General features: G+C 36.9%; 9 protein-coding genes and 1 pseudogene across 17 annotated transcripts; 6 read left to right on the top strand and 4 right to left on the bottom strand.

The window, feature by feature from the left end:
- Positions 1 to 5,406: 5,406 nt before the first annotated feature.
- LOC133881185 (protein POLYCHOME-like) lies at positions 5,407 to 14,304 on the bottom strand (annotated as a pseudogene).
- Positions 14,305 to 32,386: 18,082 nt separating this feature from the next.
- Positions 32,387 to 34,366, top strand: LOC133882114 (probable pectinesterase/pectinesterase inhibitor 41). The gene is made up of 3 exons (XM_062321216.1): positions 32,387 to 32,924; positions 33,012 to 33,482; positions 33,568 to 34,366. The coding sequence occupies exons 1-3, from the start codon at positions 32,417 to 32,419 to the stop codon at positions 34,260 to 34,262; spliced, it is 1,674 nt and encodes a 557-aa protein (XP_062177200.1). The 5' UTR covers positions 32,387 to 32,416; the 3' UTR covers positions 34,263 to 34,366.
- A 7,611-nt stretch (positions 34,367 to 41,977) lies between these two features.
- LOC133882843 (probable pectinesterase/pectinesterase inhibitor 20) lies at positions 41,978 to 43,506 on the top strand. The gene is made up of 3 exons (XM_062322063.1): positions 41,978 to 42,011; positions 42,098 to 42,568; positions 42,654 to 43,506. Exons 2-3 carry the CDS (start codon positions 42,121 to 42,123, stop codon positions 43,346 to 43,348), a joined length of 1,143 nt encoding a protein of 380 aa, XP_062178047.1. The 5' UTR covers positions 41,978 to 42,011; positions 42,098 to 42,120; the 3' UTR covers positions 43,349 to 43,506.
- Positions 43,507 to 61,608: 18,102 nt separating this feature from the next.
- Positions 61,609 to 73,202, top strand: LOC133881596 (dynamin-related protein 3A). The gene is made up of 20 exons (XM_062320546.1): positions 61,609 to 62,147; positions 63,980 to 64,262; positions 64,377 to 64,405; positions 64,516 to 64,617; positions 64,797 to 64,865; positions 64,951 to 65,010; positions 65,254 to 65,367; positions 66,025 to 66,073; positions 66,229 to 66,338; positions 67,234 to 67,326; positions 67,483 to 67,575; positions 67,666 to 67,803; positions 68,760 to 68,873; positions 68,967 to 69,062; positions 69,305 to 69,347; positions 69,603 to 69,751; positions 69,868 to 70,014; positions 71,827 to 71,879; positions 71,982 to 72,081; positions 72,588 to 73,202. The coding sequence occupies exons 1-20, from the start codon at positions 61,770 to 61,772 to the stop codon at positions 72,858 to 72,860; spliced, it is 2,493 nt and encodes an 830-aa protein (XP_062176530.1). The 5' UTR covers positions 61,609 to 61,769; the 3' UTR covers positions 72,861 to 73,202.
- A 2,754-nt stretch (positions 73,203 to 75,956) lies between these two features.
- Positions 75,957 to 78,938, top strand: LOC133881184 (probable glycosyltransferase At5g03795). The gene is made up of 5 exons (XM_062320134.1): positions 75,957 to 76,154; positions 76,237 to 76,521; positions 77,358 to 77,629; positions 78,078 to 78,310; positions 78,796 to 78,938. Exons 1-5 carry the CDS (start codon positions 75,957 to 75,959, stop codon positions 78,936 to 78,938), a joined length of 1,131 nt encoding a protein of 376 aa, XP_062176118.1.
- Positions 78,939 to 83,224: 4,286 nt separating this feature from the next.
- On the top strand, positions 83,225 to 89,712 carry LOC133881183 (probable glycosyltransferase At5g03795). The gene is made up of 6 exons (XM_062320132.1): positions 83,225 to 83,344; positions 86,492 to 86,674; positions 87,478 to 87,764; positions 88,470 to 88,702; positions 89,374 to 89,531; positions 89,617 to 89,712. Exons 1-6 carry the CDS (start codon positions 83,225 to 83,227, stop codon positions 89,710 to 89,712), a joined length of 1,077 nt encoding a protein of 358 aa, XP_062176116.1.
- Positions 89,713 to 90,067: 355 nt separating this feature from the next.
- On the bottom strand, positions 90,068 to 110,309 carry LOC133881465 (GATA transcription factor 19-like). Of its 6 annotated transcripts, XM_062320400.1 has the most exons (11): positions 109,796 to 110,306; positions 108,881 to 108,967; positions 108,661 to 108,794; positions 107,655 to 107,756; positions 107,336 to 107,450; positions 100,840 to 100,899; positions 94,707 to 94,775; positions 94,174 to 94,242; positions 91,080 to 91,154; positions 90,355 to 90,423; positions 90,068 to 90,245 (listed from the first exon to the last, which is right to left on the bottom strand). In XM_062320400.1, exons 1-11 carry the CDS (start codon positions 110,039 to 110,041, stop codon positions 90,198 to 90,200), a joined length of 1,074 nt encoding a protein of 357 aa, XP_062176384.1. In that variant the 5' UTR covers positions 110,042 to 110,306; the 3' UTR covers positions 90,068 to 90,197. The 6 variants fall into 6 exon arrangements, with proteins under 6 accessions (XP_062176384.1, XP_062176387.1, XP_062176386.1 ...); XM_062320403.1 differs by having other exon boundaries at positions 90,068 to 90,423; positions 108,899 to 108,967; positions 109,811 to 110,309; XM_062320402.1 differs by having other exon boundaries at positions 90,068 to 90,423; positions 108,899 to 108,967; positions 109,796 to 110,308.
- A 5,162-nt stretch (positions 110,310 to 115,471) lies between these two features.
- On the bottom strand, positions 115,472 to 122,487 carry LOC133882549 (GATA transcription factor 24-like). Of its 4 annotated transcripts, none has more exons than XM_062321750.1 (7): positions 121,852 to 122,487; positions 121,291 to 121,374; positions 121,054 to 121,187; positions 117,792 to 117,914; positions 117,435 to 117,540; positions 115,948 to 116,077; positions 115,472 to 115,808 (listed from the first exon to the last, which is right to left on the bottom strand). In XM_062321750.1, the coding sequence occupies exons 1-7, from the start codon at positions 122,158 to 122,160 to the stop codon at positions 115,804 to 115,806; spliced, it is 891 nt and encodes a 296-aa protein (XP_062177734.1). In that variant the 5' UTR covers positions 122,161 to 122,487; the 3' UTR covers positions 115,472 to 115,803. The 4 variants fall into 4 exon arrangements, with proteins under 4 accessions (XP_062177734.1, XP_062177733.1, XP_062177735.1 ...); XM_062321749.1 differs by having other exon boundaries at positions 115,472 to 115,769; XM_062321751.1 differs by having other exon boundaries at positions 115,472 to 115,769; positions 116,006 to 116,077; positions 121,852 to 122,486.
- Positions 122,488 to 123,379: 892 nt separating this feature from the next.
- LOC133882138 (costars family protein) lies at positions 123,380 to 125,865 on the top strand. Its single transcript, XM_062321245.1, has 2 exons — positions 123,380 to 123,537; positions 125,527 to 125,865. The coding sequence occupies exons 1-2, from the start codon at positions 123,457 to 123,459 to the stop codon at positions 125,731 to 125,733; spliced, it is 288 nt and encodes a 95-aa protein (XP_062177229.1). The 5' UTR covers positions 123,380 to 123,456; the 3' UTR covers positions 125,734 to 125,865.
- Positions 125,866 to 126,876: 1,011 nt separating this feature from the next.
- On the bottom strand, positions 126,877 to 133,944 carry LOC133881640 (KH domain-containing protein HEN4). Its single transcript, XM_062320617.1, has 7 exons — positions 133,059 to 133,944; positions 130,662 to 131,105; positions 130,281 to 130,556; positions 129,187 to 129,537; positions 129,010 to 129,092; positions 127,621 to 127,732; positions 126,877 to 127,238 (listed from the first exon to the last, which is right to left on the bottom strand). Exons 1-7 carry the CDS (start codon positions 133,731 to 133,733, stop codon positions 127,104 to 127,106), a joined length of 2,076 nt encoding a protein of 691 aa, XP_062176601.1. The 5' UTR covers positions 133,734 to 133,944; the 3' UTR covers positions 126,877 to 127,103.
- Positions 133,945 to 144,179: the final 10,235 nt, after the last annotated feature.

The following is a 144,179-nucleotide window of genomic DNA, read 5'->3' as shown; positions in this document are numbered from 1 at the left end:
GAAATCAAACCCATAAACTCAAATAGCATGAACAAGCAAGAAACTCGGTTTCTCTTCAATGGTAAGGTTTCATCCTCAACCCCAAACGAAAATATTAGCTACACATGATAAAATAACTACAACTTAAAACATTAAAAAAAGCATAAAAATCAAAGAGTTTCAAAAGGAAAGAAATAAGCTACAAGAAGAAGAGAAGCAAGAAGTTATGTACAAAGAAGCTCATGCCTCCTCTCCTCCTTTGATTTTCAGCCTTGGTCTCCTTTTATAGCCAAGTGGTTTGTGTGGAATGGGTGAGTGGGTGTATGAGTGGAGAGATGAGTGATGAGTGTTTTATGGAATGAGTGGTGAGTGTTTTATGGAATGAGTGGTGAGTGTTTTATGGAATGATGTTGAGTGGAAAAAAAGTGATTAAGTGGCTGAGAATGTGGAGAAAAACGTGTATTGGCTCTAGCTTTGGGGAGACAAGGGATGAAGCAAAAGAAAAATAATAAGAGAGATGATTCCGGATTTTCGGGATGATCCGTCGACTGAAATTCAAACAGCCATATCTTTTTCCACGCATCTCCAAATTGGCCGAAACTTGTTGCGTTGGAAAGCTGACATCTTGAACTTCAATTTAGACCTAAGAAACTCCCAAAAAAGATATCTTTTGGTCCTGTTATGATCAGTCTAAATGTAGCGGTCTGCTGCATCCGAATTTCCTTGTATTTTGCTTGAATTGTATCATTTCTCTCTTATTGTCCTACAAAATATAAAAACACTAAAACTAACCAAAGCATTAGAAAATAACAAAGCTAAAGGTTTAACTAATGTAAATTAAGGGGTCCAAATACACAATATTTGGTACTCATCATCGGTCACACATTCTGGCCGAAAAACAATGACAAGCTTGATCCGCACAAAGCAAAACTATCAAAAAGTACACCAACAAACCAACCCCACCGGTTCCACACCGAGGGGGACAACAATTCCACACAACCCTAAGGGTTGAAAGACTCTAACTTTCACTGGAAACCCAGGACCAAAAACATCATTAGCTCAAAAGGCTAAGGGGAAACAACTACGAGACACTAAATAAACCAACAAGACACAAACGAAAAACAACAACAAAGGCACTGGCCGGACCAATTCCCCCATTTCCCTTTCAATGCAGAGTCCAGGTCTGCCTCGAAAACACCAAAAGAAACCCGATTTGACCCCAACAAGCAGTGCCGAGCGGTTGATGATTCGACTCATTGAGTAGGGACGCCATAACCAAACGATCGAAGAAACACATGGCAAGGGCCACGCTATCAAACCGTCTAGAAGAATCCAGAACCATTTCCTTACACAATCGCCCCCAATAGCACATCCGAAGAAAATCGCCCTGTACCCGAAAATGTCTCCCCTTTGGCAGGAAGGCGGTTAACCCAAGAAAGTAACCACTACCGGAACCACCGTTCCAACACCGGCGAGTCCATCTAGATCAATAGAGGCATCTTCAGTCATAGCCGCCGGAGTGTTATACCGTCAAACAAACTCAGACCCAAAAATAGCACCGATTTCCACGAATCAAAACCGGGATTGCCAAAAAATTAAGCCCATGACTGATAAATGTGAGAGATCGGTCGCCGGTAACCCCAACAAATCAAAAGAAAACACAGGAAAAACATTATTTATACACAAAACCTAAACCAAACAAACTGGGAAGGAGGGAAGCGTAAAAGCTTCCCTCCTCCATTTGCACGCTCAAAAAAGGTCGCTACATCAAGAGGAAAAAAATCACCGAGAGAAAAAATAGAAGTTATAACGTCTCAAATTTTAACACATAATAATAAGGCAAAATAATAAATATGAATATTTATGAAAATAAATATTCATTGATTAATCAATACACGCTTATAGTTTCAATTTGATAAAAAGATTAACAGACCTTAAACTTTGGAATGACGAAAACAAGATCAAACAAACTCCGTTTTGATCAATTCAAAAGATAGAACGCTCTTCTCGAAATCCTTTATCTACATCCAAATTTTATGATCTTTGAACTTCGTTAAAGATGAGAAAACTCTCGCGGAATTTACAACCCCTAGGCTAGACAAAAATAATGTAAGATTTTATCAAAAGCCATCATTACATGCCAACAGAAATTCCAATAAAATTTGAGTAATACACAAACAGACTGTACCGAAGGAAACAAGAAGAATACACAACACAAAGTAGGAAAAACCCAAAAAAGAGACTGCCAATAGTAGAGGAAAAAGCGGAATCGACCGGAGACGGCAACGCGTGGATGACACGCGTCGTCACCTGTCCCACCCAGCTGTAGATCAACCACCGTAGACCTTAACCAGAACCGTGCACAGCCAAAAGAAGCGGGGCGTGGCCGTCATGCACGCCAAAGAGCAATGGGCTCTCTGCCGTGTGCAGGCCACGCGCCAGACATCGACAACCACAGTGGCCCGAGCTTCCGGCTACTGGAGCAAAGGAAGACGGGGAGCACGGTTGGGGGGCGCGTGTCTTGGAAAAAACAACGGAGTTGTGTAGATCTGGCTCCAAAAATGAAGAAGAAATCTGGGAAAAACCGGCCAAACAACCTCCGTTAAAGACACAATCACCGCCACACCTCCAGGCTGGAACTCCTAGATTTGAGTTTTCCTACTAGAAACAAAGAAAAGAGAAAGAAAACACAAATATAAAACCACCATAGCCTATCAAGGGTAGGGGAACAAAAGCTCCACAGCCCTAAAGGCAGAAAGAAAATCTAGCCTCCACTGAGAGAAGCTCAGAGAGGAAGCATAACACCTTAGTCCAAGAGGACTAAGGGCAAGACAAGAGCCGAGAGGAGGGAGGCTGACCTCCCTCCCCCGACAAGCAAGCACACTGTTATCTTCTCTACTCTCTCAACTTTTCTCCAGTGGTGAGAAAGAGTTGAGAAAGAGCAGTGTTTAGAGTGTTTCCTTACTGCAAACAACAAATCCCACTCAAGTCACATCATTTTACGTATCAATAAAATTCAATCTCCACTTAGAATTTTGGCCTCCCAGTCGGTAATGGAATCCTGTTACTAGTGATTTTTTTTGTTGTTGTTAATTTTTTCGTACGAACTAAACGTCAAAAAATATTTTCAAAAAAATCAATTTACATCGAATCAAATGGAGTTTAATGTAGTAAAACCAAATCCTATTTTATTTTGCATTTTCTCCGCTACATAAATAACTTTATTAGTTTATCACATAATACAAAGTGATTAAAACAGTGTATAACATTATGTTATAATCTAAAATATCAGTTTAAACATCAACAGGGCCGACCTAACATATTTTGAGGTATAAAACAAAAATTTTAAGTGAGGCATTTGATTTTTTTAAAAAAAGGAGAAAAATAAATATTTATTTTAATTTTAAATTTTTTTTATTGTTAATAACAACTTTATTTAGAGATATTTTTTCTATTCAATTAAATTTTTCTATTTGTTTTTTAAGTTTTTCATATCTAGATGCATATTTTCTAGTAGATGTCTATAAAAAAAAAATACAAATAAATGAAACAAGATTTATAATTTTTTTTATTTTTTTTTATTTTTTAAAATAGAGTATGATTAGAAAAAAAAAATTAAAATAAAACAATAAAACCTAATTGGTCAAAGGACCTATTTTCGAATCCCTTTAATTTTTATGATATGATTTTCTTTTTTTGCTTTGTTTCAAGAATGAAATTAATGTGACCCCAATCAATTTTTAATTCGTTTTCTTTCTTTGCATTGTTTCAAGAACGGAACAATCATCTTCTTAACATTTAATTCAATATTCAAGAATATATATATATCAGTATCTTCGAGAGTCCTTCAAAATTTATCCACCACCAGACATTTCCATTTCCATATATAGACATATCAATAAATAGCCCTTCAAATTTATTGATAATAAATAGAAGCCATAACCCTAATAGTTTATAAGAAAAGATTTCCTCTTGCAAAAATGTCAATTGGAAATACCTGTAAAAGAGGATGAAAGTAAGCAAAGGGGCTTACCGGTGCGCGTCCCTGGCCTAGAGGATGACTCTAATGTTTACGTCAGCAAAGTGTTTAAGGAACAATTTAGACATAAATATAACAAAGTTTTGGGAAGAGACTAAAAGTCCAATTTACCAAGTTGTGGATTGCATTTTATAGTGATATGCTCTCAATTAGGGGTGTACAAGCGGAACGGTTATTAACTGTTAACCGCAACCGGATAACTGGATAACTACCTAGGCCGATTGTGATTACCAGTTATTTAGAAATTTAGTTAATAACCAGCTAACCAGTAACCGGTTTATTATATATATATATAGTTAAATGTTCCATAGGTACCTGTGGTTTGGAACGAAAACAAATAGTCACTTTGGTTTCAAAAAGTGTCACAGATGGTACTTGCCTTTAATAAAAAAAAAATCCAGTTAATACTTCCGTCTGGATTCCATTTTCTTTTTTTTTTAACAGCAATCCACGTTACCCCGCTTAAAATGCTGACACCTATCTCAAATCCTACGTGGCGGTGTATCATAGGTGATATCCATGCTTTTACTACCATGTAGATGAAAAATTTATTAAAAAATTACAATTTTTATTAAAAAAAAAAAAAAAATTTAAGAGAAAAATATTGGGGTGGCCGACCACCCTCATTTTGGCCAAATTATGGTCAGTCAGGGGGTTGCTGAACCACCCCCAATGCCAAAATGGGGGTGATCGGCCAACCCATGGCCAAAATGGGAGTAGCCGAAACCGCCTCCAAGTGCCTTGGGGATTGTTCGACCACCATTGTTTGGCCTAGAGGTGGGTTCAGCCACCCCAAATCGGCGGGTCTGGGGTGGCAAGGGCTAACCCTCATATGAAAAATGAAAAAAAAAAAAAAAAAAAAAAAACTTTGACTTTTTGGGAGTGGTCGAACCATCGCTACAAGTTATCGGGGGTGGCCCGAGCCAAACCCTTAAAAATGGGGTGGCTAGCCACCCCCCATATTTTTCTCTTAATTTTTTTTTTTTAATCAGAACAATAAATTTTTTTTTCGTTTACGTGGCAGTAAAAGTATAGGCATCACCTATGATATACCACCACGTTAGATTTGAGACAGGTGTCAGCATTTGAAGCGGGGTGACATGGACTGCCATTAAAAGAATGAACAGAAGTATCAACTGAAATTTTTTTATTGAAGACAAATATCATCCGTGACACTTTTTAAACTAAGGCGGCTATTTGATTTCAGGCATAACCTCGTGTAACTGTGAAGCATATAACCCTTAAAAATAAATTAAAAATATATATATAATTTCCTGATATTACATACAATGATGAACATACGTACTGATCATGAGGTGCTACTCACCACTTGCTCCCCACAATTTTTAGGTGGTTTCTTTGTACTCAAAAAAATAAATAAACATGTATTAGACTAGACTCAGCTCATCAGTAACGTTGGCAGCTTTTGTATGTCCTTGAGATTCAACCCCAGCAACACATATGAAGGCAGAAGTTTGTAGTTTGCCAGTGCCAGACAACGTTGCCCCCTTCATGCTGTCTATGTAATCCTGCACAAGGTAGAACCATTTAGACTTCATACTGGTTTTTCTTTTATTTTTTATTTTTTCCTGTGGCAATCAGCTGCCCCATGAAATCCCAAATATCGATCTTATGCAAATAAGGCAAGGGCTCATGAAACAACAACTTAATATCAAGAGTTTAAAAAACCATTATTGATTTATATGTTAATATTAAAGCACCACAGATGTCATTTAAGACATTGTTGGAACTAGACAAGGATCCTCTCCATTTAGTGTAACAGTGAGGGCATAATTGTCTTTTTACATTTTCATGAAATATAAAAAGACAATTACATTTTCACTTTTACACTAAATAGAGAGAATCATCTTCATTTCAAATGGAAATGATCCAAATTCGTTGGAACCAGTGTATTTGGATCCTATATTTAAAGGGTAAAATTGTTTATAAAAATGTGAAAAGATAATTTTACTCTTTAAGATAAGACTAACTGAATACTCACCGACTCAATTGAATGGGAGAGGATCCTTGTCCAGAACTAGTAACAGCATATGTCCCTTCTTTTCACAGGAACCAAGGAGTTCCAGCAGAAAGAGAAATGAGTTCTTCTTTTCTTTTATGTTTTTTTTGGCAGATTATAGCCATCTTGTGTGCGCATAGGCTCAAAACTTGTCTCCCTGACATGGGTGAACAGAGAGAGAGAGCATGGTTATCTTGGTTATATACATGCCCTTCCTAATTGCATTAAATATTGAATGGTTGGTACACTGCTCCAGAAGACGTCCTCAATATACCTTAAATAGATTTTTTTATAGATTTCAAAAGAAAACAAAGAAATCAAGAAGGTATGAAAACTGGTTATCCGATTAATAATTATTTTAATAACTGAATAACCGGCGGTCGCTAATAATTATAACCGGTCTATTAGTTGTGGTTGTAGTTATTTAAAAGGGAATAACCGATAATATATATACCCTTACTCTCAACTGATCACCACCGTCTAGGGGGTGGTAGCCTGATGAGCCATTGGAACACTACAAAAAAATTCATTACTTTTTGGACGGTTTGAATCCGTCCAGAAATTGTAAAAGATCGTCTGAAAAAAAGTCCTGACGATTTTTTCTGAACGGTTTCAAACCGTCTACAAAAATATGTTGCCAATTCGGATTTTGGACCGTTTGTATCGAAGCATGATTAGGGAGGTTACATAGACGAAGCTGACGAAAACAAGTAGGTGAAAGAAAGCAAGATGCTGAGATTATAATAAGACCAAATGCTCTAATCGAACTTGTGGAGGGACACGTAACCGTCAACTCCAAAATTTTCAAATATAATGTGGAGTTTTAAAAAAAATGCAAGAGACCGGTGAAGATCCCTGGATTGGCTCATTTATGTCCAACGGTCAGCACCTATCCGAAGACTCGTTAATGAATTTCATTTGCCAACTTGACACGTTAGATAAAGAAGGGAAATGCTTGTTCGGGGGGCGGGGCGGGTCGATTCCGGTTTTTTTAATTAAAAAAAATATTTTTTATCAAAAAGAGGAGGCAGGGGACGGTAAAACGTTCCCAGCTAATCAGGCCTCGATAAAGAAATTAGAAAGTAACTGTTAAGTTTATGGGCTAGCAAGCCCACGTATCCGAAATGATAAACATATCTAACCTAAATATTGACCCACTGACCCGTGTTCATCCAACAATTGAATCACAAAATCTTCTTCTATACCACTTTCACATTGTTTAGCGTGCTTAGAGTGTAAATTCGGCCGGTAACCGAAAATCAAGAAATAATCGGTCCGTACTCCTCCTTATGTCCAAGAACCAGAAATTGGTACTCAAAACCCCAACACCCTTGACATCCAATATAAAGAAAGGTCATATTATTTTTGAAGTCATTATTTTGTGGAAGATATGTATGAATAGAACATAGATTAAATATCTGAATATCAAATATTAAATACATTTCAATAAATGACAATGGCGATAATCGTCTAATCGGTCGCTTATAAAGCCAAAAAAGCTAACAACTACAATACCAAAAGAAAAATAATAATAAATGAAAAAAAAAGGAACTACCGCTATTGACAGCATTCATAGGCGCCACCTCATATTAGAATGACGTTGCGAGTACAATTTTAATTATATATATATAAAATTTTGGACACTTTCTCTTTGTAAGTCGGCTTTTAAGAATGGGTTCTACTCAAAATTTGTGTGCTCAAGAGTAATTTATATGCGCATCGTTAAAATTATTGTTAAGTAATGTAAAACACTTAATATCGTAACAAATTGTGAACAATATTATGATCTAGTTAATTAGCTAGTGGCAGGCCCTTGAATGTGCTTCAACTTTTTTATGACCTTCTGCCCCCTTTTAATCATCAGATACTTCCCTACGTAATATTAAGATTCTTATTTTTCAAATGTATAGCTCTAGCAAGGGATCAAGGTCTCAAAGCACATGATGATGAATAACCTACAAAACTTATAGAAGCTCGATCTGTCCAAATTGGACTGACAAATTTTGCATTCAGTGGAGGATTTTGAACAAAACCAAAGATTCTCATTAACCTGAAATTGTTTAGCCGTTAGCCTCTCTCATAGGTTATTGAAAATTTTATGTTATTTACTTGATCCAAACATTTTATCTTTCCTGGTACATGTTGGAGTATATACAAAAGCAGTGCAAATGGTAGAATTGCATCTGCTCGATCTTGAAAAGAAAATGAAGAGTTATAAAATCTCATTTTTACTCGAGAAATGATATAAATATATCTCATACAAATCTCATTTTCAAATCTACCTGATGCTTCTTTAGAATACTGGAGAAGTAATGGTATATTAGCAAAGGGATTATCAAGTAATGTAACAGAAATTGAGATATTATGGTCATTATGTACATCAGACACAAATTAACGATAGCTACTAGTCCCACCACATGACCATCAAAGAAAGACGATAACAAGAAACAAAAATGCCTACTAAACCTAAACTAAGACCAGTCTCAAACAGAATCAACGAACAGATATCAAAGTACGAACTCGATCTTTTTTCTCTCTCCACTTTCTTAGCACTGGGTGTTCGATCTCTTCAGTTTCTGCAATTCCATCATCACCTCTTTCTCAACTATGTCAATTGAATTCAAGAGTTTCTTCTGTGGTGTGAGAAACTCTGTTTCTGTCGCATTTTGACTAGCAACTTCAAGTAAGATCTTTGGAACTTTACCAACAGCAGGTGTTTGAGGCTTGGCAGCTACAGTTGAGCTTGGAGAGATCAAAGAGAGCTCGTGCTCGAGTTGAGCACCTGACACTAGTACAGAAGGATCAAGAATCCTTTGGCCCTCAGGAACAGGACTCTCAATTTGTTTGCCTTCGACATCTCCCAACCGAGCTCTTCTCCTTTCAATTGCCTAGGAATAGAGTATATCCAGAATTAAGTTCATCAGTTAACTAGAAAACACCTTCAAACAAATACCAAATGCAAAAATGTAATTATAAAAAAGGAAATGAATCCAAATTAAGATCACGCTTAAATAAAAAAGGACCAATCTTGTTGCTTCGAAAAGTTGAGAATAGTGATAGATAGCAGAAAACTTTGTTAATTCTATTAACACGATTTTTTATTTATTTTTTTTTTTTTTTACGAGTAAGAAAGATATTATTAAAAATCGTAAAACGCAGTTAAGTGCACAGGGAGTATACACGAAAAGCGGCTAAGAAGGAGAAGAAAAAAGAACAAAAACATCATTAAAGCTAATCACTAAAGAAGCTAGGAATGCCGCCGTCCAAGAGTACAAGAAAAAAGTAATGAGCTCCTCAATCGTCATTTCTTTGTCCTCGAACTGTATATCATTTCATTCCTTCCACAAGCACCATAAAAGGTAAGAATGAACCATCTTCCACACAACAACACTCCGAGAGCGACCACCCGTCCACCAGCAAGCGAATAAATCTATTACCCGAAGAGGCATAACCCAAGACAGACTTAAGCGACTAAAGATAGTATCCCATAGAGCGTGTGCAACCACACAATGTATAAGAAGATGATCCACAGACTCCCCATTCATTTTGTACATACAACATCTATCAATCACAATGACACGCTGCTTTCTAAGGTTGTTTATGGTAAAGATCTTTCCTAGCGCTGCCGATCAAGTAAAAAAATCTACTTTCAAGGGAACCTTTGTATGCCAAATACTTTTCCAGGGGAAGTGCACTAGCTACCTCTTTGCAAGCAAGGATCTTATAGTAAGATCTAACATCAAATATCCATTTATTAACAGGAAACCACCAAAGCTGATCTTCCCTTTTATGACCCACACTAATAGAATACAACAAGGTGAAGAAGGAAGCTAAGACATCCACTTCCCAATTGTGTGCCGCTCGAATAAAGCTCACATCCCACTTAATGGAACCACTGTCCGAAACCAAGTTAGTAGCAACGGGGGCATTCTTATCACAAGCTGTGCCGTACAAAACCGAGAAAGCTTCCTTGAGGAGCATCTCTCCACACCACACATCATCTCAAAATTTGATCCTTGACCCATTTCCCAAAAATAAGACTGGTATGTCTGCAAAACAAACTCCACCCCTTCCTAATGTTCTTCCAAAGCCCCACACCGTGAGACCAAGGAACTCCACCCAGCCCAATCAGTACCGTACTTTGCATCCACAACAGATTTCCACCAAGCCTCTCTCTCATGCACATAACGCCACAACCACTTCCTTAAAAGAGCCTTGTTGAAGATCCTTAAATTTTGAATGCCCAAGCCACCTTCAGTAATAGGGGAGCAAACCTTGGACCAACTAACCAGGTGATATTTGAACTCATCACCTAAGCCTCCCCATAAGAAATCTTGATAAAGTTTCTCTATACGATTAGCCACACTGGCAGGAATAGGGAACATAGACAAGAAGTATGTGGGGAGATTGGAAAGAGTGCTCTTTATTAGGGTAACCCGACCACTCTTGGACAGATATATCCGCTTCCAGCTAGCCATCTGCCTCTCAATCTTACCAACAACACCATCCCAAATGGACTTGACCTTAAAAGAGACCCTCAACGAAAAACCAAGATACTTCAAAGGTAAAGAGGAAACCCCACAATCCAAGATGCCAGCCAAGCCATTCGCATTATCCACATAACCCACAAGAACCAAAAAAGATTTAGCCAGATTAATTTTTAAACTTGAGACAGCTTCAAAGCACAAAAATAACACAAGTAGATATCGAAGATGATCAGCATTCGCCCCACAAAAAACCAAAGTATCGTCTGCGAACAATAGATGAGAAATGTTAACTATCTTAGAGCTTCCAGAACCCACAGCGAAACCTAATAGAAGGCCTCTATGAACAGTAGCAATAAGCAACTTACTTAAAGCCTCCATCACAAAGACAAACAAAATGGGAGACAAATGATCACCCTGCCTTAGCCCACGGGAACTACTAAAAAAATCAGACGGGATGCCATTCACCAAGACAGAGAAATGCATTGAAGAAATGCAATGCACTATCCAAGAACACTACTTCTCCCCAAAACCACATCTTCTCAACATATACAATAAGAAATCCCAGTTGATATGATCGTATGCCTTCTCAATATCTAGCTTGCAAAGCAACCTTGGTTCACCGGATTTGATACGATTATCCAAACACTCATTAGCTATCAAAATTCTCCCCAATTAGAATAGAATTGTAATTGGAATTTGAATAGAAATGAAAGAAGGTAAAGATTTGATGAAAGAAATTAAAAGAACAATGAATAATAGTAAATCGATAATGGAAATTGTATTAAAATTGGATAGAATTGAACTATTCCAGATGTCAGGTCTCCACGAGCATTTCGAGGTGCTCAACCTCCATGAGCGTTTCGAGGTACTCCTCCTCCATTACAGTTTAACAACTGAATACAATCTCCAATACCTAATACAATTCTTTGTCTTCTTTATATAGACCTTTTACAACTACTAACCGACCCAAAAACCTATGGATCATACCAACTATAATATGGTAGGCCATTGCATTTCAAAGACCCATTAAGCTACTAAGGCGACAGGCCCATTAACCTAATATACTTATGACAATTGTAACAGTTGAACTAACTGTTACCGAATTTTAGGATTTGGTTTACGGAATTGTAGTTGGAATTTGAATAGAAATGGAAGAATGTAAAGATTTGATGAAAGAAATTGAAAGAACAATGAAGAAGAATAAATCGGTAATGGAAATTGTATTGAAATTAGATAGAATTTGACTATTCGAGATGTCTAATCTCCATAAGTAATTAGATATGCTCAACCTTCATTAGTGTTTCGCGGTACTCCCCCTCCATTACAGCTTAACAACTGAATACAATCTCCAATACCTAATACATTTCTTAGTCTTCTTTATATAGACCTTTTACTACTACTAACCGACCCATAAACCTATGGATCATGCCAACTATAATATGGTAGACCTATTACAACTCAAAGGCCCATTAAGCTACTAAGGCCAAAGGCTCATTAACCGAATATACTCATGACAATTGTAACAGTTGAATTAACTGTTATTGAATTTTAGGGTTAGGTTTATGGAGTTGTAAGTGGAATTTAAATAGAAATTGAAGAATGTAAAAATTTGATAAAAGAAATTGAAAGAATAGTGAAGAACAGTAAATCGATAATGAAAATTGTATTGAAATTAGATAGAATTGGACCATTCGAGATGTCCGGTCTCCACGAGCATTTCGAGGTGCTCAACCTCCATGAGTGTTTCGAGTACTCCCTATCCATTAAAATTTAACAATTGAATACAATCTCCAATGCCGAATACATTTCTTGTTCTTCTTTATATAGACCTTTTACAATTACTAACCGACACATAAACCTATGGATCATACCAATTATAATGTGGTAGACTCAATACAATTCAAAGGCCCATTAAGCTACAAAGGCCAAAGGCCCATTAACCTAATATACTTATGACAATTGTAATAGTTGAATTAACTGTTACTGAATTTTAGGGTTAGGTTTACGGAATTATAATTGGAATTTGAATAGAAATGGAAGAATGTAAATATTTTATGAAAGAAATTGAAAGAACAATGAAGAAGCATAAATCGGTAATGGAAATTGTATTGAAATTGGATAGAATTATACTATTCGAAATATCTAGTCTCCAAGAGCATTTCGAGGTGCTCAACCTCCATGAGGGTTTTGAGGTACTCCTCCTCCATTACAGTTTAACAACTGAATACAATCTCCAATACCTAATACAATTCTTTGTCTTCTTTATATAGACCTTTTACAACTACAAACCGACCCAAAAACCTATGGATCATACCAACTATAATATGGTAGGCCATTGCATTTCAAAGACCCATTAAGCTACTAAGGCGATAGGCCCATTAACCTAATATACTCATGACAATTGTAACAGTTGAACTAACTGTTACCGAATTTTAGGATTTAGTTTACGGAATTGTAATTGGAATTTGAATAGAAGTGGAACAATGTAAAAATTTGATGAAAAAACAATGAAGAACAGTAAATCGGTAATGGAAATTATATTGAAATTGGATAGAATTGGACTATTCATGATGTCCGGTCTCCACAAGCATTTCGAGGTGCTCAACCTCCATGAGTGTTTCGAGGTACTCTCCCTCCATTACAATTTAACAACTGAATACAATCTCCAATGCCTAATACATTTCTTGGTCTTTTTTATATAAACGTTTTTCAACTACTAACCGACCCATAAACCTATGGATCACACCAACTATAATACGATAGATCCATTACAACTCAAAGGCCTATTAAGCTACTAAGGCCAAAGGCCCATTAACCTAATATTCTCTTGACAAAATAGTAGAAATGAAAAGGTTGATGAAAATTTTGCATCATTACCAGCACAACCCAAGTGATATCTTGAAGAGGGACTCTCGAGTACCAAGAAAGCAACACTCTGCCCTGGGCCTATCACAACCCGATCCCCACGTGGTACTTGGACCCGTTTGTCCATGTGTCGCCAGCGTAGTAGCAATCGTCACCCGTCTGATCCTGATTTCGACTGCTACGACGCTGGCAACACGTGGAAAATGGGTTTGGGTTGATGTAGATAGAAAAATTCTATTTGGATTGGGGTGGTGGAATAATTGGTCGATTTTAAGCTTAGTTGTTCACCGATGGTGGCTTGGATATTCTGTGGTGGGATGGGTGTGTGATTGACGATTGAGAGATTTGATGCAACAAACCTTTTCCCATGTCTTTCTTTTTCTTTTTTTCTTTTTTCTTTTTCCCATAAATTTAATATCCATCTTAATATATTAAAAGGTGTTGAAACATTAATAAAGGGTTAAGTCTAAATTCAATAGAGGTTAAAATTAATTTTTAGGGTTAAATAGCTCAGATGTATTTGTGGTTAAGAAAAAGATTCATGCATGGGTCCCACCAATGTGTCTTAGTGTGCAAATGTTGTGCACCAAACACTTTTCGGATGGTTAAGCCCTAAATTAAATCATTGTCTCGGTTTCAAAAAGTGTCACTCGCCCACTTCTCTTCTTCACTCGAAGTTCTGAGTCTTCTCCATTGTTCTCCAATCTCCACTACTCTTCTCTTCTTCTTTCCTTCTTCTTTCTTCTTCTCTTCTTCTTTCCTTCTTCTTCTCTTCTTCTCTACTGAATCTCTGATCCACGCACACGCCCACTCACCCAGTGCCCACCCTAACGACTCCCATTACTCACTTTCAGTTTGTTCTTTTCTTCTTCTCTACTGATCCACTTTTTTGTTCTTCTTCTCTTTCGATCCATGCCCAGTGTTCCTTTTCCTCTTATTGATTTGCCACCTCACAAGAAACCCATTGGGTGTAAATGGGTTTACAAGATTAAATATCGTTCTGATAGTCAGATTGAGAGGTATATGGCGCGTCTCGTGGCCAAAGGATTTACACAGTGTGAATGATTAGATTACCATGAGACCTTTTCACCTGTGGCTAAATTGACAACTGTTAGACTTTTTCTTGCTTTAGCTGTTACTAAGGGATGGCATTTGCAACAGTTAGACGTTAATAATGCATTCCTACATGGTTCATTAAATGAAGATGTGTTTATGTCGGTTCCTCCTAGATTTGGTGCTAAGGGGGAGCAAAAAGTGTGCAAGTTGCTTAAGTCTCTTTATGGCTTAAAACAAGTATGTCGTCAATGGTTCTGTTTCCTATGGAATCTAATTTGAATTATCTAAGGACGAAGGTGCTTTACTTGTTGATGATGCTACTACACAATATAGAAGATTAATTGGGAGATTGATTTATTTGACAATCACTCGACCAGACATTGCATAATCTGTTCAGATTCTTAGTCAGTTTATGTCTTGTCCTCGGCAACCACATTTGGATGCAGCTCATCGTGTTCTTAGATATCTTAAGAATAGTCCTGGCCAAGGTCTATTCTTTCCTTCAAAATCTGATTTTAAAGTCAAGGCTTTTTGTGATAGTGACTGAGCTGGATGTCCTGATTCTCGTCGCTCAGTTACTGGTTTTTGTATATTCCTTGGTGATTCGTTAATCTCTTGGAAGTCCAAAAAGCAGCATACAGTTTCTCGTTCTTCTGTTGAGGTAGAATATCACTTAATGGCGTCTTCCACCTGTGAACTGATTTGGTTGTTTTCCTTGTTGAAAGACTTCCACATCTCTCATCCTCAACCTGCACTTCTCTTCTGTGATAGTAAAGCTGCATTGTTCATTGCTGCCAATCCTGTTTTCCACGAAAGGAAAAAGCACATTGACATTGATTGTCATATTATTCGCGATAAAATTCAGCAAGGGTTCCTTCGCACCATGTATATTACTTCCCAACATCAGCTTGCAGATGTGTTTACAAAACCTCTTGGCCGGGTTGCTTTTGAGTATCTGATTTCCAAGATAAATTTCATGAACATATATTCATCTTGAGGGGGAGTATTAGCCAGCTGGATTTACAACTGAACACATCTGTTAATTAGTTAGGTTAGTTTGTTAACTTAGTTAGCGAGTTGTTAGTTTGTTTTCAACATATTGTAAACGTGCTATAAATGCATAGTGTAAACAGAGCATTATATATATCTTGCATCATAGAGAAATGAATTACACGAATCATTTTTCTCATTCCAGTTTCTAAACTCTCTGAATTTTCTCTAAACTTTCTTTCTTTTCCGCATTCATATTCACTTCTTATTACACACGCCCACTCACCCAGTGCCCAAACTGATGACTCCCTGTACTCACTGTCGGTCTGTTCTTTTCTTCTTCTCTACTGATCCACTTATTTGTTCTTCTTCTTTTCTGATCCATGCTCAGTGTTCCTTTTCCTATTGTTTGTAGATTTAGATTTCGATTTACGCCCCCACTGAGATCTCAACAAGAACTTTACAAAATTGAGATCTCAACAAAATGAGAAATGATTTAAATATATATCTTACACTTGATATCATATGTAGCATGCTATGATTTAACTGTTATTTTTAATTATCATATGTTATGAATTACAAAAATGTTTTATTTGGGTTCTAGCTCAGATCAATCATGATGGTCCCCCCCTACCCTCAGATAAGATGTTAGGTTCCAGCTCACAGATCAACCAAGTGATTTGAAGTATGGTAAGCTGGTAAGCCTTCAAAGCAACCCCTTCTCTTTTTCTACGTTTTCCTTTTACATGTCCATTTTTCAATATTTATTTATATCTCATTCCCAAAACAATAACAGATGCTTCATCATTGTGGTCAAAAAGTTAGATATGGGCTCCACTCTTCCTCTTCCGAGAATCAGAAAGTACCGGATCATTTTGTTGCATTTCGAAACACACCAAGCTAAAAGCAAAGCTCTTTATTGGGACTCATCAACCATCCCTATGGACCTTACACCATATATATAACCAACACAAAAAAAGATATCACGTAATGAAAAATTCAGGTACATATTCATTAGGTGGATGGTCCCTAAAGTCTTTTAAGTACTTTTACCCAAGTCATTTCCCCTTGACTTATATATATTTTCACATAGAGGGACCAGCTCTTTCTCAATTTCTCACTTACATATTTCACATGCGCGCTAGCTAACTGACATAACTTTTCCTTTAACATGTTGACAATCTAAAAGTTGATATTTTTGCGTCAGTCTCATCATATCCCACTACGAATTGCAGATATTTTATTAGATGTTGATGGACAGTGGAGCCTCACTCCTCGACAATTGGGCACAGCAGGAAAAAGATTAGAACAAAAGCATGTCATATCATAAATTTGTTTCCATGAGGTAGTTAGGCCATATGGGGTTGGTTAGCACCCAACACTAACATTAATACAACAACACTTGGTGCATGGACCAAAAACTCAATTTATTACAGAAAGTAGGAAATGAAGACATTTTAAGGGCGGATCAAATTTAAACTAAAATACAAAAATGAGAAATAAATCAATTCCAGCTGGTTTTCAAATAATGTGTGTGAAAGAGAGTAGTCATACCTGAGAATTGTTAAGCCCCAGAGATCAAAGATAGACAACAGTGATGATAAACATTGGAGAGCGGATAATTTTTTTTAAGATAAAAGCCAACGGATTGAAATTTAAAACGAAAAGCTAATGGTCAATAAAAAAGAATTAGCTAGAAATCAATAAATAAAAAAATAAAAAAATGTAAACAATAAGTGCTACGTTTCAAACAGCGAGGTGAGAGAGTGTTGAGTTAGAATCTTCAATTCAAAGTCTTCATCAAAATGTTGAGTCAGAATCTTCCACTAGCTAGAAATGCCTATGATTACATGACCGACAGTTAAATCTAGACCATAATGTTGAGTGGATTACATTGAAGAAAAGTATATAATGCAGCACAACAAAACAAGAAATTGGTATACAAGATGAAGTAATTGTACCATTTAGAACTATTCAGTGGAAGAGGCACATTAAAGCCAGCATGGGTCATGGCCTCTGCAATTCGTTTTAAAAAAATTATTTAATAAGGAAATCTGTTAAGTAATTGATTTACATCGTGACTGAGATCTCAACAAAATTAAGATCTTAACAAAACGAGAAATGATATAAATATATATCCTATGCTTGATATCATATGTATAATGCTTTGATTTAACTGTTGTTTTTCATTATCATATGTTATGAACTACAAAATTATTTTCATTCCCTACTATTGTAGTATCATTTGTTTTGCTAACAATATTAGTTAATTGCAGTATCATTTTGTTTTTTTTTTCAAAGAAGTTAGTTAATTGCAGTACTAGATTAAAATAAAATGATACTACAATAGCTGGAAATGAAAATATTTTAAGGGTGGAACAAATCTAAAGTAAACTACAAAAATGAGAAACGGATCAATTCCAATAGGTTTTCAAAGAATGTGAGAGAGAGAGAGAGAGAGACAGAGTAGCCATACCTGAGAATTGTTGAGCCCCAGAGATCAAAGATAAACAACAATGACGACAAACATTTGAGAGTGGATCGTTTGTTTTAAGGGAAAAGCTAACTGGTTGAAATTTTAATAAAAAAGCCAACGGCATAAAAAAGAATTAGCTTGAAATCAATAAAAAAAAAAAAAAAAAAAAAAAAAAAAAAAAGGTAAAAAAGATGGGCTACGTGTCAAACAGCAAAGCGAAGCAAGTTGAGTTAGAATCTTCAATTCAAAGTCTTTATCAAAGTGTTGAGTTCGAATCTTTCACAAGCTAGAAATGCATATGAAGCCGTTCTTCAATGGGTGGTTTCTTGTGATGGCCGATTTGGAGGTTTTTCAGTTTGTTAGGTGTTTAGCTTGCTGGCTGGATTTATTGTTTTTTTTTTTTTTTTTTTTTTTTGTAGTATCACGTCCACCGATCAGAGGAAGAATAAGAAGCCGGTAAGGAAGAAGTAGCAACAAAAATATATGTGGCTAACTAATTTGACGAATTTGATTCTCACGAACAAATTTGTGAAGAAGTGACAATAAACGGATGAAGACAATGATGAATTTTATGGGTGTTTTGGTTTGGGTGAAGGAACTTTGATATTTGCAGATTTTGATTTTTCAAAAGAAAATCAATTATCTGGTTAATAACCGATTTAAAATAACCGAATAATCGGTAGTTGGTAAAAACTAGACCAGTTGCGATTGCGATTGTTAAAATATGAATAATCGGGGACCCCGGTTGCTGTGCACCCCTAATGCTAACACCTGTCCTAGCAGCCATGTGGCCACGTATCACAGGTGATACTTATGCTTTTAATGTCATGTAAGAAAAAAAAATAATCAATTTTTTAAAAATAAATAATAAAAAAAATGGGGTGGCTAGCCATGCCCATTTTCAAAATGGGGTGGCTGAAACCAACCCCAAGTGCCTTGGGGTTTCGACCACCCCCGTTTGGCCCAAAAGAACCCTATATATATATATATATTCCTTTGGCCTTTTGGGGGTGGCCAACTATCCCAATTTTTTGTTCTTCAAATTTTATTTTTTTTATAGAAAAATTGAGGTATTTTTTTTATTAACAATTGTATTTTTTAAGTTTTTACGATTTTGTATTTTTTTTTAGTATTTTCCTCAACTCACGTGGCATTGAAACCTTAAGTATCATTTATGAAAGTGTCACGTAGCTGTCTCATCAGAGCTAGAAAAAATACGTGAAAAAAGAGACGTGTCAGCATTCGAAAGTGGGTGACATGGAGGTCCGTTAAAAAAATGGACGAAAAATTGATGAAAGTATCGACTAGGTTTTTCCATAAACGACATGTACCACCTGTGACGCTTTTCGAAACCGAGCAGACGATTTATTTATGGTCTAACCACAAGTACCTCTGACCTATTTAACCCTAATTTTTAAGTCATAAAAAATCTATCTACTCAACTGTGTATAAATATTTGAAGATTTTTTTTTTTAGCTAATTTAACCATAAATACATAAATATTTGAACTATATTTTTACATATAAATTTGTAACTAGAAACTAGGAGTCATGGCCCTTAACGGCCCCCCCTCTAATTCCGGCATTGGCATCCACAACCCCTCTAATTAAGGACCCATCTGTTTAAATCTATTCAGTGACTTCTCATTGTGGCTTAATGTTAGATGGTTGGATCATACAAAACCTTCTTCTATGTTTGTGAATCGCCATGGTTGCAACGTGTCAGTGTAACTCCCAAAAATTAACTAAATTAATAGGTAACTCTGGATAAATAAGTAGCGGAAAATAAATTCTTAATACAAGATAGCTGTCTAAAACAAACCATTAGCCAATAATTTACTAAAGTAAGTAATTACTAAGTCTCCAAAAATTAGACTTCAAATACCCAACTGAGAGCAAACTTCTCAAAATAACCTCAGAACATCATACAGTAAAATATATCTCACAAAATAACATAATAAAAATTAACTAGTCTTAAGAATTAACTCATAGTTTGGTGAAATATTTTCATATTAAAATATTTCGGATTTTCACATTAAAATATTTCATCTATATATATATATATATATATATATATATATATATATATATATATATATATATATATATATATATATATATATATTATAAACAAAATGAATCATCACAGTGGTATGATAATCAGTCATAACTCATAACCCAACACATACGAAACACATCTCGTAATAAACAAAATGAATCATCACAGTGGTATGATAATCAGTCATAACTCATAAGCCAACACATACGAAACACATCTCGTAACATGTGTATAACATATTATAGATTAAACATATAGCAATGAAAACTCTAAGCATTATCCAAAAGAAATAATTATAACATCAAGAACTGTTATACAAACTAATTAAGTATTTAAAAATTATCAAGTATTGCTTACATAACACAAGAATGGCTATACAAAAGGTATTACGTTGGACACATTCTCATATACAAAAGAACTACATCAAAAGTGAACTATCTACAAGTCCGACACTAGCAACCAACGGGCATAGCCTCAGTCAAAGTATCCTAAATATAAAGCCACAAGGTTCTCATCGATGTTTGCGGTACCTGTAGCCAAAGCATCGACATCTATACGATCATAGTGGTTGCCATGTCCACATAGATGAAATAATGAGTACACGATCTCAGCAATACAAAACTCACTAAGTTTTCACGATGAGCCACCATTTTATCTCTCTCTAACAGTAACAGCTACTTCATGAATATTTAGCTTTTGATTAAAAAAAAAAAAAAAGCGGCATAGCTGATAAAGTAAACATTGACATTTTACAAACATGACATTATATATAGAGAGAGTGTCACTCATCCACTAAGTGAGTTAGCTAGTTGCCGAAGGCCTCCAAAGACAAGTATGTTTGAAAAAAAAAAAAAAAAAAAAAATACACACAATCATAATCTGGAACAATATTGAAAAAAATAAAAGAATCATGATCTCTTCTTCGAAGGCTCTTTAACTTAAATAGAAAAATAATTAGTTAGATGCCCAAGAACACAATAATTAATACCAACAAAAAAATAGTGCATTTTCTCTCTTATTTAGGAGACTCTAGAACTCCCACATAAAATAGAATAAAAAAAAAAAAAAAAAAAAGGAAAGGAAGAAGAAGAAGAAGAAAAAAGAAAGAAAGAAAATAAATAAATAAATAAAAAAGAAGCATATACAACTCTTATTCTCTCAATAATATTTCTTCAGAAAATTACAAAAATGTCTCTGAAATGCTTTACAATTTTCTCCGGCAACAATGAGGTAGGAGGCCAAGGCCGCCATTCGCTTGACCACCCGCCAACTCTCACCTCCGGCCTCTCCCTCTGGCAATCTCTCATACCCATGACTCAAGGTAAAAACAATCATAACTGAGACACTAACCACTGTGATGGGTAATCGGAGCTATTTTCTTTGTTATTATTATTATTATTTTGTTTCAGTCATTGTGGTTGTAATTTTGGCTTTACCCTCTCCTTTTTTTTTCTCTTTTTTTCCCCCTCTTATTTCATGTGACATTTTTGTAAAAAAAAAAAAAAAGCTAACTACCGTCCAAAAAATATAAAAACAAAAACTTAAGTTGATCAACTATGTTGTGGCTTCCAATGACGAATAAGCATGAAGAAATTCTTAACAATCAAAAAGAAAATACTTTTAATTTATGTTTTTGTTGAATAATAAAATTGTTTAGCAAAAAAAAAAATATATATTATGCTTTTTTGCCAACAAAAACTTAAATTAATAAGCTAATACTAGGCATATGAAATGATACTAGTAAATTGTTACGTTGTATAATTAGTCTATGGTTAGTAATTATTAAGGAAATTTGTCTTTGCTTGTGTAGATTGAGAGAATTAGATGATCTTCTTATAAAGGGAAGCTAAAATGTCTTTTTTCTTTTTTTTTTTAGGAGAATATATGGATATTGTTGATCAAAAAAAAAAAAAAAACAAATGATCTTGCTCGGTAAGAGTTACATCTTGTAAGACAACATTCTGAATAATGGAAAGACACTCCTCCATCCAACTCGTATCTAACAATTGAGAGATAGCTAATTTAGCCAAATGATCAACGACTTGATTAGCTTCTTTTTTGACACATTAATAAAGAAATGGATAATTGCAACATTGGTCTCTGGGGTTGGTCATAATTATTTTTCACTCCCTGTACTTAAAAAAGTTCATGGGAAATCCTCATGATAAACAATAATTACGAATCACTCCCTGGACCAATTTTCCATCCACTAGGTTAACAGATTCCGTTAGTCAGTCACGTTACACCTAATAGAAAGCCGACACGTGTCCATTACAATAAAAAAATATAAAATATAATAAAAATAAAAATATTTGTTTTAAAAAAATAACAAATAAATAAATAAAACAAAGGGGGGCCTTTGGGGGAGGCTGCGGCCACCCCGACAAGATGAATTGGAGAACATAATGTTCATTGCAAAGTGCAACTTGCCTATCACCCGAGAGGCCTGCAAACACTTTAAAAAGGTTGATTAAGATATATATACTCATTTGCATTGTTTATTCAAAGTTTTTTAACCTTGATAATGGTGTGATATTAAGGCAGAGAGAGAGAGAGAGTACCATTTTTTTTAGCATCGCCAAAGACATATCTGGCCGCCAAATCCGTCGAAAAAATGAAATGGCCGACCAAAGAGAGAGAGAAGGACGGCCTCCTCCTAGACGGAAGTTGCAGAGGCAAACCAGCCAGGAACTGTTCCACACACACACACACGTAGAGAGAGAGAGAGAGAGAGAGAGAGAGAGAGAGAGCGTCTGCGTTTGATCATTTCCCTTCCAACCTGTTTTTTAGATTTTTTTTTGTTTAAAAAAAAAAAGAAGAAGAAGAAAAAAAAAAAAAAACAACACTTACCCGTTAGCGGTGTTGTGTAACTCTAGTGCAAAGATCATTTCTCTTCTCTATTATTAAAAAGCACAACAGATGTCATTTAACGGTGCGTTTGGGGTTGCGATTTCGTAGACAATAAGTGAGATTTTAAACCAAATCGCAAAACATAAATCTTTTGGGAACTGCGTTTTTAAAAATTACAATTTGAAAACGCAGAAAATCTGCTTTTTCAAATCGCATGTAAGACTATGCTTTTTTGAAAACGTAGAATTTTAAAGGTTAATTTGCGATTTTAAACACTAAACTGCGATTTTGCCAAACGCTTAACTGGGTTTCTAAAAATCACTTTTTTCAAATTGCACATTTTAAAATTGTGATTTTAAATCACACTTTTTGAAATTACAAACCCAAACGGACCCTAAGACATTGTTAGAACCGGGAACCAAGGAGTTCCAGCAGAAGAGAGCTGAGTTCTTCTTTTCTTCTATGTTTTTTTGGCAGATTATAGAACATCTAGTGTGAGCATAGGCTCAAAGCTTATCCCGCTGACAAGGATTCTTGATCCTTCTGTACTAGTGTCAGGTGCTCAACTCGAGCACGATCTCTCTTTGATCTCTCCAAGCTCAACTGTAGTTGCCAGGCCTCAAACACCTGTTATTGGTAAAGTTCCAAAGATCTTGCTTGAAGTTGCTAATCAAAATGCTGCAGAAACAGAATTTCTCACACCACAAAAGAGACTCTTGAATTCAATTTCTGCAATTCTTTCATCACCTCTTTCTCAACTATGTCAATTGAATTCAAGAGTTTCTTCTGTGGTGTGAGAAACTTTGTTTCTGCAGCATTTTGATTAGCAACTTCAAGCAAGATCTCGAAACTTTACCAACAGCAAGTATTTGAGGCTTGGCAGCTACAATTGAGCTTGGAGAGATCAAAGAGAGATCATGCACTTGAGTTAAGCACCTGACACTATTACAGAAGGATCAAGAATCCTTTGGCCCTCCAGAACAGGACTCTCAATTTGTTGGCCTTCCACATCTCCCAACCGATCTCTTCTCCTTTCAATTGCCTAAGAATAGAGTATATCCAGAATTAAGTTGATCAGTTACCTAGAAAACACCTTCAAACAACTACCAAATGCAAAAATGTAATTATCAAGAGTAATGTTTCTTGCACAATTTTTGTACAACTTTTACACAACTTTAACAACTTTCTTTTAAAATCAGCCATTGAATATTTAGGACCCACATGTTGGAAAACAAATTCAATGGTTGATCATAACAAAAAGTAGTTAGAGTTGTGCAAAAGTTGTGTGAGAGTTGTGTAAGAAACATTACTCATTATCAAAAAGGAAATGAATCCCAATTAATTAAGATCACGGTTAAATACAAAAAGACCAATCTTGTTGCTTCGAAAACTTGAGAATAGTGATAGATAGCAGAAAACTTGGTTAATTCTAGGAATATATCTAAACAAATACAAGTGAACAATATTAACATCAATTGGCATGAACAACATTCAACTAATCATAAATTATGATTGAAGGACAAATTCAAGCACATATGCGAAGAATGACCTTGATGAAGAAATGATCCACCAATTTGATCCCAAATGTAAAACATTCATTATGTTAGGAATCACCTAAGGCAAGTGACAATAAAGGAAAGCAAATATGCATGGCAAGTATTCAACATGGAAGGCAGCAATCCTCAAGGAACCAGTTTCCATCAATGAAATGCCCAACGGCTACTTTCCCCACATAAAGCAATCAAAAGCAACAAGACTCGTATACCACAAAACAACGATTAACCCATGAATACCTAAAAAAGTCTCTGATTTAACTAAATAACTCAATCAAGATCGAACCCAAAAAAAAAAAAAAAAACAAACAAATAGCAGAGAATCAAAAGGCTGATGAAAAAGTTGCATCATTACCAGCACAACCCAAGTGATATCTGAAGAGTGACTCTCGAGTACCAAGAAGGTAATGCACTATATATGGCCGGCGGTGGGCAGCTGTCATGGCGCGCTTGGCTGGCTTGGACTTTGTCTGAGACTCTGTGAGAGTGAGAGTTTGGGTTTTTGGGGAGAAAAAGAGGGAAGATGAGTTTGAAAAATTAATAACAAAAACAGAGATTGGGTTTCGATTGAGATTCAAATAGCTTCGTGAAAGCCTGAAAAGATTTTTGAAACTTTTACAACGGAAGGGAATTTAAATTCAAACGAGGCCACGAGGACATGGGAACGTTAGGGAATTTAAATTCAACAAGATATAGTTGAATTTAAAATTCAGATAAATAAAAAAGAAAAGAAAGAGAGTATTTAAAGTGATTTTTTTTTTTTTTCTCCAGTTCTTCGTTTTAATCTCTGCTTCTTAAAGTTTAAGCAGTTCTTGGTTCATGGCATCCATGGTGGTTCTTTTAAATGCTGAATAAAATATTATCTGTCACTTTCACTTTCGACATCTCTTTTAACTTTTGCGTAAACAGCTATGCCCCAGACACGAAGGGCTTGTTTGGAAGCATAAATCAACTTCTTCTTCTTTTTTCCCTTTTCTTTATAAACAAAATTAATGGATGAACTACGAGTACATTGTGACAATAATATCTTTTGTGAATTATATATGCCATCACGTGGGCGGAGACCGTAGAATTTCTTATTAAAAGGGGTGAAAACATTAATAAAGGGTTAAGTCTAATTTTAATAGAGGTTAAATTTAATTTTTAGGGTTAAATAGTTAGAAGCATTTGTGGTTATGCATTAAATAATATCATCGTCTCGATATCAAAAAAGTGTCACAGGTGGTATATGTCGTTAATTAATAGAATAACCTAACTGGTACTTTTGTCTATTTTTTTCATGGACCTTGACGTCACCCATCTTAAAACGCTGACCCATGCTCCGATAGCCACGTATCATTTATGCTTTCAATACCACGTAAGATGAGAAAAATAATAATAAAAAAAAATACATTAATTTTTTAAAAAATTAAAAAAAGGAAAAGAAATAAATTAAAAATTTGGAAAACAACAATGTTGGCGTATAAGTGAGTTTTCCCCTCTTCTAATATTATCCAGCATTTTTTTTTTTAAAAAAAAAATTAAAATTAAAACTCACTTACATATCAGTATTATCGTGCAATTGTAGTGTAAAAGTTGTGCAGTTAACATATCTCCTTACATTAACATCTTTAGAGAAACATACATTAGAGGGAAATGCTAGAATTACAACAAGTGCACTACAAATGCACAACTCCAAGGTACATTAGTTTCAAGATTTGGATTTTCTTTAATGATTTAACACAAGAGTTGACGGATACTAATAATTAAACCTTAATAACAATTAAGTGAATATAAATAATGACAATAAGAACAATATATAAAGAATGAATAAGTTGATTAAGGGTGAATAATAAAATAATAAAAAACGAAAAGAAATTTATCTCTTCCTTTAACTCTCTCTTCCCCAACTTCATGGCTACGGCCTACGACGAGCCTATGACTTGTTCACCTTCTTTTTGCTTTGCTTTCTTTGTTGGTCTCCATATATACTATGGCTATTGCCCATTTGCCATCAGTGGCGCGGACTGCGGAGTTGGGATTTTGGTTCAAAGGGGTTATTTTATTTTATTTTTTGTTAATGAATGAAAAAAAAATTAAAGTTAAAAAAAATGATTAAAAAATATATTAAAGAATATCTATGAACGTGTGCACGTGGGTGTCTCATCAGAGCCGGACGAAATACGTGGAAATATGGATATGTGTCAGCATTCTAAAGTAGGTGACATGGAGGTCCATTAAAAAAATAACAGATGACTGATAAAAGTACTAACTGAGTTTTCCCATTAACGACATGTACCACCTATGACGCTATTTGAAACCAAGACGTTAATTTGATTTATAGCCTAACCGCAGATACCTCTAAGTTATTTAACCTTAATTTTTTATTCATAAAAATATTTCTACTCAACTGTACGTGTATAGATATTTTAAGATCTATTTTTTTTTTAGCTAATTTAACCATAAATACATAAATATTTTAACTATATATTTACATATGAGTAATGTTTATTGTATAATTCTTACACAACTCTTATACAACTCTAACAATTTTTTTTTAAGATCAATCATTGAATATTTATGGCTCACATGTAGAAAAAAAAAAATTTAATGATTAATCATTAAAATTAAAAAAATATAAAAAAATAGTTAGAATCGTGTAAAAATTATATAAAAAAATTACTTTTTACATATAAATTTGTAACTAGAAACGGGGAGACCGAGGTGATGGCCCTTACGGCCGGGGCCCCTGTGGTGCTGGCATCGGCATCCACAACCAGTAGCAAATAATCAACAACAACATGATCCCAATTGACATCCACAGCACCGTCGTTGCGATGCAAATGAATATGAATTTGTTGTGTCACGCATCAATTAAGGACCCATGATCTGATTAAATCTAGTCAGTGACTTCTCATTGTGGCTTAAAATTAGATCGTTGGATCATACAACACCTTCTTCCATGTTTGTGAATGGCCATGGTTGTAATGCATTTCAAGACACTACAAAAAAAAAAAAAAAAAAGAAGCAAATTCTGACCGTCTGAACCAAATCCAAACGGTTTTAAAACCGTATAGTATATAGTGTCGTTAAATAAATTTTTGGACGGTTTCGGCAAAACCGTCCGGAATTCCAGACGGTTTGACCCAAACCGTCTAGAAACCGTCCAGAATTTTCTGGACGGTTTTGCCCAAAACCGTCTAGGCCTTTTTTTCTTCTTCTTCTTCTTCTTCTTCTTCTTCTTCTTTTTCTTCTTCTTCTTCTTCTTCTTCTTCTATAACAGATTATTTTTTATATTAATTATTTTTTTGATATTAAAACTAATTAATATGGTATGAATTAGTTTTTTGATATTCGAAGTTTCGATCGGTTCATACGCTGACAGAGAAGGAAAGAGGCCGGAAGAGAGATCCGGACGACGATGGAGAAAGAGCGAGAGGAAGAAAGATCCGTCACCCACGCACACCGGCCGGCGACAGAGAAAGATAGAGGAAGAGAGAACCGGCTGGAATACGTGGTATTTCGGCCGGATCTCTCTCTGTATGCGGCCAGAGAGAGATACCGAGAGTGGGTTTCGGCCGGATATGGCCGGAAACCTAGACGACTTCGCCAGATCCGGCCAGAAACCCAGACGGCCTTGCCAGATTTGGCTGGAGACAGATCCGGCACTCCATCTCTGGCACTCTCTCCCGTTGTCCCGATCCCGCCGTTCCGTCGAGATCTCGTCGCCCGTGTGAATCAACGAACCCAAAAAGGAAAGACCCGGCCCTTTAGATTGAAGCGTCGAAGAATAGCATTTTGCTTCACCCTCAAGGTTGTTGTTCGGCCGGCTGGGGTTCATGAGGAGCTGGGGTTCACATTTGCAGCGTGGGGTTCAGAGGGGCTACGCCTTCTTGGGGAATATGCGTCATTTTGACATGCTTCTCAATCCGCGTCATTTTCTTTAGACGCCTTTTGAGTCGTTGATAGTGTTTCGATCTACGACTGAAAAGTTAGGTGCCTATATGTGTCTTTTGAATACTTATGAATTTTCAGACGGTTTTTTTCAAACCGTCCATAATTAATTAATTAATATATTTTTTTAATCAAGCGATTTTTGTTACCATTTTTTTTTTAATATCAATAATTCCAAACGGTTTGAAAAAAACCGTCCGGAAATGTAAATTTCCAGACGGTTTTGATAAAACCATCTATAAATTTTTGGATGGTTTACTCAAACTGTCCATATTTATTTATTTAGATACGGTTTTTAAAAAACCGTCTGTAAAATTTTAATTTTAGACGATTTCAGAAACCGTCTAGAAAAAAAACCGTCTATAATTGTCCTTTTTTTTTTTTTTTTGTAGTGAGACCTATTTATCACGTAAATAAGACCTAAGGATTTTCTTGTCGTTAACTCTGAATAAATAATTAGCAGAAAATAAATTCTTAATACAAAGATAGCTGTCTAAAACAAACCATAAGCCAATAATTTACTAAAGTAATTAATTACTAATTAAGTATCCAAAAATTGAACTTCAAATACCAAACTGATAGCAAACTTCTCAAACTAACCTCGGAACGTCATAGAGTAAAATAAATCTCACAAAATAACATAATAAAAATTAAACTAGTCTTAAGAATGAAATCATAGTTTGGTAAAAGATTTTCAATGGAATAAGCCTTCAAAGATAGGTTTGTTTGAAAAAAAGAAAAAGAAAAGGAAGTAATCATAAGCTGGAACGATTTTTTCTCAATGGAATAAGGCTCTCAAAGATAAGTTTGTTATAAAAAAAAAAAGGCCCAATCATAATCTAGAACAGTTTTGAAAAAATAAAAGAAGCATGATCTATTCTTTGGAGACTCTTTAACTTCAATAGAAAAATAAATAGTTAGAGGCCCAATTATAACACAACAATTAATACCAACAAAAAAACAATGTATTTTCTCTCCTATTATGAGACTTTAGAACTCCCACATAGAATAGAAAAAAATAAAATAAAAAAATACACTAATCGTATTCTCTCAATAATATTTCTTCAGAAAATTACCAAAATGTCTCTGAAATGCTCTACAATTTTCTCCAGCAACCATGAGGTAGGAGGCCAAGGCCGCCACTAGGAGCTCATCTGCTTGATCACCCGCCAGCTCTCACCTCCAGCCTTTGTGCCTCTCCCTCTAGCAATCTCTGATACCCATAACCCAAGGTAAAAACAACCACTACTAAAACACTAACCACTGTGATGAGTAATCGGAGCTGCTACTGGCTTTTTTTCTTATTTCTTTTTTGTACGATCTGTTGAGAGTTCGACTATGATGTTTTGTTAGTCAAACATAAACGTGAAGGCAGCAAGAAGAGATAAGACAACAATGTGTGGCTTGGAACAACCACAATTTTACCTTCTTTTTTTGTCCCAACAAAGAATGTGTGGTTGTACGTTGAACAAATACATTTCTTTTGTTATTATTATTATTATTTCGGTCATTGTGATTGTAATTTTGGCTTTACCTTCTCTCTTTTTTTTCTCTCTTGTTTCATTTTACATTTTTGTAAACAAAAACTAACTACCGTCCAAAAATAAATAAAAACAAAAACTTAAGTTGATCAACTATGTTGTGGCTCCCGATGTCGAATAAGCACGAAGAAATTCTTAATAATAAAAAAGAAAATATTAAAAAATTATGTTTTTGTTGAATAATAAAATTGTTTAGCAAAAAAAAAACAAAGTATAATACTTTTTTGTCAACAAAAACTTAAATTAATAAATTAATACTAGACATATGAAATGATAATAGTAAATTGTTACTGTATAATTAGTCAATGGTTACTAATTATTAAGGAAATTTGTCTCTAGTTAGGTAGCTAGATCGAGAGAATTAAATGATCTTCTTACATATATCGAGCTGGTACTGAGTGGTACTTTTATAATCCATCTTTTGACCACGGATGTTTAATTTTATAATATTATTCAAAGGCGTGTCAAAGTTTCTTCCTTTACCACTTGTAGCTAAAAGCCTAAAATGATAAAATCCACCCTGTCATTCCCTTCACGACGTTGACTTTGTTAATTTGCCAGCTGATTCAATTTAATTATTACTGTTTTTTTTACCACAATTCCGAATGATTTGTCGTTTATTTATTAAAAAATAAAAGCCTCTTTCTTGGTTGACTCGAAGATAATGGAGTATCTTAATTATTAATTTAATTAGCTCTGGAAAATACATCCACCGGCAATCTTTTTCAATTAGTTAAAATTAAGCAAGTACTGGGTGTCCTCGATCTAAGGCCGGACTAACTGCGCAACTTTCATGCAGCTACGCTATGCATGTGTGTGTCCAGTCAAAAGGAGATCGTGATCGAATAAAGCCGTTGACGTTACCTAATTGAATATATAGGTATATTTTTGGGCGTTGAATTTTTTAAAATTAGAATTCAATTCTAATTTATGGCACAAATTTTGAGGTTTGACTGTGTGTGAGATAAAATTTTAAGAAATTAAATAAAATATGATTTCTTTTTTAAAAAAAAAATAAAAAAGAATCAAAATTCAACTCTATTCTAAAACGGACCATATTATAATATCTCACAGTTCATGCACCTCATTGTAATATCCAACCATGAACCAATTACGTACCAACCACGTTCAACAATATACAGCAAATGAATGTGTTGATTCCTTGCAAAATTTCAACTCTTCGGCCGATAAGGAATGATGAAATTGTCAAATTGAGCCTAACTTTCTTTGCTTGATTTTTTCTTTGTTTTCTTTATTTTCCCATTGTTTTTTTTTACTGAATTTAAGTCGCACCATTAAATGGGCGAATAAGTGATTTTTTTTCTTTTTGCAAGCCAAATATCATATGAACAAGCTCTTACTTAGATACCACTTCTAATTTTTTATCACTTTTGCAATCATACTTTTAAACTTTAAAAAATGTCAATTTAAGGTCAATTACCATTTTTCAATTTTTTGTAATGTCAACCCTCCCGTCTAAATTTAACGTTAAATCAAATGGTTAACGAGTAATATGTCCCTTATATTATGCCTCTAAGATGTTTATAAAATTACAAAAATACCTTGATTTAATAATTAAATTTCTTTTTTTAAAAAAAAAAACTCTAGTCTGACCCGTCGTGGGTCACAACTGTTTTTAAGAAATGAGGGCCGGGGTATATTGAAGATTTCACTTTTTCCGTTAGAAATTAAACTGGAGGCCAGGTTGATATTGCAAAAAATTAAAAGATAAAAATTAACACTTTTTAAAGTTTAAGAGTATAATCATAAAAGTAATGAAAAAATAGAAGTGGTAAATGAAGTATTGTTTCCCTTTGATTTTTTATTTTTATTTTTCTATTATACATGCAAACTATAATTAGCGTTGTACTTTCAATAAAGACTACATCTTTAAGATATATAGATGTTTCAGTGGAGTAGTACTCTTGAGTTCGATCTAGTAAGAGAGTTGTGTTTGTTTAATTAATTTCAATAGGAGAATATATAACGTAATTAAGATGTCTTAGTCCATGTTGGAGTTTGCTTCGGGTTAATTTATTAATTTGATCAGTTTTGCAGTAATTAACTACTCCATCTATTTAAATCATGTCTTTGAATAAACCCCACATCTTTTAATTTAATTAGGCTAGCTATAAATATCAAAGGAATCCCAAAAAGAATACTGACTTTAATTTATTTTCTACAATTAATTTGAGTGCCACTAGCATATATAATATGATTGAGGAACATGCATGCATGTACGGGTATGGCACCTACCCCAAATCGTCGACAACACGACTATATATATATAATCAAAACATTACATTTTGCATGATCACAGATCGTTCCGTCTTAATTTCTTCATATTTGGCAACCATTAACATCATATTTTAAGATTGAATTTACATCCTTTTATTTTGAGATATTTGGCGATTTAAGATGAGACTAAGATCTACGCGGGTTTAGAAAGTCTTGCAGTTGACTTCACAAACTATTGCTATCGCAATCCAACACGTAATCTTCAAACCTTTTTGGCTATATATTACCTTTTCCGCTCACATAATCTTCAAACTTTTCCACATGCAAAGCAATGGCTTCCGAGCTTTTCTATCACTTAACAATTCTTTTTTTCGTCATCCTTTTCTTCTTTGCCTCTCTATCTTATGCTGACACCAACTCAACCAGTGCGGTCTCGCCGGGAACCATTTGCATTTCCACCCCATATCCTTCTTACTGCAAGTCTGTGCTCCCCAACCAAAACGGCGACGTCTACGACTACGGCCGATTTTCATTCCGGAAGTCGTTATCGCAATCCAGCAGGTTTATGAACGTCTTGGACGGATATCTTCAACGCCGGTCTTCTTTGCGGACAACCACAATTCGTGCTCTTGAAGATTGCCGGCTTCTAGCCGGACTAAACGTTGATTTCTTATCAAGCTCAGTTGAACATGTCAGCAAAACTAACGAAACTCTTCCTGACTCCGAAGCCGACGACGTCCAAACCATGCTTAGCGCCATTCTAACTAACCAGCAAACTTGTTTAGATGGCTTGCAAGAAACGGCGGGTTCTGATCCAACTGTGGAAAATGAACTTTCAGGTAAGAGACCGAGGGAGGGGAGAACGGTATTAGTCTTGGCGCTCACCATATTTTGATTTTTTTTTTTTGGCTTCGTCCCTGTTTCAGGTCTTCTCTCTAATGACACTAAGATGCATAGTGTTTCTCTAGCCCTGTTTACAAAGGGTTGGGTGCCGAGAAAAAGAACATGGAAGTCTAGGAAACATGTCACTTTCCGACATGGACGGTTGCCGTTCAGAATGTCTAACCGGACACGCGCAGTTTACGAGACTGTGAGCAGAAGAAAACTTCTCCAGTTAGTTGATGCGGTTATCGTGAGAGACATAGTGACTGTGAAGAAAGACGGAAGCGGAAACTTCACGACCATCAATGACGCCATTAATGCAGCTCCAAACAACAGTGTATCTACTGATGGGTACTTCTTGATCTACGTCACGGCGGGTGTTTACGAAGAGTATGTTTCCATTGCAAAGAATAAGAAGTACTTGTTCATGCTTGGGGATGGCATCAACCAGACGATTATCACAGGCAACCGGAGCGTTGCTGATGGGTCGACAACCTTCAATTCTGCAACATTTGGTAAGAACTTGATTCCTTCGTGCATGTCTAACTGGATGTCTAACATGCACAAATTCTGATCATGGATTCAACGTCAATATTGCAGCTGTGGTTGCACAAGGTTTTGTGGCGGCGGACATAACTTTTCGTAACACCGCCGGAGCGATTAAGCACCAGGCAGTGGCAGTTCGAAACGGGGCTGATTTGTCAACATTTTACAGCTGCAGCTTTGAAGCTTACCAAGACACCCTATACACACACTCTCTCAGGCAATTCTACAGAGAGTGTGATATATACGGCACAGTTGATTTCATTTTCGGTAACGCCGCGGTAGTTTTCCAGAACTGCAACATATATCCCCGTATGCCGATGAGCGGACAGTTCATTGCGATCACCGCACAAGGGCGAACCGACCCGAATCAAAACACGGGTACTTCCATTCATAACTGCACCATTAGAGCAGCCGACGATTTGGCGTCAAGTAATACAAGTGTTTCGACATACCTGGGAAGGCCATGGAAGGATTATTCCAGGACTGTTTACATGCAAAGTTTGATGGGTAGTTTGATAAATCCTGCGGGTTGGCATGAATGGAGTGGAAATTTGTCACTCAGCACATTGTATTACGCTGAGTATAATAACACAGGACCTGGATCGGGCACGGCAGGTAGAGTGACATGGCCTGGTTATCATGTGATTAACGCCGTTGTGAATGCCACTGTTTTCACGGTGTCTAATTTCTTGCTGGGGGATGACTGGCTGCCTCAGACAGGAGTGCCTTACACCGGTGGTCTGATATGAGACTGAAATCTTTTGTATGAAACTCTTGATGTTCGTTTTTGCACTTTCTTACCGAGCTTTTGGCGTTTCTACACTTTTCAATAAAGACAAAAATTAGCTACAAACTAGACTAATAAAGTGACATGAATGTGTCTTGTAATATGTGAGAGGCACAGAAATAGATTCTCTTTAATTAGAACTTATAAAAAACCGACTCCTCTCCAGCTGAAATCCAAATTCGAGAAGCATATGCTTTCTTATGAATACTCTTAAAAAAAAAATGTGAGAATACATCACTTTCTTAAACTGGTTTGTAACTAATTTTTGTCCTTCAATTTGGTGGTGAGATATCTTTTGACCTGTATTCCATCTGAAATTGCTAAATATATCTAAAATAACACAGTTTTAATATGGTCCAAGAAAAATATCTTGCGCTTCGAATGTAAAAGTTCAGTTAAAAAAACTGGTACAAATTTTATGTATGTGGTTTAATTTACCACTTTATCCCCCCCCCCCCCAAAAAAAAAAGTATTTAAAAGTGATGAATCTAGTGTTAATGTTTGTGCATTATCATTTTAAATCATGTCACATGTCTTCAAATTTCATTTTTGGCAGCATATATTTTATTATCTAGTTTCAAACTTGCACCATAATGACGAAAATGGCTCACACTTCGTTGTGAAGCTCATGAAAGAGAAACCTCAGCTCTGTGCAAAATGAAAGATTATCCGATGGTGTCTTGGTTGTGAAGCTTATGAAAGAGCATAAATTGTTGCCTGAAGTTAGAACTCGGAATGCCCTTCTAAATGGGCTAGCGAGAATTAGGCAATTTGATTTAGTTTTGCGATTGTTTGATGAGTTTGCAATTTCGGGTATTCAGCCCGATGTTTATATGAATCAGATGTGTATATTAACAACAATTTGATTCATTTATATGGTACTTGTGGGTATCTGAATTTAGCACAGAAAATATTTGAAATTATGCCAGAAAGGAGTGTGGTTTCATGGATCATGCCATAATTGATTCCTATGTTCGGTTAGCCGAGTTTGATACTGCATTGAAACTATTTGGTGAGATGCTGAACATGTTTGAGCCTGATGGGTACACGATACAGGGTATTATATATTGATTCTGTGTCTTTGGGGATATGAGCTCATGCTTGTTTGTTGAGAAAGTGTCGTGCTGAAATGGTTGATGATGTTTTGGTGAATAATTGCTTGGTGGATGTGTATTGCAAATGTGGGTCATGGGAAATTGCTCAGCAGATCTTTGAGATCTAGGATGCCTAAACGCCATGTAAATTCGTGGAATTCAATGATTTTGGGGTTTTTTTCTTTTTCTTTTTCTTAGATGAATCAAAAAACTTTATAAAATCTCATCAACAATCTACACACTCCAGTGAAAACTGGCCCAAGTTCACCTCAAATAGGGAAACACCAGGAAAACAATTGCAGAAACAAGCTCAGCTAAACAAATAAACCAGACAACAGCTTATGTAAGTTCCACCGAATAACAAGCATTAAATGCTTTTCAAGACTTTTAAAAGAACCCTTACCAAGAATCCGAGTACGCACTTCCCATTTGATCTGCTTAACAATAGCTTCTTCGGTTTTCGGATTATTGTTATGCATCAAAGCATTCCTCTGTTGCCATAAGTGATAAACACAAGTTCATAAACAAAGTTTTCCAAGGCTGGCCTTCAATTCCTTTCCTTTCAGGTTAAAGATACTCCAAGTAACAACAATTACCAAATCAGTAGGTAAATCAGAAAAGGAGCAATCAAACATAAGCGTTCTCCAAATCCTCCGACTAAAACTACATTGAAAAATTAGATGTTTTTGGCTCTCATGACAAGCATAACAGAACACACAAAGAGAACTTCCTGCATACCCCCATCTGCAGATTCGGTGTTTAGTAACTAAGGCATCCTTAAAAACCAGCCAAAGGAAAAAGAAGTGTCTAGGAATAAAGCAGAATTGGAGTATTTTGGGGTTAGCCATGCATGGGAAGGCTAAACCAGAATTGGAGGACAAAGAGGTTTGTGCCTGATTCCATCACATTTGTTGGTGTTTTGGGCGAATAACCACAGAACCCCAATTATAGCACTATGGATGCCTTGTAGATCTTATTGCTCGTGCGGGGCTTTTCATCGATGAAGCTCTGAAGTTGGTGTCAGATATGCCCACTAAGCCTGATGTTGTAATTTGGATTTTGGAGGAGTCTTCTTGATGCTTGCTGCAAGAAGAATGCAGGTGTAGAGCTTAGTGAAGAAATGGCCTCACAAATCCTTGAGTCAGAAGGAGATGATAGCAGTGGTGTTTAATTATGTGCTTTTGTCCAGTGGGATGTCATCACGTTGGTTTGATTAGGAAATTGATGACCGATAAGGGTGTAACGAAAGAGCCCGGTTGTAGTTCAATACAGATAGATGGGACTTAATTCTCACGAATACATCTGTTAAAAATATGACTGATAGTTGAACGACCGTTGAAGAATTATTGTATTAAAAAAATGACTGGTTTAATAAAATGACTAATGAAAAATAACCGTTAGAAAAATGATAGATTTAATTAACAAAATGACTGTTGAAAAATGTCTGTTAGAAAAATGGTCGTTTGAGAAAAAATGACAGTTGAAAAATTTATGTTAGAAAAATGACTGTTGATAAATACAACCGTTTGAAAAAAGAAAAGAAAAAAAGGACAATAAAAAAAATAAGATAATTAAAAAAGAATAAAAACAAGCATATATAGATAATATAGAGTTTTTTTTTAAAATGTAGATAATATAGAATTAAAAATAGATAATCGGGTGTATGATATCTTTTAGAGCACTCCCAACAGATTATCTAAAATTTTATCTAGAATAGCTAACCAAATCTCACTTTTACTAGTTTAGCTAACCACTTTTCAACACCCTCATCTATCAGCTTATCTAAACTTCTCTCTATTTTATTAAAATAATCAATTTTAATTTTTATTCATTTTAATTAAAAACACATATTCACCAAGTAAACACATCACCGTCCAAAAACTTCTACACACCGAACCAGACCTGTTCAACAGTACCTTCATCCATCACCTGATCATCAACCCCATTTGTCCTGTGCTTCGCTCTGTTCCTCTCCTTACCCCTTCTCTTTGTCTTCGACCATAAAATCCTCCCGCTGGCACGCTTCTTCGATGACCTCGCTCTCTTCCGCAAGGCCACCCGCCTTTCCCCCGTGCGCACGTGCTCCACGCACTCCCACTTGGGCACCGCCACCAATCCCAAGCCCAAGATTGCCTTCCTCTTCCTCACAAACTCCGACCTCTCTTTTGCTCCCTTTCTCGAGAAATTCTTCAATGGCAACTGTCACCTCTACAGCATTTACGTCCACGCCGACCCATCGGTGAAAATCACTCCTCCCGGCGGCGTATTCCAAGGCCGGTTCTGCGTCCACGCCGACCAAATCTCATACCCATCCTCCAACCTATTGCGGAAACAATCCAAAGAGAAAACCCAACTTCCAGTTGAGCCTACAAGACTGCCAAAAAATTCACCGAACAGGAAAGCAAAGCCAAATCAATGGAAAGGAAAAGGAGAAAAAAAAAAAAAAGGAGGAGGAGAAGAGCACGAGAGAGAGACGCGGAGAATGACAAGAAAAAGAGGAAAAAAGATCAAAGGAAGTGAGAGAAAGAAGAATAAAATAATGATAGATGTGTGAACAGTATCACGCCACATGTGGAGTGATACTGTTCACAAATGCTCATGAATGTATTCTAGCGAAAAGTTTAGAGAATCCGTTGGAGGGGCTTTTTGCTGCTTTGGTTATCTATTATACATTCACAGTAGGTTTTACATAACCCACTGTGAATGCTCTTAAAACTCATTAGCTAAATTAGATAAAGTGGGTTTTGATTAGCTATTTTAGATTGAGATATACATAAGCTTTTGGGAGTGCTCTAACCTGTGATCTTTTATCACTTTGAAAAACGGTACCCCAACTTTAAAAAGTGTCAATTTAGGGTATCCATCTTTCATTTTTTTTTTTTTTTTTTTTTCAATTTCAACCATCCTTTAAAATTTTTCGTTAAATTATATCGAAATTTCCAAATTACCCCTGTGTTTATTTTAAAAAAAATATATTATAAAAATTTTCAAAGATTTAGGCAAGGGTATTTTTGCAAATTTCGTTAAATTCTTATCAACACCTAAATCATAACAATTTTTATTTTTCATTTTTTTCAAAAAAAAAAAAATTGGAAATTTTGATAGGATTTAACGAAAAATTCTAAGGGATGGTTGAAATTGAAAAAAATAAAAATAAAAAATGGATACCTTAAATTGACATTTTTTAAAATTTAGATATTTTTTTTTAAAAGTAATAAAGATCATAAGTTACAAGTGAAGTTATCTCTTAAATATTTTAACAAGAAAAAAGTGAGAGAATTTATAATCCATGATATCCCTCTCTCAAGCAATAGGAAAGAAATCCCTCTCATTTTTTTCTTTTCTTTTTTTTCTTTTTTCATCCTATTTCAACTTTACTTTTTGGCCAAGCAGGTAGAAAATTTCAAAAAACATATATGTGGATCGGCATATCATCTAATTTATGTAGAATGGATACTTTGGACTTTTTTTTGTTCCTTTTTTTCTTTTACATGCAAAACCATGAGAAATAAAAAATACACTCTAGTTACTTTAATAGATAATAAAATATTGTTTTTATAGGAGTAATAGTTGAAGCTATTTACAATCAATGTAATTATGTAACGTACTTATACAAAAAAAAAATGTAATTTTGTAACAAAAAATTACATACAATACAGTTTTTCAATTTTGAATCATATCTCAATAAATAGTTTATCAAAGTCACAAGTTACTTTATGCTCCATTTATTTCGGTGTAAAATACTTTTTGCTTAAAATATTTTTCAGGAAAATATTTTCTACATAAAATATTCTTCGGCGTTTGGCGCGTACGGAAAATCACAGATATTTTTTATATTTTTTTTTCAAACTCATAAAAATCAATTTTTATTTACAACATTAAAATATTAATATTCAATAATTGCTTGGTAGTAGTCCGATGGTGGTTCAAAGGTATCTCGGTGGTGGTCCAGGGTGGCTTAACTGTGGTTTGGGTGTGGCTTGGCAGTGGTCCAGAAGGGCTCGGTGGTGGTCAAAGGGTAGCTCGATGATGGTCCGAGGTGGCTCGATGGTGGTCTTGGGGTGGCTCAGTGATGGTTTGAGGGTGGCTCGGTGATGGTCCAGGGTGGCTCAGTGATGGTCCAGGGTAGCTCGATGGTGGTTCAGGGATGACTCAGTGACGACGATGGTGGTACGAGGTGGCTCTGTGATGGTCTAGGGTGGCTCGTCGGTAATTTGGGGATGGCTCGATGGTGGTTCGGTGGTTGTCTGGGGGTGGCTTGGTGATGGTCCATGGTGGCTCGGTAATGATCCGGAGGTAGTTCGACGATGGTTCAACAGTAGCCTAGAGATGGTCCAGGGTGACTTGGTGGTGGTTTAGCGGTGGTCTTGTGATTGCTCGATGATGGTCCAGGATGGCTCAGTAGTAGTCTAGCGATGGTCCAGCGGTAGTCCAAGGGTGGCTTGATAATGGTCTAGGGTGGTTTGGTGGTGACCTAGCAGTGGCTCGGGTCTGTCTTAGTGAATTAATGGTGGTCAAACGATGATACAACGGTTTGAGAAGGAGAAACTCAAATTCAACGAATATGATTTACATTATTTAAAAATGTAAATCATTTTCCGAAACTAAAGAAACTTTTTTGGTCAAACCGAAAATATTTTCGATTTGACTATTATTTTCGGTCACACCATGCTGAAAATTATGAAAAAAATATTTTTTAGAAAACATTTACGCCGAAACAAGCGGAGTATAAAGTAAACCATGACTTTGGAAACTAGTTATTGAGATATGATTCAAAATTGAAAAAACTTTATTGTATGTAATTTTTTGTTACATTGATTGTAAATAACTCTAACTATTAGTCCTATGAAAAAAATATTTTATTATCTATTAAAGTAACTAGCGTGTATTTATTTATTTCTCATGGTTTTGTATTTAAAAATAAAATAAAAAAAGTCCAAAGATATCCATTCTAGAACTGCATAAATTAGATGATATGTCGATCCACATCTATGTTTTTTGAAATTTTCTACTTGCTTGGCCAAAAAGTAAAGTTGAAAAATGATAAAAAATAAATAAATAAAAATAAAAAAGAAGAAAAAGAAAAAGAGAGAGATTTATTTCACATTGCCCGAGAGAGGGATAGCATGGATTATAAATTTTCTCACTTTTTCTTTGTTAAAATGTAATGATTTTCTTACTTAAAAGCTATAAAATATGGATATTGATGAACTTAAGAGGTGAATGAATGGAAATGATGGACTATTTATTGAAATTGATACAATTGAAATGAATACAAGTATGGCTGATTCGAGCTCAACCAAAAAGCTTCAAGAGTCTCAGTTACAAAACATGCCTATGATCTCCGATACCCCATCCAATAACTTGGATGGTTTCTTATACCCAACTATGTGCTAACAACCTAACAGCAAAGCTCAACCACCGACAAATAAGCCCAACTACTAAGAGTACTCCCATCAGTTTTCCAATCATTTTCTCTATATTTAAGGAATAAAACTACTTTTTGCTTCCATATAAAAAAACATTTTACAATAGATTCCCTTAATTTTTCCTATATCAATTAAATACTCTTTTCTTATCTTATCTTATTATTTTTTCTCTTTCTTATTTTTTTTTCTTTTTTCTTTTTTCTCTCTTCCTCTCTCTTCCGGTTCTCCGGCGAAGTGCGAACTCTCTCCAATATTTTTATTCTCCGGTGAGACTCTCGTCGGAATTTCTCCACAATTTTCTCTTTCGCTTATCACAATGGCTCTTTCACTTTGATTCTCATATTGCGTATTCTCCGATTTTACGGTCTGTTTGGTAGCTGAGTAAATAACCAAAACGACTGGTGTAGAGCTCTGGAATCTTCTTTTTCTTTTCCTGCTTCTTGCGTACCATCTAGCATTAGTTTTCTTTGCAAATGTGAAATTAAAAGAAATTATTAGCAACAAAATTGAGTTTGTGTATTATTTTTATACTTAATTGTGATTCTTGGATTTTTATTTTGTTTTGCTTTAGTCCTTTTCTCAGCAATCGAAAACAGAGACTTCGATTTTTGTTTATGATTGCCTATCTTTTTGAATCTTAAGTGAGTTGAGGCTTTGTTTATTTGTCTGAATTATTAGTGAAATTGATTTTATTGGTGATTTGCTTGACATATCTGGACGGAGCAAGGAAGAAGGAGAGAGGAGAGAGGAGGGAAGAGATGTGTTTTTGTTATTAAAATAATCTGTTGGGAAGCACTGTAGCTTCCCAACAAAAAAATGTAAATTTAGGGTGTCTATTGGAGATCAATTTTTGGTATTTTTTATGAGATTTTTCCTAAATATAGGGAAGGGAACCATTTTAGGGAGTCTGATGAAAGTGCTCTAAGTACTAACAACCCAATAACAGGCCTTATTTTAATATTGTGCACACATGAATACTTCTCCTCAACACCGCATTTCATCTCTTCTTTATTGACTGTCACGCTGTCTCTTCACTTCAATGTTACGCTTCCCCTTTCTGAACACACTGCTCGAAGCCTTTGATTACACACTTCACCAAGAGTCTTGTTGTGTCTCACATGTCAAAACCCTATATGCAATGTCTCTTTCTCTACCTTTCTGATCCGACTGTGGAAAATGAACTTTCAGGTAAGAGACCGAGGGAGGGGAGAACGGTATTAGTCTTGGCGCTCACCATATTTTGATTTTTTTTTTTGGCTTCGTCCCTGTTTCAGGTCTTCTCTCTAATGACACTAAGATGCATAGTGTTTCTCTAGCCCTGTTTACAAAGGGTTGGGTGCCGAGAAAAAGAACATGGAAGTCTAGGAAACATGTCACTTTCCGACATGGACGGTTGCCGTTCAGAATGTCTAACCGGACACGCGCAGTTTACGAGACTGTGAGCAGAAGAAAACTTCTCCAGTTAGTTGATGCGGTCATCGTGAGCGACATAGTGACTGTGAAGAAAGACGGAAGCGGAAACTTCACGACCATCAATGACGCCATTAATGCAGCTCCAAACAACAGTGTATCTACTGATGGGTACTTCTTGATCTACGTCACGGCGGGTGTTTACGAAGAGTATGTTTCCATTGCAAAGAATAAGAAGTACTTGTTCATGCTTGGGGATGGCATCAACCAGACGATTATCACAGGCAACCGGAGCGTTGCCGATGGGTCGACAACCTTCAATTCTGCAACATTTGGTAAGAACTTGATTCCTTCGTGCATGTCTAACTGGATGTCTAAAATGCACAAATTCTGATCATGGATTCAACGTCAATATTGCAGTTGTGGTTGCACAAGGTTTTGTGGCGGCGGGCATAACTTTTCGTAACACCGCCGGAGCGATTAAGAACCAGGCAGTGGCAGTTCGAAACGGGGCTGATCTGTCAACATTTTACAGCTGCAGCTTTGAAGCTTACCAAGACACCCTATACACACATTCTCTCAGGCAATTCTACAGAGAGTGTGATATATACGGCACAGTTGATTTCATTTTCGGTAACGCCGCGGTGGTTTTCCAGAACTGCAACATATATCCCCGTATGCCGATGAGAGGACAATTCATTGCGATCACCGCACAAGGGCGAACCGACCCGAATCAAAACACGGGTACTTCCATTCATAACTGCACCATTAGAGCAGCCGACGATTTGGCGTCAAGTAATACAAGTGTTTCGACATACCTGGGAAGGCCATGGAAGGATTATTCTAGGACTGTTTACATGCAAAGTTTGATGGGTAGTTTGATAAATCCTGCGGGTTGGCATGAATGGAGTGGAAATTTGTCACTCAGCACATTGTATTACGCTGAGTATAATAACACAGGACCTGGATCGGACACGGCAGGTAGAGTGACATGGCCTGGTTATCATGTGATTAACGCCGTTGTGAATGCCACTGTTTTCACGGTGTCTAATTTCTTGCTGGGGGATGACTGGCTGCCTCAGACAGGAGTGCCTTACACCGGTGGCCTGATATGAGACTGAAATCTTTTGTACGGAAAATTCTTGATGTTCGTTTTTGCACTTTCTTGCCGGGCTTTTGGCGTTTCTACACTTTTCAATAAATGACAAAAATTAGCTACAAACTAAACTAATAAAGTGATATGTGTCTTTGTAATATGTGAGAGGCACGGAAATAGATTCTCTCTAATTGATTTCAATTTTGTCCTTCACTTATAAAGTACCGGCTTCCCCCTAGTTGAAATCAAAATTCGAGAAGCATATGCTTTCTTATTAATATTCTTAAAAAAAATACGTGAGAAGCATTTGCTATTAAAAAAATATGTATTTTTCACATAATGTGAGACACACGTTACTTTATTAAACTAGTTTGCAACTAATTTTTGTCCCTCAATTTGGTACAAAGATATCTTTTGACCTGTATTCCATCTGAAATTGCTAAATATATCTAAAATAACAGTTTTAATATGGTCCAAGAAAAATATCTTGCGCTTCGAATGTAAAAGTTCAGTTAAAAAAACTGGTACAAATTTTATGTATGTGGTTTAATTTACCAATCTAGTGTTAATGTTTGTGCATTATCATTTTAAATCATGTCACATGTCTTCAAATTTCATTTTTGGCAGCATATATTTTATTATCTAGTTTCAAACTTGCACCATAATGACGAAAACGGCTCACACTTCGTTGTGAAGCACATGAAAGAGAAACCTCAGCTTTGTGCAAAATAAAAGATTATCCGATGGTGTCTTGGTTGTGAAGCTCATGAAAGGGAATAAATTGTTGCCTGAAGTTAGAACTCGGAATGCCCTTTTAAACGGCCGGGCTAGTGAGAATTAGGCAATTTGATTTAGTTATGCGATTGTTTGATGAGTTTGCAATTTCGGGTATTCGGCCCGATGTTTATATGAATCAGATGTGTATATTAACAACAATTTGATTCATTTATATGGTACTTGTGGGTATCTGAATTTAGCACAGAAAATATTTGAAATTATGCCAGAAAGGAGTGTGGTTTCATGGATCATGCCATAATTGATTCCTATGTTCGGTTAGCCGAGTTTGATACTGCATTGAAACTATTTGGTGAGATGCTGAACATGTTTGAGCCTGATGGGTACACGATGCAGGGTATTATATATTAGTGCTTGTGCTGGTCTGGATTCTGTGTCTTTGGGGATATGAGCTCATGCTTGTTTGTTGAGAAAGTGTCGTGCTGAAATGGTTGATGATGTTTTGGTGAACAATTGCTTGGTGGATGTGTATTGCAAATGTGGGTCATGGGAAATTGCTCAGCAGATCTTTGAGATCTAGGATGCCTAAACGCCATGTAAAATCGTGGAATTCAATGATTTTGGGGGTTTTTTTTAGATGAATCAAAAAACTTTATAAAAGCTCAACAATAATCTACACACACGCCAGTGAAAACTGGCCCAAGTTCACCTCAAATAGGGAAACACCAGGAAAACAATTGCAGAAACAAGCTCAGCTAAACAAATAAACCAGACAACAGCTTATGTAAGTTCCACCGAATAACAAGCATTAAATGCTTTTCAAGACTTTTAAAAGAACCCTTACCAAGAATCCGAGTACGCACTTCCCATTTGATCTGCTTAACAATAGCTTCTTCAGTTTTCGGATTATTGTTATGCATCAAAGCATTCTTCTGTTGCCATAAGTGATAAATACAAGTTCTTAAACAAAGTTTTCCAAGGCTGGCCTTCAATTCCTTTCCTTTCAGGTTAAAGATACTCCAAGTAACAACAATTACCAAATCAGTAGGTAAATCAGAAAAGGAGCAATCAAACATAAGCGTTCTCCAAATCCTCCGACTAAAACTACATTGAAAAATTAGATGTTTTTGGCTCTCATGACAAGCATAACAGAACACACAAAGAGAACTTCCTGCATACCCCCATCTGCAGATTCGGTGTTTAGTAACTAAGGCATCCTTAAAAACTAGCCAAAGGAAGAAGAAGCGTCTAGGAATAAAGCAGAATTGGAGTATTTTGGGGTTAGCCATGCATGGGAAGGCTAAAGCAGAATTGGAGGACAGAGAGGTTTGTGCTGAACAAACTTCAGAAATAAAAGGGAGGTTGGCAATTGTATATTACTTGTATTTCATATGCTGAACGGTGGTGAACAATGCACAGATTTATACTGTGTTTACATGAATAAAATAACTAGACAAATGTTAGTGTCATGAATAAAATAACTAGACAAATGTTAGTGTTTGAGGTGTTCAACACTACAGGATTAAACAAATGTTAGTGGTCTATCATGCAGCAGACATGGGGAAGGTATGGGTTCGGAAGGTATGGGTTCCAACAGTTTGTGTGTCCTCTTGTGTATCTGCTGTGAGCGTAGGACAGAGAAGAGCTGCATCTTCTGGAGGCTTAACACCCCCCGGCAAACTGATGGGGGAACACACCATTAGTTTGGAACGTAGATACCGAAACCTGGCAGCAGGGTGTCCCTTAGTGAAAATGTCAGCAACCTGCTCAATAGTAGAAATATAATGCAGCTGAACATCACGATTTGCAACCTTTTCATGTATGAAATGGAAGTCAATCTCGATGTGCTTGGTGCGAGCATGGTAGACGGGGTTGGAGGCTAAGGCAAGTGCACCAGAATTGTCACACCAGAGGCGCGGAGGAGTAAAAATGGGAACCTGAAGTTCACGTAGCTGCATGCGAATCCAGTACAGCTCAGTGGTAGCAAGTGCCATGGATCGATACTCGGCCTCGGTGCTGGAACGAGCGACGGTGGGCTGCTTTTTAGCAGCCCAAGAGATGAGATTAGACCCAAGGAAAATGCCATAGCCAGTGGTTGAGCGACGATCATCGGGATTGCCGGCCCAATCCGAGTCACAATAAGCATGAAGATCAAGAGAACCCTTACAAAACAATAAACCATGATCAACGGAGCCCTTCAAATAGCGAAGGACTCTTTTGGCAGCAGTCCAATGCACCGTGGTTGGGCGGTGCAAATGTTGACACAGCTGGTTCACAGCGTAAGCAAGGTCAGGGCGGGTAAGGGTGGCATATTGTAAGGCACCCACGACATGGCGAAAGAGTGTAGGATCATCCAGCAGGTCACCATCAAATTGGGACATCTTGGAACCGGCGAGACAGGGGGCAGCATAAGGTTTGGCTTCATCCATGTGAATGCGACGCAGTAGATCAGCATTATATTTAGACTGACGGAGATGAAGACCAGCAGTAGTTCGAACAACTTGAATGCCCAAAAAATAATGGAGAGGCCCAAGGTCCTTCATGGCAAAATCAGATTTGAGATTGGCAACGAGCATGTCAATGGAGGAAGCATGATTGCTGGTGACAATAATGTCATCTACATAGATCAACAAAAAAATGTGAGTAGTACCAGAATGATACATAAATAAGGAGTGATCAACCTGAGAGCCAGTGAAGCCCAACTCCAACAGGGCAGTGGATAAGCGAGTGAACCAAGCGCGGGGTGCCTGCTTAAGCCCGTAGATGGACTTATGGAGACGGCAAACATAGTTCGGATGGGTAGAATCAAGGAACCCTGGAGGTTGTTCCATATAGACCTCCTCATCCAACACACCATGAAGAAATGCATTGGACACGTCAAGCTGCCGAATGTGCCAGTCAAACTGAACAGCAAGAGCTAAAATGATCTGGATGGAGACAGGCTTCACCACAGGACTAAAGGTCTCAAAAAAATCCACACCACTGGTTTGATCAAACCCCTTGGCGACCAACCGAGCCTTATAACGATCGACACTGCCATCTGGTTTCTGTTTCACCTTGAAAACCCACTTATTCCGAACAACCTTTTGATGAAGAGGCCTGGGACAAAGGGTCCAAGTGCAATTGGAAATCAGAGCATCGAATTCATTTTGCATGGCGGATAACCATTCAGGATGTGGGCCAGCTTGCTTATAAGAGGTGGGTTCAAGAGAATGGCGGACAGCCTGCAGCACTTTGAGAGGGTATTTGACAGAGTGGTAAAGAGTGAAATCAGGAAAGGCTTTCGGTTTAGAATGCCCAGTTTGTGAGCGAGTGAGCATTCGTGGGGGGTTGACATGGGAAACAGGGGACAACTGTGTGTAAGGGGGAGAAGACAAAACAGAGTCAGAGAAGGGAGAAGGAGAAGGGGAGCTAGGGGAGGTGGCATGCTCTAGAGAAAGGCTGGCGGAGTGAGGAAGCGGGGAAGAGGGGGCAAGGTCAGACTGTAGTGGGGAAGAAATAGATGGCAGTGAGTCAGGGAGCTGCATGGGCGGATCAGACTGCAAGGGAGCAGAGGACTGTAGGGACAGAGGTTGAGCAACCTGCAGGGAACCGGAAGACAGCACAGGGGCAGCAGGGAATGGCATGGTATGGTTCTGTCGTGGAAGCGATGGAAAAGACGGCAATGTAATGGAGGAGTCATCAACAGGAACCGTGGACTTGCAAGAACCAGATGTGAGGAGCATATCCTTTGCAGGAAACTTCATTTCATCAAACACTACATGGCGAGAGATGTAGACTTTATGAGAGTGGGGGTCAAAGCACCGATAGCCACGTTGATTAAGACAATAACCTAAGAATATGTAGGGCTTGCTGCGGAAGGAGAGCTTGTGCTGTCCATAAGGGCGAAGGAGGGGATAACAAAGGCTTCCAAATACCTTAAGAAAAGAGTAATCAAGGGGTTTTCCAAAGAGCTTGGAAAAGGGAGACTCATTGTGTAAGACTTTAGTAGGTAACCTATTGATGAGGTAGGTGGATATTAAAAAGGATTCAACCCAAAATTTGGTGGGCAAACCAGATTGTGCAAGTAGGGTGAGTCCCATTTCAACAATGTGCCTGTGTTTCCTCTCAGCAATTCCATTTTGCTGAGAGGTGTGTGGACAAGTAAGACGGTGAAAAATCCCATTTTGACCAAGAAATGTTTTAAATTGAGTGGAAGTGTACTCACCACCGTTGTCGGTTTGAAGTTGTTTAATGCTAGTGGAAAACTGTTTTTCGACAAAAAGCTTAAATTTCACAAAGTAAGTAAACACTTCACTTTTAGTAATGAGGGGATACAACCAAGTAAACCTACTAAAGTCATCGACAAAGATTACATAGAACCTACAACCACTCATGGAATGAACTGGAGATGTCCAGACGTCAGAGTGAATAAGCTCTAAGGGAGCACTGGAGACTCTTGCAGAATCAGAAAAAGGGAGTTGTTTGGCTTTTCCAAGTTGACAGGAATCGCAGACTTGGGATTTATTGATGGAACCAGAAACTGGGAGGTGCTGATGACTATGGAGACGCTGAAAAACAGACGTAGAAGGGTGACCCAATCGATGGTGCCAAACCATATCTGTAGTTTTGACCCCAAGGAAAGCAGTAAAGGCCTTCATTTTATTTGCAGAAAGATGATGAAAGTGAAGTGGATATAGCCCATTCTCACTCGGTCCTTGGAGGAGGGTGGTTCCTGTCTTGTTGTCCTTAACACAAAAATAAGAATCAGTTAGTATAAAGAAGCATTTGTTGTCACGACAGAATTTGTTGATGGATACAAGGTTAGCCGAGGCTTTAGGACAATGAACAATGTCTTTAAGATGAAATGTAGAGTCATGTGAAGAATCAGATGAAACAAAGGAGGAACCAATGCTAGTGATAACCAAACCTGCACCGTTGCCAACACCAACAGTGTCTCTACCATCAAAGGGTTGAGGATCAGCAATGTTTTCATGAGAAGCAGTTACATGTGTGTTAGCACCACTGTCGGCGAGCCATTCTTGAGTGTCATATGCTGCATTTGTTTGGGCTACCATCGCAGACAATTGGGGAGGTGGAAGTCGGCCTTGATAAGAGTAGTCCATGCGGTGATAGCAATCAAGGGCTCGATGATTAATTTTTCCACAGATCTGGCATGGAGAGCGTGGAGGTAATCCTGGTGAGTCACTTGACAGAGGCCTTGCTGCGTTGGTAGTGGGATAGTTGCGTAGTCCTGAAGATGGTCCATTTCGGTAGCCTGAGGAACGAGTCGGACCCCTTGTTGGATAAGAGGACTTGCTATAATGAGGATTTGGTGATCTGGTGAGGCCTTGGGAATGAGAAGGAAGTCTGGTAGGCTGCTGTTTATAATTAGAGGCATCAGGTTTGTTGGAATAAAGAGCAAAGGCAGGGGCCTCATGGGGAACAGTTTGATGGTTTTGACTGTCTATGAGTATTTCATGGCTTAACAATTCTGATTGGAAATCAGTAAATGACATTTCACAGCTTCGGTTAGCCAAGGAAAAGGCAGCAATAAACGAGTGATAGATAGGATTCAAACCACTTATGATGAAGGAAATAAGATCATCATCGTCAACAGGTTTTCCCACTGCTGCAAGTTGATCAGCCCATGTTTTTGCTTGGTTCAGGTACTCCGTGCATGTTTTGCTGCCTTGTTGGAGCGCTTGAAGTTGGCGCTTTAGGTGGGAAATGCGGGATCGTGACTGATCTGCATATCGTCCGGCTAGATATGTCCATGCGGATCTAGATGTATTTAGGCCATACATTGAGGACAAGATGGTAGGTGACAGAGAACAGAGGATCCAACTCAAAACAAGTTGGTCCTTTTTTTGCCATACCACATAAGCTGGGTTGACACCATTCGGATCAGAAGAATTATGTAGGAACTTTGGAGGACAAGACTCAGAACCATCCACAATCCCCAGAACTTCATGAGTCCTGAGGATGGGCATAAACTGTGCTACCCAGCCTAAATAGTTCGGTCCATCAAGTTTGATACCAACAACTTGTGGAGCACTGGGCAGTGTGGAAGTGAACAGAGGTGCATCAACTGATGCACTAGAAGATGGTATTTTAGAGGAAGAACCAGAATCAGCCATTTGAAGAGCGTTAGCTGTATTGTGCTATGATACCATGAACAAACTTCAGAAATAAAAGGGAGGTTGGCAATTGTATATTACTTGTATTTCATATGCTGAACGGTGGTGAACAATGCACAGATTTATACTGTGTTTACATGAATAAAATAACTAGACAAATGTTAGTGTCATGAATAAAATAACTAGACAAATGTTAGTGTTTGAGGTGTTCAACACTACAGGATTAAACAAATGTTAGTGGTCTATCATGCAGCAGACATGGGGAAGGTATGGGTTCCAACAGTTTGTGTGTCCTCTTGTGTATCTGCTGTGAGCGTAGGACAGAGAAGAGCTGCATCTTCTGGAGGCTTAACATGTGCCTAATTCCATCACATTTGTTGGTGTTTTGGGCGCATAACCACAGAACCCCAATTATAGCACTATGGATGCCTTGTAGATCTTATTGCTCGTGCGGGGCTTTTCATTGATGAAGCTCTGAAGTTGGTGTCAGATATGCCCACTAAGCCTGATGTTGTAATTTGGATTTTGGAGGAGTCTTCTTGATGCTTGCTGCAAGAAGAATGCAGGTGTAGAGCTTAGTGAAGAAATGGCCTCACAAATCCTTGAGTCAGAAGGAGATGATAGCAGTGGTGTTTATGTGCTTTTGTCCAGTGGGATGTCATCACGTTGGTTTGATTAGGAAATTGAGAAAAAAATGACAGTTTGAAAAATTTATGTTAGAAAAATGACTGTCGATAAATATGACCGTTCCAAAAAAAAAAGAAAAAGAAAAGGACAATAAAAAAAATAAGATAATTAAAAAAGTAATAAAAAAGAATAAAAAAAGTATATATAGATAATATAGAGTTTTTTTTTTTAAAATGTAGATAATATAGAATTAAAAATAGATAATCGGGTGTATGGTGCCTTTTAAAACTCATTAGCTAAACTAGATAAAGTGGGTTTTGATTAGCTATTTTAGATTTGAGATATACATAAGCTTTTGGGAGTGCTCTAATCTGTGATCTTTCATCACTTTGAAAAACGGTACCCCAACTTTAAAAAGTGTCAATTTGGGGTATCCATCTTTCCATTTTTTTTTTTTTTTCAATTTCAACCCTCCGTTAAAATTTTTCATTAAATTATATTGAAATTTTCAAAATACTCTTGTGTTTATTTTTAAAAAAAATTATAAAAATTTTCAAAGATTTAGGCATGGGTATTTTTGCAAATTCCGTTAAATTCTTATCAACATCTAAATCGTAACAAAAATTTTTCTTTTTTTTTTAAAAAAAAAAAAAAAATTGGGAATTTTGATAAAATTTAACGAAAAATTTTAAGGGATGGTTGAAATTGAAAAAAATAAAAAATAAAAAATAAAAAATGGATACTTTAAATTGACATTTTTTAAAATTTAGATACTTTTTTTAAAAGTAATAAAGATTAGAAATTACAAGTGAAGTTATCTCTTAAATATTTTAACAAGAAAAAAGTGAGAGAATTTATAATCCATGATATCCCTCTCTCAAGCAATAGGAAATAAATCACTCTCATTTTTTTCTTTTCTTTTTTTTCTTTTTTCATCCTATTTCAACTTTACTTTTTGGCCAAGCAGGTAGAAAATTTCAAAAAACATATATGTGGATCGGCATATCATCTAATTTATGTAGAATGGATACTTTGGACTTTTTCTTGTTCCTTTGTTTCTTTTACATGCAAAACCATGAGAAATAAAAAATACACTCTAGTTACTTTAATAGATAATAAAATATTGTTTTTATAGGAGTAATAGTTGAAGCTTACAATCAATGTAATTATGTAACGTACTTATACAAAAAAAAAAATGTAATTATGTAACAAAAAATTACATACAATACAGTTTTTCAATTTTGAATCATATCTCAATAAATAGTTTATCAAAGTCACAGGTTACTTTATGCTTCATTTATTTCGGTGTAAAATATTTTTTGTCATAAAATATTTTTTGCTTAAAGCATTTTTCAGGAAAATATTTTCCACATAAAATATTCTTTGGCGTTTGGCGCGTACGGAAAATCACAGATATTTTTTATATTTTTTTTCAAACTCATAAAAATCAATTTTTATTCACAACATAAAAATATTAATATTCAATAATTGCTTGGTAGTAGTCCGATGGTGGTTCAAAGGTATCTCGGTGGTGGTCCAGGGATGGCTCGGTGGTGGTCCAGGGTGGCTTAACTGTGGTTTGGGTGTGGCTTGGCAGTGGTCCAGAAGGGCTCGATGGTGGTCAAAGGGTAGCTCGATGATGGTCCGAGGTGGCTCGATGGTGGTCTTGGGGTGGCTTAGTGATGGTTTGAGGGTGGCTCGATGATGGTCCAGGGTGGCTCAATGATGGTCCAGGGTAGCTCGATGGTGGTTCAGGGATGGCTCAGTGACGACGGTGGTGGTACGAGTGGCTCTGTGATGGTCTAGGGTGGCTCGTCGGTGATTTGGGGATGGCTCGATGGTGGTTCGGTGGTGGTCTGGGGGTGGCTTGGTGATGTCCATGGTGGCTCGGTAATGATCCGGAGGTAGTTCGACGATGGTTCAACAGTAGCCTAGGGATGGTCCAAGGTGGCTCGGTGGTGGTTTAGCGGTGGTCTTGTGACTGCTCGATGATGGTCCAGGATGGCTCAGTAGTAGTCTAGCGATGGTCCAACGGTAGTCCAAGGGTGGCTTGATAATGGTCTAGGGTGGTTTAGTGGTGACCTAGCAGTGGCTCGGGTCTGTCTTAGTGAATTGATGGTGGTCAAACGATGATACAACGGTTTGAGAAGGAGAAACTCAAATTCAACGAATATGATTTACATTATTTTAAAATGTAAATCATTTTTCGAAACTAAAGAAACTTTTTTGGTCAAACCGAAAATATTTTCGATTTGACTATTATTTTCGGTCACACCATGCTGAAAATTACGAAAAAAATATTTTTTAGAAAACATTTACGCCGAAACAAACGGAGCATAAAGTAAACCATGACTTTGGAAACTAGTTATTGAGATATGATTCAAAATTGAAAAAACTTTATTGTATGTAATTTTTTGTTACATTGATTGTAAATAACTCTAACTATTAGTCCTATGAAAAAAATATTTTATTATCTATTAAAGTAACTAGCGTGTATTTATTTATTTCTCATGGTTTTGTATTTAAAAATAAAATAAAAAAAGTCCAAAGATATCCATTCTAGAACTGCATAAATTAGATGATATGTCGATCCACATCTATGTTTTTTGAAATTTTCTACTTGCTTGGCCAAAAAGTAAAGTTGAAAAATGATAATAAAAAATAAATAAAAATAAAAAAGAAGAAAAAGAAAAAGAGAGAGATTTATTTCACATTGCCCGAGAGAGGGATAGCATGGATTATAAATTTTCTCACTTTTTCTTTGTTAAAATGTACTGATTTTCTTACTTAAAAGCTATAAAATATGGATATTGATGAACTTAAGAGGTGAATGAATGGAAATGATGGACTATTTATTGAAATTGATACAACTGAAATGAATACAAGTATGGCTGATTCGAGCTCAACCAAAAAGTTTCAAGAGTCTCAGTTGCAAAACATGCCTATGATCTCCGATACCCCATCCAATAACTTGGATGGTTTCTTATACCCAACTATTTGCTAACAGCCTAACAGCAAAGCTCAACCACTGACAAATAAGCCCAACTACTAAGAGTACTCCCATCAGTTTTCCAATCATTTTCTCTATATTTAAGGAATAAAACTACTTTTTGCTTCCATATAAAAAAAATCCTACAATAGATTCCCTTAATTTTTCCTATATCAATTAAATACTCTTTTCTTATCTTATTTTATTATTTTTTCTCTTTCTTATTTTTTTTCTTTTTTCTTTTTTCTTTTTTTCTCTCTTCCTCTCTCTTCCGGTTCTCCGGCAAAGTGCGAACTCTGTCCAATATTTTTATTCTCCGGTGAGACTCTCGTCGGAATTTCTCTACAATTTTCTCTTTCGCTTATCACAATGGCTCTCACTTTGATTCTCATATTGCGTATTCTCTGATTTTACGGTCTGTTTGGTAGCTGAGTAAATAACCAAAACGATTGGTGTAGAGCTCTGGAATCTTCTTTTTCTTTTCCTGCTTCTTGCGTACCATCTAGCATTAGTTTTCTTTGCAAATGTGAAATTAAAAGAAATTATTAGCAACAAAATTGAGTTTGTGTATTATTTTTATACTTAATTGTGATTCTTGGATTTTTATTTTGTTTTGCTTTCGTCCTTTTCTCAGCAATCGAAAACAGAGACTTCGATTTTTGTTTATGATTGCCTATCTTTTTGAATCTTAAGTGGGTTGAGGCTTTGTTTATTTGTCCGAATTATTAGTGAAATTGATTTTATTGGTGATTTGCTTGACATATCTGGACGGAGCAAGGAAGAAGGAGAGAGGAGAGAGTAGAGAGGAGGGAGGAGATGTGTTTTTGTTATTAAAATAATCTGTTGGGAAGCACTGTAGCTTCCCAACAAAAAAATGTAAATTTATGGTGTCTATTGGAGATCAATTTTTGGTATTTTTTATGAGATTTTTCCTAAATATAGGGAAGGGAACCATTTTAGAGAGTCTGATGAGAGTGCTCTAAGTACTAACAACCCAATAACAGGCCTTGTTTTAATATTGTGCACACATGAATACTTCTCCTCAACACCGCATTTCATCTCTTCTTTATTGACTGCCACGTTGTCTCTTCACTTCAATGTTACGCTTCCCCTTTCTGAACACACTACTCGAAGCATTTGATTACACACTTCACCAAGAGTCTTGTTGTGTCTCACATGTCAAAACCCTATATGCAATGTCTCTTTCTCTACCTTTCTTTCAGAGCTTCCTTATAAAAGCTCTCCCTTACAATGCCCACCCCTTCAGAGCACTTTGCCTACAAGGTTGGCATTTTTGCTCCTCAAAACCTAGAAATCTTCCCAAGTTGCATTAGTGACATCCGTGCTCTTCCAATGTATCAAAGCTTCTAGAACTGCCTAATTATGGAGTTTTCGAACCCGTCGTTGTAGGATCTGCTCTGGTTCAGGTTGTATTTTGCCATGGTTATCCACCGGTAGTAAAGTGGGTAAGGGAATCGTCCGTTGACCCAGTTTCCGTCTGAGACAAGAAACATGGAAAAAAAATGTATACGGGATTCTGGGGGTAGATCAAGGCAGTATGCAACCTTACCAATCTTTTTGGTCACTTGGAATGGTCCATAGAAACGAGGCGATAGCTTTAAACACTTTCGCAAAGCCAGAGTTTTCTGTCGATATGGATGTAATCTCAGGTAAACCCAATCTCTTTTGGCAAAACTTCTCTTTGTATGGTGTTTATCATACTAACTCTTTTGCCTTTATTGTGCAGCCATAAGATTATGCTTGAGCAGAGAGATAATCTGTTCCCGAGATCTGAGATTTTCATCCACTGCTTGATTCATAGTGGTGCCTAGTATATATTCCACCAATTTTGGTGGAGGGTAGCCATATAATACTTCGAAAGAGATTAGTTTATTAGAAGCATGAAAATTAGTGTTATACCAAAATTTTGTCATAACTAACCATGTAGACCATGATTTAGGTTGTTCACTTGCATAGCATCTGAGATAGTGTTTGAGGCATTTGTTAATAATCTCAGTTTGACCATCCGTCTGTGGGTGGTAAGCTGAACTCATTACTAAACAAGTGCCTTGTAATTTGAAAAGTTTTTGCTAAAAAGAACTCGTGAAAATAGCATCTCTATCACTGATTATAGATATTGACATGCCATGTAACTTGAAAACATTATTCATGAAAACATTTGCTATTTTTGTTGCTATGAATGGATGTGCTATAGACACAAAATAAGCATACTTACTAAGTCTATCCACCACCACGATAATCACATTAGCACCCGGAGATAATGGCAAACCTTCAATAAAATCCATGGATATTTCAGCCCACACCCTATGAAGAATAGGCAAGGGTTGTAAAAATCCAGCTGGGAAAAGGGTTTCATGTTTCTGTCTCTGACACATATCACAACTTCTGATGTAGTGTTTGAGATCTGTCCTCATGCCTAGCCGGTAAAAACCTTGTTTAGCTCGATGGAGGGTCTTTTGATATCCGGAGTGCCCTGCTGTAGGACTATTATGAACCAAATGCAAAATCTTTGTTTTAAGAGCCTCCACATCCCCCACCATAATACGCCCTTTGTATAGCAGTAATCCACTTCTCATGCTATATTTAGAAGTACTAGTTGCATCCCCCAATACCTCTGACGTGCAACGTTGTTTGGCTGGATCTAACTCATAATTACTTTTAATGTCTTCCAATCAAGTAGAATTAGGAAATGTAATGAGTAACAAAGTGCCATCATTAGGACTATCTGCTTGGACTTCTTCAAACTTTTGGGATAAGACATTAGCAACCTTATTGTCTTTTCCTTTCTTGTACTCAATTATGAAATCATAACCTAAGAGTTTAGTTATCCATTTTTGTTTAGTAGGACTACCCATTTTTGTTCGAGCAAAAACTTCAAGCTTTGATGATCAATCTTTACTTTAAAAGTTTGACCCAATAAGTAAGGCCACCATTTCTTCATAGCACACACTAAAGCAAATAATTCTTTTTCGTAAGTAGAAAGATATAGAGCCTTACCCTTCAAGACTTTACTGAAAAATGCTACTGGTCACTATTCTTGCATCAAAACAGCTCCCACACCTGCTCTAGATGCATCACATTCAATAATGAATGGCTTATCAAAGTTAGGAAGAATCAAAACCGAATGTGTAGTCACTACTTTTTTAAGCTCCTAAAAAGCAACAGCAGTTGTTTCATCCTCAAGGAATGAATCATTTTTTAGTAAGGAAGTTAAAGCTGCAGCAATTAAGCCATAATCTTTAATGAACTTCCTATAATATCCTGTAAGACCTAAGAATCCCCTTAAGGACTTCAAGGACTTATGAATAAGCCACTGCAACATACTTTTAGTCTTGAGGGGATCTGCCTGAACTCCTTTAGTTGAGATGATATGATCCAAATACTCAATCTCGGCACACCCAAATCTACACTTTACTTCCTTAGCATAGAGTTGCTGATTTTGTAGAATTTCCAAAACCAACCTTAGATGCTGTAAATGGACCTTCTTATCTTTGCTGTACACAAGAAAAAAAAAAAAAAAAAAAAAAAAAAAAAAAAAAAACCTACAAACCTCTTCAAATAACGCTTAAACACATGGTTCATTAAACCCTGAAAAGTTGAGGGTGCATTTGTTAAACCAAAAGACATTACAAGAAATTCGTACTGCCCTTCATGGGTTCTAAATGCTGTTTTGTGCACATCTTTAGGCTTAACCCGAATCTGGTGTCCCTTCTTCCTCCCCTCAACCATTTGCATAGAAGAAATCCCTTATACTAGAAAGTTGGACTTTTGACTGGTATCTCCTTCTAACTTTGAGTGTACTGTGGGATTAATCTTATTTGACTGCCAAATCCTTGATTGTGAACTATTTGTTGTAGAGTAAGCATTGAATTTAAAGGACCTTCTTGAACTTAGCACAAATTTCTCTTAGATCTTAGCCAACCCAAAAGCAACATTCAAATTTTGTAGATTCAACAATCGTAGAGAACACCTGATTTCATATTTCAAGCCACTCAAGAAGCAGCTCAACTTATACTTCTCAAATAATCCCCCGAGTCTGTTGGATAAAACTTTGAATTGAGTTTTGTACAAAGTCACAGTAGAAGTTTGCCTCAACCTTGTCAAAGCTTCCATTGGATCATCAAAGCTGAGCCAAAATGTAAAAGTAAGGCTTTGGCGAAAGCCTCCTAGTGGGTGAAATAACCATACTCTTCAGAATCTTGAAATCGAATCAAAGCTTCTCCCTCCATAGGGAAAGCAGCCATCCTCAATCTCTGGCATGTTACAGTTTGGTAATGATCAAAGAATTGATCCACCTTGTAAATCCAACCAGTAGGATTATCCCCATCAAACCTGGAAAAATAAAATCTTGCAGTTCTGGTATTTACATTTTTATCTCTCCCCATTCCTGCTCCTCCTACCTTCTACCATATCTTCTCTCTTCTGGTTGAATATGTTGTTCAATCATGGCCCATGGCTAATCATTATCTTCATATCTTCTTGCATTCCTTCTCTCTTTTTCATAATTGTCATTTTCTTCAAAAGTTTTGGCTCATCTTCTCTCCTCTGTACACACTTCTTCCTTAAATTCCTCTGTATTTCGCCCTAAATTCATACATTTTTCAATTCGCTCTAATGTTAACAAAGTTTTGTTTTGTGTAGCCACCAACGTCTTGATTGATTTAGCAAGCTGATTCATTTGATGCTGAAATTGTTCCCCTTGCTATTTCGTTGTTTCTTCACACTGCCTTACAGAATCTGTAAGATGAGCCATTCGAGTTCCTTTCGCCATTGCAAGATTGATGCTTTGATACCAATTGTAATAATTTTTCTTACTTATAAGCTGTAAAAGATGGATATTGATCAACTTGAAGTGAATGATGGATTGTTTATTGAAATGGATGTAACTTAAATGAATACAAATACGGCTGATTCGAGTTCAGTCAAAAAGCTCAAAGCGTCTCAGTTACAAAATAGGCCTATGATATTTGATATCCCATCCAATAACTTGGATGGTTTCTTATACCAACTAATCTGCTAACAGCCTAACAGAAAAGCCCAACCACTAACAAATAAGCCCAACTGCTAACAACCTAATAACAAGCCTTATTCTAATTATTCTAATATTGCGCACACGTGAATACTTCTCCTCAACGTTATGTTTTATCTCTTCTTTATTGACTACCATGTTGTCTCTTCACTTCAATGTTATGCTTCCCCATTCTGAACATATTGCTCGAAGCCTCTGATTACACACTTCACCAAGAGTCTTGCTCTTTCCCACATTTCAAAACCCCATGTGCAACGTCTCTTTCTCTACATTTCTTGTAGAGCTTTCTTCCAAACGCTCTTCCTTACATAAAACACTTAAAATTATTGTACATGCTTGGAAATAAATTAAAAAAAAAAAGAAGAAGAAGAAGAAGAAGAGAGAGCTAAAGAGTTTGAAATTACACCTAATATTAAAATATAAATTACTTGATTAAATTACTATTTTTTTTCTAATAAAAAGTTTGAATCCACACTTATGAAAGAGTATTAAAATATTAATTAAATAATTAAATTCACAATTTCTTACCCATTTAAACTTTTAAAATAATCAGTATTTTAATCACCAAAAGCCACCTTTCCAAGTAATTGGACAAAAATCCTCTTTTATTATTTTTATTTCTATTTTTAAATACAAAATTACAATTTTCAAATTCTTACCCTGATTTTGTTTTTGAAACCTGAGCTACCTTATTCTCCTGAAGACACCTTCACTGCTACCCCTGGTTGCTGAGGAGTAGGTAGTGAAATCCACTACCTCCTCCTTCCCCCTCCCTTTCTCGCCTCTTTTGAGGCTTAACCAGCCTCCTTGAAGGTCCTATCCATCGCCTCTGGCGATTTGTCTTGGTTCAAAATATCCTCTGGCTTCTCCTCCACCGTGGATGGTCCGATTGCAGCCTCCACATGCCGTCCTCAGCCTCGGATTCGCCCTCTTCTTAGAGTTCTTAGATTTGATTTTTTCAAAATCAGATCTATCCACTTCAAGAAGCTTCACCACCACACGCGCTAGGCCACCGTGATCTGGGCTTCCTCCACTCTGCTCTGTCGCTTCCCCATCCAGCCACCATGCACCAGAGCGTGTCCCCTACGCTCCTGCGAGTAGATCTTACTCGCGGGTGCTAGGGGTGGGTATCGGGTAAGTCGGTGTCAGAAACCCCTTCACTGACTTCCGACCAAAATAGTAGGGTAAAGTCAGGGAATTACCCAACTTTATTTCGAGAAGGATTTTTTTTTCTGAAATTTTCGGATGATTCGAAATCATCGCAAAAATCGAAAATTGACGGTCAGATAAATCGGTAATTCAACCATTCATTCAACAAGCTTACAGCCTAAAATTCCAACAAAGTAAACAAACCCAATAACCAAAACTCTCAAAACAATAACCGTACAGTTTGATTATGATTCAAACCCACAAATCACAATATATATAAATGATAAATCAAAGAAAAAGGAGGAGAAAAGGAGTGGGAATGGTTTAACCGAGGCTTGATTCAGTATTTCAGTTAAAGATGAGAGACGAGAGTGAGAGACAGAGAGATGTTATCGATCCTCGTCGGCCACTGCATCATTTGAGGAGAGAGAGAGAAAGAGAAAGATAGGCGGCTCCGCGGCTGGGCGTCATGGCGTGGGGCGGGGAGGAAGTGATCCTAGGCTAGGGTTCGGGGACGGCGCCGTGCGTGAGGGAGTGAAGTTTGAATAAGTGTATGAAGTGAAGTAGGGCTAAGGGTTTGGAGAAAAGTATGCATATATATGTTTTCTTAAACGGCGTTGTTTGGCTCCTAATCAAATTGACACATTTTTTATTTTGTCGGGTTGGGTCGGTTATCGACGGAAACCGAATTCCACCTATTACCGACCCGACTTAAATTTCAGAATTTAATTTATTTTGATTTTTGAATTTAAAATTATTCGGTGAGTGGTAGGCAGTCGAAATCGGTTTGGTGACGGTTGGTGGGTTTTCAATTGTCGGTAATCGGATAATTTGCCCACCCCTAGTGGGTGCGTGTCCCACACGCGTCAATGCGTGGACAATGCAGAGCCGCACGTGATGGCTTCCTCTGCCTTCCACATCCGCCGCCGGACTCCCATGGAGATTCCAGCAACCATCGCCAGTGCGTGGTCTTCAAGCGCGGGCGAGTGATCGTCGCTCCGCCAGTTGCCAGTGTGTTGTTCCTTTATTTTTTTTTTGCTTTTCCTAGTTTTTCTGGGCTTTTTGTTTTAAGTATCTTCTCTGTGTTCCTTATAATTGTTATTCAACCGGTGTTTGAGTTATCTAGACTTTATATACACCTATAACCACCTTTACTGGTGGCTTGGGTTTTTGGCATCCGTGACAAGAATCAATAGGCTCGCATCATTCATTTGATGCATTGCCTCTACGTAATTGCTTTATTTGGTGTTTATTGTTAGATTGCACAACCCTAATTTATTATAATTTTCTTTTCTTTAAGCCTAAAGCTTAGCTTTGGCTTTAGTTTGTAATTTGTTATACTTACAATTATTTATAAAAAATAAAAAAAAAAAGAAAAAAAAGAAAAGAAAGTAGTAATTTGTTATACTTACAATTTACAAAGAAAAAGACAAAAAAGAAAAAAAGAAAAAAAAAGAAGGTAGTAATTTATTACGGATCTCAGGATCGGATCTGGAATCACCGTTTTTACCTTTACCAAATTTTCAAGTTAAAAATAAAAATAAGAAAAAAGAATCACCGTCCCTCTCATTACGTAGTGCGTAGTTTAACCATCTACGCATCCGGCGCTCATTCAAGCACCCCACCGAGAAACTCAAAAAATCCAATCATACACACATTTTACGCCCTCTCTCTCTCTCTCTGTAGCCTCACTTTCTCTCTCTAAATTCTAGAACCCTAGGTATTCCACATCAACCGCCACCGATTCAATCCTGTCCAGTCCATTTCATCCATGGCGGACGATCCAGTCTCCGCGCCATCAGCATCACCGTCGACCTCATCGGCGGCTGCGCCGCTGGGGCACTCGGTGATCCCCATAGTGAACAAGCTGCAGGACATCTTCGCGCAGCTCGGGAGCCAGTCGACCATCGAGCTCCCACAGGTGGCGGTGGTCGGCAGCCAGAGCAGCGGCAAGTCCAGCGTGCTCGAGGCCCTCGTCGGCCGAGACTTCCTTCCCAGGGGATCCGAAATCTGCACTCGGAGGCCGCTCGTGCTGCAGTTGTTGCAGACCAAGCGGAAGCCGGACGGGACGGATGAGGAGTACGGGGAGTTCCTCCACTTGACGGGCAAACGGTTCTTCGATTTCTCGGACATTCGAAGGGAAATTCAGGTGCCTTTTGTATTTGCTTGCTGTTTCGATGACCTCGTTTCAATGGCGGTTATTTTGTAGTTTCTTTAGTTTCTCTTTGGTTGCTGAGGAAGTGTAGAAAAAGTATCCGTGTAAGTTGGTTTTTCAGTTTGGTGGATAATGTGTGTTAAATTCAGGGGCGGAACCAGGATTGTTGTTTGTGGGGGGCCAACCTAGTTCTGCCCCTTGTTCTTATTACCACCAACATGCAAAAGAATGGCAAATAAACTAATCAATTCAAACCTATCAAATTAATTCAAAAAACTCAGACACTGAGAACTAAAAACTGAAACTTGTATAAATTTTCTACATCAAGGTACCCATTCGAAATCTTAATCTCATGGCATCACAAACACACATAGCATAAACTACTAAGCACAATCAATGGGGTCCAAGAAACAAACCAAGCACAATCAATTGCTACAAAAAATACCGAATAGACCAAATAACACCACATTCATGTTGCAATTCAGACTTGTACTACAAGTTTTGAAATTGGGCCCTGCTACACATCAACCAAATCAGCAAAGGTTACTTTTGATTTCATTATAGAAGCCCCAACAAAACCAAAGTAAAACTACTATAACAAAACAAAGAGAAAGGAAAACAGAAAAAAAAAAAGAAGAAGAAGAAAGGAAGGAAAGCAATAAAAGAGAAGAAGATACAGTTAAAATGAAAAATACCCTAATGAAAAAAGAAAGAAATTTGTGGTGCTGGTGCATGTTGGCTGCTCGCGGGTCAGCAACTTGGTTCACTTTGCTATCACCCTTTTCCTCCTTCTGTTAATAAAATGGAAATAAGAAAGAAGCATCATCTTTAATAGTATTTTGTATATAAACAGAAAAGTTTAATTTTAACCACTACTCTGTAGACGAGGTGCTTCAATCAATTCAAAGAGAAGATGTTTTGAAATATAAATGAGTGAACCACCTTGATTGAGTAAGAGTGAGAGTGAGCTTGGCATCAACCAGATCTGAGAAGGCGGCTCTTTCTTTTACACTCTTTTTCTCACTTTCAATCTCCAAAACCCATGCCTCAGTCTCTGAATCTCTGAATTCCTTCACTTTCCCACTGTTTTCCTTTCTTTTTCAAGAAAATTTTCACATGGGCTGCAACTTGCTGGGGTATCTGCTACTCCAACTTGACGAGAAATTTTTTTTCACCGGTCGCGCGCGCGCCGGGGGTGAGGGGGGGGGGGCGGGGTGAGGGGGGAGGGGAGAATGTAGGTCTGGCCCCGTGTGTTTGCTGAGGAAATGGAGAAGATAGTGAACTGTGGTTTTGATTATTTGGTTGGACATGAGATTTTAGTGGAGGTGGTTGTGGTTTCTGTTTGTTTGCTGATAAATTGTAGGAGAGGTTGGTTTTTCAGATAGACAGTGGAAATGTGTTTGGTTACTACCGAAGTTTTTAGGAGAAGAAAATGAACTTCGATTTTGATTTATGGAACTAAGAATGTTTGATTGGCATGAAATGGTTGAATCTTGAATTAATTTGTGTTAGTTTTGCGAGTTCGGTTGAGGCTCTGAACCTCAGCTCTTGCTCACACTTTGTTGCTCTTTACAATTCAGTTTGTGATTTTGGGAGTTTCTTAGTCTTAGACCTTGCGTTTTGATTTTATTCCCCTAAAATAAAAAAAAATATTGAAACTTTTTACATACTAGATTTCTTTAGGCTTGAGTAGTAGCTAATTGTGTGAGCTCAAGTTTGCAACATTTGCATGTAAATGAGCATTTTAGTAGAAACCAACAATGTCCTGATTTTCTTACTTTTCTTCTAATTTCTTTTCTCTTTGAATAATTTCCATTGGACTATAGGCTGAGACAGAGAGGGAAGCAGGAGGTAACAAAGGTGTCTCGGACAAGCAGATTCGTCTGAAGATTTTCTCACCAAATGTTCTTGATATCACACTTGTGGATCTACCCGGTATAACAAAGGTTCCTGTAGGTGACCAGCCATCTGATATTGAAGCACGGATTAGGACAATGATCATGTCATACATTAGAACGCCAAGTTGTCTAATTCTGGCTGTTACACCAGCAAATTCAGATTTAGCGAATTCAGATGCTCTTCAGATTGCAGGAAATGCTGATCCTGATGGTAAGTTCCGAATGGGTTAAAAAAATTATGCTTTGGTACACGATTGGTGTTTTTTTGTTATTTTACATGTATTTATATTTGTTTGACTTGTAAGCATTAATTTTCTATGGGCAGGTCATAGAACTATAGGTGTAATCACAAAGGTACATTATATCTTGACTTGACTTTTATCCCATATTAATGCGTTCCTTCAACATTAGCAAACTGTTGTCATTTTCTGACGAGGTTTGGCTTTTTTTCTATATGACTTTAGTTGGATATTATGGATAGAGGTACCGATGCCCGCAATTTGTTGCTTGGAAAAGTGATTCCCCTCCGACTTGGATATGTGGGAGTTGTGAATCGTAGTCAAGAGGTAATCATGTGGATCTTTAGAGATGAGTAAATGTGTATTAATTACATTATATCATTTGCTTTTGTTGTTTTATGTGAGCCAAGACTGAGATGGACAAAGTAGCATGCAGGGCTATTTTAAATTTTTAATAGTAGGATCAGGTCTTGATTTGGCTGTTTCAATGAAATGCTTTGAAACAGGATATTATGCTCAACCGGAGTATTAAAGATGCACTTGTGGCTGAGGAAAAGTTCTTCCGCAGTCGTCCAGTATGTCTGTGCCATCCTATATTATCATTGAATTGTTTGAATTCCATTAGGAAATTGTAGAATTAATTTTGTGCTTCTCAAATAGGTATATAACGGTCTAGCAGATCGTTGTGGAGTTCCTCAGTTGGCAAAGAAGTTGAACCAGGTAGGGTTTTGCAACAGTCAACTCACTAAATGTCCCATGGAACATAATCATACTATTTCATACCAGATGCCTCTCGCGCATCTACACACGCACACCTCTGTTCTCCCTCTTGCTCTCTTTCATGCAACATACTTAGACAATGATTCCGTGCCCCCCCACCCCCCTAAATAAGCTTTACTTCTGGTAATTTTATCCATAAATTCCCTATTAAATTAAGATTTGTTATATTTGATTTATTTGCAGATTCTAGTACTACATATCAAGGCAGTGCTTCCTGGGCTGAAGTCACGCATAAGCTCTACACTGGTTTCGGTTGCCAAGGAGCACGCAAGCTATGGAGAAATCACTGAATCAAAGGCATGTTTTATTATGTCGAGCGTGTGTATATCTTGGTTGAGATCATTTTTCAATCAATTGCATATTGAGGTTATGGGTTTTGTCCTTGGTATAACAGTGGACTGTAAATTTGCATTTACCCTATTGTGATCCAGTGTCCCCCTATAGCAAGTATAGTTGAGTGCAAACTGACTTTGTTATTGTAAATTTGCATTTACCCTATTGTGATCCAGTGTCCCCTATAGCAAGTATTGTTGAGTGCAAACTGATTTTGTTATTGTAAATTTGCTAATGATTTTATTATACTTATTTCAAACTGTCCACTCTTCTGGATTTTTGTTTTAAATGTTTGTACTGATTGAGTGATTGTACATTATCCCACTTTGTGTGTGATAAGCTGGTCAGGGAGCTCTTCTTGCATCTTGCCCCTCCTGTGATCTAGTTTCCTCTATATGAGCAGTTCTGATTGTGAATTGATTTACCCATTTTAGATGTCATTGCTTGATTTCATAATCTGACCTCTATTTTTCACTAGGTTGGCAGCTTCTTTCTGGTTACATTGGTATCCTGATACAGATTCTCTGTCTTTGCTCTTCTGGCATCCTTTTTTTTTTTTTTTTTTTTTTTTTTGTGATTGGATTACCTCCCATGTATTAACTCACTTCTTGAATCCAATAGGCTGGTCAGGGAGCTCTTCTTCTTAACATTCTTTCAAAGTATTCAGAAGGTGAGTATGATTTTGCCTAATTTTTATTGTTGTTAGTTCTCTATTTACCTTGAGTTCTCTAACCAATATTCTGAACCATTTCTGTCATCATAAATATTACGATTATTTCCGTGCTTAGTTCATTGTTGGTATCATTAATTCCTTCTTGTACACAGCATTTTCTTCAATGGTGGAGGGGAAAAATGAAGAAATGTCAACAGCTGAGCTGTCTGGTGGAGCTAGGATTCACTATATATTTCAACAAATCTTTGTGAAGAGTTTAGAGGTGTGTGTTTTGGTATCTGCAGGCACTTTCCCTCTGACCTTTTTATGGTGGCACAAATTAACCTTGAAGATCAAAGGTTAATTTGTTCCACCAATATACCACTGTTCTATATGAAAAATTAGTATAAAGAGTTGTGAAAGTTGGAACTTTATTTTATTTGTAAGTGTATGAAATTTCTAATGGTTGTAGGTTCTTTTTACATGAGTCTGTTCACCTAAAGGAGATACAGTACAAGCATAGACTTAACCAACAACAACTATTACCTCAATTTCTGCCCAACGTATACTCAAAACCAATTAACTGGCAACTATCACTGTTACGAAGTCCTGACAGTGTATGCCCCTCTAATTGCAAATATTTGTTAGTGCAGCTGACCTCTGACTAATCCAAAAATTTGCAAATCTCCTTTGGTCCACTCTTTCTACAAGTTGAATCTCTCCTGATTCTGTAGTCATATCTGAAACCTCAAAAATTTGGCTTCCATAATAAATGGTATACCATAGCTGAAAAATTGGCCTTCGGTATGCTCGCTGCAAGGAACTTCCCCTCTCCTACATCCTACAATCCAGTTTAGAACTCTGCCACTTTAATATTCTTACTGTTAAAATTGCTTTTGCTTTTGCTATTATTATTATTATTATTGTTATTTTTACTGTTATTAACCTGACAAGGCATTCTCATTTCTTTAAATAATTGGAGTTTGAGGTAACCACTAGATTTGAGTTGCAGTCTTAATGGGCCTCTGACCATCTTGTTGAATAAAATTATGGTCCACGAGTGAGGTAGCTTAATCCCATATGTGCTGAGTTGAATTCTATTTTGGTAGCTGGAATGTAGTGCCGGCTTGCAGTCTGATATTGACTGAGTGTCTCTTGCAATTTGATCTGTCTTGCAGGAGGTGGATCCGTGTGAGGACCTAACTGATGATGACATTCGAACTGCCATTCAGAATGCAACTGGCACTAGATCTGCATTATTTGTTCCGGAAGTAAGTCTTTCTGCGTTTTTTTTTTTTTTTTTAAAAAAAATTTCTGTGATTGACATTTTCTTTTACTGATGGAATCCGTAGTGTTGGTTGTCTGTATCCTCCTCACACCTCCTTCCAATGTTAAAAACATATTTTAATTTAATTTCTGTGTATTAGGTGCCATTTGAGGTTCTTGTTCGAAGGCAAATAGCACGCTTATTGGATCCAAGCCTTCAGTGTGCCAGGTTCATATATGATGAGTTAATGAAGGTAGGGGGTTACTTATGTCCTACATCTTGTGGTGTCTCAAATCATCACTCTGTAAATCTTGATCTCGGAATAACATAGTTCTCTCATCAGATTAGCCACCGTTGTCTAGTGAATGAACTGCAGCGGTTTCCTGTTTTGAGAAAGCGTATGGATGAAGTTACAGGGAACTTTCTTCGAGATGGCCTTGAACCCTCAGAAACAATGATTGGGCACATTATTGAAATGGAGGTATTTTGACATGAAGAAACTCTACATGTGATGCATCTGAACTCATGCATACATAAAGTAAATGGTACAGAGTAGTTTCCTTTTATTATGGGGTCTTCTAATTAAAACTTTGTTCCACTCTATAAACCTGGAGCAACTAGTTTTCAACACTAGACTTGGATTTGGCTAGTGTCAGTCAACAGTGCACAAACTTGTTATCAATACGTGGAAATGTCTACCAGTGCTCATAAGCACCATCCTAAATTTTCTTCCTGTCAAATGTATATGTTTATGATGCTTACCAATGTTTAGATTCTTGGTTTAGTTCTAATTTGTGCTTTGTGCCTTTATTTCTCGTGGCACCAATAGGGGACTGAACCCAATGACTTGCCCTCCAGCCCTGCTTATGAGGAGGATATATCATTTGATCTAAAGACTATTGCGAAAGATATAATTACTTAATGATGGTGGTGACTTGGAATCTGTTTGTTATATGGTTTGGTTGTGTTGTTTGTTGGTATATTTTATTATCTTTAGTCATTCATTTAATTCAGTTGCATCTGTTATATTGAATCAATTTCCTTAGTCAGACTATTTTGTATGTCCAAACATACCCCATCTACATAATGTATTGGTAGTGGTAGAACATGTATCTCTACGTATGGCTAGCTTGAGTGTAACAGTTATTGCTTAATCTTCTTTTGGACAAAGTAACAAGTCTGGTCTTGGATGGACTGGGGGTCTATAAAATTTATGAGTCCGGCAGTTGAAAATTTGATGTCCCTTTTTCGCCTACTACTCTCACTGACATTATTATTCATATTGCCTTGTGTTTTCTATCTTTTACCCTTCTTCGCCTTGATCTTTTACTGTATATCAATACCCTATGGACTTGTTAGGCAGGCATACCTGTTGCATCAAACTTGATTGTGATACTTAAGAATGCCACGGATTTTGTAATATAACTTGATTTGCAGATGGACTACATAAACACATCACACCCAAACTTTATTGGTGGGAGCAAAGCTGTAGAGATGGCAAAGCAACAACTTAAGTCTTCTAAGGTCACTCTTCCTGTTTCCAGGCAAAAAGTATACATCCCCTTTGCTAATAGTCATTTGTGTTTTGCAATCTGCAAGATCATTCACTTCTGATTTTTTTTTTCCCATTGTTTGATTTCAAAGGATGGCGTAGAGCCTGATAAAGGGCCAACATCTGAAAGAAGTCTGAAATCTCGCGCTATTCTTGCTAGGCCAGCAAATGGACTTGTGCCTGATCAGGTTGGATAATTGGTACCTCTTTTTTTTTTTTTCCTGGCCAATAAGCCCAGCTCTCCCCCCTTCCTCAGAAAAAGCAAACTATGTAGAATTTATGCCTGTACTTTCCATTATATCTTAAGACTTAGAGAAGCAAGTTAAGATTTATGATGGCTAATATATACTTAGTTGGTCTAATTACTTATCAAAAAACTTAGTTGGTCTAATTACCTTTGTTTTTGTCATTTCTTTTGGACAACTGGCAGGGTGTTCGCCCTGTGGCTGATGTCGAAAAGGTTACATCCTCTGGTAATGTGGTACTTTGATATAATTACCTTTAGTTGTTTTTCCTCTGTAATAATATGTTTTGGAATATGTATGCTAAATTCGTTTCTCTAATAATCAATGCTGCAAATTGCATGAAAGCAATCACATACCTAAGGCTTAAATTTATTTATTTTTCCTTGGTTGCAAAAGCAGTTCCTGAAAATAAATCTTGTAAGAACGAAAATCATTATGATTATAAGATAGTCTAATATTTGGAAAGGATTGATAATTGATCAGGAAATACAAGCAGTTCAATTTGGGGAATTTCATCGATTTTTGGTGGAAATGATAACCGTATTTCTGCTAAAGAAAGTTGGGCAAACAAATCATATAGTGAACCTATTCATAACATGGAGCAAGCCATCTCTATGATCCATTTAAGAGAGGTATACTTCATCTGTCCAGTGTCCGTTGTGGACTTTTCCAATATTCTTCCCTCTTATATGTTTAATTATTATTTTTATTATTTTTTTCTAATGTATTTTTCTGGATCTTCTTTAAGCCTCCAACTGTCTTGAGGCCCACAGAAAATCAATCAGAGGAGGAGGCTATTGAAATTGCAGCCACAAGATTGTTGTTGAGATCATACTATGACATTGTTCGGAAGAACATTGAGGACGCTATACCTAAAGCAATTATGCACTTCTTGGTATTCTCATTCTCTTCTCCCTATCATGTCATGGAAATATGTTACTTTGTTTTTATATGTAGAACGTGCCTTTATTGTAATCAAACAATTATGGATTACGTTCTGGACCTATATGAGCTGTGCTCACTGTTTGATATCTGTTGTGAGGTGTGCTGGTAGGAAGAGTAAGAAATTTTCTTTTGCCAATGTCCATTCTTATTAATGGTTCCCCTTTTGGATTATTTTAGTAGTTCTCGTGGATTGAGACATGGGACCCTTTATCTCCTTTATTGTTTGTGGTTGTAATGAAGGCTTTGAGTTGGGGTGATGATGGTCACAGTGGATAGGGGGCTCTTATCAGGTTTTTTGGTGGGATCAAGGAATAATGAGGAGCTTCTAGTATCCCATCGTTTATTTGCGGAAGATACAATGATTTTTTGTGAGTCAAATTGTGAACAGCTCCGTCATCTGCTTTGTCTATTCTTTATGTTTTGAAGTGGGGTTGAAGATTAATTTATCTTAATAAGAATTAGTCCCCGTTGGAGATGTGGTTGATATAGAAGGTTTGGCTAGTATTCTTGGTTGTAGGATGGCATCTTTGTCAATAAAGTATTTGGGCCTTCCTTTGGGTGCTTCGTATAAGAATACATCTATATGGATTGGTATTGTTGAAAAAATGGAACGTCGATTGGCAGGTTGGAAGATGCTTTATTTGTCGAAAGGAGGTAGGTTGACTTTGATTAAAAGCACTCTTTCCAATTTGCCTACTTATTATTTGTCCCTTTTCCCAATTCCTGTAGGTGTGGCTAATTGGATTGAAAAACTTCATAGGGACTTTTTGTGGGGTGGAATTGGTAATGAGTTTAAGTTCCCATTTAGTTAATTGGTCGAAGTTTTGTCCTCATGTTTTCAGGCGATTTGGGGGTTAAACTCCCCACTCTTGTCACTTCTTTCTTCGATCTTTGGTACTCTAATAGATTGAGAGAAGGTGGTGAAGATAAATTAATTATGTTGGATCTCCTCCAATAAGCGGAAGTTTGAAGTAAGGTCCTTTTATCATGTGTTGTCCATTCTGGTTGGGTCCCCCTTTACTTGGAAGAGTATTTGAAGAGTTAAGGTCCCTTCGATAGTAGCTTTCATTGGGTGGACAGCATCACTAGGGAATATATTAACTTTGGATAATTTGAAAAAGAAGAATGCCACAATGGTGGATTGGTGTTGTATGTGCAAGAGTGGGGAGTCTATAGTTCATTTTCTTCTTCATTGTGAAGTGGCAAGAAATCTATGGGTTTTGATATTTTGTCTTTTTTGGTGTAGAATGAGTTATGCCTAGAAGGGTAATAGAGTTGTTGGCAAGCTGAAGAGGTCGGATGGGAAGCCTTAACATCTTAGAAGTCTGGAGGATGGCACCTTTGTGCTTAATGTGGAGCATTTGGGTGAGATTTTGAGACTTGGTGGTAGAGCTAAAGAACGTTTTGTTGTGCCCCTTTGTGCTTTATAATGAGATTGATTTACGCATAAAAAAAAGTCCATTAGTCCATTTGTTGGGATGTGGTGTTGTGTTAGCATTGACCTTTCGTGGCTTATATACAAATCTTTTCATGCTTACAGGCACATGAAAAATAAATGTTTATCATCTTTCTCTGCCTACTCCACACTCTCTTTTCTTAACTTTAATATGATGAAAGCATAATGTAAGTGAGTTCATTGTTGACAATCCATAAAAATTGTATATGACATGGTACTATGTCATTATCCATGTGGTAAAATATTCTGTTACCAGGCATTCTTTTAATTCTGCTAGTTCCTCAAGTATTATTGCTTTATATCCAGGTAAACCATACGAAGCGTGAGATGCACAATGTTTTCATCAAAAAGCTTTACAGGTAAGGCATAGCAGAGATATGATCATTTGAACTTTGGGCTGTATTCTTGTTTTCATCTGTGCTGACCATCAGTTGTTCCATTTATCTTATGATACGAATCAGAGAGAACCTGTTTGAAGAGATGTTACAGGAGCCGGATGAGGTAGCAATGAAGAGAAAGCGCACTCGAGAAACACTCCGAGTTCTTCAACAGGCTTTCCGAGTAAGTTTTCCTGATTTGGTAACCAGCAGCAGAGGTTTGAGTGAATTTATGGGGTCTTCAAATTCAATTTTATTTTCTCAACTGCATTTGGTTTTTTATTGCAAGTTTGGTGGGTAGTGGAAGGTATTTTCTCGTGAAAGCCTAATGTGTATATTATGTGCATAGTGGGTTACTTTTTCTTCCCCACTGTCCTTTTCGTGAATGCGTATAATTAATTTGCCCAAGCTTTATGAAGACAATTTTTCTTGTTAATGTCGCCTAGTTGTAAATATGCTATAATATTCCATATTTTTGTCTTAAGTTCAATAAGCTTGCTAAATTTTCGTTGTTCATTTTTCTATTCTTAGTTAGGTGTTTCCTTTTGTATACTTCCAGTGTAGTTAGGGGCGTCTTACGTTTTCAATAAGACTAAATTTACTTATAAAATAATAATAATAATAATAAGCTTGTTAAATTTGTTGGGAAATTATGGTCAAATTCAGTGAGACTTGTTCTTTTTTGTGTAGACATTGGATGAGTTGCCATTGGAAGCTGAAACAGTTGAGAAGGGTTACAGTTTGGGTGGTGATCCGACAGGGTTGCCAAAAATCCACGGACTGCCAACATCATCAATGTATTCTACGAGTAGTTCCACAGATTCCTACACAGCTTCTCCTAAAAATCCAAAGTCCCGAAAGTCCTCGCACTCAGGGGAGCTTCAGCCACCGCTTTATTCTAATACAGATTCTAATGGAATCGGACGCGTTTACACGCCAGGTCTCTATCCGACAGTTGATTAGTAAGACATTTGGATGTGCGTACCAGTCCGAGTATTTTTTTAACACTATTAAGGCGTTATATTCATTTGATTGCCTTGTCCAACTTTGGAGATGGTTGGAATTCGACCTGCCAGGGCTGGCTCATCGGGAAGTTGGCATTTTCTTCTAACTATATTGTGGAAGCCAGATATTGGTATTGCTTTCATCTTTATATGTTTCTCTTTTGTTCCTCTAATATAGTATAGGAGATAATTGCATTGTTTACGAGGGTCCAAAGAAGAATAACAGGGTGTAGATAATTCCCTTCTTTTGTCAGAAGCAGCAGCTTCAGTTCACATATATACATATTTTTCTTTTTTGCAAGTTTTCTGGTTTGAGATTTGTTGAATTTTGATGATTTTTTTTTTTCAGCCAATTGTATCATCTTTAAAGTACTATGCTGCACTTCAGCCAATTGCGATAACATTTACTCGGATTAATGTTATCAAATTTGTAAAGAGAAATGTTGCATGTACTTCTAAGTGATAGGAAGTAAGCACTTGGAATTACTAGTAACATTCTTCATTTTGTGAGATGACCAATTAATGAAGGCAAAATAATATGACGGTTATTGGTTGAATGTATATAGCCACCAGAAGAACTACGATTGATATCTAATTCTCCGTTTGTTTCGGCGTAAAATGATTTCTAGAAAATAGTTTCGGTATTTTTTGGTATTTGGTAGAGGCGAAAATAATGGTCAATTGAAAAATGATTTTTGTTTGACCAAAAATTCTTAATAAATTTCGAAAAATGATTTACGCTTTTTAAAAGTGTAAATCATTTTTCGTAGATAGTAGATGCAGTCGACTCTCTTTTAAACAATGCAGTCGACTTTTACGATCAAACAGTTGACTATTGCCGAATTTCGACAAGTCATTCCGACTCTGGTCGGTGCTGGAATTCGACAAATTAAGCCGGAATCCCACGACGTCCAGCAGATGTCGTCGGATTCTGAGGATACCATGCCAGATTCCGGCCAGACTGGCCGGATCCCAGCCAGGATCCGGCCATCTGGCCGGAATCCTGGACGGATTCGGCCGGATCTCTGGTCGTCTGGCCGGGATACTGGCCGGAGAGGCCAGATCCGACCAGAACGGCCGGACCCCTGGCATCTGGCCGAATCTTAGGCCAGCTGGCCGGAAACTGGCCAGGACGGTCGGCTTTCGGTCAACTGGCCGGGATCCGGCTGTTTTGTGCCGAATTCCGGCAACTTTGCCTGAATTTGTATATGCCAAATATAAAAAAATATTTTTATATTAATATTTTTTATTTTGTGAATAAAATTTAATTTTTTTAAATTAATATGATTAAATTAAAATATAAAAAATATTTGTAATTTTCCGTACGCGCTAAACACCAAAAAATGATTTCGACGGAAAATATTTTTTTGAAAAATAACTTTTCTGAAACTATTTTATGATGGAAACCATTTTACACCGAAACAAATGGAGCATAAGGAGAAGAAAATCCAACCAATTTCAGGTTCAAAGCAATGAGGGCTTTGCAATATTCATGTATTTCCAAGTAGAATTTGCACGTTCATTTCTTTGCGAAGAAACACTAGGGATACCAAATTTTTTACAAAGAGATGAGTACCAAGAAGATATGAGCTTTATTCATTGGAGATGATCAAAACAATTAATAATAAAAAAAAATTATGGGTACCAATGAATAAATTTCACATCTTCTTGGTACTTATTTCTTAGTAAAAGATTTGGTACCTTTAACATTTTCTTTTTTGGCTTATGTTTCCTTTTCCGGGGATGAACTCAAAAGCACACTGGTCTCCTATTTGAATGTAATTCTTCCAGAAAGCAAACCACCCACTACCAAAACTGGGCCATGATTCGTGAAATGGGATTCTACAGGCTACAACTTGCCATTCTAATCATTAGGGTTGACAATTTTTTACGATCCGTAAATTTGACGCAAACTCAACATGAAGTTAGCAGGTTAGGGTTGATGAATTTGACCCGTTTAATTAAATGGGTCGAATTATGATTAACCTATATAGTTTTATATTTATGCTTCAACACGACTAAAATTTGACACGCAACATTGGGGCTGACAATCTTTGACACGATCCGTGAACTCGACATGAATTTAATATGAAATTAGTGGGTTAAGGTTGAAGAGTTTGACTTGTTTAATTAAATGTTTTGAATTAAAATTGATTTATATAGTTTTATACTTATTCATTAATATGATCTGATACACGAATATAAATTGTTGCCCCTACTGTTGATCATGAATCAACATATCTGGTTTCAGTATAAGTGTTAAATGCATTCTCACCACCACTGATTCATGAACATGCTGCAACAAAAAACAATAGTATATACATATGCAATGAGTTCTTACACATGAATTTCTTTAACTTCAATATTGACCATAAATTTATTTATTCTAATCTATTTACGGAATGCTCTCACATAAAAAATACTACACATGAATCGTTATAATACTCCCTAAATGAGTACTTTACGGGCAATCATTACATAATGAGTCATCCATTCCAGGTGTTATAATTTATAATGCTTTTTAAATGAGTATTTTACGGGCAATCAAACTTTGTGAATGAACTTTTTATAAGTCATTCGGTTCCAACTTTATTTATCTCTATGGACTGCGACGACTTATTAACAATTAAAGGTCGTCGCTAAAAGTCCAAATCTCTTGTAGTGATAAGAAATTCAATATTATCCGATTTGTATTACATAATACTCTAATCTACATAAAAAAAAGTGGGAAGTTGATTATCTTTTAAATCATAACAGCTTAATTCTACAACATCTGGTACTTTGGATTATAATGTTTAGCTTAATCAAATGGCTCACAACTCTTCAAAAAGATTATGAAGTTTGCCAGCTAATAGTAGGTGCGGAATCCTAAAGGCCTTCATCCGACGGTCCAGATTCCACTAGACCATGCATTGATTGATTTAATTTCCCGCTCCCATTTCCAATTCTTGTAACGAACCTAACCAACAGAAGAACCGAATACTCTCTTTTCCCGCTCAAAGATCCAGGTCCTCTGTCACTTTCCCGAGAAAATCCATCCAAGAAAAAACCAACCATGTCCAAGAAAAACCGTATCCGTGCGGACCGTGCCAATAATTCTACTCCACAGGAGCCAATCAAACCTCCAGAGCCTCCACACAGAGCACGCTGGAGTCTCGTAGACTGTATCGTCATCGGTATCATCATCCTAGCAGGCTGCGTCGTCAACTTCATCGCTCGCGACTTCCACAACGGCATTAGCCGCTATAAACAGGTACATCAATAAATACACGCATATATTTACATATATATATATATACACTCATTTTCGCTAATCCATTACTACATTCTTGAAGGTCTATTGGCGTCAAGAGTACTCTGGAGGTATCGTCTCCGAGCTGTTTCAGTTTCCGGAGAGTTTCGCGAGGGACTACGAGCGAATGGAGAGGGACTTGAAGGTCTACATCTACCGAGACAGAGACCCCGGCGCGTACTTCCAGTCGCCGAGGAAGCTTATGGGGATGTACGGGAGCGAGGCCTACTTCTTCGAGAATATCAAGGAGAGTCGCTTCCTCACCAATGATCCTCTTCAGGCTCACCTCTTCTTTATTCCCATTTCTTGGCATAAAATGCGTAGCCAGGTACGTACTATTTCATTAATTTCATATATAGTACTGATTGTTAATTCTCTGTTTATGTATGTATGTATGTTTCGATGTGTATATATATATATAATTTCTAGGTTGTGTTGCTCCAAAGATTGGCATCACTTAATTTGTTCTTGCATTTCTGAATATACATACTATTCAATTGATTCCTGATGTAATTTCAATCTACTGGTACACAAAATCACAGTACATTTAAATTGGAGCAGGACATTGTGGTCTGACAACCAAGAGAGATTAAGAGAAAAGATTGATGCTAGCTTTGAGATATTCAGTGTTTTTGCGTTGTCTGCAATGGTCAACAGTCTGTGATTAAGCTAATCTTTTTAATGCTTAGGAGGACCAAAGAAAAGGGAATCAAATGATGAGTTAGGAATACTTGCTGGGTTGTAATGATATGAACTTAGTTGGTAATCAAATTTCCTAGCAGTTATGGAGCTAATATTTGTGTGGGATGAAATCGGTAGTATGAACGAATGATAGAATGCTTATCTGCTGGTAATTAAGCTTCCATTTTCATTTTCTACTGGGGAAGAAGGAGGATGGGCATTGTAGAAATATATAATAAGATATATGAAGGAGAAAGAAAAGAAAGTAGAAGCAGAGAAAGAAGAAGACCGATAAAAACCATTAGGGCTGCATCTTGAATATATATATTGATTGTATGATACATAATACTAAAGGTGTCTTTATTTATAGGGAAAATGTGGCAACCTAGACTAAATAAGGAAGAGAATCAATGATAAACCTAGAAGGAAATATTCTAACAGGCATGCTTTGAAGACTCATTTGTCATATTTTGTGGAATGCAGGGAACACCTTATGAGAATATGATCATTATAGTTGAGAATTATGTCCAGAGCCTGATCTCAAAGTACCCCTATTGGAACCAAACTCAAGGTTCTGATCACTTTTTTGTGACATGTCATGACATTGGTGTGGAGGTTGCTGAAAGAGTTCCATTTCTTAAGAAGAATCCAATTCGACTCGTGTGTCCAGCTAGCTATGATACTCGTTATAATTCATACAAGGATATTGCCCTCCCTCAAGTAAATCAGTCATTATCTCCTGCCACTGTTAATAGGTAACTTCATCTGGTGCCGAGGATCGGTCTTCTTCTATATTAAGCTATTAGTCGACCTTTGATCTCTTATTTCTATTATGTTCGTCAATACTTTCATGGATTGTTGAAAATTGTTAAATATTTTATTGGCATTGCATGAGATAACTTCCCTGTCAAGAGTAGACTCCATCTTTGTTCTCAACAGGTGCGGAGGTATCTCCAATTTCATCCAAAGGGACAAACCATTTTGTGAATTTCGTGGCCAACTTTTTTATAAGACTTCTTGCACAATTTTACTTGCATCTTTAGCTGTCATTGCAGAGATCATCCAGCATAGTCTTATTTTGTACATATCTTTGTACTTTAACATAGTTTTCCAAACAAAGAATGTATTTCATATCATGTCATTGGAAACTTTGCTGTCTCTTTGAATGTATAGATAGAAGAATTAAGTAGGTGTTTGTTGCAGGACAACGCGTGGGCTCTGGGCAGGCATTCCCAATTCTGGAATAAGAGCCATTCTGGAACGTCTGTGGGAGAATGACTCTGAACTTGACATCCCGAACAACCTAATAGATACTGCTGAAGGATATCTACTATATCATAACAAAGTTTATGGGACAAAGTTCTGCATATGCCCTCGTGGATTCCCAGACAATACTGCCCTTATAGCAGACTCGATCCGTTATGGATGTGTTCCTGGTAATAATATCGTCTTCCCATGCATGGGGTTCTTTTATGCAATGGTTTCATATAAATTAGTCTTATATTCTTTTTAGTGCAAATTTCTACATTATTATTATACATGTTACACACGTGCATCTGTTGATCTACAAGAACGTTTCTAACAAATTGGACTTATTATTATTCATGAGAGTGGACCAGTACTTTTTCTCTCTAGAAATCAATTAAACTGGTTTCATGCAACATGTTAATGTCACACAAGGGGGTTTTCTAATTTTTCCAAACAGGGGTTTTCTGTTTTCTGTTTTCTATTTTCAAAACAGAAAGAAGAGAATTTTGACACTATGGTACTTTCATTTCAGTAGTGCTTGTAAAATTTTTAGATTTTTTGTTTTGAAGCTCATCTCTTTTTCTTGCTAGATCTTTTTGCTGAACTGTTGAATTTTATCACGATGCTTCTCATCTAATTGCTTTTCTAAGTATTTTTATGTGTGTTTCTGCAGTTATCATGGCAAGGCTGTCAAGCTACCTGAATTCCCCATGCTATGATATTCTTGGCTGGCATAATTTTTCAATAATACACCAGGAGGAGGATGTATATTTGCTTAAGGACACTCTTAAAGGAATTCGGTGCAGATTTCACTAGATTGCAAAGCAACTTATCCAAGGTAAAACAAAACAATGTTCTGACTTTAATGTGAATGATATGTCATGCATGCATTATAACGCTATCCTTTTCTTCTTAGTTTTCTGATACCGAATTAAATTACCATTTATTTCAAAAGCTTAAGCTTATAGAAATGAAAGAATTTAATCATTTAATTATATTATAACGTTTCAAACACCGAACACCGGAATTCATACTCAACCTAAAATTTCACAGCTTGCAATGTCCAAAAATGGATATGTTCTGCTGGAATGTTTTAAAGCTAGCTTAATTATTTAGAAACGGACTGATTTTTGAAAAATCTCATCCCTTTGTGAATAAGGTCCAGAAGCAATTCGAATGGAACTCACCTCCAGTCAGACTCGATGCATTCCACATGGTCATGTGTAAGATATGGATGACGAAGAAAGTGTAGAGGAGATGAATGTGCAGAGAAAAAGAAGAAAGTAAAGTGATACGTTGGAAAGAGACGTTGGGCGTGATGTTTGAAGTATGGAGAGTTGTGTAGTCAAATCTTGGGCAGCGAGTTCAAAATGGGTAATCGTGCGTGATAAGTGTTATGCTGCTGGACAGATGCGTGGAAAATAGCTGACAGAGATTGAGAGGTGATTCCGTACATCACATGTACAACAAAGGTACAACACTCCTCTCACATGGGGTAGGTCCCAGTAAGAGGTGATTCCGTCCATCACATGTACAACAAGTGTACAACACCCCTCTCACATGGGGTGAGCCCCATTTTCTGACAGAGATTAGCTGTATTGGTGAAACGCACTATTTTGTGTAACAGTTTGGAGTTTGTTATTGGAAGAAAACATAAAAGTAAAAGAAAATAAAGCGGAATAATAAGAAATAGAGATAAGAGATTTTACGTGGTTCGGTCTATGACCTACGTCCACAGGGTAAAGCCAAAGGGTTACATTGTTGCTCTTATAGCTTGATTGATTTACAATACAAATTATCCTTATTTATAGGAATATAGAGAGAATACAAAATGGTATACAATCAAATCATAATTGAATGTATTCAAATTTGATTAGATTATAATCAATTACAATTAATAAGGTTTAATTCAAATCCTACAATATATAGAGAGTACCGTAATATATGGTATCGTTATATTCTCTAACATCTATATGGAGAGTACCGTAATATACGGTATCAATATATTCTCTAACAGTTATTTGGTTTAAACACATGTTTTGTAATAAGGTCTGTAAAAGTGGTAATCTGTTGGGTCTATTTGTTAATAGGTGGTTAGCAGATCCACTAGGTATAAGAGTCCACTCAATTATAGGGTTAAATATCGAATGTCTAGTATCTTGTTTGAGATTGTAATCCTTTGGAGCCTTTTGGTTGAGCTTGAATCAGCCATAACTCTTATCTTTCAAATAACAATTCGTAAATCCATTCATTCGATCCATATTCTATTATTACTCATTCATTCACTTTTATAATTCAAATACAAGAAAATCATTACATCATGTACAACCTCTGGCTGCCCAGCATCTGAAGCTTCTGAATGACTGCAAGTTTTTTTTCGAACTTTTTTTCTCTCTCTCTCTCTCTCTCTCTCTGTATACTCAACATCCCTGCTTCAGTATCAGGTAGATAAGCTAGTAACTGGTTTACCTATAATGGTGACTGAAGCCATAATCATGTGCATTACTATACCAGCAACGACTGTGATAAAGAATTGAGTGCCTGACTGTTTATTCCAATGGGCCTTGAAGGTGGGTAATTGCACAGCACTATCAACAACCTAGTGGCCATGCGAATATGTTTAGATGGCTATCATAGCTTGGAAACAAAGAAAAGATTTAGTATTGCTAACTTGCTACAGAAAACGTTGCTTCAACATCATAGGATAATTTTTACTACCATGTCTTTCTTATTGCAATTGGCCAGGCTGAACAAATGAATGACTGAAATTTGAGAGAACCTGATTTGGTTTCAATACACCAAAACAGTGAGGCTTCCTTTATTTATAACCACGGAGGGTTGTTAGTTTAGTATAGAGGATTACAAATAAAGTATAAATGCAGGACATGTGGCTTTACAAGAAGAGGAATAAGGAAGGACAAAAGAAGAGATGACTGCAGTTGTTGCATGTTGTGCGTGAATCATGGACAAGAGCTGCAGCTGCTATGCGTGAAATATGGAGAAGGAAGAACCACAGAAATCATGGGGGTGATCAGCTTGGATCACGGAGTTGAGTAGCTGCTGGACGTGTCAGATTGTGAATCATCTTGGATTCTAGACATGCAGCTGTTGTGGTGCGTCAATTCTGGAGGATTGGTGGCTGTTGGGTTGCACACTTGTATCTGAGATACTTGGATTTTTTTATTAGTTTAACATTGCAAGTAAAAAATATTTGACATTGGGGGGATCATGGAAGCTTGGCCTTTTTTTTTCTTTTTTTTTTTTAAAAAAAAAAACTAGAAATTCTGTATTTTTAGCTCTTTCAATTCATGTGAATGTAGTCGTATAGGGTACCTGCAGCCTATGAGAGTTGACTTGCCGTCCAAGCCAACTAAATTAAAAATGAAAATTGTAAAATCAATCTATGTATTACACTAATTTGCAATACGTTATTTGTGGTATAAAAATTTGTTGAAAACTCAACGTGGTATGCAAAAATAACAAATAAGTTATTTTTACTGAAACCATCAAATGCCACACAACTAAGCAAATTAGAGGTTGGCTGAACCATCCCATGGCCATTAGGAATGGTTTGGTCACCCCTTCAATTTGTTTTTGTTTGTTTGTTTTTTTTTTTTTGGTCATTTGGGGTTGGCCAAACTACCCCTAGATATGATGAGTCCTTAGTGGTTTAATTAGGGTGGTTTGGCCGCCTTTATGGCCTTGGTAGAGGTGGCCAAACATGATATTTTTGTTTGTTTCAATATGTCTTTTTTTTAAAGTCGTACTTCCAAACATGATATGTTCACAATTTTGTTTAAAAATATAATTTTAACTTGCAAAATCAACTCAGGTTTCTCAATTTATTTTTTTCCTCCAAAATTTTGGTTCTCAAATGATGTGCCACAATCCCATCACCTTATGCATCTATTTATTAAAACAATAAATTACATGAAATAGTGACACATTATTTTGGGAATTAAATTTTTTGAAAAAAAGAAGGAAAAATATGAAAAAAAACTCCCTCAATTAACAACCACTTTTAATAAAGTCCTACAAAGTGACAGGTATGACAGTTTGGTACATCAAACTAACATTTTGTGTCAAACATGCCACTTTTCTGTCATTTTTCTTAAAATATCTATATTTTCTTAAAAATTAAAATAAAAAATTAATTTGAAAAGTAAAAAAAAAGGCCACCTTTTCAATTTCATTTGTTTAGTTTTTTATTTTTGATTTATACCGAGAAATGTTTCATTTTGAAGTGCACGTACATTAATAGCGTGAAAATGAAAATCATTATTAAATTTTAAATGAATTACTATTAAATTTTAAAACCACCAATAATTTTAATTAATACGTCATAAAGTAAGTGTGCACTTGGGGAGAGCGCATATATAGCATTTCTCATTTATATATAAACCTAATTAATCTTCCCGCTCCCTTTTCCAATTCTTGTAACGAACCTAACTAACAGAAGATCAACCCAACACTTTCTTTTCCCGCTCAAAAATCCAGACCCTCGATCTGATCACTTTCCCGAGAAAATCCATCCAAGAAAATACCAACCATGTCCAAGAAACACCGTCTCCGTGCCAATTCTCGAAGGGCTTGTTTGTCAAGTGATATTACAGAACAGAATTATACAGAGTAGTGGGTTGTTAATTTTAAAATGAGTAAAAAGTAATGATGTGATATAAAGTAAAAAGAATTTATATAGAAAAGTGAAAAAAAATTTGTATTGTAGTGAATTTTTTATTTGAATAGTAATAAAAAATTATTAATGTGATATAAAAAGTGAAAAAAGTGGGAATATTTTGATGTTGATTGGTATTAGAAAATGTGAAAAAGTAGAAAAAAAAATAAATAAACGTAAACAGTAAAGAACATTACTGTATTCTGTTATGCTCTTTAACAAACAAGGCCTTCTTCTCCACAGCAGCCAAGCAACCCTCCACCGCAGCCAACCAACCCTCCACACAGACCAGGCTGTATCCGCTTCGCCATCATCATTCCCTTAGCGGTCTTCGTCATCCTCCTTATCGCTAGCCACTTCCTCGTCCCCATTTACCTCTATAAACATTTACATATATATATATATACACACTCATTTTCACGAATCGATGACTAAATTCTTCAAGTCCTATTGGCGTCAAGAGGACTCTCCAGGTATCGTCTCCGACGTGTTTCACTCTCCGGAGAGTTTCGCGCGGGACTACGAGCGAATGGAGAGGGACTTGAAGGTCTACATCTACCGGGACAGAGACCCCGGCGAGCACTTCCAGTTGCCGAGTAAGCTGACGGGGATGTACGGGAGCGAGGCCAATTTCTTCAAGAATATCAGGGAGAATCGCTTCCTCACCACCGATCCTCTTCAGTCTCACCTTTTCTTTATTCCCCTTTATTGGCATAAAATGCGCAGCCAGGAAATCTAAATAATCAAAGCGTTTTTTTTTTTTTTTTTTTTTTTTTTTTTTTTTTGAGAGGGTTTGGAATTATGTTTTAAAAATGTGAACAATTTTTGGTAGCAGGCTACGGGGTGCTTATTTGAAAACACACAATTTGAAACTAAAATCACATTTTTGCGCTGCCCGTCAAATATTACCAAGATTTCAAGCGGAAAGCAAAAAACTTCTTAGAATACTGTTATGAAAATGAAATTCTACGCGGAGTGGATATTAATATTAAAATATATAATATGGTAGAATATATTTCTTTAAGTTAGAATATATGTTATGATTTAATACTTATCTTATAGGATAATTACTTTTTAGAGGATTGATTGTAATTGATGGTTGATTACCATACTTATTTTTATTTCCACCTTTAGGTAATTGTAATATTTTCTATTTAAGCATGATGAAATAATAAGAAAGTATGCACAAAATTAATCTTAAACCTTGTGTTTGAAAAAGTTTAAGTATCCTTAATTTAACGAATTTAAAAGGTTTAAGGTGTGTTTGTTTTGAATATTATTCTGAATAATATTTTACTTTTTTAAAAAATAAATTATGTTTTATTCAATTTTTTTTTAAAATTTTTTAAAATTTTATCTTACAAAGTCAAACTTTGTAATTTGTGTATTGAATTCGAATTCAACATCCAAACGGACCATTAGGTTCTTTTAAAACTTAACCAATTATCTCTTTACGTGATTGTGAGTCCAATTGAATGAAGGAGGCAAAAGAAAAGAAAAAACTTATTTGCATATATATATATATATATATATATATATATATATATATATATATAATTTTAGTACAATGTACAGTGGCTGGCATAAACAAGTAAATCTCAAATTCTGTCCCTTCTAAAAGAATAGAAGCATGCGACTGAGATTTCTTCAAGATTGTTCTGAGATAAGTTCCTTTAGACAGTGAGAAAAACATGAGATCGAGTTCAAATCTTATCCAACAACTAGATAATGACTGAGACAAGATAGGATGTAATACACTTTAACCAGCAAACTAAATAGGGTTAATGCGGTTAATGCTAAACCAAGTAGGGTTATTTATTTATTTATTTTTTGACCTAACATGCATGGTTTAACAACTTTATTTTTTTAGAAAACTTCACTTACCACTCATTATTTTTCATCACTTTTGCAATCCTACCTTTAAACTTAAAAAAGTGTTAATTTAATGTATTAATCTTTTAATTTTTTTCAAATCCACCACTTCGTTAGGATTTTCCGTTAAATCCTGTCAAAATTCTCAAAATACGTATGTTTTTTTTCTTAAAAAAAAAAAAATTCAAAGATTAAGGCATGATTATTTTTGAAAATGGTAAATGTATAATAAATCCATGATTCGGAGCACGATTTGAAATTGGTTTCTCACTTTCTAAAAATCAATATTTACTCCTTTAGTGTTTTGCGGATTTGAAATTAGTTCTTCCGTGATTTTTACGTCCATTTTTGCAACTTCTGTTAGTGTCAAATCAGCCTTTTTACCACATCATCTTTTCTTTTTCTATATATATATTATAAATTTAAAAACTTTAATATTTTTTTTTTAATTTTTCAAAAAAAAAAAATATGAAAATGGGGTGTTTGTGGGTAGCTGTTAGGCCGCCCCTAGATCCATTTCAGGATGGCCGCGAACCACCTTCGGCCACTAGGGTAGGAAAAAAAAAAACTAGCCCCTAGGGGTGGCTGCATGCCACCCCCCCGGCCCCTGTGGGTGGCTTTTGGGCCACCCTTAGATCCATTTCGAGGTGGCCGCAAGCCACCTCAGTCCACCTTTGGGGTGGCTCTCAGCCACCCCTAAATCCCCATTTTCATTTTTTTTTTTAGCTAAAGGATAAAATTTTAAGTTTTTAAATTTATAATATAATAATAATTTTTAAAAAAAGTGTTTTAAGATAATGTGGCGAAAAGGCTGACGTGACACTAACAGATGTTGCGAAAATGGATGAAAAATTCACAGAATGATTGATTTCAAATCTACGAAAAACTGAATGAGTAAATGTTGATTTTTATAAAGTAAGGGACCGATTTCAATTCGCGCACCGAATCATAAATTTATTATACATTTACCCTTTTTGAAAATTCTATTAAATCCTGATCAACGCTTAATCTTTGCATTTTTTTTTTCCTAAAAAAATGAGGGGTATTTTAAGAATTTTGACACCCATGCATCCGTTAGGATTTAACGAAAAATTCTAACGGATGATTGAAATTGAATAAAATTGAAAGATAGATACAGTACTAAATTAACACTTTTTAAAGTTTATGGATATGATTGCAAAAGTAATGAAACATCAGGGGTGTAAGTGAAGTTTTCTCCTTTATCGTTTCTCATCTCAGTTTCATTTCGTATAATAGATAGTGTAAAACTTGGAGAAATCTATTTTAGTTAATTGACCAAATCCGTGTTGTATTTACAAATACTGATTCAATGACTAATTTTCACTGTGATTTCATCATGTTATACGAGAATATTATAGTGGTCTAATAAATAAAACTATTTTTTTCAATGTCAAGGTCAGAGTTGTGAGTGTGTAGAATTTCGATCTCATTTATATTATATATAAAAACACAATTTAATTTCCCGCTCCCATTTCCAATTCTTGTAACGAACCTAACCGACAGAAGAACCGAATACTTTCTTTTCCCGCTAAAAAATCCAGGCCCTCTGATCACTTTCCCGAGAAAATCCATCCAGAAAAAACCAACCATGTTCAAGAAACACCGGGCCACTCCTTCACAGGCACCACGCTGGCGTTTTCCAGAGTACCGTAACCGCATCGCGATCATCATCCTCCTAGCGGTCTTCGTCATCCTCATTTTTCGCTATAAACAGCTACATCAAGGAATCGTCTCCGAGGTGTTTGACTTTCAGGAGATCAGTTTCCGGCGGGACTACGAGCGAATGGAGAGGGACTTGAAGGTCTACATATACCGGGACAGAGACCCCGGAATGTACTTCCAGTCGCCGTGGAAGCTGACGGGGATGTACGGGAGCGAGGCCTACTTCTTCAAGAATATCAAGGAGAGTCGCTTCCGCACCACTGATCCTCTTCAGGCTCACCTCTTCTTTATTCCCATTTCTTGGAATAAAATGCGCAGCCAGGCACGTACTATTTCATCAATTTCATCAATATATGTGTGTGTGTGTGTGTGTTATTTCTTGTGTTGTTCCAAAGATTAGCATCACTTAATTTGTTCTTGCTTTTCTGAATATACATGCTATTCAATTGATTCCTGATGTAATTCGATCAATCTACTGCTACACAAAATCACAGTACATTTAAATTGGAGCATGACATTGTGGTCTGACAACCAAGAGAGATTAAGAGAAAAGATTGATGCCATTTTTGAGAAATTCAGTGTTTTTAAGTTGTCTGGAATGGTCAACAGTCTCTGATTTCTAAGCTAATCCTTTTAATGCTTAGGAGGACCAAAGAAAAGGGAATCAAATGAAGAGTTAGGAATACTAGCTGGGTTGTAATGATATGAACTTAGTTGGTAATCAAATTTCCTAGCTGCAGGTATGAAGCTAATATTTTTGTAGAATGAAACAGTAATATGAACGAATGATAGAATGCTTATCTGCTGGTAATTAAGCTTCCATTTTCATTTTCTAATTGCGGAAGGAGGAGCAAAGGCATATATTGTAGAAATATATAAAAGAGAAAGAAAAGAGAGTCGAAGCAGAGAGAAGAAGACTGATGAAAACTGTTAGAGCTAAGTGTTAAATATATTGATTGTATCGATACATAATACAAAAGGTGTCCTTATATGATAACCTAGAAAAAATAAGGAAGAGAATCAATGATAAACCTTGAAGTAAATCATGCTATCATGCAAATTATATAAGAAATACTCTAACATGCATGCTTTGAAGACTCATTTGTCATAGTTTGTGGAATGCAGGGAACACCTTATGAGAATATGACCGTTATAGTTGAGAATTATGTCCAGAGCCTAATCTCAAAGTACCCCTATTGGAACCAAACTCAAGGTGCTGATCACTTTTTTGTGGTATGCCATGAAATTGGTGTGGAGGTTATTGAAGGAGTTCCATTGCTTAAGAAGAATTCAATTCGACTTGTGTGTCCGGCTAGCTATGATACTCATTATGTTGCATACAAGGATATTGCCCTCCCTCAAGTAAATCGATCCTTTTCTCATCCAGCTGGAAAATATGCCATGCTTAATAGGTAACTTCATCTGGTGCTGAGGATCTCTTCTCTCTCTCTCTCTCTCTCTCTCACACACACACACACACACATGTATCTATCATCCTGTTAGAAGGATTTCTCATTTGAGGTTCAATATAGGATGAGGAAAATAATATCCTTTTCCAGCACATGTTTGGCCAACTATTTTAATGGACAGTAAAATGTAGTTAGCTGTCGTTTGGTGACACTCTTGTAAGGACTGTTAGGAAATAAATCGTGTTTTCATCACTAAGAGCTACGTCCATTCCATTGAGTTGCAATGAGATTTCACTATTTGTTGAGAAACAATACAAGGAGATGTCAATCACTCACACAACCCTAAAAAATAGAAGTGACTATAAACATGACCCTCAACCGGGTCAAAACACCAAAATGGGTCCAAAAAAAAAAAATCCTGCTCCACGGACTAAGCCTTAGAAAAACTTATTTAAACCGTAGTGCTTCCAATGTCGAACCAGGTCGGGTGAAGGTGAGGACACAAACCAGGCTCCACATAGCCTAACAAGGACTTCTTGCACAATTTTGCTTGGTTCTTTGGCTGTCATTACAGAGATCAACCAGCATAGTCAATCTGTATTTTTCGATTCTTATTTTCCAAACAAAGAGTGTATTTCATATCATTTCAATGGAAACTTTGCTGTCTCTTTGAATGTATAGATAGAATTAAGTGGGTGTTTGTTGCAGGACAAAGAGTGATCTCTGGGCAGGCATTCCCATTTCTAAAATAAGAGCCAGTCTAGAACATCTGTGGAAGGATGACACTGAACTTGACTCTGAACGTCTGTGGAATGAAACTGCTGAAGGACATCTACTATTTCATGACAAAATTTACAGGAGAACGTTCTGCATATGCCCTCATGGATTCCCAGCCAATTCTGCCATTATAGCAGACTCCATCCGTTATGGATGTGTTCCTGGTAACATCATCTTCCCATGGGATTCTTTTATGCTATGGCTTTATATAAATTAGTCTTATTTTCTTTTTTGTGCAAATTTCTACATTATTCTTATACATGTTACACACTGCATCTGTTCTACTACCTACAAGAATGTTTGCTACAAATTGGACTTATTCATGAGTGGACCAATATTTTTTTTTTTCCTCTCTCTAGAAATCAAACTGGTTTCATGCAACTTGTTAAATGTCACACATGGGGGTTTCTAATTTTTCCAAAAGAGTAATATTATTTACTAAATTGTTATATGATTACCATACAATTTAATGATGTGGCGGTGAAAATTAATCCTTAGATCGATACTCGTAAAAAAATAAATAAATAAAAGATTGATTTTCACTATTACGTTATCTCAATTGTATAGCAATCGTATAACAGTCAACTAAATAGTATTACTATATTTTCAAAAATAAACAAATCTTGTTGTAAGCCAATATTGGGCTTTGATTTTTCCTCTTCTGCTTTTTTAATTTCTGTTTTCAAAATAAACAAGAGTATGATGGCAAGCATGACGTATTTTGGTGCAGCCCATTTCGCCACTACTCATGGCCGTAAAACCCTTGCATAAATTTAACACAGACAAAAAAATTCCTGTTGTGTCCATGATGGTGCTTTTATGTGTCTCTCTGCAGTTATCTTTACAAACTACACGGATTTCCCACTCAATGGTATTCTTCACTGGAATAAATTTTCAATGATACTGGACGAGGATGGTGCACATTGGGTTAAGGACATTTTTAAAGGCATAAAAGATGCAGATTTCACCAGATTGCAAGACAACTTACTCAAGGTAAAACAACGTTAAATCATCAATCACTTTGACCAAAAATTTAAGCTTAAATTAGAAACCGACTTATTTTTGAAATTCTCCTTAGGTCAAGAAGCACTTCGAATGGAACTCACCTCCAGTCCAATTCGACGCATTCCACATGGTCATGCTCGAACTCTGGCGGCGTACCTTTGAGTTCTGAATGACTGCAAGTTTCTCCAACCTCTTTTTTTTTTGTTTCTCTTTACTCAACATTCCTGCTTCAGTATCAAGTAGAAAGACGAGTAAAAGCATGTGCATCACTTGATCCTTTGCTCTCTCTTCTTTTGTTCTTAATCTGTGACCTGATTCCCCACCATTGAAATTCTTTCTCTACACTACGAGGAGATTATTGACACTTTTGTCACAGAACCTTGTGGAATAAAGGGTTGTATATCGACCAGATATTTCCAGTGATGATGCGTGTCTATCCACACAAATGTACATCAAAAACACTTATTTTGTCTGATAAAAAGGACTTTTTCTAATTTTTTTTTTTTTTAAAAAAAAAAAGAAAAGAAAGAAAAGGCTTATTCGCATATAATTTTAGTACAATGTACAGCGGCTGGCATAAACAAGTAAACTCTGTGTTGTACAACTCGCATACACGAGTAAATCCTGCGTCTATGAACATTCTAATGGAATTCTTCAGCTCCTTGGCCAGTCAGTCTCCATGTTGGAAACATCAATGTCAACCTGTACGTAGGTATTCATGAACTTGAACAACTAACAAAAGCTTGTATTACTCGGCCCGAGCATGTGGGTACTCCACTGCACGTAACGCCGATAGGGTAGAAACCAATACCTGCTCATCAAAGTTCTCAGGAATCTCGAATTCTGTCCCAGAAGCATTCGCAAGTTCATCAAGAGTTTCCTGCAAGAACCAGATACACTATATATATACAAAGCTGCAACTTCCAAAACTATATATAAAAGCATAAGATATCTTCAAGATTGTTCTGTGATAAGTTTTCTTTAGACACCGAGAAAAGCATGAAAGAGAAGCAAAATTATATTGGTTGATTTTTGTTTTTATGATTTCAAAAGTTAATTCTAGTTCTATAATAATAGGTATACGTACTGTAACTAATCATATACATCATATGTGGAATATAAAACGATTTAACAATTATGGTCTTGGACCAAGTAACAAAGGATAGGTCGAGTCAAAGAGGTTCTCCAGTTCAAATCTTATCCAATGCTAATAATGATTAACCAATAACTAGAAAGTAATAGAGAGATAACAAAATATAGTTTAATGGGCATCGGCACAAATCAGTTAATGCTAAACTAAATATTTTAACTCTACATGGTTATTTTTTTATTTTTTTATTTTTTTTTTAGATTTTAAATTAGATTATATTTTAATTCTACACGGTTACAACTGTGGCACAAGCGTGCGGGTTCAATCATTAAGAGCAGAAAATGACATACAAAATGTCCTAATGCGTCATCAGGATTTGCACAATTTGTCAACAACATGCATACTGAACTTGTAACATTTCAAATTATTTATTAACCGAGAAATACCTGCTCATCAAGGTCAACCGTCGGTAGTTGGATGGACAAATGGTCCGTAACAGCTTCAGCAGTTTCCAGTAAATTCTGCATCAGATTTTTTTTGACTTAAACCAAATACAGACACATAAGCTGGAACCTTCAAACTGGGAACTTCTCATTAACACTAGCTGTAAATGAGTTCCCTAATATACTATAGCAGTAACATGATCATGAGACCAGAAAGGATCATAAACCAGCTGAAATAGTAATGAAAAAAATTCTGCTGAAGCGGTTGATAACATAATTAACAACCAGGTTATGAATGATTATTACAACCATTTAAATGTGCATAAATCAAAATGTCATATTTATCAAGAGTAATGCTAAAAACCAAAGGCTGATGGACACTGTCATGTCAGTCCAATGGAATGGAGGTGTGGTTTTTAACATTTTTCATTTATCAATCCAGTGAATTTTTTTGGTCCAGGCTGGACAATGGAGGTGATGCCATCCCTAAACTCCCCACTCTATAATGAAGAATTCAATCCCGGATCTCCTGTATGATAACAGGAGACTTTACTAGCTAAGCAAACTAAACTCTTTTTCTACTCAGAGGAAATGGATAAATTCATTAAAATTAAAAGAGATAAGAGACTTTTATAGGTATATGACCAGAAAACCAAGGCTCATAAAGTATCTTGTTCCTCATTCAAATTACTTAAAAAATATCATACTCCACCAATCCTAATTTACTCGTATTGGCTTGAAATGGCACAACTATTAGTAAAAAGATAAAAATATAGTGGTTTTCATAAAATGTTCTTCATATTAGAGATGACACGACTGTTATTAAGAATCTTGTTTGTTTTTTTTTTCCCTTTAAAATGGTAAAGGTAAGTAATATAAGAAATCGAAGAAGAAAGAAATTCCACTTTTAGAAAGTACAAATGTATTTTGGAACGTCCTAGAAAGGAAAACAAGACAACAAATTGGAATCAAGAGGGTATTTTATAACTCCTCTAGAGGTTAGCCATATAGGTCCCTAGTTCAGTTAAGATTTAAGGTTCCAATTGGAAACACTAGGTGTAATGCTCCTAACGCAGCTTGCAAAACATAACCAGGGCCACCATCCTCTCTACAACCTGCAACCAACAAGAGTTGTCAAACAATTGAGTCCTGGAAACCGAATTCAATCCAGTATGTATTATGGGGTCAGGTGCAGCTTCCAGCTTGCATAATTAAATCCTTGTGTTCTAAAAGTTGCAAGTGTAACCGATAATACCACAAACTTAATGCTTTAGACAAGCAAGTAGAGTGGCTCTGAGTTAACCCATGCATACAGGTCAGACTTAGCAAGTAGTAAACCCAACATGAATCATTCTGTTGTCAGCTCCAGCCCCTAACTGAATAATTCACATTGACCAAGTTCCCTAGATTGGTAAATGTCTTCTTGACAGTAGTAATTAGAGCCGGTGCACTGTTATGAGTACGTAGAATGCCAAAGTCATATGGTACTGCTCAAACAATACAATTTTCTGTCTAAGTGTCCTATTGATATCCTATTAAGAAGTACTTCTTCCAACTTCTTTGTTAGGTTTTATGTTATTGGAAAATTCAGTGTCAAAACTTGTTGAGTCGTAAATCTAGGTTTAGGGTTAAAATTGGTCTTTAAAAGAGGTTCAAAAATTTGGTTCAAAGTAAATGATAGAGTAGCTCGTTCGCAACCTTGATTATATGGAGTTCAAACAAGACTGTTTCAAAGATTAAATATGTAAGCCAGAACACCTCAATCGGAATCACGATCACAGGCTGTTCAAACCAGAACTTCAAGTTTCAGAATGACTCAATCGCAAGGGTGATCACACAACCTTCGAACAAAGCTGCTTTGTATTGTTTCACAAGGTTTCACAGAAAGCCCCGATCACCTGTTCAAAGCTTGTTCGAACGCAATGATCACAAGACCAAGACAGAAAACCTCGATCACAACCTTGTTCGAGCCTCATTCGATCACCGCTATGCGATAGTTGTGAAACTCTAGTTCCCGTTCAAACACAACAGCCTCAAACTGGTTTTAATTGTTAACCGACTTGCTCCTAAAACATCAGTTTTTTCTCCATCTATATAGGTCTCATAAGCCACGATTTTCATAAGACATTGCGACCATTATTTTGTGTTCTTGGAGAGTGACTTTATCTTCCTATGCCTTCATTTTCAAACCTCTCCTTGATTTTATTGAATCACACAAATCAAACCTTTAGCCACCGGAGTTCCGGGTTGCAGAGGAAGCATTTTAAAAGAAATGCCAGAGTTCTGGAGCTACTGCAGTAGCAAACAAACGGGTCATTTATTTGGTAGAAGTCAGGTTTTTACTATAAAAGTTTTGTAAGTATAAACTGATTGTAATTGTTTTTCTATGGTGGATAAGTTTCGTGACGTTGGCTGCCCACGAAGGGATTTTATTTTTGAAGAGTTTTGTGTCTACTTTATTTTGTCTTGTTGGATTTTGGTGATATTATGTGTGGTTGCAAAATTTAAGTTTGTTGTGATTGTTGAGAAAACACCTATTCACCCCCCTCCTCTAGGTGTAATTTGGGGTCATTGGGCATTTTTCATTCTTGAAACTAAAACCACTAGCAAATAAAAAGTTCCCAGTGAAAGCTCAAAAGAAAGGACTATCTTCTCATATTTCCCAAACTGTGACTATACTTCACCCACAAGACCTAAATTAGCCCAACCCCTTGCCAACAAGTGCACATGACATTTAGTGTACTCATAATTCTAAGTTATAAAAACTTCCATGCTCTAGTTTATAAAGTCCGCTAAATAGTTGTTTGATAAATAGTACCCTGCAAGCACTTTGATAAAACCTACATAGAGTTTTGAGTATTCTCTTTATAAGTTTGATAATTATTTTAGCTTTAACATCTCTTAATTGTTAGTCAAGTAAAAATTTTAGCTTTAACATCTCTTAATTGTTAGTCAAGTAAAATAATCACTCAAAAACCAAAAATGTGCAGAAAGATTTAAAGGTACTGCCCATGAGTCAGGATTCAAACATCAAATCATCTGTAACTGATGCATTGTTTTCCTCAATAGCATTTCCAGCTCCACAAAGATGTCATACCTGCGCATCTGACCTCACAGAAGGATTTCCGGGGTCCATAGGTACAGGCTTAGTGTCATCCAGGCTTCCCTGAGCAGTCAATACAGGAGAGTCCGGTAAGAACACCCCAGTAGAGCATTAGACATTAGTAAGTTGCAGTCATGGCTTAGACTGCATCTATTACTGGAAAGCATGTTTTTGCGGAACCACTATAGAAAAGATCATCAAGAAGTTAAGAATTTTGGATAGCAATTTGGCCCAAATAAGTTTTTCAATGAGAACCCATCCTAAATAAGCTGGAGATAAGTTGGGTTATTTAAGTAAAAATATAATGGGTTTATGTAAAACTTCTCGGTTCCACTGGCGGCAGCCTAAAGAGACTTCAAGGACGTTGTTCAAGAACCCATCAGTAGGTAACAGAAAATCAAGACTAACTGAAGAATTTAGGAAAACAATGGACGCACACACAATAATATCTCCATGTCAGCAAACTAAGGACTGGAGATTAATTTGCTTCACAGATATGCATCACAACCAATCCTAAGAATTTATACCTGCTCATCCTGGTTGGCATAGGAATTTTCAGGTTCCATTCTTAAAGGCTTAATATCAGCTGGAGTTTCCTGAGGTAACATGAATATAATCAGAAATGACATTCTACGCATAAATGCCTCATCATGACAAACTATGTAGATATGAGTCCATAAAGAAACCTATAACCACTATTTTCAGTTCAGAACAGATCCATATAAAGAGAAAATGCAAGGAAAAAAAAATATTAACTATGTCGGTGATTGTCAGGTTGAGTAAAGTTTCAACAAGTATCTAATCTTTTCTTTTTTTTTGATAAGTAAGAAGACTTTATTAATGAAACGTAAGACACCCCTAAGTACACAGGAAGTATATGTTAAGGATACAACCCTAGTCGCCGAACCCTCTACAGAAACCCTAGCCGCTACTACAGCTCACAAACAAACCCTAGAGCCGTTAGGAAGATTTCCTAAATTAGACAACCAATTATCTCCTCCATATCTCTCATTAACTCCACCTTAGCCAACGGCTATATTGCCTATGAGGACATGATACTTATTCCTTATTTAAACCCTTGTAATTATAGAATAGAATAACTACTGTATAATATGCCATATATACATGGCAGCCTGTAACTCTATATATACTGCATCAATATCAATAAACATTATTCAGCACCTAAAGCTTTTACCCTAATTCTGTATTTAGTTTACATGGTATCAGAGCCTACCAATAGCCAACGCTTTCCCATGGCCAACACAAATACTGCTGAAACCAATTTTCTGCCCAATGTTACTCAACTCGGCAGCATCAAACTGGAAGGTCCTAACTACCTAGGCTGGGTTGCTCAGTTTCAACCAATCCTATGTGGTTATGATCTCCAAGGCCTACTCGATGGAACCGATCCCTGTCCGCCCAGAACCGTCGCCAATACCACTGGTGACGCTCAGATTCCGAACCCAGCCTATGTTACATGGCTGAGACGAGACCAACAGCTCCTGAGTCTCATCATATGCTCTTTAGCACCTTCTCTTGTGCCCTCGATGTACGGTTTGAACACATCGAGGCTTGCATGGACCTCTCTGTCCACACGGTTTGCTGGTCAATCTAAATCACGCATCTCCCATCTCAAGCGTCAGTTGCAAAGCTTGCAGCAGGGGACTAAGTCGTGCACCGAATATCTCAATCAAGCCAAGTCGTGGGCTGATGAACTTTCCGCTGTCGGTAAACCCGTCGACGATGATGATCTTATTTCCTACATTATTAACGGTATCAACCCTACTTTTAACCCTTTTGTTACTGCCTTCTCCCTACGTGATCGAGAAACCACATTCCATGACTTTCAATCCGAGTTGCTAAGCCATGAAATACTACTCCAGAATCAACAACAAGCCTTAACCCCTGAAACTGGATCCTTTGCACTCCATGCACACCGCTCCAAACCATCCTACAGCAACAATCCGAGCCTCAGAAAAACTCAATTTCCCAAACCATCTGGTCAATATCGTCACTCTTCACCCCATAATCGTTTCTCCCATCCTCCATTCTCCCCTCGACACAATCCTCCCTTTTCTCCCAGATATCAACCCCCTCCTCCTCCACCTCGTCCTACTACTGAGAATCCTATTCCCGTATCCTCTTCCTCTCCACGCCAATACTCCCCCTGCCAGATATGTGGAAGAACAAGCCACCGTGCGTTGGACTGCTACCATCGCATGGATTATGCATACCAAGGGCGCCATCCCCCAATGCAGCTCGCTGCCATGACAGCACAAGCCAATGAAGAATTTGTCACTCAAGACTGGCTAGCCGACTCTGGAGCCAACACGCACGTCACTGCAGAATCCTCCAATCTCACCAATGCTCAGCCCTTTGATGGATCCGACACTGTTGGTGTAGGAAATGGCGCAGGTTTGCATATTCAAAACATTGGTTCTTCCTTAGTTAATTCCCCTACATCTACTTCCCACAATTTTCTCCTTAAAAATATCTTACACTGCCCTACTGCTTCAGCCAACTTACTATCTATTAATAAATTTTGCAAAGATAATAAATGTTGGTTTGCTCTTACTGATGTTGACTTTACTGTGAAGGACAACTTGACAGGAACAATTCTACTCCACGGTCCCAGTGAAAATGGGCTCTACCCCATTCCTTTGAATCATCACTCCTCCAATAAATGCAGTGGGTTCACTGCCTTCCTTGGTGTCAAAACCAATGACATGGTTTGGCACCAACGGTTGGGCCATCCCTCTACTTCAGTTTTTCAGTATCTCCTTCGTCATCATCATCTTCCTCTCCTTGGTCCAGTCAGTACCCCCTCAGTGTGCGAGTCCTGCCAACTTGGCAAGTCCAAGCAGTTACCTTATTCAGCAGCCACCAGGGGGTCTACTCAGCCTTTAGAACGGTCCCAGTGAAAATGGGCTCTACCCCATTCCTTTGAATCATCACTCCTCCAATAAATGCAGTGGGTTCACTGCCTTCCTTGGTGTCAAAACCAATGACATGGTTTGGCACCAACGGTTGGGCCATCCCTCTACTTCAGTTTTTCAGTATCTCCTTCGTCATCATCATCTTCCTCTCCTTGGTCCAGTCAGTACCCCCTCAGTGTGCGAGTCCTGCCAACTTGGCAAGTCCAAGCAGTTACCTTATTCAGCAGCCACCAGGGGGTCTACTCAGCCTTTAGAAGTCATTCACTCGGATGTTTGGACCTCCCCAGTTCCTTCTTTGAGTGGATGCAAGTTTTACGTCATTTTTGTTGATGAATTCAGTCGTTTTTCATGGTTGTACCCCTTACTTAATAAAAGTGATGTTCTTACTTGTTTTATCAAATTCAAATTGCTTGTTGAAAATTTATTTGACACCAAAATTAAGTATTTTCAATCCGATAATGGTGGAGAATACACCTCCACTGCCTTCAAACAATTTCTAAGTAACAATGGCATTTTTCATCGCCTCACATGCCCCCACACATCCAACAGAATGGCATTGCTGAGAGAAAGCACCGCCACATCGTCGAAACTGGTTTAACTCTCCTTGCCCAGTCCGGTCTCCCTGCCAAGTACTGGGTCGATTCTTTCCTCACTTCAGTCTTCCTTATTAACAGACTACCCACCACAGTCCTTCAAAACCAGTCTCCCTTCTCCACTCTTTTCAAGAAGGAACCCGATTACACACTTCTCCGAAGCTTTGGATGCCTATGTTATCCACTCCTTCGCCCGTATGCCTCCCACAAACTTACTTATCGAAGCAAACCTTGCATCTTCCTTGGCTATGGAGCCAACCAACGCGGCTACCGTTGCCTTGAACCCCAATCCCAAAAAGTATACCTCTCCCGCAATGTTGTGTTCGATGAATCAAAATTCCCCTCTAAGAGTTCAACTCTCCCATCCGGTTCCTGCACAATCACTACACCTCCAGCAACTCCGATCCTCTTTCAACCTGCCCAACTATCCACCCACCTGCCCTCAACTCCTTCCTCACAACCTCCCATTTCCCCCTCCACTCATTCCCCAACCCTTGACTCCACTCCATCATCCCCCATCTCTCCCCCTATCCCTCCTTCCCTACCCGCCCCTCCCAACCCTCTCTCCCCTATTCAACCCAGCCCTGTCTCCATTCCCTCCCCTAACCCTGCTCCCCTTCTCGTTCCAAGTAACCGCCCCGTCACTCGTTCCCTTACTGGCTCCTCCAAACCCAGATCATTCCCTGGCTTCACCTCCTTCCTCAGCAGACACCCCTTCGTTACACTCACATCTGTCATTCTTCCACCCGCACCATCTTCATATAAGCAGGAAGCCTCTAAACCCGAATGGGTTACTGCTATGACTACTGAATTTCAAGCTCTCTTACACAATGACACTTGGTCCTTATGTCCTCGTCCTTTGCACCAAAATGTTGTTCGCAACAAATGGGTGTTTAAAATTAAACAGAATCCGGACGGCACTGTCGAACGCTACAAAGCTCGCCTCGTCGCCAAAGGCTTTGACCAACTTTGCGGTATTGATTATCATGACACCTTCAGTCCCGTCATTAAACCCGCCACCATTCGTCTACTCTTAGTCTTAGCCATTACCTTCAACTGGACCCTCAAACAGCTTGATGTCTCCAACGCCTTCCTCCATGGATTACTTGATGAAGATGTGTACATGGAGCAACCACAAGGTTTTGTGGACCCTGCCTTCCCCCATCATGTGTGCAAATTGCGCAAGGCTTTATATGGCCTTAAACAGGCTCCTCGGGCCTGGTTCACCCGTCTCTCTCAAACTTTACTCGATCTTGGTTTCTCTAGCTCACAAGTCGATCCTTCCCTATTTTTATATCACTCTAACAGTTCTCACATTTTCCTTTTAGTGTATGTGGATGATATTATTATTACAGGTAACAATCCGGTCACCATTCAGTCCATCATTACCAAGCTCAAAGCTGCCTTTGCTATCAAAGATCTCGGCTCACTCTCCTACTTCCTTGGAATCCAGACTACCCGCGACTCCTCTGGGTTACACCTACGGCAATCCAAATACATCCAGGACGTTCTCATCCGTGCCAGCATGCTTGACTCCAAGCCTTATCGCACCCCCTGCACATCCGGCTCCAAAATGTCCAAGTTTGATGGAGACGCCCTTCCCAATCCTTCTGAATATCGCCAAATCGTTGGAGCTCTCCAATATGCCACCCTCACTCGTCCAGACATCGCCTACTCTGTCAACCAACTGTGCCAGCATATGCACAGCCCCACATCCACTCACTAGACTGCAGCTAAAAGGGTGCTTCGGTATCTCAAAGGCACCATTGATTTCGGCCTTCACTACACCCCAGGCTCCCTCCACCTAACCGGATTTTGTGACTCTGACTGGGCTGGTAACCCTGACGACCGCCGCTCCACCACTGGCTTTGGCATCTTCCTCGGCTCCAACCTCATCTCATGGTCCGCCAAAAAGCAACACATCGTCTCCTGATCCAGCACAGAGGCCGAATACCGTGCAATGGCCCTTGCCACCTCAGACTTTTACTGGCTCCGTATGCTATTCCGAGAACTGCAGGTTTCACTTCCGTCTCCACCAACTCTTTGGTGTGACAATTCCGGAGCATTATCCTTAGCTTCCAATCCGGTTTCCCACGCCCGCACCAAACATATTGAAGTTGACATCCATTTCATACGGGAAAAAGTAACCAACCGAGACATCCAACTTCGATACATCCCCACACTTGATCAAGTAGCTGACATCTTCACCAAAGGCCTCAATGCTGATCGGTTCTGCTGCTTGCGTACCAAACTTCCGGTCGTTCCTCCCATCAGTTTGCGGGGGGGTGTTAAGGATACAACCCTAGTCGCCGAACCCTCTACAGAAACCCTAGCCGCTACTACAGCTCACAAACAAACCCTAGAGCCGTTAGGAAGATTTCCTAAATTAGACAACCAATTATCTCCTCCATATCTCTCATTAACTCCACCTTAGCCAACGGCTATATTGCCTATGAGGACATGATACTTATTCCTTATTTAAACCCTTGTAATTATAGAATAGAATAACTACTGTATAATATGCCATATATACATGGCAGCCTGTAACTCTATATATACTGCATCAATATCAATAAACATTATTCAGCGCCTAAAGCTTTTACCCTAATTCTGTATTTAGTTTACAGTATACACAGGAACAACCAAAGCTAACCCACAAAGTATCTAATCTTAAAGTGCTTCCATTACGGAGTAACAAATATAATCATTCAACAAACGATGTGTCAGTGACTCAACATCTACGTTAAACTGGCTTGGGTATGTGATGTCAGAAACGAGTGTCTCCAGGTGTGGCATACATCTGGTTTCAAAGAATTTTCATCATTTGTAATGTGCAGATTGATGATTGTCAGGATTAGTAAAAAATCAAGAATATCTAATCTGAAAGTGCTTACTTCCAATTTGGAGTAACAAATATTTTCATTAAACAAGTGATGTGTCAGTGACTCACGATCTATGTTAAATGGATTTGGATATGCAATATCAGGGACAAGTGTGCATCCAGACGTAGCATAAATTTTCTTTCAAAGAATTTTTACATTATCGCTAATGCGTAGCATGTTCCAGTGTCAAATGAACACAGATATTGCTGTGAAATAAGGTGTAAAGTAAACATAGATCAAAATACATACAGGCTCACTTTGGTCAAAAGGAATGGGCCTTCCTGCTTTTGTAAGATCTCTCAAAGTTCCCTTCAAGATCAGTAAAAAGATTAAATAAGGGTAAGTAAAACCAAAATAAAAATACCAATTTAACTTCAAATACATATTACAATAAAGAATATAGGTTGTGAAATAGAAGCAAGTATAGAATCTAAGACCATTCACACTTTCTACAAGTAATGGAAAATTCAGAAGTTATGAATATCTGAGAGACTATCTAAGATACACAAATATATCTCAGAGACTACCTAATACTGTATCTTACATGACAAAGGTGATTTGAGAGTCTCATCCATATAAAATAAGCCTTGACAAAGAGATGAGCACATGAGAGCCATAATAAACATAGAACAAAACCAAAAAAATACCACCCTTCAATTCATATGGCAGACAGGGTAAATATGTATTTTTGCAAGAGTGGGGACACTCTGGATGAAAATTGAACACAATTCATTATATTAAGTTTTTTTAAGGGTCCATTGAGGCCATTTCGCCTATGGGTTACATAAAGGGATGCTACCCCTCTCATCCCCTAAAACCCCCACTACCTCCCTCCCTCCCTCTTAAAAATGTTAGAGAATGTGAGAATTGATCCAAGTCTCTAATATAGCACCATGGAATCTACCACTTAAGTTGGTCAGCACCTTCAAAACTGAACATAATTCAGAACTTCTTGCTGAAATAATAATAACGATAATACTAAAAGGATAACAGAAATAGCAGTGCTAGAGAGTGTTCCTGTGTTACAAGTCAAGAATGATTTTAGTACTAAATGTATAGGCAAGGGAATGGATTAATTGACAACTTGAGGAAACAATAGGATGCCTAAGGCAATGCTCAAGCCAATTTCAAATTTTTTACGTATTGTCGTAAGATAGCATTAATTTATGCAACCAAGCAATAATGGATACTTGAGATAACAACACACGTCATGTATTTGAAACTCTCTTAAATAATAAACCAAGTCAAGCACTCCCTAGCCCATGGAATCAAAGGAATATTTGTTACATCCAAATGAAAGCAGTAAAGTTTCAAATAGCTCTCAACAATCACGTATCTCCTTAAAGAGTTCTCTCTCCTCTTGCGCGAATCTCCAAAGCCATTTATCCGGTGAAGCTTTATTAAACATCATGAGGTTTTTAACACCCAACCCTCCTCTAGGAACTATGGACCAAATAGTCTTTCAACTCACTAAATGAAACTTAGGCTCACCTCCTATTCCATTCCAAAGGAAGTCCTCTGAAGACGCTCCGATCTTCTAGCTATATCAGCTGGTAAAGGAAAAATGGACAAGAAGTACGTAGTTAAATTGGATAACGTACTCTTGACTAGGATTAGCGACCACCCCGAAACAAGCAAATCTTCTTTCCATTTTCTCAACTACCCCATCTTAAATAGCTTTTGACTTAAAAGAAGGCCCCATGGGAGTCCCAAATATTTCAATGGCAGTGAAGATATACTATAATTAAGAATACCAGCCAGCTCCACCTGATACGGTTAATTTAGATTTTTGAAGATAGACCTTCAAGCCCAAAATAGCCTGAAAGCACAAGTGCGTCTCAGATTATAGATTTGATCTCGATTTGCATCACACATCTACGGCGCGGGTTCTTTCTCCCGAGAGTTCCCTCCCCCTTGAACGGCTGCAAATCGTTGACCATTGACAAGGGTGAGACTCCCAAAACGAATGGTTTGATCCAATCTCAGAAGTGGCCGGTAGGGTTTAGCCCATCTGGGGAGATTGTTTTGTGGGATCAGGGAGAGGAAGGTGATTCTCCTCACCCCTTGGGCGTTTTTCCTCCCGACTTACACTTGGAGTGGGAGTCAGATGGTGCTGAGGTTGAAGATTCGGCCTTGGCTTTGTTGGATGCCATTGAGGAAGATTTTCATCGGGGTAGTATGGGGAAGCGGTATAAGATCAAAGGAAGAAGAGAACTGCAGAATCTGAAGAGCTCCATAAACTACGACGTTGCGAGTGTGCATTCTAGGAGTAGGAGAGGAAAGGCTCAGGTTCTGTAGTTTGTGGGTTGCTTGTGGGCTGCGGTTGTTGTGTTTTAGGGTGTAGGTTCCTGTGGGTTTTTGGGTGGGTTTCTTGTGTTCCTTGTGGGTTGGATTGGGGTTTTTTGTGCTTGTAGGCTTAGGTTCTTGTGGGTTTCTTTCTTTCTTTTTTTGGGCTTTTTTTTTTTTCGTTTTCCAGCATTGCGTTTTCTCTTGTATACTGCCGGTGTACTAAGGGGCGCCTGACGCTTTTAATAAAACCAGGTTATTACTTATCAAAAAAATAATAATAAGCGTGTCATCTACAAAAAGAAAATGGGAGATTTCCCAGGGGGCGGCGTTTTGGAGATATACCCAGAATCCAGATAAATAACCCCTAACCATAGCTCTGGATAGCATCCTACTAAGAATCTCCTTGACAATCACAAATAGAAGAGGTGAGAGAGGGTTCCCTTGGCGGAGACTCCTAGAGCTACCAAAGAATCCATACAGACGACCATTAATCCAAATAGAGAATCAGGTTGTGGAGATAGAAGAAAACATCCATTTCCTCCATTTAAAATCAAAGTCAAGACGCTCCAAAAGATAGGAGAGAAACTCCCAGTTGAGATGGTCGTAGGATTTTTCCAAATCCAGCTTCCACATAACACCAGGAATTCTCGATGTCAACCCATTGTCCAAACACTCATTTGCTATAAGAACTGAGAACATGCAACCGAAGTCTTGAGCTCTAGCCAAGTTCGATCTAAGCCAAATTCATTAGAGTTGTGAGCAATTTAGTAAGTGGCTTGCCTTTGAATTGTTCTTATCCAATAATGACTGCTATATCCAAAAAACTGACTAGGGCCAGGCAATACCAGCCCAAACAGAAGGAATAACTCTATTGATTCCTTGTTGATTGGAGATTCCATTTCTTCTAATTCGGCAGAGATAGGGGAGCATGTGGTTCAGTTCTATCAAGATCTCTTCTCTGAGAAGCACAGTTGGAGGCCTCGGTTGGATGATCTTTCCTTTGATGCCATCTTAGAGTCAGAAGCAAGGTGGTTGGAGAGAGCCTTTGAGGAGGAGGAAGTTAGAAAGGTTGTGTTTGCTTTTAATGGTGATAAAGCGCCGGGTCCGGATGGCTTCTCTATGGCTTTTTTCCAAGCTTGTTGGGAGGTGGTGCGCTTGGACATTATGGAGGTTTTTTCTGAGTTTCATGCTAGAGAAGTTTTTGAGAAGAGTTTGAATGCTTCTTTTATTTCTCTTATTCCTAAGACTCCAGGAGCTTTGTCTCTCAAAGATTTCCGTCCCATTAGCCTTGTAGGAGGTATCTACAAGGTTATTGCTAAAGTCTTGGCCAACAGATTGAAGACGGTTATGGACAAGGTTATCTCCAAATCCCAGAGTGCTTTCATCAAAGGAAGGCAGATTCTTGATCCAATCCTTATTGCGAATGAATGCCTTGATAGTCGTTTTATATCAAGGGAGCCGGGAGTCATTTGCAAAATGGATTTAGAAAAAGCTTATGATCACGTTAATTGGGATTTTCTGTTGTATATGTTGAGGAGATGCGGCTTTGGGGGTAAATGGTGTTCGTGGATAGCTCGGTGCATTTCTTCTGCTAAGTTCTCGGTGCTTGTTAATGGCTCACCATACGGCTTTTTCAGCAGCTCTCGAGGCCTAAGGCAAGGAGATCCTTTGTCTCCCCTTTTGTTTGTGTTTGTTATGGAGGCGCTGAGTCGCATGATTACTGCGGCAGTGAGTGGGGGTGTGTTGGATGGTTTCAGAGTGGGTGATGCTTCTTTTTCCCATCTTTTGTTCGCTGATGACACATTGATTTTCTGTGATGCTAGCTCCTCAAAGATTCGGTCTTTACGAGTTCTCTTGCTCTTATTCGAGGCTGTCTCGGGGCTTAAGGTTAATTTGGCCAAATCCAGCATTATTCCAGTGGGGAATGTCGATAATGTGGGTAGGTTAGCCGACATTTTAGAGTGTGAAGTTGCTTATTTGCCTGTGATGTATTTGGGTCTTCCATTGGGGGCTCCTTACAAGTCTACTCGTATTTGGGATGGAGTTATTGAGAAGGTTGAAAAACGGTTGGCTAGTTGGAAAAGGTTATACCTCTCTAAGGGAGGGAGAGTGACCCTTATCAAGAGTACGCTCTCTAACTTACCTACGTACTACATGTCTCTGTTCCCTATTCCGGTGAGTGTTGCTTCTCGCATTGAGAAGTTGCAACGAGATTTTCTTTGGGGTGGCATGGGTGAAGCTTTTAAATACCACTTGGTGAGTTGGGAGAAGGTTTGTACTCCAATTTCGAATGGGGGGTTTGGCATTAGGAAGTTGGTTCAGTTTAATCGCGCATTGCTAGGCAAATGGTTATGGCGATATGGCATGGATAGGGATGCTTGGTGGAGAGTCGCGGTGGACTCCAAGTATGGAAGTTTGTGGGGTGGGTGGTGCTCCCGAGAGGTTGCTGGGGCGTTTGGAGTAGGGTTGTGGAAGTTTATAAGGAAAGGTTGGGAGAAATTCTCCAAACTCCTTAGATTTGAGGTGGGGGAAGGGAGTATGATCAGATTTTGGCATGACTTGTGGTGCGGAGATTCGATTCTGAAAGAAGTGTTCCCTGATCTCTTTGGCATTGCTCGGGTGAAGGATGCGTCAGTGGCTGATAATTTGGAGAGTTTGGGCGGGTCCATTCAATGGAACGTGAGCTTTATTAGAGAGGCTCATGATTGGGAAGTCGATGTTTTTGCCTCTTTCTTCCAGATGCTGGGCTCCACCAAGGTGAATATGGAGAGGGCAGATTGTCTTAAATGGGTCCCATCCAAGAAAGGTGTGTTCAGGGTGAAGTCATTTTTTGGTTCTATGATGTGTGCTGGAGGTACTCGGTTCCCATGGAAGTGTGTGTGGCGGTCTCAGGCTCCCCCGAGGGCAGCTTTCTTCACTTGGTCTGCAGCTCTAGGCAGAATTTTGACCTTGGACAATCTTAGGAAGAGGAACTTAATTATTGTGGATAGATGCTGTCTTTGCAAGCGGGATGGGGAATCAGTGGACCATATTCTTCTGCATTGCGATCTGGCCTTAGCTCTATGGAACAACATTTTCTCACGCTTTGGGATTGCGTGGGTCATGCCTAGGAGTGTGCTTGACTTAGTTGCTTGTTGGTGGAAGTCTGGGAGATCTGGGAGCGCTACTTCTTGGAAGATGGTGCCTATTTGCCTTTTTTGGTGTATTTGGAGAGAAAGAAACCTTAGGTGTTTTGAGAATCTAGAAAGCTCCCTTGAGGAGGTGCTAGAGTTGTTCCTCCATACTTTGTATGTCTAGTCGATGACTTATTTGTACCCTTTATCTATCAGCTTTGCTGAATTTCTTACTTCTTTTTCGCTCTCTAGTTAGGTGTTTCCTGTTGTATACTTCTAGTGTACGTAGGGGCGCCTTACGCTTTCAATAATACTATCATTACTTATCAAAAAAAAATACCAGCCCAAACCCAAGCCACCTAGGTGGCTCCTGACTGGGTTTAGTAACCAATTTTTGAATTTTGCTCAGTTCGGGACGAAATTTTGCAAAAAAAAAAAAAAAAAAAAAAAAAAACCTGAATTTTGGCCCAACCCAATAATATAGAAAAAATAAAAAGAAAAAAAAAAAAATATATATATATATACATGTTATTTTTTGAGAAAACCCTAACCCACGCCTCTCTCTTTGCTGCTGCCGCTCCCTGCTATCGCCTGCTGATCTTGTGATCCCTTTGCATTGATCTCCCTGCTGCCACTCCGCTAACTGCTTCCTTTTGCATTGGATCCATGGTCATTGGCAAAGACTCCATCTGTAGCCTCTCCCACAAATCCCACACACAATCCTGCCTCCGTAAACCAGTTGGAGAACTCCAACTCAAGGTTGGTCAAACGTAAACCGTCGACGAGAGGAGATTCTCGATGAACCAAGGGTCGAAGAAGAGAGTGCACTTGAGGGTAGTGAGTGGGGAGGACAAGGCAGCGTGGGTGGAGGTGCTGAGGACAGTGAAGGAGATGTTCCTGTGAGTGTTGCATGTGGGTTTCGACGGTAAACCCGATTCCTAGATGAATTGAGAATTGCAACACCGCACAATAAATCCTGGAATTCAGCTCAGGGTTGGAAATGGTTTTATGATTCCAATCCCCTTAGGTCAGAATTCAGAAAGAGCAAATTTCCGCTCTGAAGGGGTCAGTAACCAGGCTTAAAATTAATGCCAAGTTCAAAGTTCATAAACTTCTAGTGTGTGTGTGTGTGTGTATATTTTGTCCCCATCTTATTTGTTTCAGTTTTCTTCTTCATTTTCATGGCTATCTACATCTATGTTCACATAGCTTACTTATCACATAACAAATCTTTGCCAAAATCTGATGATATCATAAAAGAATGTCAAGCCATATTGTGTTGAAGCCTGCCTCATAGACATAAACATGAATCTATATACAATCTACCAAAAACCAATTCCTACCTTGTTTGCCCACATTAGCCCACAAGCGTTGCAAAGGGATCTCGGACCAGCAGGCCCCCGACGCATTGCTGGAGTAGAATTTTCACTAATCCCACAATGTTGACATCTACGAGAACTATACAAAATCCGAAAATGGATAAACGCAAGTATTCATCTCAGCATCAATGAGTAACAGATACAACAGGTACCATCCCATCCTTGAAGAGAATTAATGGACAAAATATATCTTTTAAGGTTTAAACTAGTAAGTAGTTTAATAAGATTGGTTATTACTTATCAAAAAATAAAAAACTAGTATGTGATTTAGCTTCAAACTCACATAGGTGCGGGACAAGTTGTGCCATCACTTGAATCACAGTTTTCAACAGCCACTTTGTAGGAGTCCTTTAATGATGCAAACTGTCCATTCTTACGATGCATCCTAGAAGACAAATAAAAGTTAAATTTATATACTACCAAACTCTCACAGTGCTTGCCTCCTTGGTTAGAGGATATTTTCTAAGTCAAATTCTGGACAAAATCTACCAGTATTCCTTTCAGATGCTCAAGAAAATCAAAAGTAGTGGAAGACATTAAAAAAAATATATACAAAATCTATTTCATTTAATGCATGTGTGTTTGTTGGTGTCCGTAAGAGGGAAAGAGAGCAAAATAAAAGAAAGTCTGACAGCTACACAAATAAACATATATTAACGGGCAAAAATAAAAAGGAAACTCCCAAATGGTAGCAGGTATCTTGTAGACCTGTGGCACAATGGTACATGGAGTTTGCAGAAACTTGATTTATAACTATTATCAAGAAAGCAAGGTCCATGAATAATTCTGAGTAAGGAAGCACCACTATATATTAAAAATCTTTGCTCTTGTTTTTAAGTGAAAATTTTATTACTTATGAAAGGAAAATATAATTAAGGAAATACAACAAAAAGTCCTTTATAAGTAACACAAACATGCTTTAGTTCTTAGACAATACTGGTGCAGGACTTCTTAAATTAAAATCATGGTTGCCACAAATAGATTTGACAATTTTGACATGACACACAAACCCGACACGAACCCAATAAGAAATTAGCAGGTTCGGGTTTTGTATAATCGGGTTCTTGTTAATTCGGGCCCCGGGTCAACCCGCTTAACCCATGGGTGACCCATATACTAAAATCATTTTTTTTTCCTTCTACATTTAATGAAAAAAAAAAAACCCTAAAACTAAAGGTAAGCAGGTTTTTTTTTCTTTTACAATTTCAACAAAGTAGATGCATCCAATCAAAGTTACAATATACATATGTATACATACAAAGAAAAGGTTTCAATTCATGTCAGCTCACCTGTGAGCAACCTCTTTTCGACAAGTGTACCGAATTTTCTTATCAAAACATCTCTCTTTTCGCTTTTCACGGAACCTAACAAGGGATGCAATTCTTCTTGAAAGTTTCGAACCTCGCGAGGTGTCACCTAAACCCTAGAGCATTGAATAAAAAATTATAAACCTTAATGAAACATTAACAAATTTTTTCAAGAAAGCATATCAGTTTTTCACATGAATACCCTGCTATTCTGTTGTACCAGAAACTGAGTGCTAGGCACACTATTGGGTATATCACATCCTCCCAGTAGTAGTAGCACTGCCTGCACCTGCGTTTGCACATTCCAGCATATCAGGCTTATTTTACTCAAATAGACACTCAAGCATCACATGTCATTCAACAAGGGTGAATTGATGCACAAGCACCTGAACTGAAGATTGCTAATATGCGAAAACAAAATTCCCACGCAAGTTGAGAACAAAATAGGCATGGGACACACCAAAGGAACACATAAAACATTAAAAATCACAACAAACGTAATAGTCAGCTTGGCACCAAGCTAAACACTTTTTTGATAAGTAGCTTGGCATCAAGCTAAACACTTTATACCCAGCAGCCCACTGAAAAGCGATGATTACAAAATTTAACCACATCTCACTCTAATACAATAGTAATACCAGTTGGGCACTTTTGGTCCATATTTATTGAAATTCATCAGTCAGATAACGACACGGAAACCCATTACTACCCAACCTCATAAGCGACACCTGCATTCGGAATACTCTTTACAAGCCACCCCATGTCAGCGGCAGCCCTAATTGTCAGTGAAATGGTGAGCCTACTAGCTACATCCCAAAAGGCAATGCCCCAACAAAACGACATATTTCTATATGAACATAATTGCAGGAACCCAGAGAGCGCAAAATTAAGCAGGCCTAGTAACTCATATCAAACATATAGGAATTGGTAATTAAAGAATCATGATCGCCAAATAGCTTAAAATCATTTACCAAACCAAAATTAAAACAAAAAGGAAAATGAAAGAAAGAAATAAAATATAGCCACAAAGTCTTGTTTACCACATGATTTTCTTTTCCGTTTTCCCGAGAACCAAACACAAACCAAAAGAGAGATAGCACCACCAAAGAGAGCAAACCTTCTCGGGCGTTACCGCGGGGAAAACGTAGACCTCGCCCTCGAACGCGACGGTGAGCTCGCTGGTGCGAGACGCCGAACCGGAACTGCTACGCACCCGAGCTTCCACCACCTCGACTCCTCCATTGACGTACTCGTCCTGGGATCCACCGTCGTCACCTTCCACCTCTATCGGCACCTGCACCAGCTGGTCCTCTCGCTCCTGTAACGGCCTCGCCTGGAGCGGCTGCGCATTCACCGTCTTCATTCCTCAAGCATCACAAGCTCACTCTCTGTCTCCACAAATTTTCTCGCTTTCCAAACAGAAACTTCGACGCTTAAACCCGAAATCAAAATCAATTCAAATTTTCACGTTCTAAATTCAAAGCTAAAACCCTAATAAACGCGTCAATATATACGTGCGTGTCTGCAAATACTGCGAAAAATTTAGGCTTCCGACGACGAAAATGGAAAAATGTTGAAAGCTTGTCTGTTTGGTGTTTCCTAGAAGAGACTCAATTCAGATACTGAAACAATCACAGAGAATTTCACGATTTCTTTTTTTTTTTTCTTTTCCTGGAGGGCGATAGGAGCCGTTGGATGTGATGGGGCCCGGGGAGAGGTGGGTCACGTGGAAAGGAGGGTAGGAATGTGTCAGGTGAAGAGGGGACACGGGGGGTGCAAACCGACATCCACGTGCATCACCGTTGAAAAGAGATCTGATGGTGGAGATTACAGCGTTATCTTGATGTGCATGTCAAATTGGTCCTACGGTTGCGTTAAATTACGTGTTTTTGTTTTTTTTCGTTGTGTTCGAGGATTACTATAGAAAAACATCACATGTACGGATGATGTACGCTTGCTACCATTATTTGTTTTATTGGTTTTAATAAATAAATCAGAAAAAAAAAAAAAAAAAAAAAAGGTATGTTTGTTCAAGTGTTTTGAAAGATATTTTTTATTTTTAGCTTGAAAAGTGATTTAAATGTGATTTTTTTTTTGAATTATTTAATGTTTTTATTTTGAAAATAAAAAATAATAATAAAGAGATTTTTCATTTGAGTAATGTTACTATTCAACCCATTTATCATATTTATTTCACATCGATTAAAGTGATATATTTTAAGTGAATTTTCCTTTTAAAATGATTGACATGAGAAATAACCTATAACTTAAAACATCTTTGTATTAATATAAAAATTTGCATATAAATACAAAAATTGGGGCAAATTCAGCAGCACATAAGTTGGCAAAAAGGGAGTTCTACAATCCACTGATCGCATTTGGATTGATTGTATCACGGAGAGTATTTATAAAATTGTGTTATCAAGGATTCCGTCTCTGGTTATTTAGAGCTTGTGATGCTCTAGTTTGTTTTCAAGTTTATGAATGAAATCAGTGATATTTTATATATATATATATATATATATATATATATATATATATATATATATATATATATTGCAAAATTATGAATTTGTGATTCGTGTGTAGAATTGACCTATATTCAACGTTCCACGCTCTAATAGTCTAATGGCCCTTTCAGCGGGTGACTTTGATTAGGACTTCATTAATCAATGATGAACATTGGACAAAAAAAAAAAAAAACAAAAGCAACAAAATTGCTTTAAATAAGGCTATGTTTGTTAAGGGTTTTTTCTTTTTCTTTAAAGTATTCTAATATGACCTAAATGCTTTTGAATATTTTACGAGTATTTCATATTTTAAGTTGTTTAATAATGTTTCTTTTGAAAAGATGGAGAAAAGTATTGTCAAATAAAGTTGATTCTAATTCCAATATGTTAAATGCAAATTGATTGCTTTAACACAAAGTAGTATCAGCTTGTTGGGGATTTTGTTAGAGAGCATAAAAATACTTTTAGTACTTAAAAAATTATATCAAACAAAAAGTTGACCTGTTTTGTAAAAAACTCTACTAGTATTTATTTGACTTTTTTACTCTAATGGTGAGTTTGACATTCTGATCTTTTCGTAAATAAAGAGTGCGATTTTAAACAAAATCACAGAAAATGAATCATTTGACATTGAATTTTTTAAAAATTACGGTTTGAAAAAGTAAAGAATCCGAGTTTTCAAATAAGGGGGTGCTTTTTTGTAAACGTACAGTTTTAAAGGCTAAATTGTGATTTTAAAGGCCAAATTATGATTTTGTCAAACGCTTAACTGCGTTTTTAAAAATCACTTTCAAATGGCATATTTTTAAATTGCACTTTTTGAAATCGCAAATTTAAACAGACCCTAAAAAAAGACCAAAACGCACTTTTGACAAAAGCTTTAAAATAAAACTTTTGCTAAAAAGCTCTTTTTAACTTTAAAATCTCTATTTCCCAAAGCAATCTCAAACATGATCGGTAGGGGTGTTAGATGAGCCCAGTTGCTCTTGAACTCAGCTTAGCTCGACTAAACTCGATTAAGTCTCGGTTCGAATAATAAATGAATCATTCGTTAACACAATAATCTGCTCGAATATTAAAGGACACATACTTGTATAAACTCGGCTCGTCTCGAATTAAGTTCGACTCCACTAGTTCAACTCGAATCATTAACTCACTGGTATAATAATAATAATAATAATAATAAATATGAGATATTATACAAGTTACTTGAATATGGGTGCATGTACCCAATCATATATAAATATAAGATTCTATAATTTTACGTATAATAATAGGTAACACTTATTAATTAATATATTACTAGTTATTAGATAATATGTTAGTACTAGTTAATCATTATAAGAGCATTCCTAGCAGCTTCTCTCCCCCTTCCATCCATTTTTCCTAAATGTAGGGAACAAAATTATTTTTTGCTTCCCTATCAAAAAACACACCACAACAGTTTCTTTTTACTTTTCCCTATATTAATAAAATATTATTTTTTTACTTTTACTTTAATTTTTTTTTTTTTATTATTATTATTATTTCTCTCTCTCTCTCTCTCTCTCTCTATCTCGTCTTCTCCATCACACAGATGCAAAATCCCAAGCCCCCTTTCCCCTAGAAATGAGCCAAAGCTGGGTTTGACTAAAGGTGAATCAATCCTACGCATCTTGCATCGAATCAATGGCTACTATCCAAGATGACCTCTGTCTCTTCCCTTCCAATTCTTGTAGTTGATTCTCAATCTCTCACGCAAATCAGAATATCCAAGCGGAAGGAGCCATGAATCAAGTTGCTCTGTTGCTTCTTAACAAGAAATGAATATGAATGTGGAAAAGGGAAAAACTTCAAAGAGAATGCAAAGAGTTTGGAAACTGGAATGAGAATCCCATAGAACACTTCACTCTGCAAATGATTTCAGCCCACACCCACCTCCCAATACGAAACAAACAAAACATCATACTGCCAAAACCTCCTCTCCCTTTTCTATTCAGTAGAACAAATTTTACGAATCCGATCTCGGTGACGTGTTTGATTTTGGCCGCTTATTTTTAAATTTGAGCTTGCTACAAAAGTCCTAGCCTAATGTGAGCTATGAATTGTGACTTGATTCAATTCCTTCCAGCCAGTATACTTTCTTGCCTTCCGATTTTTTTTGTGTTGCAGAGAGGTGGCCATGGTGGTCTGAGTTTGGACGAAGAACGGACGGCCATGGACAAAGAAGAAGAAGAACGACGATGAAAAAAAGAATGAAGAAGAAATGAGTGGAGCTGCGTGGAAATGCGTGAGAGGAGAGGGTGTTTTCTTTTAATGATTAAAATAAGCTAAGGGAAATGAACAGTTTCCAATGCATTGGAAAACACTGTTCAGTTCATAGGGAATAGACAATTTTAGGGAAGCTGCTGTGAGTGACTTTTTGTGACTTTCTTAAAATTTTTCTTAAAATTTAGGAAACAGACCCCCTTTAGAGATGCTGCTAAGAATGCTCTAATATGTTTCTAGGCATTGGGAAGCACTGTTCAGTTCCTAAGGAATAGACAATTTTAGGAAAGCTGATGTTAGGGACTTTTTGTGACTTTCTTAAAATTTTTCCTAAAATTTAGGAAACATACTCCCTTTAAGGATGCTGCTAAGAATGCTCTAATATGTTAATCTCATATGTTTCTAGTTAATATATTACTCTTATTAGTTATATGTTACACTTAAGTAGAAGCAAGCGATGAGAATATGCGAAATATATGATACAAATATAGAATAAAGCTTTTTGGACTCTGCATGCTTATAGCAAATGAAAGGAGAGATATCTAATATCTTATTCAGCAGATGAATTATAGCGTTGTCCCACACCAAAAAGGAACAAAACTTTCCACAGCCCTTACATATATAAAAAGGACTCTTGTGGCTCTTGTTGCTCATGTTGACTAATGAGACCCAAGTACAACAATGATTGATGCGATTTTCTGATGTTACTTTGTGAGCTCATGCTAACATATGGAGGACTTGAGAAAAAAAATATTCTTTATAATTTATCATTTAAGATATATTAATGAAGTTTTGTTCACCTTCTTCAATAATTACAATTTTTAAGTTTAAAATTTTTAGAATTTCAATCGAGCTCGATAGGAGGCTCGGCTTGTTAAGTTAGCTGACTTAGAGCCAAGTTCGAACTTAACTAGGTTCTTTACAAACCGAGTTTGAAAAATCTTTTACAACTCAATTCAAGCTGAGTTCGAGTTTTCATATTTTCTATTTGGAGTCCACTACTTTTGTGAAAATACATCATCTTCCTTTGACAAATAAAGAGTAGTGGGATCTTTCTTTTTGGACGGTCAAGTGTGCAAAACTAAGCCATAGACTTTTTATCCATAATCCAAAGAATTATCAACTTAATGACTTATGCGTACCAATTCCCCATCTTCAATAAAATAATGCAACTCCACCGTCTATGACGTATCCTATGCGACAATTTTCCTCTATTTTTTTTTTTTCAGTCAATAACTCAATAATCACTTCATTCAATACATATTTTTTTTTTTTATAAGTAAATTTAATCTTATTGAAAGCGTAAGACATCCCTAAGTACACTAGAAATATACAAAAAGAAACACCTAACTAAGAATAAAAAAAGGGACAAGGAAATCAACAAAACTAAAAGACAATGAAGAGAAAAAAGCCAGGGTATGAAATAACGAAGCTAAAATATCTTCCATGAAACTCTCCAAATCCTCGAAACACCTAAGATTTCTTTCCTTCCAAACACACCAAAAAATACATATTGGCACCACTTCATTAAATACATGAGAAATATACCTAACCAACTTCTGGACAATTATAGTCTGAAACACCTAATTCAAACAATTGCCTCATATTGATAAAGAAATGCCTCTTTCCTTCTCAAACCCTAGTCATCTAATCAACCCACACCCTCCATCAACCGAAAAAAGGTTGGTTTCTCAAATCTCAGTCAAGCATTGTAGAATTTCAGAATATTTGGTAATTCTGATATAAATTTTGGGTCACTATAATGTATAGAAGGCTTGAATACATGCAAGAGAAATGCTATTTTGCATTCTTCCAACATACTTTGCTAAGAGATAAACGATTTTGTTTAAAAAAGATATAGCCGCCTGAAAAGTAACAAAATAAAAATTTTCCCTTCCCCCTAACTCTTTATCCTTGTGAAGAAAGTAGATGTTCACCTTCGAGTGCAGAAATAAAGAAATGCCAAGAATATTGCTGCAAGAATAAAGAAATGACCAAAACATTGCTCTTTTTTTCAAAGAGGAGATATTAATACAGATGACAAAATTTAGACAGCAATTCCATTAAGGTCCATACACTAGTACACTCAAATTACAGAAATGATAAGTATTTAAGAGTAGAGGGCACTGGATTGTATGTACATCCGTTAGTAGAGCAATTTGAAAGTTATTACAGGTGAATTTAGGTCAATTTTAACATACTTTCAAAAAAAAACAAAAAAAAGAAAAAGAAAAAATGGGCGTGGCAGTTGCCGCAAGATAAGCATCTTGTCACTCACCTTTCCACAGTTACAGCTGAGTTATCGCCATTAGAAGAGGAGACAAGTTCTGCAGCCTGGGTTACAGCATCTGAGTCATTAGCTTCACCATCACTCTGTGATAAACACACATGAGAAAAGGGGCAGAGAAAAGATTGAAAATCACCCCCCCCCCCCCCCACACACACACACACAAATATATAAAAATATACATTACATAACAATGATACACACGGGCAAGAAAAAGAATTGTGCCTGGTAGGGGAAGGCTCAAAGAACAAACAGAATGTTCTTCACAAGGGGCGCTGCTCACCTGTTCAGTTGGCTTCACAGAAGGATCCTGGATACCCATGGGGGGAACCTTAGAAAGATCTCGTAGAATTCCCTGCAAAATTCGATTCATTATAATGAGATCACTGAAAAAAGCACCAGGGTTTAGTCTTGGGGAATTTCATTATCTTCAAAGAAATTTACAAGGTTTAGTATACATGGTTACGAGTTTAAAGATCCATGTTTTCCAGCTTATTAAAAAAATTAAAGTTGGGTGTGGATGAAGAAAAGAGGAGAAATCCTCTGCAGTTGGGAACGTCTTCTTTTTATTTATTTGTTTGTTTGTTTATTTATTTATTGCTTGATCTGGATATTTATAAAGATAAAGACCAAGTAAAACAATAATGAAAAAATACAGAGGAAAGAAACAGCATTTTGCAGGGACTCGCATACAAGGCATGGATGTATAAAAATTTCATCACTGTCAACGATGAAGAGTCTAAACTAAACTGATACATGAGAATACTGTTTCTTCCTTTCAATTTCTTTCGAAGGTCAGTGATTGATTGCAAAAGGGGTTTAACAAGTGTAGTACAGCATTCACATGACAGCTCCAAATGGACTGAATCATCAAGTTTTGCAGAAGATGATCAATTTCATCTTAATCAATGCTAATGTTACACCATATGCATCCATTTCTAATTCCACCTTATGCAACTTTGTACAGCGAATCATTTCTCCCAACATCCTCACTTTAGTTAATAATTACCTGGACAGCTCCCTCAACTACCCAGAATGCCATATCATGACACATTGCTCTCCCTCCAATACAGAACATATTCTACCTTGGTCCCCTTAAGCTAACATTCCTTAGTTCAAAAATGTAGATCACTACACCACAAAAAAAGGTCACTGTTTCAAACCTTTCAAAAACCAATTTTTGACAAAATCCAGTTGCGACTCATAACAATCTGTAATCCATTTATTCTTGTCTTGCTTATCCTTAATCTTAAAATATCATATCTCCCGGTTTAAGTTCCCTCCTCTAGCGTGCCACCTAAAATTATATTAGCAAGCAGCACATACCACAAAACTTCTTTTTGAATATGTATTGCTTTGACCAAATCTTCGGGCATGAATCTTGACAAGTCACAGAATTGCCCCAAAAGAAATATGAAGGGGAAAAAGGGTAGGTCATCACAAGTTGCAACGGTAATTGGCTAATCAATATAAGCTCCAAAAATCATGAAGAATTTTTCAGTCATTCACTGAATCACCATCTACTCCAACTAAAATCACAAAAAATCTAGATAATACATCAATAAACAGTGAAGGTGAAGGTGAAGATTACGCAACAACCAATACAATTACTCAAAATGCACTCAATATACATGATTTTCTAAAAGATGCATATATTTAATTAATTAGAGCAAAGAAAATCATTCAGTATATTTTTTGCTGATTGTACGAACCTTGTTGGCCCACTTGAGCCCACATGCATTACACAAAGTTCTTGGACCAGTTGGCCCACGACGCATCATCGGAGTTGACCTTGAACTGATTCCACAGTGTGTACATCTGCACAGAGCATCACGCAAAAATGTATGTGAGAGAGAGAGAGAGAGAGAATATATTTTCTTTACAATTATATAATGATATTAAATTCCAACTTGCAACTATCATCTTCTTCTGAGATGCATCAGAAATTCAGGGAGCATTTATATCACCTTGAATGGAAAGGCCGATAGGCAGGAGACAGGTAAAATCATTATATGGTCCATAGAATAGAAAAGTTACTTATACATTCAAAAACAAAGATCAACACTCACAAAGTTTCCTGCGAGCCATCATCTTGCCCAGAACCCTGTGTTGCATTATGAACTGAAGAATCTGAGCCCACTTCATCAGATATAGCCTTGGATGATGTAAACTGACCCTTTTTACGTTGCATCCTGACATAGCCACAGATGAAACATGAGAAGGTTTCCAGAAGGAAACACCCATTCAGGCAGAAAGAGAAAGGCAGCAAAAATATTGGTGGGTTGTGAAGGAAGAAAAAAAAAAAAAAGAGCTTGATTCAACTATTCTATGTTGGACAGAAAAGATAGTTTCTACGTTTGATAAATGTTACTTGCTGAAACAATAGACATTAGCACTTTTATCTTTATTTTAGCATCCCAAAGTCCCATCACATTTTTCAATGTCTATTTGTTAAATCACCACTTATCCTAAAAGTTTAAGTTGAAAGTAAATGATAAATTTAACCATTTAATCAATACTTTCACATTCCCCCTCACGTGTGAGCTCAAACTCTCTTTTAATAAGTGATGCACAATACGTGGAATATTTAACTGAAATGGGGGGTGAATTATGGAAGTCAAGATTCGAACTCATAATCTCTGGCTCTAATACCATGTTAAATCACCATTTATCCTAAAAGCTTAAGCTGATAGGAAGGGATAAATTTAACCATATAATCAATATTTTATCACCATTAATCAACCAAGACGAGAGAAAAGGGTATGAAAGATTCTCAAGCTCCAATTTCTCCCATATAAGCATGCAACAACTTAACACTCCCCCCCACCCCCGAAACAAAAAATAAAATAAAAAAACTCAGCGGGGCAAAAAAATAGATGTTCAATTGTAAATTATTATTGAATCACAGTCATTATTAAAACAAACCTCCTTAAAATAGATGGTTTTATTAAAATGCCAAAAAGCTTCACGACCTAATCTTTTACAGTTGCATGTTCTTAAAACTAATCATACAAGACTAAATTTGAAGCTAGCTAGAACATGGCAAAATTGCACGTCCAAGCACTTTGCAATACAAAAGCCCAGCTTTTGCTTCTTAAAATAGTGAGGGTATAGATCAACTATCCATCTATCATCAAGGGGTGTTAGATGAGCCCAGCCGCTCATGAACTCGGCTCGGCTCGGCTGAACTCAATTTGGTATCGGTTCAAATAATAAATGAGTCATTCGTGAACACAATAATCTGCTAGAATATTAAACAAGACATACTCGTATAAACTCAGCTCGGCTCAAATAAAGCTTGTGAGCTCGACTTGTACAAGTTCAACTCGACTCGTTCAGCTTGAATCGTTAGCTCGCTCGTGTGTGTGTGTGTGTGTCTATATATATGCCCAATCATATATAAATATAAGATGGTATAATTGTAGTGTATAAGTATTAACATACTAAATCGTAAATACCAACTATAGTAAGTGTTAACTAAAAAGATAATATGTTATAACTAGTCATTACATATTTAACTATATAATTATATACTAATAATTAATGTGTTAGTGTATATTAACTATAGTTATAACTATGGTATATAATAATAATATGACATATGGTTAAGTTGTTAACTTACATATTTATTTGTTACTATATAACTATATTGAATAGTTAGTATATAAGTATATACATACGCATAATATATGACACATCACAAAATGGATAACTAATCAATATATTACAATTTTTTTTTTTTTTATATGAATACGTTACACTCATTAGTTAATATGTTAGCACTAGTTAATTCGTTACACTTATTAACATGCGTACTATTTTGTTGATCAAACTATTTGTTACACTTATTAAATTAACCATATTTAATAAGGTTTAAAAAATTAGCATATTTAATAGTTAGAATATAACTATATAACTATATTGAATATTTAGTTTATATTATATACATAAGAGAAATGATAGAAATCATTCGCCATCCCATCTTTTACTCATCTCCGTACAGTGGATGGGTAAATTCACCATTGGATTTGCAAAAGGGATGGATAGGAGATGAGAGGGAGAATGATATGTAACATGACTCATATACATAAACATAATATATGACACATCACACATGGTTAACCATGCATACATCCAAACTTGGCTAGGTTCTTAACAAGCTGAATTCGAACATACATCCAAAACTTGGCTCGAGCTCGAGCCAAGTTCGAGCTCTTGAGTTATGTATTCGAGTCAAGTCCAGCAACACCAAACTCGACTCGACTCGAATACAACCCTAATCATCATACAAAAACACCATGTGCTAGATTGTCCATATAGCCTACTGGGAATAATAAATCATCCATGTAGATCATCCATATATACCCAAACTGGAGGCAAGAATTTAATCATCTATTCATCAGCAAGTATCATTAGTTACTTAAATCAGTCACAGATTTGTGTTGGAAACATCCAAAAAAAAAAACATTTCTTAGAGTTTAGCAAATCCTACGTGCAGACAAGAACCTAGTGTTGGCAGAGAATACCAATCAATGAAATTACCTTCTTTGTGTCTATGACAAGTACTGAAACCCTGACCACTCCTCTCCCTCTCAGGCCCATTGCCAGCACCATTGTGCCATGTTGGCTTTGAAAATGGAATGCCCTTATTAATTTAAATGATGCTTCTTCAAGGAATAAGCAAATAATCAGTGCAGTGAAACAATAAAATTGCTGGCATCCCCTCAACCCCGAAAAGGATTATACTAATCAGGCTTGACAAGGGGGAAAGAGCAATAAAAGAGTGTAGATAAGATTGAAATTAAAGATGGAAAAGCTTTTTTTTTTTCTTAATAGTTAAGAAGTTCCCTTAAAACTAAAACACTCGCAGGAATTTTTTTTAAAGCTTTATTTGATTTTTTTTCTTCTTTGATCATTTATACACTCAAGACTTCTTTTCTCACATTTGCTGCAACAGTGCTGTTGAGAGACAACATAGTTTTGTGTAACCATGATTAACTATTATGCACTATGTTTCCTTTAAAAAAGACTATATAAATCAGAAAGCCCCAAAAGGTGAGAGTATTATCTTTTTACATACATGCTCCAGAACTTATTGCAGTATTTGTCATTTACTTGATTCATGGAAAAGTAAACACCTCAATGATCTCAAATTATAGAAAGTCAACAAAATGCGACACCAACATTTTCCTTTTTCTGTTATTTTCAATTTCTTTTTTCCGTTTAGAATTATAATCAGAACCACTTAATACAACTAGACTAACCAACTTTTATTCTTCAACTTGTTTTGCATTAACAAAATGTACCTTAGACAGAAACACAATATAATACCTGAGTGCAACTTCTTTCCGCACACTGTAACGGATTTTCTTATCAAAACATCTCTCTTTTCTCTTCTCCCTGAATCGACTTAAGGAAGCAGCTCTCTGTGGTTGAATTGACCTTCCAGGAAAGTCGTTCATGCCCTGGAAAAAATGCCATTGGGGCAGGCAAAGTAAAAACAAATCAATACCCTCCGAAACACTTTATAGTTTTGAGAAAGCTTGCATGTTTTAAGCATTCACATACCCTTTGATTAAGAGGGACCGTCCCCACGGCAGGAATGCCAGAAGGGATTTCATATCCCCCCAAAAGTAATAACACTGCCTGCACCTGTTAAATATCCAATTGGAAGCTCTATAAGTCTTTTAGTGTGAATCCTCATGAACATAAAAAGAAAAACGAAGCTGGTTTAGGTTAATAGTATAAAAAATAAGATACTACATACTTATCAGACAAAAGGAAAAAAAAAAAAAAAAGGTACTAAATTACCAAAAAAATGACCAAGACTCTTGTGGCTAAGCAGCATCGTGAATTTACAAAAGCGTAGCATAATTCACAAAACTAACCGCAAGCAAGCTGAAAACACTTACTTCCCAAGTGGTTTAAGGATGATAAACTGCATAGTTCAACAAAGTTACGGAAACTCAAATGGCTAAAAAGCACCAAAGCACAAAAACACTTGAGAATTCACCAAATTAACCAAAACCCATGCCAAAACACCACACCCTTCAACCGAATAACCATCAAACACACAAAACAACGCACAATTTACCAAATTCAGCAACACCCAGAAGCAAAAACCCGAACCTTATCCGGCGAAACAGCGTCGAACACGTAGACCTCGCCCTGGAACGAGAGCGTGAGCTGGTCAGAGCTACCGTTCCCGGGCACCGGAGGATACTCAGACCCGGGAACGTACATAGAAATAGGAGCACTCTCCTGAACGGCACCGTTTAAGGTCACCGACACGGCGCCGTCCTCGAAGCGCATCTGGGGGTTGTCTATGGACTCCTCGGCGGCCGCAACGTCGTCTTCTTCGTCCTCAATATGACCCTCTATGTTGTTGTTCATCGCTCCCGAATTGTACATAGGAGCTTGACGATTTGATTCGGGCATTGCTACAGCGTTTACATTACACAAGGAATTCAAAAGCGCAAAAGTTTTCGAACTTAAACAAAACCATAAATTTAAATTATATAAAATAGTTGAAATAGCTTAAAAAGTCAAAGATTCAATGGCCGAAATCGGATTAATTAAAGGAAACACCTATTAATAAATACGAAATTGTTTTTGGAAAAGAAAAATTGATGGGTTTGGCGAGTGGTGTGAGAGGAAGAACGTGGAGGAAGAAGAGGAAGATGCTGGGCGAGAAGGATTTTGGACTTAGGAGGAGGAGGAGGAGGAGGAGTGAGAAATGGCCACGGATTATGGGTTTATTTACTGGTAATGCCACTCTGAGGAGCAAATCTGAGAAATGCTACACATAAATGTACCATAGCTGACGTCACAATATCTATTACCCATTGGATATTTATTTTGTATGGTAACTTTCAATTGTATCAATTTTCTTCTTAAACAATCAAAACAATATCTCCTAATATCAAAAATCTCATTCACAAAATAAATAATTTTTTTTAAAAAAAAATTATAACAAAAAATTTAAAACCTAAAAAATCTTTTTTTTTTCTTTTTATAAAAAAAAATATAAAATGAAAAAAAAGGGAGAAAAACCAAGATAATTATTATTAATTTTTTACTTTTTTATTTTTTTTGTTTCTGAAAACTAAAAAAAATAACCAAAAATTATAAACCCAAAGCGATCATTTTTTTTAAAAAAAATTATTTTTCTATTTATTTAGTTTTTTTTGTTTTCAAATTTATAAGAATATTTTTGTCTTACTGAAATTTTTTAAAGTTATTTTTATCTTTCTGTTGAACTTGAGGGATATGACATTGTTTTGTTAGTTTAGGAAGACAATTGACACAATTGGTAGTTTTGTAAAGACATTGACAAAAGAGTGGTAATTTGAAATTTTTTTTTTAAAAAAAATAATAATTTAAGAGTTGATTCACACAGTATCGCATTAATATTATTGAATAATTATTAATTACTCTATATTTAAATATTGTTTTTAATCTGAAATTTGGCTTAATTTGATTGGTCCCTGTTCATTCTCAATTTTAGTCCATCAACGGGTACACGCTAATCCATCTATTTTATGTTACTAAAATAAAAATATTAATAAACAAATTCAAAATACAAAAAATATTTTAAACATATTTCCTTTAATCGGGTGATAACAATAATTTAAAAAGAAAAAGAAAAAAAAGAAGCAGATATTTTGCCTGGAGACGATCTTACTGAAACATTAAAAGCCTGAAATAGAAAGAGATTTTGGAAAGGCTGAAGCCATGAACGTGGAGGAGGAAGTTGAGCGACTGAAGGAAGAAATCAAGCGGCTTGGGAAGGTCCAAGACGATGGCTCCTATAAGGTGCACACTAACACACACTCTTTTCAACATGGTGTTAGATTTTGAGCTCTTTTTTTTTTTTTTTTTCTTTCTTTCCTCAATTCTCACCGTTACGTTTGTATTGCTTCCTCGGTACCCGACCCAGATCGAGAAACATGCGTATAATTAGGCTGAAACGAATTGCATGGTATTTGAATGTCCGATGGTTTATCTGGATCTACATTATTTGGGCCATCAAACGGGCGATCTGTAATTTCTAGCTGTTATTTGGTAACTTATAGATCGGAGATCTAACCGCGTCTGAGTTCCTTTTGTGCGTTTGTGTTTCCGGCATTGATCATTAGAGTTTGGATGTTGCCTGTTTTCCTTGTTTTTTTTTTCCTTCCCTCCAACTTTGTTTTGATTTCTTTCTGTGCTCTTTCATGGGGCTTTCTGTATGTTATTTAAGAAGCGGAACAGAAAAACTTCATTATAAGTGATAATGGGTAAGTGGGTAACATCATATATAAGGAATCAGTGTTTTCTTTGGAACAAGAAATTTCTCATCTCATTGCTAGAAAGTTTATCGTTTTTCCAGTGTAAAAAGATGCCCACTTTTCTTTTCTTTTTCTTTTTTCTATTCCCCCCTCTTCTTTCTCCAAGCACCTTTTTTTCTTCTATTTTTGCATATGTAGTTTTCTTATCAGATATTGCAGATATCAAATGCTAAAAATTACTTTCTAGATTGTTTTTTGGCTTTTTCATTGAAAAAGTATTTTGATCTAATGTAAAGGTGTGAAAGTAATTTTGAGTGTTTTGTGTTTGGAGTTGTTTGTTAATGCTTTTATTTTTTAACAGAAGTGTTGTTAAGTGAAGTTAAATTTTGGAATAAAGAATGACTTATTGAAGATATTACTGACTCAACAAAAGTGTCCTGCTCATTCTACAGACCTCTTGTAACCTGTTTATTTTCAGATTCTGCCAATTGGATTATGAATTCTTTTTACTTAAAAAGAAAAGAATTTGCAAATGAGCTGGTTAAGATTGTATCAGCAATCTACTCAACTGCTCACCATGAAGTTTGGAGAGTGCAAAAACCACTGTCCCCTTCCCCTTCCAAGGGGCATGTCTTTCCAATTTAAGTAAGCCATTAGCCATATCAGCATACAAAAGTAGTTCACCCCTGTCCGGTGGCTTCTGTTTCGTATCATTTGCATTATACCCTACTGTTTTGTTACTTTTAGTCTTCTGATTGGAGTTGCTAACATGAGCTGAAGTCTTTTTTTCTTTAATACTCTTCATCTTTGGATAGTTATGTGTGTCTTTGCTTAGTTTTCATGAATTTTTTGTTCTTGTTTCTCGTTCTAAGTGTTTCTCATGTATACTTCTTGTGTACTTGAATAGCGTCTTGTAATTTTTAATGATATTTTGATTACTTGTGAAAAGAAAAACATGAGCTACCAATCCTTCTAGCTCGTTGAAGTGACCCAATTAAATTGGGAAAATTAAGATAGAAAGCAGATAGAGAAGGCACAGTGCCCAACTTCTAATTCAATGCCTGCATTTATAACAAAATGTTGTAGTCTTATTTTTTAGATTTTCAAGTTGATGGGGTGGCACATGGACAATAAATGTGGCTTCCAAAACACAAACAACATGAGAGAGAGAGGTGCGGAGGCCAGCGAAAGTGATGGGGTGGCATGGACAATAAATGTGGCTTCCAAAACACAAACGAGAGAGAGAGAGGGGTGGGGAAAGGAGAAGCAAAGAGGGGTTGGGGGAAAAGAGGGGAGGAGGGAAGAGAGCTGCCAAGGCGGCACCACTGGGAAGAGGAATGCCTCTCACTGAGAGGGGAAAAGCTCTCACACCGGAGATAGGAGAGAGCTTCTCTCTCTAAAAAGTCAGAGAGAAAAGTGATCTTTTTCTACCTTTTTTTATTTTTTTATTTTTTTATTTTAATTTAAACTAGTTTACCCTATACTTCAGATGTCATTTGGATCATCTAATATAAAAATTTGGTTTATGTGGAAGGTCACATTTGGCACACTATTTAACGACGATAGGTGTGCAAACATATTCGAAGCACTGGTTGGGACACTGAGAGCAGCAAAGAAGCGAAAATATTTGACATATGATGGTGAGCTACTGCTGCAAGGGGTCCACGACAACGTGGAAATCACACTCAAACCCACCCCAGTTGTCGTGCCAGTGGCAACCGATGCAGTTGCCAGGAGTTAAAAAAGTTCGTGCTTGATCTTGTTTTGAATTCTGGTTTATGATGTTGTGCATTTGAGATATTATCTTTGAAAAATATGATTGCCCTTTTATTTGAACTCGAATGAAATGTGGAAGTTCAAAAGTTTGTCATCATCATCTATATCAAAAGTTGAAGCCAATAAGCACAAAAATCCCTGTATCATGTAAGTTTTTAGATTGTTATATAATTGGAATGATGCGATGGCAAAATTTTTTTATAAATTGGATTGTAAGAACTGCTATAAACTAGCATCTAAAAATGACGTGTCTTTTAAATTATTGAAAATGTATGTAAAAAACACATTATTAAAAAACATAAATATTTGGTTTTATTTTCTTGCACGTCTCTTGCTCATCTGCATATAAAAGATGAATTCACATGTGGGTCTTAGAAATTCAATAGTAGATTTGCAAAATATATATACAAAGGAATGACACCAAACACGTCATTAAAAAAACATGTACTTCTCATATGTAGAGAACATGTCAACTTTAGAAGATGGTTTGTAGGAAATTTTCTACAAATTACTTTGGAAGAAATTTTGTCTGTGAAAATCAATCTTCATTTTGATCAAATGGTTGATTTTCACTACTACATCATCAAATTATATAGCAGTCATATAACTGTTAACTAAATAGTGCACAATGACAAAGCACCCTCTTAAGTCTTATCAATACATGAATAAGGATATTAAGACAAAGTTCAAGACATTAACAAAATTGTGCACAAGAACAGTAGTGCTACGATGCTATTCAACAAAGCATTTTTAACAGTAACATAGAGGGTATTCGCAAATAAGCCTAGGGATAAGTTTGATATGCAAAATAGCTATTCCATCAGAAAAAATAAATATCTTTAATTAAAAAAGAAAATATGTTAAATATAATAACATTGGCATTAAAATATATGATATGCATCTAAATTGAGAGAAATAAATATTTCTCTATTTAAAGAAAAATCATTTCCTCGTAGGCAATATGAATAGCTATTTTAAGTTTATTTTATTTCACATTTTTCTATTTTCAATAATTACTATTTTTTTCCCTAATGGAATTGTCATTTCACGTACCAAACGTAACCTAATATTTAGGACAATGCTGTCAAAGTTAGAAATGGAGCCCAAATTTTTGTCTTAACCCTTCTTGAAATATGAATCAGTAAATAAAAATCATAAGTCCCTACAAAACATACTGGTGAACAATTACAGCCAAAATACTGTTGCCAAAACGCCAACATTGGCATAATACAGAAGAGCTGAATCTTCCTACTTTAGTGTACACATTTCGAGGGGGGGAGGGGGGAAAGCAACTAACACAAGCAACAAACTACATAAAGATGATCTCTCATCCCGTTATGATCCAGTGAGAATGAACGCATGGAGGAGACTCTGAGCTGCCTGGGTTTCATCGGGTGTCCCAGATATGACAACAATCCTGTCAGTTGATCCGGTAAGAGGTTCATGCACTATGACCTTGGCACCCGATATCTGGTCAGAAAACAACCGGAGAGCAAGTACCAGTTAATTCTCTAAGTATAGATATCTTAAAAAGTAATGAACATTGATAGCAACCATGGTATCCAATGAGAAAAGTGAAGCGAAAAAAACATGAGGAAGCAAGAAAGAGGAAAAGGAATAAAATGAAAGAAAAAAACAAAATTAGAAAGAAGCAAACTCAGGAGATTTTCGACTTTCCATATTTATGGGCTTTAGGCAACTCTTGCGAAGCTTTATAGAGTTATCAGTAGACATGGGCAGTCATCATTAAAGATAGATCATAACGTTCACATATAGAACTGATTATTGGTGGAAATAATGCCAACATGGCAGTACTGCTGGAATAGATTTCAAATGAAAGAGTGTTGATTACCTGTCTCAAACGACTCAGATTGCTACCACCCTCCCCATATACAGAGCCAATCACATTATCAGGAACTACGATCTCGACAGTTGTATTTGTCACAATAGCAGATTTGCTTCCACTGCAAACATCAAAAACTGATAAACATGAATGCAATTACACAGTTTAGACATTCTGAATATTTTATGATCTCTGCTCGTTTCTCCTTTCCAATAGAAAATATATGGACTAGGTAGTTCTTCAATTCACAAACTGATAACTGATGCATGCAATTACACAGTTTAGACAGTCCAAACGTTTTATACTCTCTGTTTTTTTCTTCTTTCCATTAGAAAGCACAGGGCCAAGGTATTTAGTTATTCAGTCATAGGGCATCACTGCAGGTATATGCAATGATAGTACAAAACGCTGCTAGTGTATGATCACATATTCGATGCTAGTCATTTGTTATGTATTTCAGTTAACTAAAGAATAGGACTGTACATGATATGAATGAACCATCTAACAACTGCACATATTGGTAATTTAGTTGATATTTAAGTATAAGATGTGAAGACTGCACATAAGGATGATTAAGCACAACAGCATCTGAGTTAATTACATGATCTCTGCGACTACTCCATAGAGCAATAACCATAACGATTTTTTTTTTATATGCAATTGGCCCCAAGGTAAGGGAAAATGGAAGATTCGAACTAGTAATCTCCACTTCATAAGGCGTGGTTCCCAACCGATTGAACTATCCATTGGGGTTAATAACCATAAAGAATTTGATAGAGCATAACCATAGGTAATAAAATGAAGCATAAACTTTTAAAAGTTTAGCCCACATAGAGTGAATGGTTTATAAAAACACTCATAGTTGCTAAGTCCCATATTGATTCCTTACTATATGAGATTGAGCTTTATAAGTGATTCTAGGGAAGCTCCAAATTGACTAGTCCTTTGGGAGTGGTAGCACAAATGTGGCTAGGGCTTTTTTTGAATTGTTACAAATGATATCAGAGCCACCTAAAAAACGTCATGTGATACTATAGCACTGCATGACGTGGCATGACAAGGACGACAGGGATTTAATGGGAAGAAATTGTAACACCTTGACCCCACATTGAGAAAATGAGTAGCCCACATAAATTGGATAGTTTATAAATACAGTCATGGTGCTAAATCTCACATTGCTTACTTCCTAGTTGAAATTGAGCTTTATAAGTGGATTTTAAGGAAGTTTCAAATTAACTAGTCATTTTGGAGTGATAGTAAATATGTGGCTAGTGATTTATTTGGGTCATTATACATTAAGATGCTAAGATTTTTAAGTAGCCAAATAGTTCAGTTGATAATCAATTACAGCTAGGTACATACTCATAAAATGTGTGCATTTTGTACAGTGTTACCGACCTGCCAAGTTCTAAGCCACCTTTAAGAGAAGTCATTCCTCTGCCAACGTCATTGATGCTTCTTGGATTTACTCCAACTGCTGACTGCAATCAAACACATCCATAAGAAGTGGTAAAATTAAGAGAGAGATAGAGATAGAGAGAGAGAGAGAGAGAGAGAGAGAGAGAGAGAGATCACCTGCAATGGCCAAAACCTTGGAGAAGGAGGACGATCAAAACCATGGGAAATTCCAAGATTATCTATACTTGGATTTATAGTATGTCGACTGAGACTATGAGAAACAGCAACTGAAGGATCTGTACTCTGAGTGAAAGTAGTATGTCGACTGAGACCATGAGAGACACCAACTGATGGATGACTTCCAAGAGGGGGAGGATCTCTCAGTCTTCCATAGGGGCTGGTATCGGTTAATACAGAGGAACTGCTCCTTGTTCCAAGATTATTCTGTGTGCTGGAGAAAAGGTTATCTCGAAGTCTACCAGTTACATTATACAATGCATCTTGCACATTTGAAAACTCTCCTGAAATCTGTCGAATAAATAAATAGAAAAATAAATGAAAACCATGCTGAAATTAAAGATTATCCTACTTTACTTGGGCCACCATACAGAAAAGATTTCACTAAATGAAATCTGCATTATTCAGTTCGCTCAACATTTTTTCCCAAGGATAATTATATTAAATTACTAACCCAAACATTTTTTTATTAGTAAAATAATTTTATTATGAAAAAGGAAGATGCTCAAATACACAGGGAGCATATTGAAGCTACTCCTAAAAATTACACTCTGGAATTCAGAAGATTAAAAATTCAAAAGAAAAACATGGAATGGAATTACTAACCCAAACATGAAACCATAAAATGCAACAAATTGTCAATATCTTCATAGTTGATAATATTGGAAAGAACTTGAAGGACAAAACTTTGACTGCTTTGAAGGAAAATATTTTTCGTAAAATATTGGCTTTCAAATGTCATAGATATCTACGAAACCTGGTCTATAAAGAAGATGCAGCCAGCAATGTTCTCAGCAAGATCCTAAAGTAATAAACTTTGAGTCATTAATTCTTTCCCTTTTGATAATTGACAAATGATTCATCACTTGCCAAACCCTTATAAAGTTTTGACTATAATTCCATGCAATAAGATAAAAGAAAGTTTAACCATTTCTTAATTTGAATCCCCCGGGGCAAAAAATGAATTAAATAAAATTGAAGCTTTATTTGTCATCCTCTCATTGTACTTAACAAAATAAGTTGCACCATCGCACCTGCACCACCTGATCATTCTCTGACACACACTTTGGGACTTGGTCACCTCCAATTATTCGTATGCCAGCACCTGTAACCTTTCGCATCTCTGAAACTATTGCACCTCCTTTTCCCAACAAACAACCAACTTGATTTGATGGGACTACAAGCCTTGCAGTAACAGGTGACCCCTTATTTGAGCCTGAATCTTGCCCCTTCTCAATGCCGGCCTCTATAGACCTAGAGAAAACAAGAACAACTGCCTTCTGTGTTGGCGAGTATCGTGAATCAGGGTTCTACACGAGACAAAGCAAACCATAAGGTTATCAATAACCCGTGCACCAATAAATAAGCACATGTAAATTGTGAAATCATGAGAGATAGAATACACAATGACAAACCTCTGATGCAGTAATGGTAATAACTCGTTCATCACAATTAGCTATAGAAGCTCCAACACTTATACCAGCACCTGTATCATTTTGAAGAACCCTGACGATGGCACCCCCCTTTCCAATAACACCTCCAACCCTATCATTTGAACAAAGAATTTTAAAAATAACTTCCTGTCCTAGTGTTTTCGTTTCCAAAGCAGGAGCCCTATCAACCTCTAATGACACTGCATGAGCTCCTGAAGCATAATTGATTGAGCTGCTTGGCATAGTGTGTAGTCCCGAGTACCTCTGTGTAACAAGATCTAAACGGAGGTCAGGTACAGTCTCACGGGGAACTGCTTCCACAGGTTTGCTTGCAATAATCCTCGTCTTCTCAACTGATGTACAATCTTGAAGACGGCGGGAGATGGCAATAAGTGCTTTCTTTACAGCCAAAACTTCCCCTTCTATCTGCCACATTGTTGATCCACAATTTCACAAGGGAAGAGGAGATAAATTGTCACTAAAATACAATAGAATGTAGCACAAGCATCACATTGACATACATTTATGCTACTCAGAAAGCTATACCAGAATGCTTGGACATGAAAAATGCAATTTCTTGTTTCAATTCCACCTCCTAACCATTGATAAAATGGTAACTTCCAAACGCAAGAAAAATGGAAATTCAATTAAAGAAATGGTGAACTGTTGCGTGTTAACATGTACTTCTCTCTTTTAAAAGATAGACAACAAAAACTTTTACCATGTTTGGAAACTCAAATGCACATAACCTTACTTTTACTCAACCAGCTCATTGGTTAGGTTTTCTCCCTTTTGATTTATTAGGTCATTGGATATTGTTCTTGTCAAAGGCATATTTAAGAAATTTTTTGAAATGGTGGCTTAAGGATTCAAGAGCTTAGAAAAAAAGAAAAAGAAAAAAAACTCAAATGGATCATCATTTTCTATTCAAATATATTAGAAACTTTTTTTTTATACAAGTATATCAATATATTAAAAAGCACAAAGGGGCACAACTCAAGTACTCAGAAAGTATACAAGAGCACAAATTCAGGAATTCTAGGAAATTAGAAAAACGAGAACTATTGACAGCAGCCATCCAAACATAAAGGCTCTCAAATATATTAGAAACTTGTTCTCAAGATATTCTGAATTTAAACTGACCCATTAAAAGAATAAATTTAGTTCTCTATTATGATATGGAAATTCTTCAATGCTTCCTTTCCCGACTTCTCAAAAGAAATATCCTTCCATAAGGAAAGAAACTTTTCTGGAAAATAATTATCTCCAATTTGGCCCAAACTGCCAAGAGAATACCCATAAAAAATTTAAGTCAACCTTAGCAATAGGAGCAGGGCCTCTCATTGCAGACGTGAATAAGGAGAGGATGCCTCGAACAAGAAATTGAAGTCAATATCTCAAATTAAAAGCAATAGTAAACTTCAGATTATAAATCAAGAAGCCCAAAGAAAGATATTGACCCAAATTTTCTCCAAAAGGATCAACAGCCTAAATCACCCCTAGAAAGTTCTAGCATCTCTTTTCATCTAGATAAAGCAAATCACAGTTAAAAAGAAACACCTTCAAAAAATCTATTCACAATACCCCGAAATCACAATGGTACATTCACGATTTATGATCACAAATCCATGGCTAAGCAATGCCAAGCAAGAGTCTGGCGATTTCTTCATTTAGAGAAATTAGAAAAGAATTCAAAGCCTTTGGATGGTACAGTGATAACTCTACAAAAGATGGGGAAAAGACAGAAATTTATTCAAGCGACACTTGCCCAACTCCCCAATCCACGCAAAACATAATTCTGCACAAGACTCCAACATTCTATTCAATAAGATTGAAATGGTAACCTTTGTGTGATGAACATCTGAATAAACATGATAATCTCACCATCCGCAGCCTTAAAACACTACGCATACATCTTCAAGTTTCTGCCCCAAATCCGGGGTTTCTCAAACAAGTTGAAACGTCTATTAGCTGCTTTCTTAATATTTATTCAGGTACCTTCACCAGAAAGCAATGAAGGGCTATCCATTGCAATATTCTGCTTCCGTTAAGAAACAATACCAGTGCCACTGCTTCAAGCTCTCAACCAACAAATAAACGTTGGGTGCAAACGAGGAATCGTAAAAGCGGTACAAAGAGTTCTAGAGATTTGAGAAGAAACAGAGTATGCTCGCTTACTGAGTTACATTCTCACACACAACAATGCAGGCCACAACAACCTTGTACACCTTGAAATTCCTCACTTAACAATCAATTCCAAACAACCATCCAATTTAGCTCAACCAGTAGCTACATTAACCCTAATACACATTGTACCACAAAGAAGGAAATAATGAGCAAATTTTCAACTTCAAAAGGAGTTGAATAAACAAACCTTACCTCGACAATCTCGTCGGAAGGTTGTGCGCAGGCCGGCAACTTGTCGGACAAAACCCTAACTTTGCTGCCGCTCTCTTTCCTTATCTTCTCGACGACCTTCCCTCCCTTCCCGATCACTGACCCCACCTGCGCCACCTCCACCAGCAGGCGGCACGATACCACCCCAACCCCGACCTCCCCGCCGTCACTCTCCGCCGCCACCTCCAGAATCCTCTCGAACACCTTCACCAGCGCCTCCTGAGCCTTCGAAACCTCAACGCTTTGTTCTTCTTCGGATTCCTCTCCTGGGAAGGTACTATTGGTGGTGCTCTTAAGGACGAGAGTGGCGGTGGTAGCGCTGGGGGCGATGACGAGGATTACCCGGTCGGGGGAATCGTTCGGGGCATCCTCGATCCGGATCTTGGCCCCGGTGGACTGCTGGAGGGTCTTGATGACGTGGCCGGACTTTCCAATGACGCCACCGATGCGGGATGCGTGGCAGAGGAGTCGGAATGCCGCGTGGCCCGGCGGGACCGAGAGCGGAGGGGGTGGGTGCTTGGAGCGCTTGGATGATCCGTTTGCCGGATACGGGGTCGGGTCGGGCATGAAGGCCTTGGTGGCGGCAGTGGTGGTCGTCGATGCGTAGAGTGTGGGATTCGGACGCTTCGCTGGTGGAGAGAGAAAGGTGCTTCCCATAATCTGACGGACGCACGCACGCACGAACACACGCACCCACTCGCTCCTTCAAATATACGGAAAGGTGTAGATTTTTTTGTCTTATTTGTCTCTTTCTCCGCCTCCACAACAGATTAGAGAGAGTTGCAGAGAGGAAGAGAGTGGGTTTTGGGGCTATAGTGCGCGAGAGAATTCGGGGACTCGGTGCGCAGTGCGCTCACGATGAGCCAAACGCCGCCGTACTGAAGTAGCGGGTATTTGACTATTCAAGGGATATAATTTTTTTAAAAAATTATATATTCTCAAAAATCCAAGCGTTTTTTTTTTTCATTGAACCGGATGAAAAATTGCTACCTATTAAAAAAGTGACATTATTTATGCAAATTGAGTGTATTTTTATTAAGGTCTTGTGTTTTATGTTGTAGACAAGCTTTGAACCAAAAATTATCTTTTGGTTTATTGAAGAATAAGTGTATCTTCAAAAATAAATAAAAAGTCTTTTGAAATGAGAATGACTGCTATCCGTACATAACACGCCATGTCATACGATACAATTGGTTATTGTCTTTTACATGCATGCATTTACAAAACTCATACGATGCAACATTCTTTTATTCGTCACTCGATTACCCAAAAAAAGGAGTTCACATTATTCATAAATGTATTTCATGTGACTAATAAGGATGCACGTTTGATATATAAAATAATAATGTCATAAATGATTATAATAACAAATATCGATGTAAGTTTTACCCACTGTGATTGTAAAGGTCTCCTTGATATACGTCTTCACACTCTCCAAGTCTAAAATTTGCGTAAAGTTCTATCATAAGTCCTTAACTAAACTAAAACACTCTTAAACCTAAAATTGGACAAAAGAGACATCCTACATGAGCATCAATCATTCACTGAGACCGTCGATTGATCATCGTCCATGGATCGATAAACTAGTCGATCGTTCAATGTTGTGGTAGATTCTTCATTTTCTAAAAAGTCATAACTTTACCCAATCTAACACGATCTAAGGTCTTAGATCATTTCCAACAAGCTCTCCAAATCTTAGCTAAAAAATTTACTTTAATTATTTTAACTATCACTTTTAAAAAAGTTTTTGTATCAAACTCTCTAAATATTTCTCTATTTTAACTAAATATTATTTTTTATTGGTTTTGAGCAACCACTTCTAACAACTTTAACTGTCATGAAAAAAATTTCATGACACCAAAAGAAAATACTAATAAAATGCTACAAATTACTGTAGATAACATGCTATGATTCGTCGCATCAACATAAATTCAAAGAGTGGTTTGTCTTTTTGTTAGAATGACTTAATGCTTATCTAACTCAAATCCTATTAAGGTAGATAACATTTATGCGAAGGAAGTAGTGTTGGAGATAACATTTATTGGGCACTTAACGCTTGTCTACCTCATATCCTATTAAGGTAGATAAATCTTAATGCAGAAGACGTAGTGACTGTGCAATTTTTACATTTATTGGTCTTTTTGTGAGAAGCCGTAGTGCTGCAGATTACATTTGTTGGTCTTTTTGTGAGAAGACGTTGTGCTGCAGATTTCTTTTATAGGTCTTTAATCCTGCATCAAGAAGCAAGCAACAAACGTGTTATGCAAAATGGGTGTGAATCTAGGGTGTCCTCTCAACATCAATTTATTGACAACCTTGTCTAGCTAGAATGAATCCGGCTTGGACCAAATTGCTTGCAGAATTTAATGGATAATAAAGAAGACAAGACAAATACCTGAATTCAACCGGTTGAATTGAACTCAATTAAACGCAACAAATAACTCAAGACAAATAACTATCACTTTTAAACTCAACAAACAAATGATTGCTTAGAGAGTTCATGAACAACCTTCGTGTATCAAATCTCTAAGCATAAAATTGCAAAACAACTTACCTGCACTTTCAATTTTTGTTTTCTTGTAATGGCTCGTTCTTCCTTTTACAAAAGAATACTTGATGCTTGCATATGGTGTTATAGCTGATTTTATAGACGAATACTTGAAGATTGGAGAAGTCACGATAATAAAGAGTCTTAAGAGGTTTGTTGAAGCGGTGATTTCACTTTTTTCAGAAGAATACTTAAGGTCACTCAATTATAAGGACATCGCTAGATTGCTAGTGAAAGGTGAAAACCATGATTTTTAGGCATATTGGGGAGCATTGATTGCATGCATTGAAAATGAAAGAACTGTTAGGCTTCGTGTCAAGGTATGTATTCTGATCATATTCATGAACCAACTATTATTTTGGAAGCAATGGTTCCATATGATCTTTGGATATGGCATACTTTTTTTGGTTTACCTGGGTCTCATAATGATATAAACGTGTTGGAAAAGTCATTTATATTTTTTGACCTCGTTCAAGAGCGTGCTCCCCCTGTTAACTACACCAATAATGGTCATAACTACAATATGAGATACTACCTCGCTGATGGCATATATCCATAATGGGCGACATTTGTGAAAACAATTTCATCTCCAAAGTGGAATAGGAGAAAACACTTTGCTACAACCCAAGAGTCAACAAAGAAAGATGTCGAGCGAGCATTTGGAATACTTCAAGCACGATTTGCAATAATATGTGGACCTGCACGATTTTGAAAACTTGAAACACTCAAATACATTATGATGGCATGCATAATTCTACATAACATAATCGTTGAAGATGAGCGGACTAGCAATGGCGCATAAGACTTTGAATGTGAACAACTCAATAAACCACTTGAACCAGTGACACCCAGGGCTACAAATGACTTTAGTGAGTTCATTTGATGCTATCATTCTATTAGAGATAGAGGAACGCATTCTCAACTCCAGTTGGACCTCATCAAGCACTTATGGCAACTACATAGTGAGGCATAGAAACTATCGATGTGTCATTTTTCTTCCATGCTAGTAGTATTTTTCGTTAGCTAAGCACAATATTCACATGAATATTTTTAACTACTTATTCTTAGTATAATGTTTCAATTACTTCTCTTTTCCTTTAAGTAATATATGGATTTTGCTTAAAGGTATTTGTGTTGTAAAAAGGTACGTGGAGAGGTAAAAAAATGTTATTGGGTGTCACGATTTTAGTTGGGTTACAAAGCTGCAGGAGACCGACAAGTATCATTCTGAGACTGGGATAATACTTCGTGGCAATAGCCTTGTACACAAGGCTATGGACTACTAACCAAACTAATATACAAAATCAAATATTCAATTCAATTATCCAACACTAAATCAATTGGATGCAATGAATTATCACTATAACCTAATGTACTATAGCCAGTTTGTCACCAAAATGAGAAATTCCTTGCAGTCTTTCATAGAAATGATTTCAACCAAATCAAAATTATTCCCAAATGGCACAAGAGAATAGAATTTAAGACATAGTTTTGACACCAAAGTACATGCATCTTTCATTCAAAGTCATAATTAAATCATAAAGCATAAAATCTTAAATAGCAAAAATAACTTCATGTGGTGCAAGTCCTAGCCTAGCAAAATAGGACATAACTTCATGTGGTGCAAGTACCACAAACAGTATTCAAAAACTTGAGGAGCATGGAGTTCATCCTATACAAGTCTTTGCACTAACATATAAGGACATAACTTGCACTAAAAGCATGAGCTACAAAAGTAAAAGAACTAACAAACAAAGAGTGACAATGCGACCTTTAAGGATTGCCTTCTTGCAACGGCGAACATATTTTGGCCCATCTTCATGCAATTGACTTATATCCATCAACATAAATTCTTTTATCTCTCTCTCTCTTCTTCCAACTGAATTGCTTTTTCTCTAAGGTGTAATTCCCTCTCTTTAAGGTGCACTTCCTCTTGCTTAAAAAGAAACATCTCTTTGTCTTCCTCACGTGCTTCCTCAAACAGCTTTATTTTATTCTTCTTGTCTTCATTCATGTCATTTAGTATCGCAATAATACTCGGATTTGTTTTTTATTTGCTCTTTTGTTTCTCCTTTACGGCTTTCCGACCTATTGGTCGCTCCATTTCTTTAAAAGCTTTGTGAGAGGCCTCCTTGCCCCCTAGATTTATCACAACTGGTTTTTTCTTTAGTTTTACATTGTCCATATGAGCCACCCATTTTGGATTAAACCTCAAAATAAGCCAAGAATTTTCAAAGTGAAAGGGTGATTTTTGAATATCTAAATACATTAGTTTTGCATTAGCAAATACAACATAATTAGAATCTTTTAAAATAAATGGAACATGGTCCAAATAAATTGACAAAAATCCATAATTATAACCTACCTTGCCTTGCTTAGTCAAACCACTTTGTGACCTCTTTTCAACTTGGGCTAAGAAACCACAAACTTATTTACCACATGTTGAATTATTGACCACCAATTCATTAGAGAGGTCTGATTACAGTTGGCTCCAAAGGTCTTATGTTCGTGAAAGTAGTCATAAATTCTTTTTCAATAAACCATATGTTTTTACTGATTTCCTTGAACGGCATCCATGGTAACATAAAGACACGCCTTCACAAGTAAATTGTCATCGGCCACGGTAAAGTTGCTACCCCGACATGATTGTTTAATAGTAAGTTCAACCTCAGCTTGGGGTGAAGCCTCTTGGTGTTCACTAATTTCATTTGTGCATTCTATAAAAAAGATCATCTTCATTTATAAGATTGGTGTAGTAACCGGATTGGGGAGTTTGTGAATCCATGACTAAAACAAAGCGTAAACCTGAATCAAGAGCAATAAGAAACCATATAATTGACAGAAATAAGAAGAGCTTGATGGAGATAAGTTTCTTAAAGTACAAGGCACATTAAGTACAATAATCATTTCGAAAAAAACAACCTATATGGGATATTAAGAGCAATATAGTATTCCATGAATTTTACTAATAACAAAGGAAAGTATGCACAACACATTATGTCTTAATATGCACAACACCATTATCAAAACTTGCATATCATTTAGTTGTGAAAGTTTTGGAAGTTGCGAATTTAAAAGTATTACAACCACCACACCAAATATGAAAGACCAGTAATCATTTAAGTGGCAAGCATTTAGGAGCAAAGGATTGGAAGGCAGAAACAATCACAAATATTAGAGTGGCTCCCAACATACTTTCAAGTTACATACGATAGACCATTTTTTGGGGGGTGCAGTGGGGGGTTGATCCATCAACCTTCACCTTATCGCTAAGAATTGCAAATTATAGACATAATCACACTTAAAAACTTCATCTCGAAACCAATCCACAAGCCAAGCTCACTCTAAAATCACTAAAAGTCACCACCAAAGAACAGAGATTTGAGGCATCTAAAAATACCCTAGAACACAACCCCAAACGAAAGATCCATAAATCACCAAGAACCACTAGCAAAGGCTAGACGACTCCAAAAACCACCAACCACCCATCAATTGCCCCAAAGTTTAACAAACTTCTTATACCCAATCGGTTGAACACCAACATTACAAAGATAATTCAAAAACCCATTGCGGTAGTTCATCATTTATTCACATCTATAGCAATACAACAAGTATTAAGTTCCAAGTTGTAGACAATCATCAAACTCTCTAAAGCAGGTGCAGAAAAGGGAAGAGAGCTTGAAAACTGCAATAGATGAAAAAATTAAATCTTTGAAGCAGAAAATCAATACCCATATGAAAAAAATCAAATCTTTGTCAAAAAAATTGAAATTGGCCATAAAAAAGCCTTCACCCAAGAATACATGGACCGTTAAAATGGTTTATGTACTATGTATTCTATAGCAGAGGGGGAGAGAGAGAGAGAGAGAGAGAGAGAGAGAGTAGTACTGAAGCAGGCGGTGGAGCTAGAAGCGGCGTCGAAGAATCTCTATTGAAGGCCAGAGCTGGAAGCGGCAATCTGAGTTTTCTTCTTCAAATCGCCAGAGAGAGATGCAGAAAGTGAATAACGTGCTCAGGTTAAGAGGAAATGAAACTAAGAAAGGGACGAAGGAGGAAAGTGAAGAAGGCCCGAGAAGTGAAAAAAAAAATGATATAAAAATGAATGGCATAAGGAAGATGGGTGTTAAATTTGGAGAAAGCTTCTAACAGAAGTTGATTTGAGGAAAGGATAGAGAGTTTTATGTAGGGGCACATTGAGGAGTTTCTATAATATTTGGTGAAAGTTTCAAAATAAAGAGCTTGATGAGAATGCTCTTAATACAACTCATAACACTGTCCTAAGCATAAACTAGACTTTAATACATGGTTTACACATCAAAGTTCTAACCTTCCTCACCAAACATCAAACCCAACAATAAATCTACCATTAAAACATCATCAACACTTATGAGTCTACATCTAATCTTTTAAACAATAAGTTAATCATGAAGAAATGACGAGATGTCGCATGCTTAACAAAAGCTATAACCTACCTACTCAAGAATCAATATCAAACCTTAGAGATTCAACCTAAAATCCCTAAACAACAAACTCATATATTAAACTATGCAAATACATCCTAAATAGTAGCTAAACATCATGTTAACATGCTTAATAACAATAATGGAAACGATATTAGAGCAAGAGGTTACCTCTTTTGAAAGTAAACTTCAAGAATCCACATTGTCTCTCTCTCTTTAGGGTTCTCTGAACTAAAAGGCAACGAAAATGGGCGGAGTGGGTCATTTGTATCCTTAAATGTTCCTATGTGGTCATGTACAATTGCTGAGGTGTCCAAATTTCATTTGCATGCAAACTGCCATTGATCGATCAGTCCCACATTGATCAATTGTTAGGGTTGAGTCAGTGTCAATTGATTGGTGGTCCACATCAATTGATCGATCATTGCATAAGAACACTAAAGTCCAAAATGAAATCTTATTTTCTCTCACTTAGGTACTTAGAACAAACCCTAACATACTTAAACAATAATGAGATTATATGAAAGAGCGGGGTGTTACAAACTCTCACCTTGCAAGGCTTTGAAACTCCTAAAAACCATTCACAACCATTGTATTTCTCTATTTCTCACTCTTCTTTATGTTTCTTTCTCTTCATAACACCTTGGGAGGCTAGGGAAACAAAAATGAGGCTAGGGTTAGCTTAAGGGTAAATTTATAGGCTTAAAACATTGTTTGATAGCCTAAAAAATACTTAAAATTGTGCATTATCGGGTTGCGATTGATCACTGTGCTGTCTCAGACCCTAGTGATCGATCACCCAAGCCAAAAACTGGACCGAGTGTTGTTTTAGGTCCATCTTTTCATCCTTTAAGCCCAACCTTTATCCTTACTAACCCTAGGGTCCAAAATACAGATTTCTTAACCCTATTTTAGGCCGAGTTGTTACAAATCATATCTATGCCAAAACATTGAAGCTTTCCTTGCGAATTCATGTCCATGTTGGCAGCTGAGCCGGATAAGACTTAACATTCCCAGTCCTTTGAGATCAACTGTGTCCTCAAGGTTGAAAATCAATTAGCTTTTGAGTGAATGGGTCATTTTCCATATGGCATCTTCTACGGGTACGCATGTCCATCGAACTAAAATTTGCTCGTGGTTTTTTCCCTCTTGCGAATGGTGAGTTTGTTTAACACCCACAAATGTATCAATTGCAGTTTGCAAGATTCCAAGTGTATTGCCTAAGAAATTAAAATGTGTATTTTAATTGTTAAGGAAATAAAAAATGCATAAAACACATTAAGGTCATCAAGAGAGAGTACAGAGGAAAATGAGTAAAGATACATGTCATAAACAACGATAGATTAGATATGATGAATCCCATAAGTCCTAGTATAAAGAAACAAGAAAAACGAGATAAAAAAAACTTAGAATAAATTTGAACACAAAGGGTTCGTTCGAACGAAACAAAATCTACCACATGTCAAGAAGAAACACAAACTCGTTCGAATGAATAGAGTATCTCCACATGTCAATAAGAGGAAACATGCGACAAATCGAACAAACACAAACTCATTCAATCAAGAATAAGTTTGATCAATCAAAAATCAAATCTCCACGCATCACTCAATGTCTGGGGTTAGGTGGGGGTGTGACGTTGACTTGGCGGGCATTTAATGTAAGTTCGTTAAAAACGAACTTAAACTCGTTCTAACGAAATGAACAGTAGTCTAACAAAATTTTCTACTTAAGGAAATACAATACGAGAGAAATTTGGTTAGACACTTCTCTTTGATTAGTGGACATCTAAGAATGTATTAAGAGGTATTTTGAGTGTGTTTCTGAGTAAATATTGAATGTTTTTGTAAGTGTTGTACACAGAGGATACATACAAGATTCTCAAATAATGGCTCCAAGGGTGAGGGTAGTGCCTGAGATAATTATCAAAGAATAATTAGGTCTTATTTAGGGATTTGAGAACTTTTGACTTTCGTGGTTCCTACTAGGAACGTTCGTGGTCCCCCCATGAACGATTGTTGACGTGTTGTACTATGTGTCGAAAAGTAAATCTCACACCTTCAATGTGTGTGTTAGACCATACCACGAATGATGGAGGTCGTACGCTGAAAGATCGTCTAATTCTCAATTTTACACGAATGTTCGCGATACGCTTAGCAAACCTTCGCCGAAAGCCAAATCTGTTGATTCTTATCCACTTTGATTTTTTCTCCTATAAATACCCCTACCCTAACCCTTTTCATCTCATTTTTGCCCATTTCGTCAATAAATCCTTGAGGGAGAGTGTTTTGGAGAGAGAGAATTAGCTCTCTTAGTCTTTCAACTTCAAGCAAAGTATCATCCTTAACCTAACTCGTTTCTTAGATGGTTCTTACGTTGTTTAGTTAGTTTTCATGACCTAGCTTACTGTCTTATTTATATCCCTAGCTAGTTTTACATCCTTGTTTAGTTTTAGCTTTAATATTAGTTTATTGATAGATTAGTGGTTTAAGTGAGGTTTAACGTACCAAGTACTGCATGGAAATAATATTTGAGGTTAGGACTTTGTTAGAGATCATGTTAAGACCCTAGAACTTGCTTAGAACTAGTTTTATGGTTTTTCGTTCGAATTTAGGATTCTGCCCGAGCATCAAACATTCGCCTTTCACTTGACGAACGAATGATGTCTAAAACGAACATTCGCCATTTGCTGAACGAACGATTGTTAGACGGACAGCATAAAGCCTATTTTGAGTTGTTTAGGACGTAAAGACTTGTTTTAGGTCGAGTTTAAGGCTAATGATAGGTTTTTTTCTCAGATTTCGAAGTTGTGGAGCTTCAATGAGATTTATTGAAGGAGTCGTGCGATCCATGTGAGTGAAAACTCACATGGATGATTGTTATTAGGGTTAAATAGCCTGTACACCCCTGTGCTTTACGACCTTTATTTTTTACCCCCTCAGTTTCACTTTTTATCAAATTTGATACCGGTGGTATATGAAAAGACGGAAATGGTACTTCTGTCTGATTTCCCGTCCAAAACTAACGTCGAGCCACGTCATCCTATAGGTGTCGGCGTGCATGCGCGACACTTGTCCCCGTGATACACTTCAGCGCTGACGTGGCTATCATTTTTCTTTATTATTATTTTAATGATTTCTTTTATATATATATATATAAAAAAAATCTGGTGGGTGGCCGAAACCACCCCCATTTGGCTTGGGGGTGGGTCGGCCACCCCCATTAGGCCTGGGGGTGGGTCGGCCACCCCCAGACCGGCCGGTATGGGGGTGGTCGAACCACCCTCGTGGCCCATGGGGGTGGTTTGGCCACCCCCAAGGGCCAAAATGGGGGTGGCCGACCCACCCCCGTGGCCCATGGGGGTGGTTCGGCCACCCCCAAGGGCCAAGGTTTTTCTCACTTTGGCCCTTGGGGGTGGCCGGCCACCCCATGTGGCCTAAAGGCCCTAACAATTTTTATTTTTTATTTTTTATTTTTTGTTTTTTTCAAAAAAAAAAAATCTTTAAAATAATATATATATGGTACAAAATATATTGATTTTATTTTATTTTATTTTTTGACATATCCGCACAAGAAGAGGAGAGGGATTCAAACTAGTAACCTCCATTTCATATGGCGTAGTCTCCAGGCGATTGAGCTGTTCTTTGGGAACAAAAATATATTAATTGTGCACAAAGTACCATGTGTGATATATTTATAAAACCAAGGTACCATTTCTGGTAATTATTTAAACTACAGGGGGCACATCATGAAATATATAAAACTATAGGGTATACATTGGGAAAAAAAATTGTGTTTAAGTAACAAACATTTGGTCATTTTTTGTGTTATATCAATTGGCCACGCAGATTATTTTGTGTTTCCAATTGTTACACAGAACTAATAGCATTTTTTTTTTTTTTTTTTTATGAAGGGTTCAATTCTTGTCAACATATTATTTTGATACACGACAGGCATATAGGTTACTTTTGGTTCAAAACATGCATACCAAATATACCAAATATTGTTTGTGTACAAAGTACCCTTTGTGATATAATTACAAAAACAAAGTATTATTTTCGGTACTTATCAAAACCACATGGAGCACATCATGAAATT

This window comes from Alnus glutinosa, chromosome 11 (genome assembly GCF_958979055.1).
Source record: "Alnus glutinosa chromosome 11, dhAlnGlut1.1, whole genome shotgun sequence".
Classification (NCBI taxonomy): domain Eukaryota; kingdom Viridiplantae; phylum Streptophyta; class Magnoliopsida; order Fagales; family Betulaceae; genus Alnus; species Alnus glutinosa.
The sequence above is the reverse complement of the archived record's forward strand: the minus strand, read 5'-3'. Positions and strand labels throughout refer to the sequence as shown.

Excerpts from the sequence above, each read along its gene's own strand:
- LOC133882114 (XM_062321216.1), top strand. The coding sequence starts at position 32,417 with ATGGCTTCCGAGCTTTTCTATCACTTAACAATTCTTTTTTTCGTCATC. Across the intron at positions 32,925-33,011 it reads TGTGGAAAATGAACTTTCAG|GTCTTCTCTCTAATGACACT; the intron begins GTAAGAGACCGA and ends TCCCTGTTTCAG. Across the intron at positions 33,483-33,567 it reads CTTCAATTCTGCAACATTTG|CTGTGGTTGCACAAGGTTTT; the intron begins GTAAGAACTTGA and ends TCAATATTGCAG.
- LOC133882843 (XM_062322063.1), top strand. The coding sequence starts at position 42,121 with ATGCATAGTGTTTCTCTAGCCCTGTTTACAAAGGGTTGGGTGCCGAGA. Across the intron at positions 42,569-42,653 it reads CTTCAATTCTGCAACATTTG|TTGTGGTTGCACAAGGTTTT; the intron begins GTAAGAACTTGA and ends TCAATATTGCAG.
- LOC133881596 (XM_062320546.1), top strand. The coding sequence starts at position 61,770 with ATGGCGGACGATCCAGTCTCCGCGCCATCAGCATCACCGTCGACCTCA. Across the intron at positions 66,339-67,233 it reads TCTTTGTGAAGAGTTTAGAG|GAGGTGGATCCGTGTGAGGA; the intron begins GTGTGTGTTTTG and ends TCTGTCTTGCAG. Across the intron at positions 69,348-69,602 it reads CGAAAAGGTTACATCCTCTG|GAAATACAAGCAGTTCAATT; the intron begins GTAATGTGGTAC and ends ATAATTGATCAG.
- LOC133881184 (XM_062320134.1), top strand. The coding sequence starts at position 75,957 with ATGTCCAAGAAAAACCGTATCCGTGCGGACCGTGCCAATAATTCTACT. Across the intron at positions 76,155-76,236 it reads GCATTAGCCGCTATAAACAG|GTCTATTGGCGTCAAGAGTA; the intron begins GTACATCAATAA and ends ACATTCTTGAAG. Across the intron at positions 78,311-78,795 it reads CCGTTATGGATGTGTTCCTG|TTATCATGGCAAGGCTGTCA; the intron begins GTAATAATATCG and ends GTGTTTCTGCAG.
- LOC133881183 (XM_062320132.1), top strand. The coding sequence starts at position 83,225 with ATGACTAAATTCTTCAAGTCCTATTGGCGTCAAGAGGACTCTCCAGGT. Across the intron at positions 87,765-88,469 it reads AAATATGCCATGCTTAATAG|GACAAAGAGTGATCTCTGGG; the intron begins GTAACTTCATCT and ends TGTTTGTTGCAG. Across the intron at positions 89,532-89,616 it reads TGCAAGACAACTTACTCAAG|GTCAAGAAGCACTTCGAATG; the intron begins GTAAAACAACGT and ends AATTCTCCTTAG.
- LOC133881465 (XM_062320399.1), bottom strand. The coding sequence starts at position 110,041 with ATGAAGACGGTGAATGCGCAGCCGCTCCAGGCGAGGCCGTTACAGGAG. Across the intron at positions 108,968-109,795 it reads CCGCGGTAACGCCCGAGAAG|GTGCAGGCAGTGCTACTACT; the intron begins GTTTGCTCTCTT and ends GTGCAAACGCAG. Across the intron at positions 94,776-100,839 it reads CTTTTGACCAAAGTGAGCCT|GAAACTCCAGCTGATATTAA; the intron begins GTATGTATTTTG and ends ATGTTACCTCAG.
- LOC133882549 (XM_062321748.1), bottom strand. The coding sequence starts at position 122,160 with ATGCCCGAATCAAATCGTCAAGCTCCTATGTACAATTCGGGAGCGATG. Across the intron at positions 117,541-117,791 it reads GATGGCTCGCAGGAAACTTT|ATGTACACACTGTGGAATCA; the intron begins GTGAGTGTTGAT and ends TGCTCTGTGCAG. Across the intron at positions 115,809-116,005 it reads CTGTGAAGCCAACTGAACAG|AGTGATGGTGAAGCTAATGA; the intron begins GTGAGCAGCGCC and ends TGTTTATCACAG.
- LOC133882138 (XM_062321245.1), top strand. The coding sequence starts at position 123,457 with ATGAACGTGGAGGAGGAAGTTGAGCGACTGAAGGAAGAAATCAAGCGG. Across the intron at positions 123,538-125,526 it reads AAGACGATGGCTCCTATAAG|GTCACATTTGGCACACTATT; the intron begins GTGCACACTAAC and ends TTTATGTGGAAG.
- LOC133881640 (XM_062320617.1), bottom strand. The coding sequence starts at position 133,733 with ATGGGAAGCACCTTTCTCTCTCCACCAGCGAAGCGTCCGAATCCCACA. Across the intron at positions 130,557-130,661 it reads TTACCATTACTGCATCAGAG|AACCCTGATTCACGATACTC; the intron begins GTTTGTCATTGT and ends TGTCTCGTGTAG. Across the intron at positions 127,239-127,620 it reads ATCTGAGTCGTTTGAGACAG|ATATCGGGTGCCAAGGTCAT; the intron begins GTAATCAACACT and ends TTTTCTGACCAG.